This window comes from Rhinoderma darwinii, chromosome 5, assembly GCF_050947455.1.
Source record: "Rhinoderma darwinii isolate aRhiDar2 chromosome 5, aRhiDar2.hap1, whole genome shotgun sequence".
Lineage (NCBI taxonomy): Eukaryota > Metazoa > Chordata > Amphibia > Anura > Rhinodermatidae > Rhinoderma > Rhinoderma darwinii.
In genome coordinates this window covers 67,833,769-67,977,947 of record NC_134691.1, presented here as the reverse complement: position 1 = coordinate 67,977,947, position 144,179 = coordinate 67,833,769, and the positions used below count along the sequence as shown (strand labels likewise).

The following is a 144,179-nucleotide window of genomic DNA, read 5'->3' as shown; positions in this document are numbered from 1 at the left end:
AAGGAGGAGTCAGGGGGCCGTTGCTGAGCTTCCCGCTGTTTGCGGCATTGAGCCGGAAGCAGCGGGAGGAGTAACACAGGGAGAGACAAGCTCCCCGTTGCCCGCGCTTATAACAATGTCGGAGGCCGTATTATTAGAGCGGCTGCGTGCCGCTGATGTGCACCACGGTCCCGGATGGCTTGAGGAGACCGTGGCTGCATTAACTAGGATCCCGGACGCCGTTTCGCCACGCCAGGCCCGGCGTTCGGGGTCTGTTGCAGGGGACAGGCTCCCCTCCCCCGGCCCCCTTACTAGCATTACTATGGCGGCGGGGGGGGAGTCGGCAACAACCGCTCCTGCTCGGAGCAGGCTGAGAGCGTTGCCGGGGGTGACGGCGACTCAGGCCGGGTCGACCCGTCCCTCCCGGCGGTCCCGACCTCCAGAGCGCCTCAGTCCTGAGGCAGTCCCGCGGACACGGCGTCGCAGAGGGAGCCCGATCTCGGACGCTGCAGGCCAGGCAGCTGGGAGGACCGCCCCTTCCCAGGCCCTGCGTCCTGGCAGGAATCCCAAGCCGCGACGGGGTCCGGCGGTAAGCAGGGAGTCGCAGGCCGGGCTCCCTGTCACCCCTCCCCCATCGGATGGAAGATTCGGAGGACAAGGTACGGCCGCCCCGCCTGGTGATGTTCCGGCCAGGGGGCAGGCTTCTTCAGGATCAGCGAGACGGACGTCTAGATCTGCAGCGACGTCGAGGCAACAGGTCCGGTCGGAAGTCTGGGTCCCGGCGGTCGGGCGGCAGGTTGCCGGCCCATCGGTCAGCGCGTCCTCATCCCCGTTCCGAAGATGTCGTTTGGATGGACAGTCGTCGGCGAGAGAAGAGCTGGAGGAAGGTGAACTGGACGTGTATCGTCGAGGTCAGGATGGTCCGGCTGACGGGAACACAGCGCCTGTGCAGCCCGGTGAGTGTATAACTCCATCATTGTCATATCCAGCGATTTTTATGTCGGGTATCGGCGGGGGGGCTGCTAGCGTCGCATCGGTGGCCGGTAGTGGCGCGGGCGGGCGCGATGGCGCGTGTTTGGCAGACTTAGTGGGTTGCTTGAGAGAGCTGGTCGGGCGCCTAGATAGGGCGGTGGCGCCGGTAGTCACGGAAGTGTCCCCGGCGGTAGTTTGGGAGGGTCCCAGGGAAGGGGGATTGTTACAAGCGCGGCCCGTAACGGCGGTTAGAGAGGCGGTCGCGGTGTCGGTACAGACCGAGGCGCAAAAAGATGGCGATCGGGTGCGTATGGATGATCGTGCTCGTGGGGAGGTGTATGTGTGTTTCGAAGGTCCGTTGGGGGCGCATTTAAAGCAGGAGGTGCGTGAGCGGATCTGGAAGGACGAATATGTAGAGATTTTTTCTCTCTTGCCGCTCGCTAAATTTAATTTGGATAAGAGCATGCGGGACGAGAGTAAAAAGGACGAGGAGGAACGGCGGCGGTATAGGCTTATCCCGCAGACGTTCGTTAATTGGTCGCAGGCGTTCGCCATATTAGCCAGTGTGATAGGGGAAAAGGCGCCGAAAAATTGTTCGGCGTTGTTTTGTTATTTTGATGCTATTGGGGAGGCTCATAGGGCGTATGGGGGCCAGGCGTGGCTGCGATACGACGAGCAATTCCGTCAGCGAAAAGCGGTTCGGCCGGCGATTCGGTGGGACCAGAAGGATATTGCTCTCTGGTTACGGGTTACGGCTCCGGTTAGGCAGTCCTTCCCCGGGAGCGCCGGCCAAGGAGGCCAGTCTAGTCAGGTTGGACAAGGCGGCGGGGGAAAGGCAGGGTTTTGCTGGCAATTTAATGAAGGCCAGTGCAAGTTCGGGGCCACGTGCAAGTTCAAGCACGTGTGTTCGGAGTGTAATGGTGCATCACACGGGGCGGCGAAATGTATGCGGAAAAGGAGGTCAGGGAACCAGTCCTCCGCGGCTGGTCAAGGGGGTGTCACCGGTGAGGGTGGAAAAGATGGCCCCTTATCTAAATGAGTATCCTGACAGGGCGGCGGCTAAGTTGCTTTACGAGGGTTTTCGTGTTGGTTTCGTTATTCCCCGCCTCCTTATGAGGTTCCGGTTACGCGGAGGAATTTAAAATCGGCTTACTCGCATGCCAAGGTCGTGTCGGACAAATTGTTAAAAGAAGTTTCGTTGGGTCGCATGTCAGGGCCTTTTGTTGAGTCGCCAGTAAAAGATTTAGTTGTGTCCCCGTTGGGTATTGTTCCTAAGCGTGAGCCCGTAAAATTTCGTTTAATTCAACACTTATCGTATCCCAAGGGTTCGTCGGTAAACGACGGGATAGATCACGAGTTGTGCTCCGTAGCCTATACCTCATTCGATGAGGCGGTGGGGTTGGTGCGGGCTGCGGGCCCGGGCGCGCTGCTAGCAAAAACCGAAATCGAGGCGGCGTTCAGGTTGTTGCCAGTTCATCCAGAAAGCCAACGGCTGTTGGGGCTGTCTTTGGAATGGGGCCTTTTATGTGGATCGGTGCCTTCCGATGGGGCGTTCCCTTTCTTGTGCGTACTTCGAGGCGTTTAGTAGCTTCGTGGAGTGGGTAGCGAGGGGAGTATCCGGGGTCGACTCGTTGATCCATTACTTAGATGATTTCTTGTGCGTTGGCCCGGGGGGTTCGCCGGTTTGCGGTAATTTGCTTTATGCACTACAGAAGGTTGCGAGGGATTTTGGGATCCCTTTGGCGCCAGAAAAAACGGAGGGCCCAGTAGCGACGATTTGTTTTTTGGGAATTGAAATAGATTCGGTGGCAATGGAGTGTCGTCTACCTGCGGATAAGCTGGGTGCTTTGAGGCTGGAGGTACGGCGGGCTTGTAGACTGAAGAAAATGACGCTGCGGGAGCTTCAGTCGCTGCTGGGGAAGTTGAATTTCGCCTGCCGGATTAGGCCAATGGGGAGGGTGTTTGGTAGACGGTTGGCAGCGGCAACGGCGGGAGTGCGAGTGATTTGAATAATTTTACGGATGCGGCTGGGGCGGGCGGTTTTGGAGCTTACGGGGGAGGTCCGTGGTGCGCAGGTCAATTGCCGGCTAGTTGGGTGTCCAGCGGACTCACGCGGAATCTGGCCCTGCTCGAGCTGTTCCCCATCGTGGTGGCGGCAACCATTTGGGGGGACAGGGTCAGGGATAAGAAGGTTCGTTTTGTTTTTTACTGCGACAACATGGGGGTGGTGCTGGCCATTAATAACATCACGGCGTCCTCTCCTCCTGTAGTTCAATTGTTGCGACATTTAGTGTTGGTATGTTTGTCGTTGAACGCGTGGGTGGTGGCGGTGCATGTGCCGGGGGTACGGAATTGCATCGCTGATGCTCTTTCTCGCTCGCAGTGGGACCGGTTTCGGCAATTGGCACTGGGAGCGGAACGTCTCGGTTTGGCTTGTCCGGAACATCTTTGGGATCTGGTCTCGGTCCCGTAGAACAACTGATACAAAGGTCTTTGGCGCGCACGACGTGGAGTGCTTATTCTGCTTGTTGGAGGCAGTGGGAGGAGTGGGTAAGAGAGTTGGGTGACGTCAATACGGATAGAGACAGGTTGGTGGCACTTTTGTACTGGTTAGGGGACGCCTGGGAGGCGGGGTTTTCAGTGGCAAAGGTGAACCGGTTCATATCTGCGGTGGCGTTTGGTTTCAAGTTACGAGGCTTTCAAGATGTATCTAAGGAATTTTTGGTGCTACAGGCTTTGAAGGGGTTGGGCCGAGGTAGAGGGGAGGCGGATAGTAGAAGGCCTGTGTCGTTTGCTTTGCTTAGCCAAGTAGGGAAGGGTAAGCTGATAGTTTTGTTCGCCCTCCCGGGGTCGGTTATGTGCCCAGTAGAGTGCATGCGGGGTTTTTTAAGCCGCAAGCGGGGTCTCCAGATTTGCCTTTGTTACGCCATGTGGACGGGTCGTTTTGTCCAGGTTTCAGTTTGGAGATGTATTTAAGGAATGTCTGACGGCGGTTGGTGTCGCGGCGGGCTCATATTCATCTCATTCCTTCAGGATTGGCGCAGCAACTGCAGCGGGGCGCTGGGGGTTGGATGATGAAGGGGTGCGGCGCATTGGTCGTTGGGAGTCCAACTGAGTTAAGTCCTATGTCCGCTCCATTTGTTATGAGGTTGTGGTTAACGCTTAAAAAATGTTTGTATGGCAGTGTCTAATTGTTTTCCATTTCAGATTCGCCTCCGTGTTTGGTGTGGTTGCTGGGTCATTCGTACGTGCACTGGGTCATTCGGACGTGCCCGGACGGTCGTCAGTTGCGCATTCCGCGACAGGATGCGGTTGTGCATTGGCTGGGATTTAGAGGTATGTCATGGAGCAGGGGGTTGGCAGATTTCCAGACATAGGCCCGGCTTGATAGGGTTCCGGAGGTCTTAGTGTTGCACGTGGGTGGGGATGACTTGGGAGTCTGCCCCTTGCGTGAGTTGGTGCGGGATATCAAACACGATATGTTGGGTTTGTGGGTTTCTTATCCCAAGTTGGTGATAGTGTGGTCGGACATAGTCCCGAGGAAACATTGGCGGTTGGCTAGGTCAGTGAAAGAGTCAATAAGGCTCGCATTAAAAGTTAATCGGGCGGTGTCCCGTTTCGTAGCAAAAATCGGGGGCATTTGTGTGCGGCACAGGGATTTGGAGTCAGGAGTGGGGAACTTCTGGAGGGGTGATGGGGTTCATCTGACCGAGGTTGGCATTGATCTTTGGAGCTTGGCGATAGCAGAAGGAATAGAAAGGGCGGTGGTGGTGTGGCGGAACTCACAGGCTTAAGGTGGTCAAGGCCTGTTTCGCTGTGGCGGGGGGAGTCCTTGAGGCCAGTCAGTACAAAATGGTGGGGGGGTCGCATCGGGGGTATGCGTCCCCCAAAAAAGGTACATGGTTGAAGACTTCATCGGGTGTTATCCCTTTGAAGTGGTCTTCTGGTAGAAGGTATATCACTTGAAGGCTTCATCGGGTGTTATCCCTTTGAAGTGGACTTCTAGTGGTCGGTATATCACTTGAGGGCTTCATCGGGTGTTATCCCCTTGAAGTGGACTTCTAGTGGTCGGTATATCACTTGAGGGCTTCATCGGGTGTTATCCCCTTGAAGTGGACTTCTAGTGGTTGGAGCCATCTGCAGAGGTGAACGGTGCTTCCGAGCTGGTTTACGGCTGGAGGTAATTGGTGGTTTGCAGATGGCTAATTCGGTGTGTTCTTAAAAAGGAACATCTGAAGGGGCTTCAAGGACTTCCTCTGCTCGGGTTAATGTTAACGTTAAATTGTTATGTACGATTCTGACCCATGTTGGGTCAAGTGAATTATTAGGAGGAATTCTCTGGTGGATTCCTAAATAGTTATCCGAATGTTTCGGATTTAAATTGTTTTGATAAAACTGTGAAATTAATAAACGGCTGCTGTGGCCATTTCACATCCAACCTCGGTGTCACGTGTCTTTCCTAAAGGTGGGGGTGGAGGGATAAGATGGGTAAGGGAAGGTTCATTAACACACGACTCTACTTAGGAAGGTCAAGAAGAGGCTGGACGCAGCCTGCAGGGCTTAAGGGGAAGCCTCCATGACCTCACTGGTAGGGAAAGGGTTAATAGGTAAGGGAGAGTTGGAGGGAGAGTTAGGAGGAGGTGGAGGAGGGACAAGGAGGAGTCAGGGGGCCGTTGCTGAGCTTCCCGCTGTTTGCGGCATTGAGCCGGAAGCAGCGGGAGGAGTAACACAGGGAGAGACAAGCTCCCACCCTCCCGCCCTTTGTTTGTTACCCCTGTGGGGCTTTATGTACGTCCGTTTATGAGTGTTGTCTTTGTTTTGTGTGCTTATTTAACATGTTTTTCCTTTTTTCCCGGAGTAGGTTCTGTTGTCATGGCAGCTGGCGGGGGGAGTCCTTGAGGCCAGTCAGTACAAAATGGTGGGGGGGTCGCATCGGGGGTATGCGTCCCCCAAAAAAGGTACATGGTTGAAGACTTCATCGGGTGTTATCCCTTTGAAGTGGTCTTCTGGTAGAAGGTATATCACTTGAAGGCTTCATCGGGTGTTATCCCTTTGAAGTGGACTTCTAGTGGTCGGTATATCACTTGAGGGCTTCATCGGGTGTTATCCCCTTGAAGTGGACTTCTAGTGGTCGGTATATCACTTGAGGGCTTCATCGGGTGTTATCCCCTTGAAGTGGACTTCTAGTGGTTGGAGCCATCTGCAGAGGTGAACGGTGCTTCCGAGCTGGTTTACGGCTGGAGGTAATTGGTGGTTTGCAGATGGCTAATTCGGTGTGTTCTTAAAAAGGAACATCTGAAGGGGCTTCAAGGACTTCCTCTGCTCGGGTTAATGTTAACGTTAAATTGTTATGTACGATTCTGACCCATGTTGGGTCAAGTGAATTATTAGGAGGAATTCTCTGGTGGATTCCTAAATAGTTATCCGAATGTTTCGGATTTAAATTGTTTTGATAAAACTGTGAAATTAATAAACGGCTGCTGTGGCCATTTCACATCCAACCTCGGTGTCACGTGTCTTTCCTAAAGGTGGGGGTGGAGGGATAAGATGGGTAAGGGAAGGTTCATTAACACACGACTCTACTTAGGAAGGTCAGGGTGCTGAGACCCCCACCTTCGCTGAAATGAAGGTGCAGAAGAGCTCAGCTGTGCACTTTGCATCTTCGGCTGTGATCGGCACATCTCGTCAGCCTGAAGACGGCTTTCATAGACATTCTATGCGAACCATTTTCGGCTTGACAAGGAAATTTCTGCGAAGTTGGGGGTCTCAGCACCTAAACCCATTCAATCGAGACTTTTGATATAGGTCACTATGACGTTTGATAAAAGTGCAGTTACTCTTTAACCCCTTCAGGACAGAGCCTGTTTTGGCCTTGTGGACGCAGCCAATTTTTTCAAATCGGACATGTGTCTCTTTATGTGGTAATAACTTGGGAATGATTTTACCTATCCAAGCTATTCTGAGATTGTTTTCTCGTGACATATTGTACTATATGTTAGTGGAAAAATGTGATCAATAAATTCAGTATTTGTTTGTGAAAATCACCAAACTTTAGAGCAAATTTGCAAAAATTAGAATTTTTCTAAATTTAAATGTATCTGCTTGTAAAAAAGATGTTAATTAGTAACTACTTTGTTTTGCCTTACCATTTCCCATATATCTACTTTATGTTGCCATTGTTTTTTGAACGTCCTCTTATTTTTCTAGGACGATACAAGGCTTAGAACTTTAGCAGAAATTTCTCACATTTTCAAGAAAATTTCCAAAGTATTTTTATAGGTACCAGTTCAGTAGTGGCTTTGAGGGACTTATATATTAGAAACCCCAAAAGTCAAAAACTGCACCCCTCAAAAGTATTCAATACAGCATTTAGAAATTTTTAACCCCTTTCGGTGTTTCACAGGAATTAAAGTAAAGTAGAGGGGAAATTTACAATTTTGTATTTTTTTTTGTCGGAAGATCCATTTTAAATCAATTTTTTTCTGTAACACAAAATGTTTTATCAGAGAAACGCAACTCAATATTTATTGCCGAGATTCTGCCGTTTTTAGACATATCCCACATGTGGCCCGAGTGTGGTAATGGACCGAAGCACAGACATCAGAAGCAAAGGCGCACCTAGAGGATTTTGGCACCTTCTTTTTATTAGAATATATTTTAGGCACCATGTCACGTTTGAAGAGGTCTTGTAGTGCCAAAACAGTGGAAACACCCCCAAAAAGACACCATTTGGCAAACTAAACCTCCAAGGAATTTATCAAGGGGTATAGTGAGCATTTTAACCCCACAGGTTTTTTGCTGAATTTTGTGGAATTCGTCTGTAAAAATGAAAATCTAATTTTTTTTAAATAAAACATAGAAATTATACATTTTTACAAGGAAGAAGAAAGAGCACCCCAAGATTTGTAAAGCAATTTCTCACGATAACGGCAATACCCATATGTGATAATAAACAGCTGTTTGGACACACGGCAGGGCTCAGAAGGGAAGGAGCACCATTTGGCTTTTGGAGCTCAAGTTTACTCAATTGGTTTTTGGGTGTCATGTCACATTTGCAAAACCCCTGAGGGACCAAAACAGTGGACACCCCCAGAAGTGACCCCAGTTGGGAAACTACAGCCCTAAAAAGTATTTGTCTAGGTATAGTGAGCATTTTGATCCCATAGGTTTTTTGCTGAATTTAGTGTAATTAGGCGGTGAAAACTTCTATTGTTTTTTATTCTTTTTTTTTACGGCGCTCACCGTGCATTATAAAATGACATTTAATTTATTCTGTGAGTTGATGCGATTACGGCGATACCATATGTATATAGGCTTTTTATGTTTTACGGTGTTTGTACTATAAAATAGAGCCACAACTGTTTTATTTTTCTATCAGGAAAGCTGTGTGAGGGCTTGTTTTTTGCGGAACAAACGGTCGTTTTTAATCGGTACAATTTTTGGGTACATGCGACTTTTTGATCCCTATTTATGCAATTATCTGGGAGCTGAAGGGACTAAAAATAGCGATTCCGGTATAGTTTTATTTTATTTTTTTTTATGGTGGTCACCGTGCAGGATAAATGACATTATATTTTTATAGTTCAGGCCATTACGAACGCGATGATACAAATTATGCATAGTTTATTTTTCTCATTTTTTTCTAATAATAAAGGACTTTATAAAAAGGGAAAAAAGGCGATTTTTAAATTGTATTTTTTTGTAACTTTTTTAACTAATCGCCTTCCATAGATGGCAGACCGGAGGCCTTTGTTAGGCTTCCGGTTGCCATAGCAATCATTCCCCCACGCAACAATCGGCCTCCGCAATCGCGTAGTGGGGTGCCAATGTTGAAATAACAACTTAAATACGGCGGTTGCTATTGCCTGCCGCATTTAAGCGGTTAATCGGTTCGGATCATCGCTGTGATCTGACCCAATGTTTTCCCCCAGTACTAAAGCTGCTAGTAGCAGCCTGTACTGGGAAATGCCGGGCTGCGGGGAAACCGGTTTCAGGCACAAGGACCAGCTCTGCAGCACGTTAATCTACGTGGGGTGGTCGGGAAGGGGTTAACTATCTTTTATTCAAGGTTTTAACTCCTGAAATAGTTTCTCCCTTTAAATACATAACTTAAAAACTTTTGTTTTGAATATACTAGAGGTCTCTATTTTAGCTGTTCCAATAGTTGGGTTACAATCACTGATATTGCAGCTTTGCTCCTTTGGTACTGCAATCTGTCCCTCTAAGGGTATGTTCATACGCTTAACCAAAAACCATCTGAAAATACGGAGCTGTATTCAAGGAAAATCAGCTCCTGATTAGAGTCAATGAAAAACAGCTCAAGTAGTGACATGCACTTCTTTTTTGCGGCCGTTTTTTTAAAACTGCCACGTAAAAAAATGGAATGTCGGAAAAGAACGCCGTTTTTTCCCATGGAAATCAATGGGCAGATGTTTGGAGGCGTTATGCTTTCGATTTTTTAGCCCAAAAAATGTCCGAAAATAAGCCGTGTGAACATACCTTAAGGCCTCAAGCACACAACCGTAGCCGTGTGTACGGCCGTGATTTTTGGGTCGGCCGGCCGCGGAGGATCACCCGCGAGCGGCCTGCAAATCGCGGGCCGTGCACATAGCCGCGTGCATTATTTTCTATGAGCCTGGACCACAGAACACGGCCGTAATAAGACATGTCCATTCTTTCTGCGGTCCAGGCTCCTGGGCCATGCACGGACCGTGGAAACCACAGTCATGTACATGGGCCCATAGAAATGAATGTGGCCGCAATTCTCCCCTGGATTTGCAGGGGAATTGCGGCCGCAAAAGCACGTTCGTCTGCATGGGGCCTAAGGCTTCCATAGTGGTCTCCTTCTAGCTCGTTATTTTGAAACAACGTGCTAATGAGATCAATAGCTTAATCAGTTTTATAGATTCTCTTATTTATTGAGGAAAGCACAAGGCCCAGTTCACGTTGAGTTTTTTGGCACTGATTTTGGACACGGAAATTGCGTCGGAATCGGCGCCAAAGAACAGCCAAAACAGCCTCCTATTGATTTCAATGGGAGGCGTTCTTTCCTCCCCGAACGAAAAAAAAAAAAAGCAGCATGTCCTTTCTTGCTGCAGTTCCGCCTCTAACCTCCCATTGAAATCAATGGCAGGGAGAGAAAGCATTTTCCGCTGCTTTTTTTTGGCCGTGGGCAAAAACCGCGGCAAGAAAGTGCAGGCAGGTCAAAATTGAGGCTAATTTTTTTTTCTGCCTGCAAAATACTCCATGTGAACAGGGCCTATTTGTTTTTATGTTCTACTACAATATTTTTAATCAGCACTTCGGTAGTGCGGTTTGTACCGCAGAGGGTTGCTTGTAGATCCAGCTCACTATTTTAAAACATTGTGTTGAGTATGAGTTTTATAGCATTTGATCTGCAATTGAATAGGGTGTTTTTTTACAATGTCATTTTACAGCAATTCTTTATTGGCTACGCAATTCAGTTTCGCACTTAATTTTAAAGACAATGGGCCTCATTTATCAAAACTGTATTATGCGCCACAACGCAATAGCACGTCCTGGTGCGGGGGGTGAATTATGGCGAGGGCTCACACTAATCTACTCCAGTAGACTCCAGTCCTGTGCCGTCACCGACCCCAGTCAAAAGTGATCCTCCGCCGGATGACCACCTCCTCCTACTGATGGTGAGTCGTGTCAGGCAGAGCGGAGAGTGGTAGCAGTAGGCTACCGCTCTCTGCTCTGTTTGCACTAAGTTCAATGGAAGGGGAAGGGGAGGCGCTATCTAGAAGGGGGAGCTGTGTTTGTTTTTTCCCCAATTCCACCCCAATAAGAATTTTTTTTTCAGTTTCCCCAGTACAATATTTTAAATAGGGCCAATAGAAACTACAACTCCTCTTGCAAAAAATAACAGAAAAAATAAAAAGTTATGGCTCTTGGAAGGTGGGGAGTGAAAAATGAAAAAGCAAAAAATGGCTGTTCTGAAAGGGTTAAAACAGTCTTTGCTGTTCATAGCAACCAGAGTTCAGCTTTTATTTTTCCAGAACAAAAATAAAAAAATTGAGCTCTGATGGTTTGCTATAGGCTAGCACAAAAGGACAGTTTTATTGTTAAATAGACAAGATACGTGATAAATGTATCAAAGCTGTTTATATACGCCTGATGAAGACCCTGGTATGTCATACAAATGCGCTTTACCTTCCCAACGAATAGACGTGTTTCAAGGATCACTCACAGGTTTTTCGATATCCTACAGTATCGTCCAAACTAGAGCCTTACCGGTATTTGTGTTGAAGGTTTACTTACATGCATTCAAAAGTTATTATACATTTTTATTTTTATTTAACACTAGGAGGTTAGGATTACCGGCTTTTCGATGTTCAAAGATTGTGCAGCATGATTGGAGTTGAGCGCTTGTTCTGTCACCACACAGACTAAATGACGACATCACCCAGCACTTGTGCAAACGATAGGGTTAATGGTGGTACCCAGTCAGCACGGAACGGTGACATCCTCAAAGAGCGTAGAGCAGCTAGGCAGGGTAAGAGATCTGTTGTCTGCTTTTGCTTGGTGTCACTTGAACTGAAAGTGATCCACAGTCAGTTAGGAGACAGGAAGACAAACTGGATGATCTACAGTTGGATATAGACATACACAATTGAGTCACATTATTATGACCACCTCCTACTTTCGACGTCGGCAGCGCGTAGCCCGTGAAGGAAGTGATGTGTCATGGGCTGTCTTGGTGAGTATATAAGGTGTGTGATAGGCTGTCTGAAGACACAAATCGTTGTTGCCATGAGTAAAAGTGGCGATTTATTAGTTGCAAAAGGGAGGATTATTGGCTTTCGGCCCATGGGTGGCAGTATTTCTCAAACAGCTCAGTTTGTCGACTGTTCGCGTGCTGCTGTGGTGAAAGTGTATCATGAGTGGACAAATCACACCATTGGGAATAACCAACGGGGAAACTGTGGAGTATTGACGTGAGAGATGAATGTCGGCTACGAAGGTCGAACGACACGCTACAGTGGACAGAGACTCGGTCTCTCGTAAGTAGTAGGTAGATCTATGTACAGTGCATATTAGATGGTATCATCCATTAGTCAGATAACAGCACAATATATACTATAGTTTTAGCATTAAGTAGAACATTCAGTATCCTTGCCTGTACACCAATGGAGAGAGATAGGTCTGTCATAAAGAGGACAGAGGAAGGCGGAGGGGAGCTGTTCGTCAGACACATCTCCTCCAGCCCAGAAAAATACACTGGCCTTGAAAATGTAGTCATGGGAAATGCATACAGCCATTGTGAAAGTACCTACCACTCCTTTCACATTCTTCACTCACTTAAAATAGCACAAATGAAGCTTGTAGAAAAAAAAAAACCCCACAACACCACTTTCCTATCTATTTATGCTGCAAGGATAGATCTTTAGTCTATAAATTAAATAACTAATTTAAGCAGGTGCGTAACAAGGAAAGACTGGACCCCATAGCAAGCTGTTGACTGCCCCCCCCCATTACAGTTAGCAACATACAGGCCCCAAAAAAATAAAAAAATAAATAAAAAAAATAAAATAAAATTAGATTCACCTAGGCCCAGTTCCCGAACGGAGCTTCTCCAAAGCATCCAGTGACGTCATCACCTCGGCCTGCGCAGGGATCCAGTCCAAACGTGGCCTGTAGCCTAGCAACCGGCTACAGGATATCTCCATGCTCTGCCATAGTGCATTTTTCCCCAACTTTCAAGTATCACAGAAATGGTCAACCGATGCGTCGCACGTGCAACTTTGCTCTTAAGCCTTGCATCTAATCCCACCCAATCCCGCCCATACACACCTGGTTCAGCCCACACAGTATAATACCAAATAGCTGCCTCCACATAGTAGAATGCCCCCGTACAGTATAATGCCCCATAGCTGCCACAATACAGTATACAGCCCCATAGATGCACCCATGAAGAATAACGGCAACACAGATGCCCCAATGCAGTATAATACCCCCCTTCTGCCGTTATACACTATGACACCTTAGCTGCCCCTAGTGCCAGTGCCCTTGTAGATCATGCATGTAGATAGAACCACAGTGTCCCCTGTAGATAGTGTCCCCCCTTATAGTGCCATAATATCTGTGCGGATAGCACCATTGGGACTCCCACTAGGAGCAGAATCCCCTGCCAGAGCAAATACCAGGAATTATGCTCTTAGAGGGAAGCCCTGATGTTACTCTCCATATATGGACTGGGATGTCAGTGGCTACTCCTTGATCGGAATCCCCATTGCAAACTCTGGCCGGGATTCTGCTCCAGGAGGAGCCCCTAACGTCAATGTCCATATATGAACAGTGACCTCAGGGGGTTTCCTCTAGGAGCCGAATCCCTGGCCAGATCATTGGAAACGGGGATTACGCTCAAGTAGCCACTGACATCCCTGTCCATATATGGACAGTGACATCTAGGGCTTCCCTGAGCAGAGCGCTGTGCCCATGAAGTCCTCCTGTGCTCTGAACCAATTCTGAAGCAGGGAGCTGATTGTTCCCTGCTTTAGAATTGGGTTCAACTGTATCCACGTCCTGTAGACGCAGATACAGTGGACAGCGGAACATAACCCCGGCCGCCCAAGACAGCGAGACACCGCCCGCTGAATCCCGGAGGGTTGGGTGGTATAGTGTACAATAGTATCTGCATCCTAGGGATGCAGATACTATTAAATTTGACGCTGCTACCGGGCCATGCCGTGGGCCTTGCATCAGCCGGTATGGCTGCTACAGCGGTAGTTACGCAACTGAATTTAAGAAATAGAATTACATGTGCAAGAATATCAATCAATATTTTAATGGCTCTCAGGGTTTTATTTTTATTTCAGGGATTCCATTTTACTGAGTGCTTCTAGTAAAATTACTTTGCAAAATGTTCCACTATAAAAAGCAATCCAGGTAAGACTAAACTGAATTGAATTATGGTCAATGACCGTTTACACTGTATGGTCTCAGATAAGGAGGAGCTCTTCCTTCAAGTTTGGCAGTCATGGCTCAGATACCTTGGGGCGAGCTCTTCGGTCCATTTTGCCTAGAAGACACTTGACCCTCATTCTCATGCCTCCCTCCCCCCCCCCCACTCTCTCTCCCTTCCCTTTATTACTTCCTTCTTGGATATGTGGCAATATTTGGAATATATTTGTTTGTCACGATTTGATTTATGGGGAATGCCCCGGCTGCTACTTGTATTGTTTGATGTACAGTTTACCCTTTCTTGAAAGCCTTGAATAAAAATTATTGAAACATAAAAGCAATCCAGTTTTATTATCCAGTTATATTAACCCCTTCCCGCAATTTCACGTAACTGTACGTGATGCGGTCTATTCCCACGTACAGTTACATGATCGCTTTAAACTGCTGCCGCATCGGGATGTGCGGCGGGATTTTAAAACAGACGGCTGTCCAAGACAGCCTAGCAACTGTGGATGCCGGCCGAGGACAAATCACAGCAGTCCAGATGGACCAATCACAGCTTAGTATGATACTTGAACTGAATTAAACTTTAGAAAATACGTCTGTCGGCGAAGGACCAAATCACAGCAGATTGACCAATCACAGTTTCTTATGACCGTTGGAGTGGGGAGTTTAGTGCAGTCTCCGTCTCTGACCGCTTCACTTCTGTCACGGAAGCGATCAGAGAAGGAGCTATTGATAGTAACCGTATAATTTATAATACAGTACAAATTAACAAGATAAAATTAACCCCTGGATCACCCAGCAGCCGATCTACTGTACCCTATACCTGTCCTGTGCTCTATACTGGTATCCATCACCAGCCATCTGCGACACAGTAACCTTGGTGCCCTATCACAAGACTGGTAGCCTTGTGTGCCGCATCCAGCCTCGTTTGCCGCATCCAGCCCTCTGTGCCTCATTCAGACTCCTGTGCACCAAGACGTCAGTTACTGCCCAGCGTATAAAGTAAAAAAAATTAACCCAGTCATTGACTCACTACCCTCCTGTGCCTGATTGGCACCAACCAGCCTCATCAACACTCTGTACCACCAGTATCACCTGTGATCCTGTAAATCACTGCCCAGTGAGGTGTGAAAAGTGGGGTGTAAAATAAATTCACCCCTTCATTATCTCATCGCTACCCTCCTGTATTCTACGCCTAATTGGAACATACCAAACTCCATCCACCTGCGTTTGACACCTGTTACCCGGGAGTTTTTGTAGATAGATGAAATAAAACACATTGGTTTTAGAGAATTAGTTAGTTAGTTATTCTATATAAAAAATAAAAAAAAAGTTTTACCTTACTTTTGACGCCTGTGACACTTGTTACTAATTAAGTTAACAGAAGAAAAAAGAAATTAAAAAATGACTAAAGCGTCTGTATACTGCCGAAGAGGCATGTGTCATGCTCTTTGAGGAATCGGATTCTGGTAGTGGGGGGGGGGGGGGAAATGAGGTGACATTTCTAGTGTCACCTTCAGCTAGTGACTCATCTACTGATGAACTGTCACATAGGTATCCAAGGGTAGGTTCTCTACAGAACGTCAGTAGTGCACAATCGCAGCCTAGTACAGCTGACTCCACATGGATTCCCGCAGATAATTTTGTGCCCCAGGTGCCGGAATTCACTGCGACTCCAGACATCAATGTAGATAGTTAATTTCACTGAAACCTGCACTTTTTCCAACTGTTCTTCACTGATAACCTTGTATATTTGATGGCGGCACAAAAACATATGCGGAGCAATTTCCCGCAATCCAAATAGTTTTCATGCCAGGCCCCAAAAATTGACCCCCATAAACCCCACTTAAAATAGGACAGTTCTGGGGCCTTCTATTGAGTATGGGCATTACCAAAAAACCCACCATACGTTCCTATTGGAACAGACATTCTTTATCATTCCCCTCTTTATTTTCTTGCCATGCCCAGGACCCGTTTTGAAATTTTATTAAAATTCCTTCACTACAACAATAATGAGTGCCCACCCTTAACGACCCCAATTATGATAGCCTCCATAAAATAAGGCCAGTAGTTGACCATAACAACTTAAAATTCAGGTCAGGTCTATTACGCCCCAAAAATGCCTAGCAGTGGACAAATCCCTAGTCCACTTTAAAGGCAGATTACACTTCCGCCTGTACCTTCCCAACAAAAGGGCTAGGTACGGCATGAAGCTGTATAAGGCCTGCAAAAGTGTGTCTGGGTATACACTGAATCCTTCCCTTCATATACACGAAAGCGCAAAGATCGAGCCACCAGACTGTCCCCCTGTCCTGGGAATAAGTGGGAGGATAGTATGGGATTTGCTCCACCCCATACTGGACCAAGGATACCACTTGTATATGGACAATTTTTACACCAGCGTCCCCCTCCTGAAGTGCCTTTCTGCCAGGGGCACACTAGAATGTGGCACAATTCAGCCACAATTGTGTCACAATTAATTCCAATGAAGAACAGCTCACAATTACGGCCGTCAAAGACGCGTCGCAAAATGCAAGCACAAGCAATTACGTCTGAAATGACAGAGCTGTTTTCTCCTGAAAACAGCTCCGTAATTTCAGACGTAAATGCAGTTTACGTGTGCACATAACCTTAATGTGAAGTGGATGGTGCAAAGTGAAAAATGGCAGTTCTCCCATTATGCCATTTCAGGGCCCAATATGCTATGCTTAGCTTGTGCCACTGGAGATGTATATCTTGTGCTGAATAATACTCCATATATGATATTTACATAGTTCCAGGAGGTTTCTAGGGCCTACTTTTTATGTGGATGATTTTTAAGCAACACCTTATGTTTACAGAGGCTCCAGAACATAAAGTAAGTTCAAGAAATGCCTCATTTAATAAAATTGCACTGTAAAGGATCTGCCAGCCACAACTTCTGTGTATACGCCCATGGGTAATCAGTCTGCACCTGGTTCTATGTCTGTGAGACTGACTCCATCTTCCACCACTCAGGATGGCAGGCTTAGGAGTGGGAGAGCCTATCGCAGCCTGGCCAGACGGAGCTAGCTCCCGCCCTCTGTCTATTTATACCTGCCTTTCCTGTTCCTCCTTTGCTTGTGATTCTTCTCGTGTGGTTTCCTGGCCTGGCTGCAGCTCCTAGCTATTTGACCTTGCTTCATTCTGACCCCGGCTTACTGACTATTCTCCTGCTCTGCGTTTGGTACCTCGTACATTCCTGGTTTGACTCGGCTCGTTCACCTCTCTTGTTGCTCACGGTGTTGCCGTGGGCAACTGCCCCATTTCCCTTTGCTTGTGTCCCCTTGTCTGTCGTGCACCTACTGAGCGTAGGGACTGTCGCCCAGTTGTACCCCGTCGCCTAGGGAGGGTCGTTGCAAGTAGGCAGGGACTGAGTGGTGGGTAGATTAGGGCTCACTGTCTGTTTCCCAATCCCCCTGTCATTACATGCACCCTTCAAAGCACCGTATTCATCTAGGGGTATAATGGGAATTTTTTTAGTTTTTTTTTGGGGGGGGGGATCTGGGGTAGTAGTATTGAGATATCAAATTAATTTGGAAAATAAATGAAATGTATTTAAGAAAATGAATGGAATGGATGTGATGTCATTGGCGTAGTAAAAATTAGATTTAACGAATATCCCCCGAGGTGTGATAAAAACGAAAGCATTCTCCGATGCAGAGGCCTGGTTTAGAGGGACAGGTCATACAGTAGTGAGTGGTGTCTTTCCTAATCCCTCTACTTGAGCAAACGCGACACCTTTTCTGTTTTTTTTTTGTTTTGTTTTTTCTTCCTGGTCTCCAACGATCATATTTTTTTTTAAAATAATTTTTTATTTTATTTTTTCCTGGAATCCCAGGAAAGTCTCCGTATTGCTGGATGTTCTGTAGAGAACAAAGGCGTTAGAGTGGCAGTTGGGTGAGGTATACTGCCAATTTTTTTTTTATACCACGCCCTAGATTTTCTTAGGGCACTGTAGGGCTGCAGTACCTTGTCTGAAAGATCCACCCCTCCCATGAATTGGTTATATTTCTGGATGCACACAAGGCTGGGTGGTCTGCTCTGTGGCTCCTCTGACAGGAACTGGGGTGGATCGATCAGCATGGAGTTTGGTCAAAACAAAGACATCACGCTTGTCTTTATATTTGACAAGCATCAAATTTTCGGCGCAAACAGCCCTGCTTTCCCCCCGGCGCAGTGTCTGCTCTATGAAGACTTGTCGAGACCCTTTTGATTTGGCTCAAATTACATCCAAAGAAGTGTCCTGCACTTCTTTGATATTTTATGTGTCGTCTTTTAACAGCTGTCAAACGACGACACGTAAATTACAGGTCGTCGGCAAACCCATTCAAATGAATGGGCAGATGTTTGCCAACATGTTGGAGCCGTATTTTCAGGCATAAATCGAGGCATAATACGCCTAGTTTACGTCGTGTGAACCCAGCCTAATTCTGAAAAAGAATTTAAAAAAAAAAAAAGGTTTAAAATGCTCACTAAACACCTGCAATAATTCCTTGAGGGGTGTAGTTTCTAAACTAGGGTCACTTTTGGAACTTCCAACTGTACTGGCACTTTAGGAGTACTGCAAATGAAACATGGTGCTCGAAACACATTAGTGCCTTCCCTTCTGAGCCCTACAGTGTGCCCAAGCAGCAGATAATGACCACACATGGGGTATTGGCCTTATACAGAGAAATTGCACAACAACTTTGGGGTGTTTTTTTTTTTTTTTTATTACCCTCGTATAAAATAAAAATGAGGATAAAAGCAACGCTTTATTGGAGAAAATTCAGTTCTGCATTTTCACGGCCCATTGTTTATAACTTCTATGAAGCACCTTTCGAGTCCAAATGCTCACTACACCCCTAAATAAATTCCTTAAGGCGTGTGGTTTACAAAAAATTGGGTCACTTCCTGGGGGGGGGGGGGTTTCATTGTACTTGTACCTCAGTAGCTCTGCAAACACTACATGGCACCCGAAAACCAATCCAGCCAAATCTGTGCTCCAAACAGCACTACTTCTTTTCTGAGCCCTGTCGTGGGTCCAAACAGCAATTTAATACCACATATGGGGTATTGCCGTAATCAGGAGAAATTGCTTTACAAATGTTGGGGTGCTTTTTTTCCTTTATTTCTTGCAAAAATTAAAAAAAAAAAATTCAGAAAAAAAAAAAAGTTGATTTTCATAGACTATTTCCAATAACTTCAAAGAAAACTGTGGGGTCAAAATTCTAACTATACACCTACAAAAATTCCTTGAGGGGTGTAGTTTCCAAAATAGGGTCACTTTCGGGGTGTTTCCACTGTTTTGGCACCACAAGACCTCTTCAAACCTGACATGGTGCCTAAAATATATTCTTAAAAAAAAAAAAAAAAAAAATTTAAAAATTACAAATTAATTTCTGAAAAAAACATTTAAATAATTTATACATTTCACCTCTACCTTGCTTTAATTCCTGTGAAATGCCTAAAGGGTTAAGAAACGTTGAGTGCTGTTTTGAATACATGGAGGGTTGCAGTTTTTAAAATGGGGTGATTTATGGGGACTTTCTAATATATGAGGCCCTCAAAGCCACTTCACATCTGAACTGGTCCCTGAAAAATAGCCTTTTGAAATTCTCTTGAAATTGTGAGAAATGGCTGCTAAACGTAAGTCTTGTAGCGTCCCAGAAAAATAAAAAGGACGTTCAAAAAACAATGCAAACATTAAGTAGACATATGGAAAATGTTAACTGGTAACTATTTTGTGTAGTATTACTATATGATTTACAAGCAGATACATTTAAAATTTAGACAAATGCTAAATTTTCTCTAAATTTTGGTATTATTCACAAATATTAAAAAAATTGTCGATAAATTCAGTAACACAAAGTACAGTATGTCACGAGAAAACATTCTCAGAATCGCTTGGATAGGTAAAAGCATTCCAGAGTTATTACCACATAAGTCGACACATCAGATTTGAAAAAAAAAATTGTCTGTGTCCTAAAGGCCAAAACAGGCTGTGTACTTAAGGGGTTAAAGGGGTTTTCCAACAAGAGAAATTTATAGCACATCCATAGAATATGCCATTTATGCTTGATCGGTGTGGTTCCTAGTTCTTAGACCCCACTTATCAGGAGAATGGGAATTCAGTAACCCAACAATTAGCTGTGGGAGCCAGATGGCAACAGCTGTAAGAACCAGGGATATTTAGAAGGGAGAGCTGGTCGCACTTGGCTGTGAACATAACTTCTATAGACCAATAGAGCGCCTCTGATGTACAGCTACCTCTATCTTTCCCAGTTTTACCACAGAGGCAACTTAATGGCTACCCCTCCCTATTTTACCAATGAATCATAGGCTGCCCTACCAGATATTTATGGCATATGCACCATTCAGCCATAATATGCAAACCACTAACAGATTAAATGATGAATAATGATGATTACAATGTTACAATGGTGTCTGTCAAGGGGGGAGATATTTGACAGTAAGTGAACATTCAGTTCTTGACGTTAATGGGTTGGAAGCAGGAAAAATAGGCAAGTGTAAGGATCTGAGTAATTCTGACAAGAGCCAAACTGTAATGGCTAGACGACTGGGTAAGAGCATCTCTAAAATAGCAGGTCTCGTTCGATGTTCCCAGTATGCAGTAGTTGGTAACTACCAAAAGTGATCCAAGGAAGGGCACGCGGTGGAACCAGTAACCGGGACATGTTTGCCATCGCTGGGTATGGGGAGTAAAGGCAAGCCCATTTGCTCCAATCACACAGAAGAGCTACTGTAGCACAAACTGCTGAAAAAGATTATGCTGGCTATGACGGAAATGTGTCAGAACACAAAAGTACATCGCAGCTTGCTTTGTATGGGGATGCTTACCTGCAGATCGGTCAGAGGGCCTATGCTGACCCCTGTCCATCACCAAAATCACTTACAATGGGTACGTGAGGATCAGAACTGGACCATGGAGCAATAGGTGAACGTGTCCTGGTCTGAAGAATCTAATTTTCTTTTACATCATGATGATGCCCAGGTGTGTGTGTCTTTTACCTGGGGAAGAGATGGCCCCAGAACGCACTATGGGAATAGACAAGCCCCCAGAGACATTGTAATCCTTTGGGCAATGTTTTTCTGGGTCCTGGCATTCACGTGGATGTTAGGCATTGTCTGCATCTGAAGCTCCGTTAGGGGCCTCCGTTGCAGATCCGGCGCAAAATAACGGCAAACACTATGACGAAACTGTACGAATGAACCCAGTAGAGTCAATTGGTTCCGTCGGGTGCATCATGCAACAGATCTGGCCCTTCTGCTCAGTCATAGGAGCAAAACAGTGAAAAGAACCGGAACACAAACTCTGAACGCAGATGTGAGTGGAACCTAACTGACACATGCCACCTAACTAAACATTGTTGCAGACCAAGTATACTCCTTCATGGCAACGGTATTACCTCATGACAGTGGGCCTGTTAATTCTGTGTCCCAATGACGCGGATAGAATTGAGTTGTATAGTATGTAGCTAGTGTATTCTGGCTCTGGTCACGGGGGGGGGGGGGGGGGGGGTGTTTCTGGGAAAAATGGAAGCCCCCCGTTTGAGTCTCTGGTTTTGGTAGCACAAGGAGTTCCTACACAATGCCATAACAGTCTTTTAAAACCGGTACCTTTAATTTATTGACATTGAATTCAATTTGCCACCTCTTGGTACAGCTTACCATGCCCTTAGTCAGCTATTTTACCCTCCCTCAGTCATGGTACACACACACACACAGACATATAGAGAGAGAAATATTCATATCTCATCTACTGCGGTGATGATTAAAATCACTGAGGCGTTCCATGACCATATAAAAATACTAGGTTACTATTATTCTATTAATATATTAGGGCCATTTTCAAAACGGCCACGTAATAAGACGCCCCATCGGAACAGAACGCCGTTTTTCCCATTGAAATCAATCGGCAGATGTTTGGAGGCGTCCTGATTTTTTGGTCATTTACGGCCCAAAAAACGGCCCAAAATAGCCCGAGTGAACATACCCTTAGAGGAAGCTCCTGCTTCTTCTGCAAAAAAAGAGATTCTTCAGCAGTTCAGGTGGACTAATCTATTTTTATACTAATATATAAATATGTTTTTTCAAGAATACACCAAACTGTTGATTTGACCACTCCTAACATTTGTGCTATTTCTCTGATGGATTTCTTAATTTTTTCAGCCTAACGATGGTCTATTTCACTTGCGTTGAGCGCTTCGACCTCATGTTGTGGGTTCACAGCAACAGCTTCCAAATGCAAATGCCACACCTGAAAGACTCCAGACCTTTCACCTGATTAATTGATGATGGCTTAACGAGGGAATAGCCCATTAAACATCTTGAGATAATTGTCAAGTTACCTATGGTCCCTTGAAAAAAAAAAAAAAAGGGGCAGCTGCATATTAAGAGCTGTAATTCCTAAACCCTTCCTCATATTAGGATGTGAATACCCTCAAATTAAAGCGGAGAGTCCACACTTTACTAAAACATATTGAATATACAGTTATATAATCAATATGGGCTTAAACAGCTAAAATGCCAAAACCTGTGTCACTGTCCAAATAATTCTGGACCTAACACTTTTTTATTTTTTTTTATGTGGTGGAGCTCTATTTTTTATTTTTTTGCACAGCTCTAAATCTCCAGTAAAGCCATAGAGTTTAAAGAAATTATTCCATGTGCCCGCAGAAACCACTAGAGGGAGCTTGCTGCGTACAGACTATGCCCCTGAGCTTCACCCAGTGAAGGTAATTGCATACATTAAATTTAATTATGTTTTAACATAGATTATCCTGAAGCAAATATTTTTATTTGACTTAGTTAGCCACCATTATTATTATAGCACCAACATATTCCAGAGTCATATTTATGCTCTAATTTCCCACCATCAAGCATGCACACATCATGGCAAAACCATATTAATATTCTAGTGGAAAGAAGAATTCACCTGTTTAATACTTAATATAGTAACATAATGATACCAGTAATATAGTATAATACTGCTTAGTACAACATATGATTGTAAATATAATGAAATTATTTTCTCCAGTTTGGTTCTCGCTCAATAACCCTGTATCTTAGTTATTTTCAAACTAGTTTCCTAAGGGAGAGTGTGCTAAACTGGTAGCTTTAATTTTTCCCTGTGGTTTACTACAGTAGTTACTGTTTAACATCCCCACCCACGTTTTTAGTTTGTTTAGTAAATCGATCTGATGGTAGGCAGCCCTGTCGCCATTGAGTAAAGGTAATATTCTATAGCATATGGTAGAAACGCGTGCAGAGATAGCAGACTGTTTAGGAAATTTCTCCCAGAAAAGCTGACACCATTGTTCTTTATCCTGTGAAGAAAGTGAATTGTGAATATGAAGAGTTTGTGATCAGAAGATCTAAAGAGGTTAGTAAACATTAAGAAACTTAACAGGGTGAAAGCAAAACAATCACATGCTTCTAGATGCGTAGAATATTCGTAGAAAGATAGTTGGTGTTTATTTAAACAAAATATATCTTTGTGCTCCTTTCAGCGAGATACTTGTATTTTTGAGTCACATGACCTCTGACGCCACCCTGTACGACACTTGTTAAGTTGCCGTCATTTACTCATATTGTTTCTGCACCTTACATATTGTTGCCTGTACAAAATGTGGTTACAGTTCATATACCAATCATTAATTTTTATAATATGTTACCTTGTATTTACATGTGTTTTCTTGTAATCAAATAAAATACACTCCAAGATTTTGGCCCTAAATGGGTGATCGTTGCAATATTTTTTACTTATCGGGAGCAAATCTGCACAGATATTTGGGCCAATGTAAAAAATTGCAAATAACCTTCTATTTGAAACTTATTTTTATAGTGTGAAATTTTGTTTTCTTGTTCCACAAGTATTTTTCTCTGACAATAGTGAAACGATTGAGAATTTTTATTACACTGCCTATCCCTTTTATATACATTCATCTGTTCTTCAAAACATTTCCTACTTTTTGTAAGAATCTAAGCCAACTCCCTGCTTACACAGAATCAGGAACACCCTTCTATAGAATGTTATGCTTTTTTTTTTTAGCTCTGTATATATGGTTACATTAAAAGAATAGGGGTTCAATTGATATATATTTATTTTTACTGTGGAGGTCGTGCATTTGTATTAGAATGTTGGGCGATACAGTAATGTTTTCATCTAAATATAGGTGTTACAGAAAAATTTGACTCACATTGTAGAGGAATGATACATTAGACGTAACTACAAATGGACAATAGAAGAGCCAGATCAGGAAAAGGAAAATAGTTTAGAAAATGCAATATACAAATAAATGTTAGAAAAAAACGTGCTCTGCAGCTACAGTACATTCAAGATTGCCTTAATCCCCACAATAGCATACCCGGCAATGTTTAGACAATGACCGAATAGTACCACCATGCAGTGTAAAAAAAAATAAAAAAATTATATTTATATATATTATATATTATATATAGTGCAGTAAAAAATACCACAATGCAGTGCTCACATAGATGCCATGCAGTGCCTAAATAATGCCACCAGTGTGCCCAAATAATCTCACACATGGCCAAAATAGAACTCAGGCCACAACGCGGCACAGAAGTTCTCCCTTTCTGTGAATCATCCTGATGGGACGATAGATGCCTCTTGCTGGTGCAAGCCCAAGAGAACATTCTCAGCACAGCGTAAATTAATAAAACCGATGTCAAAATAATTTTATCCACTATATTTATGAAAATTTGCTTTAATTGTTTTGGGATGAAGGTGTCAATTTCAGCTACATGTATTTACATTTTACAGTGCTTATTTAGAGAATACACAGGGGGAAATTTATTAAGACTGAGAATTCGTAATCTAAATTGCGCTGGAATAAGATAATTTACCTTAAAGCACCTAATTTATCAAGAGGCGCTGGTCTAAATAAATTAGGTGCATCTCTGGCCATCCATGCACCAGAAAGTAAAATCTACTCCAATTACGAGTTGGCGTAGATTTGAGCTATAATCGATACCAGTTTCTGGCGTGAATTATAGTAAATTTGTCAGGCCGTGGGTGGCCCCATCCCCTTTTTGAAAAACTCCGAAGGCGGTGTAAAAAATAAAATATAAGCTAAAAGACTATTTGGAAGAATTTAGACTTTTCTACGTATTTAATAAATTCCCCACAGTGCTTAAATTCTCAAATGTAAACCATGTTCATTTTTAGTCCTAGAGCGAATCTCATTGACTTGAGCTGCAGTAGTGCCAGTGTTTGTTTATATGCCACCTGTCCATGCTGGCGACTGAATTGATGTACACACACACACACACACTCATAGTAATAGTCCTTTACATCAGATCTAAGTAAAAGAAATCAGAACAAGGTTTATAATGGAGTGTATGAGTACTCTATATGCTCATTTATTTGGAGGTATAATTATGCCATAGTATAGATCCAGGGGCGTAACTAGGAAAGACTGGGCCCCATAGCAAACTTTTGACTGGGCCCCCCCAGGTGACACACAGCCCCCCTTATAGTGCCCCCTGTAGATTGTGCCATAAAGCCCCCCTGTATACAGCGTCATACAGCTCCCCCTGTATATAGTGCCACATATTTGTAAAGCCGTATCAGCCAGGGGGATGTCAATCAAACATGGAAAGATAGTTTGAGGCAGGACTATGACTCTTCAGGATAGCGGCACCGTCCTATGACCCTTTAATGAGTAATTAGCATATAGTGTGCGCCGTTTTAAAAGTTGATTTTATAGATTTTGCTGCATCTGGAAAAAAAAAACAAAAAAAAACAACACACATTTGGAAATATTGTCAGGTCATGTATTACTGCATGGTGGCGCTTCAAGGGGTTAAAACTAGCAGACAGGTTCCCATAAACTATACAATGAATTGAAAACAATTCCATCTGTCCTGCAATTTTGTTATTATAAATATATCCTATATAATTATAGCTCCAGAACCACACTCCTACATATATACAGTACCAGAACAAAGCTCTGTACATAAATACAGCACTAGAACAAAACTCATACATATATACAGCACGAGAGCTACGCTCAATACATAAATACAGCCCCAGAACCAAGCTCAGTATATACATGCAACACCAGAACAAATACAGCTCAATTTAGTGCAACCCCTGCCATATAGGTTTGTACGGCGTAAACTTACAGCTCCCAGCATGGCTCAAATAATGGTAAGGATATGCGGTTTCACACACAAAAAAAAAAAAAAAAATCATACGACCCATCGTCTCACTGCAGATCATACAGTGACTACAGTACTGATTAGAGGCAGAATAAATATTTACATTGAGTGACATCTCAGATTCTAATTATTTTTCTCTTTCCTTCTCCCTCCGGTCCAGATTTCTATGATGGATTTCTCCCAGCCACAACCCATTTCTACAGTTTTCCACTCAGATATCTTAAAGTTCTCACTTAATACATTTCTGCACCTATAAACGAAGATAAAATTCAACACTTCTTATTATAAAACACCATACACTGTGTCCGATTATAATAGTACCATACATGTGCCCCCTGTAGATAGTGCCCCCATAGAGCCTCTGTAGATCGTGCCCTACATAGAAGTCACTGTAAATAGGGCCCCATATATGGACTCCAGAGCTGCAAAGCAATAATGCTAACCACCATGCTGCCCTACATATAGCTTCCCCTATAGATAGGGGCTCACATATAGCCCACCCCTGTATATAGTGCCCTACATATAGCTACCCCTGTATATGGTGCTCCACATATAGACCCCCCCGTGTAGATCGAGCCCCCACTATAGATAATGCCACTCTTTTTTCCTACTAAAACTGTAACTTTACATGCTCACCCTGATCCCATTCCCACGCCGCCCAGTGGCAATGCAGAGCTGTTCTTTTCTGAGCAGGTCTGCTTGAGCTGAACTACTCAAGCGGCGCATCGTTGAAAGGCGCCGATTGGCATGACAGAATGACTTGCCTCGTCAATCAGCGCCTTTCAACCACGGAAGAAGCGTGTTGACGTCATCGCGTCGCTAGTCGTTGAAAGGCGCTAATTGGCGGGGCAAGTCATTTTGTCCCGCCAATCAGTGTCATTGTAAGGCGCTGAATGGTCAGACACGGAACGTGCCCAGCCATTCAGCGCTAATGCATGTATTTGTACCTGCATGCTATAGACGCAGGTACAATTACTGCAAGAGGGGGTGGCTGTCGCTAGCACCGGGCCCCCTCAGGTGCTTGCGACGCCACCGAGTATGAGGGCCCCTGCTGCCCGGCCCAAAAATGTTAAAGGCTCGGCGGCGTGGGCCTCGTAATAGTGTCTCTGCAGCAGCCATAACGGCTGTTAGCGGCGCCACTGGGCATATGGGGGGGGGGGGTGTTGGCAGGTGGCACAGGCCCCATCATGCCACAGGCCCCGTAGCAGCCGCTACAGCGGTAGTTACGCCACTGTATAGATACCCTTTAAAGTCCATATTAAACTCAGCACTACAGTCAAAACAATAATGCTGAAACACTCAAGCCATAGATGCTTTAGGAAATTCACTGACTTAATAGTCAAACTAAATATCAAGGAAATAATGACCATATGTGCAGGGAGCATCAAAGTGGCACACGTGTTCTTTGGCTTTGCACTTTATAAAGCTGTAGGCACTCATAGTGCTGTATGGAGTCGCCATAGCAAACTATTACTGGTTTTGTCCACCCAAAAGCAATTCTTCTAGGCATGTTCTCTATTATGGAGGTATTCTCCCCAAGTGCCTTCAAGACACATGGGGAGAATACCTATTGAAGTCCCCTAGGACTGCCTTCACTCTGCGTCTGTTAAGCCCTGCCTGGGGCAGGGCTTAACAGAAGCCTGTAAAAATGACGATATACTGCAATACGTTAGTATTGCAGTATATTGTACCAGCGGTCTAACAATCGGTAGTTCAATAAAAAGGAAATAGTTTAGTAGTGGGCGTTGTACAGAGGAGTGCATGACGCTGACCAATCGGCATCATGCACTCCTCTCCATTCATTTACACTGCACTAGAGATATAGATATATCGCTATGTGCAGCCTCATACACAAACCCTAACATTACTACAGTGTCCTGATAATGAATACACATGGCCATCCAGCCTGGATGTCATGTGTACTCAGAATCCTGACACTTCTGACTCTTTTTTGTGAGATTCCAGCAACAGATACGAAATCTCGCGAGATTACGAGGTAAACGAGATTTCGTATCCGTTGCTGTAAATCTCACAGAAAAGAGTCAGAAGTGTCAGGATTCTGAGTACACATGACGTCCAGGCTGGATTTCATGTGTATTATCAGGACACTGTAGTAATGTTAGGGCTTGTGTATGTAGCTGCACATAGTGATATAACTATATCGCTAGTGCAGTGTAAATGAATGGAGAGGAGTGCATGATGCCGATTGGTCAGCGTCATGCACTCCTCTGTACAACACCCACTTGGTCGAAAGTAAAAGTACGCCCACTTGGGCATTAAGAAAGCTCATTAGCATAAACCAAAATCGCTCCCGACGTTGTGAAAAAAAAACGTTTTTTTTAAATAAAAAGCATTACTGTCACCTACATTACAGCGCCCATCTCCTTATGTAGGAGACAGGGCACTTATAATGTGGTGATAGAGTCTCTTTAAAACCAGTTTGTGTGCAAATAGAAAAGGGATCAGTGACTAATGCTTCCACCATAATGTGATAGGACAAAGATATAACTTTCTTCTGAATAAATGGCATGTATAGGATAGTGGTCAAGTATGGAATTGAGCCATCATAGGGGATGTTTTGAATAGATATGAAGTTGCGAAGTTGTAAGAACTTGTGTAAATCGCTTCTTGGTATATTAAATTTATCCATCAGTTGGTCAAGGTCCGTAAACCTTCAGAGCTAATAGAACCTCCTATATATGTAATTTCACGTGTTAACCAGTTATCAAAAAGGTGTTGCATGAGACATAATACAGTAGTTGTATGGGGATGAGAGTGCACAAGTTAACCAGTTAGTGACCGCCCATAGGTGTTTTTTATGGCCACTAACGTGCTTTATTCTGATGCAGTAGCCTTTCTAAGGCGCTATCAGCACTATGAGCAGTTAAATCTCCCTGCTCTCAGCTACCAGAGGTAGCTGAGGTCTGGGAGTCTACCAGCTCAAACGGGCAAGATCGATATCAGTATTGATCTCACCAGTTTAACCCCTCAGATGTAAATAGCGAGTGCTGCATTGAGTTGTTTTGGAGAGAGGGAATGGGCTCCTTCTCTCACTCTACCGACATCCTGCCATAGATCGCAGGGTACCGGTGGTTTCTATGGCAGCCGGGGCCCGCTAGGCCATGCCAGAGGCATGTTCTAGCAGATGCCTATCCGTATTACACTGACAAGCAGTAATACACTGCAATACAGGAGTATTGCAGTGTATTATAAAAGCAATCAAATAATCGCATAGTGAAGTCCCCTAGTGGGACTAGTAAAAAAGTAAACAAAGTTTAATTAAGTTAACTAATGAAAAAAATAATTTCACTCCTTTTCAAAATGCTTTATTAAAAAAAAAAAAAAAAAAAAAAGTTACTTATTTGGAATCACCATGACCATAATGACCCCAACTATAAAGTTATTACATAATTTCACCGACTCGGCGAACACCATAAAAAAAAAAAAAAAAAACAATGCAAGAATTGTTGTTTTGTAAATCCTGCCTTAAAAAAAAAAAAAAAAAAAAAAGATAAAAAGGTGATAAAAAAGTTGCATGTACTCCAAAATGGTACCAATAAAAACTACAAGTAGTCCCGCGAAAAAAATAAGCCCTCATACAGCTGCATTGGCAGAAAAATAAAATATGGAGACAAAAACAAGTAATTTTGACAAAAAAAAAAAAAAAAAGCGTGTACTGTGTAAAAGTAGTAAAACATACAAAATCTATATAAATATTGTTGCAATCGTAACAACCCGCTGAATAAAGTTAGTGTTATTTATACCACACGGTAAATGGCGTAGATTTAGGACGCCCAAAAAGTGTGGTGAAATTGCTATTTTTTTTCTATTCCCCCCCCCGACATAAAAAGTTAATCAATAAATTATACATACCCCAAAATGGTGCTAATAAAAAAAAAAAACACCTTGCCCCGCTCAAAATAAAAAGAAGAGCTCTTCGAATGAGACGATGGAAAAATGTAAATAGTTTATGGCCTACAATAGGCTGGTCACTAAAGGGTTAAACAAGACACTTGGTGTATAAACAACTCCAAATATTTAAAGCAGCTTCCAATGTAGGCGAGACCTTGGCTGTGGGTAATTGGAGCTCCGTATGTTCAGACTTTCTTTGCTAAGGCTGGGTTCACACGACCTATTTTCAGGCGTAAAAGAGGCGTATTATGCCTCGATTTACGCCTGAAAATACGGCTCCAATACGTCGGCAAACATCTGCCCATTCATTTGAATGGGTTTGCCGACGTACTGTGCAGACGACCTGTAATTTACGCGTCGTCGTTTGACAGCTGTCAAAAGACGACGCATAAGATTACAGCCTCGTCAAAAGAAGTGCAGGACACTTCTTGGGACGTTTTTGGAGCCGTTTTCTCATAGACTATTGAAAACCGCTCCAAAAACGGCCGCGAAAACGGCGCGAAAACGGCGCGAAAAACGTGAGTTGCTCTAAAAACGTCTGAAAATCAGGTGCTGTTTTCCCTTGAAAACAGCTCCGTATTTTCAGAAGTTTTTGGCTCAGCGTGTGAACATACCCTAACGGTATGTTCACACGCACTAATTACGGACGTAATTCGGGCGTTTTTGCCCCGAATCACGTCCGAAAATAGCGCCTCAATAGCGCTGACAAACATCTGCCCATTGAAAGCAATGGGCAGACGTTTGTCTGTTCACACGAGGCGTATATTTACGCGCCACTGTCAAATGACGGCGCGTAAATAGACGCCCGCGTCAAAGAAGTGACCTGTCACTTCTTTGGCCGTAATTGGAGCCGTTATTCATTGACTCCAATGAATAGCAGCGCCCATTACGTCCGTAATGGACGCGGCGTTCAAGCGCCTGCACATGCCGTTACGGCTGAAATTACGGGGATGTTTTCAGGCTGAAACATACTCGTAATTTCAGCCATTACGGACGCCCTCGTGTGAACATACCCTAAGGCTGGGTTCACACGACCTATTTTCAGACGTAAACGAGGCGTATTATGCCTCGTTTTACGTCTGAAAATAGGGCTACAATACGTCGGCAAACATCTGCCCATTCATTTGAATAGGTTTGCTGACGTACTGTGCAGACAACCTGTCATTTACGCGTCGTCGTTTGACAGCTGTCAAAAGACGACGCGTAAAATTACAGCCTCGTCAAAAGAAGTGCAGGACACTTTTTCCAGACGTAATTTGAGCCGTTCTTCATTGAACTCAATGAAGAGCAGCTCAAAATTTATGGCTGTCAGAGAAGCCTCGCAAAATGCGAGGAGGAGCAATTACGGCTGAAACGAGGCAGCTGTTTTCTCCTTGAAAACAGTCTGTCATTTCAGACGTAAAAGCCTGCTACCGTGTGCACATACCCTAAGCGTGTGAACATTGCTGGTACTGTATTAGGCTAAGTAAATGAGATCCAAGAAATATCATCTACACGTTGCGGTTTTTCTCTGCACATAAACTGACCTGCGGTGTGTATTTTAAAATCTGCAGCATGTCAATTTGTCTTGAGTTTCCGCTTGCGAATTGTATCTGACTAGGTTTAAAATAATTCACCAAAACGCACCTATTTCTGCATCAAAGTGTAAGAACCGCACTATGAGGCCTGATTCACACGAGCACTGCGCATCTCAGACATGAAAAACTGCAGTTTTCCACGTCCAAGGTGCATCCGTGCTCAGCGCTGCGGCACTCGATGTCACGCATCCCCCATAGTTGAGAGTCTATAGAGGGATGCGTGAAAAGAATGGACAGGTCCTATTTTCACACGGACCCTCCATAGGGTCCGTTGAAACAACGGCTGCGTGAACGGCCACATTGAATTACATCGGACGTCCCACGGACATTTAACACGCTCGTGTAAATAAGCCCTTGGGTGCGGATTTTACCTGCGCTTTTTATGCACCAAATTCTGCAACACGTGCATGTAGCCTAAGGCCCCATGCACACGACAGTGTTCGGTCCGTGATATACGGTCCGCATGTCGGTCGCATTTCCCAGACCGAGCACAGTGCAGGGAGCCGGGCTCCTAGCATCATACTTATCTATGACGCTAGGTGTCATTGCCGTGCTGTGGGACAACTGTCTCGTAATGTAATATTGTTTTCAGTACGGGACAGTAGGTCCGTGGACAGGCCGTGACGCCTAGCGTCATAGATAAGTGTGATGCTAGGGGCCCCCAGCACGGTTTGGTCCAGGACATGCGGACCATATATCACGGACCGAACATGGTCATGTGCATGGGGCCTAAGGCTTGGTTCCCACGTAGCGTAAACGCTGCGGAATTTCAAAAACTGAATTGTGTGTGGAAATTTTGCAGCATTTACAGTAGCAGGAAAGTGGAGGAGATCTCGTGCCCACACTGCGGAAAAAACATTAATATATAGACCTGCGGTGTGGAATTTAATTCCGCAGCATGTCAATTTGTGCTGCGTTTGTCGATTTTCTGTTGCAGGTTTTCCCCCCCATTGAATTAAATGCGGATGCAAAACCCGCAACAGAAAGCCAAGTGTTGCGACTTTTGTGGCGTAATCATAATTACCCAGAACTCCCTCCTTCCTACATTCTGGCCTCCTAGGATGACATTTCATCCCATGTGACCACTGCAGCCAATCACAGGCTGCAGCGTCATCGTAGGAGGCCGAAGCGGACATCAAAGGAGGGAGGTGGTAAGTATGAGCACTTATTTTATGCAGCGAAAATTCCTTCCGAAAAAAACGCACCACAATGTGGTATGATTTTTCGGACGGAAGGTGCTGCCGGTTCCAGGTTGGATACGCTTCGTGATTTTTATGCAGCATATCAGACCCGTGGAAACCCAGCCTAATGGGTCAGATGTGGCACCATTATAAATAGGAATTAATATAAACAGCCTTTTTATTTTATTAAATGTAAAACGGTCCTAGTTAGGCTTAATTCAGACGACCGTATTTTACATCCCTGTCCATTGAAATAATAGACAGCACACTGACTCATGCAAATCAATGGGGCTATTCACACATGCATGTTTTTTCACGCAGCGCGTGTCCGTTACGTGAAACTCACTGCATGTCCTATTTTGGCCCATTTTTGCAGACCAAGTCACCTTTTGAAGTCTATAGGTGCGTGGAAAACCATGGACAGGACACTGTGACATCCATGTGCTGTCCGTTTTTTCACACATCATTTGCTAAAGAAACAGAGCGAAAAAAAAATAAAAAATACAGGAAGTGCAGAAACCCGGACGTGAAAAACTGATGCCACACGGAACTGAAATGCATGAAATATGCTCAGTTTTTTGCACACGCAAAACGGACACGCTCGTCTGAATAAGGCCTTACACTGATTTATCTCCCTTTCGTTAAGAAAGAACATGATATTACTGATAACATAAGTGCTGGTCAAGGCAAAAACAAAACATCCGACTTTAACTTCTGCCAAAGGAATATAAAGCAGGTTTGCTTTTTAACAACTTAAAATCAGGCTGTGTTTATTGTATACATTCAGCAGGACTATTCCACCACCCAGAGTCACATACACGACTATGTAGAGTTTCCAAACCAGACTTATTTATGGAAAAATTTATAATATTATAATATAAAATTCAAAATTTCCTTTGCCCCTGCCATGAAGAAAAAAAATCCCCGATTTTACTTTGTAATTATTTTTTATTAAGATATAAACTCAATCATATGAAATAGTTACTGTATCATGTTGTGAATGCTGAAAAAAATAAAAATAAATTAGAAATCAGAAAGCATTCGCGTGCTAGTAAAAGCAGACAAATTTTTATGCAAGTAACATATTCCCTGCCACAATTGTGAATTGATTCTTTCTCGGCTCCAGTTTATTATGTTCTCAAGTTCATTGATCTCTGCAGTGCTTAAACAAGCTCGTATTGGTTTTCGTTTACTGTTTAGTTACATATTTTAGAATAACATTCAAGTCACCTGTGTCCTATTTACTCCTGAGAGGAAAAAAATTCAGCTCAATAGGAAAAATAAAATAAAAAGAAAGCCTCTCTATAGCAACAATACACTTACAAGAAAGTGTAACATGTGCAACATAAGTTCACTAACAAAACAAACAGTGCAAACAGGTAGAAATGCAACAATATGCAGATCTAAGGGCACTCTTGTTTTCAAGGGGGGCTCAACAAAAAAAAAATGTTAAAAAAAACTTCTATTTCACCACATTCTGAGAGCCATAACTTATATTTTATATCGATTGAGTGGTGTGAGGGCTTGACAATCTGTAGTTTTTATTGGCACCATTTTTTCGTACATACAATTTTTTTTTCACTTTTTATTAAAAAAAATGTTAGCACTAAGGTGACCAAAAAAACAACGATTTTGGGGTTTTACTTTTTTTTTTTTACACATTTTATTAGTTCCTCTAGGGGACTTGAACCAGCAATTGTTAGATCGCTGGTACAATACAATACACTTCAGTACATGGATGAGTTACAGAAACAGCATAACTCCCTGAGCTACGCTGTTTTTGTAACTCCCATAGTAGTAAATGGCAGCTACAGAAACAGCACAGCTTAGCAAGCACTCCGCTGTTTCCGTAACTCCCGACCACCTAACCAGGAAGTGGCCGGGAGATACCAGAGCAGAGTTAGGGTATGTTCACACGGCCAAATTTCAGACGTATACGAGGCGTATTATGCCTCGTTTTACGTCTGAAAATAAGGCTCCAATACGTCGGCAAACATCTGCCCATTCATTTGAATGGGTTTGCCGACGTACTGTGCAGACGACCTGTTATTTACGCGTCGTCGTTTGACAGCTGTCAAACGACGACTCGTAAAAATACAGCCTCGTCAAAAGAAGTGCAGGACACTTCTTTCAGACGTTTTTGGAGCTGTTTTCTCATAGACTCCAATGAAAACAGCTCCAAAAACGGACGTAAAAAACGCCGCGAAAACGGCGCGAAAAACGCTGCGAAAAATGCCAGTTGGTAAAAAAACGTCTGAAAAGCAGGGTCTGTTTTCCCTTTAAAACAACTCTGGATTTTCAGACGTTTTGGTTGACTACGTGTGAACATACCCTTAGGGTATGTTCACACGCACTGTTTTTAGACTGAAAAAACTGCTCGATTACGCCTACAAACATCTGGCCATTGCTTTCAATAGGTTTTACGGTGTTCTGTTCCCACGAGGTGTAATTTTACGCATCGCTGGCAAAAGACGGCATGTAAAAAGACGCCCACGTCATAAGGAGATGGGCGCTATAATGTAGGTGACAGCAGTGCTTTTTATTTGAAAAAAACTATCTGTTTTCACCACTTTATTAGCAATTTTAGATTTATGCTAATGAGTTGCTTAATGCCCAAGTGGGCGTGTTTTACTTTAGACCAAGTGGGCGTTGTACAGAGGAGTGTATGACTCTGACCAATCAGCTTCATGCACTCCATTCATTTAGTCAGCGCATAGGGATCCTTTTAGATCACTATGTGCTGTCTTATACGAAAGCCTCGTTTACACAAGCGTGATATATACGTCTGTGCGATGCGCGTGCTTTTCACGCGTGTCGTACAGACCTATGCAAGTCTATGGGGGCATGCAGACAGTCCGTGAGTTTTGCTCAGCGTGAGTCAGCTGAAATAAAACTCACGCATCACGCACCCATTGAAGTCAATGGGTGTGTGAAAATCACGCAGGTCACACGGAAGCACTTGCGTGCGAATAGCGTGATTCGCAGAACAGCTGTCAAACTCTGTAAACTGAAAAGCATGTGGTGCTTTTCTGTTTACATTCAAACGTAGTGTCATAATGATGGCGGCTGCGCGAAAATCTCGCAGCCGCGCATCATACGCTGATGACACATGGAGCTGTTAAGTGCCTTTTGTGCACGCAAAACGCTCACGTTCGTCTGAATCCGGCCTAACACATTAACGATACTGAAGTGTTTAGACAGTGAATAAACATTCCACGGGATGTCTAGTCACAATCTCTGCACTTCGTTACTCTGTCTGTGGTAGTTACAGCAGAGGAAGCGTAATCTCGTTGTAACCTGTCATCTACAGCGTAATCTCGCAAGATTACGCTTACTCTGCTGTAACTACCACAGAAACAGTAACGAAGTGCACAGATTGTGAATAGACATCCCGTGGAATGACTATTCACGGTCTAAACACTTCAGTATTGTTAATGTGTTAGTATAAGACAGCACATAAGGATCTAAAAGGATCCCTATGCGCTGTCTAAATGAATGGAGAGAAGTGCATGACGATGATTGGTCACTGATTGGTCAGCGTCATACACTCCTCTGTACAACGCACACTTGGTCCAAAGTAAAACACGCCCACTTGGGCATTAAGCAACTCATTAGCATAAATCTAAAATCGCTAATAAAGTGGTGAAAACAGATCATTTTTTTTTTAAATAAAAAGCATTACGGTCACCTACATTATAGCACCGATCTCCTTATTTAGGAGATAGGGCACTTATAATTTGGTGACAAAGCCTCTTTAAGTAAGGAAGCAGTCAGGTTGCCCAGTGCAGCAGAGTCCCTGGAAAATGTATTCTTGCTAAAAAGTCCAAAAAATACGGTATATATATTTTGCGAGAGAGAGTAACAAGAGAGTTAGGCACCACAGGCTTAGAACACAAAAACCTTGACACAACAGATAAAGTCCAAATACGGGGCTTGCCGGTTTTTATTTGATCATTTCTCCTGCAGAAAGTGGACTGAATTGCTGCATTTATTTAGAGATATCACCATCTCCCAACGCTCCAAAAAAAAAAAAAAACCCCACACCATTTTCTGCAGTAAAAAATGCAGGACATGGTTTGGTTTTTCTGCAGCAGAACGTCTGCTACTTTTAAGGGCTTGTTCACACACAATGGAATTGCTGCAGAAAATTTCTGCAGCAATTCCTTTGAAAGTAGCAAACTTTCCGCTGCAGAAAAAACACACCATTTCCTGCAGTGTTGACTGCAGAAAATGGTGCAAATTTTCCGCTTTAAAACACAGCAATTCTGTCCACTTCCCGCAGCAGGAATTGACATTCTGCAGTCCAAAGAATACAGACAGCATGTCAATTTCTGGTTGGAATTATAACTCAGCGTGTGGAGGAGATTTGTTAAAGATCACCCACTATGCTGCTACTGTATTCTGCCGAGGGGTTTTTTTCATCCGCAATTCCAGACAGAAAAAAAAAAACACAGCAATTCCGCAACATGTGGACGAGCCCGAACATAAATGCTGCAAAAAATTTCTGCAGCAATTCCATAACGTGTGGACAAACCCTTTTCAGTTTCTGCAAAGCAGAAAATAAATCCTGTTCCACTGAGCACGAACTAAACAAGTAAACAGTCCTTACTATACCATGGCCACTCTAAATGGCACTAGCGCCACCGCAGTGTCACTTGTTACTCACAGGTTCTTTGTAGACACGTCAGCAGCGATCTTCCCCCAAACATACACAGCCCACAAACCTTATGAATGCCCCTCGCTTTACATACATGCTGCAGGTGCAGATCATTAACTAGCAGCCTAGTCCTAATAACCGAGATGGACTCGGGATTGAGGAACTCACCCTACTCTTCTCCAACCCAACTCCAGGCCCTTTTCTGATTTTTCCAAAAAGCCAACTTTTGAAAGTCTGAGCTTTCCACTATAGACCAATCACATATACACAAATTACTTATTCTGTAAGCTGACTCAAATTTATGGTGCATGTTTTAGCTCATTCCTTAGCACATGGCCCCCATTTCTCTGTGCAAAAGAACCAGTGTCACTCCCTCACTCTGACAGCAGGTACCTCCATTGTTTCACATGCAGACTTGTTGAATGACGTTTTAATCATTAGGCAGGACATATGGTTGCAGTTAGGCTGGTTTCACATGCCACGGTCAAATCACGTTGTTTTATGCCTCGTTTTACGTCTGAAAATAGGGCTACAATACATCGGCAAACATCTGCCCATTCATTTGAATGGGTTTGCCGACGTACTGTGCAGACGACCTGTCATTTACGCGTCGTCGTTTGACAGCTGTCAAACGACGACGCGTAAATTGACTGCCTCGGCAAAGAAGTGCAGGACACTTCTTTGCCACGTAATTTGAGCCGTTCTTCATTGAACTCAATGAAGAGCAGCTCAAGATATACGAGCGTCACAGACGCCTCGTATATTACGAGGAGGAGCATTTACGGCTGAAACGACGCAGCTGTTTTCTTCTGAAAACAGGCTGTCATTTCAGCCGTAAAAGCCAGCTAGCGTGTGAACATACCCTTATGGAAACTATAGCATTGATTTGAATACCAATTGATAGTTAATGCAATTTCTGATACAAGGTAACTAAAGTTACTGGCAATAACTGCACAGAGAAATAAGCACCAAACACTATTAAATAGGCCAAAAAAATGCTTTATTTCCAGCGCATGAACACCAACTAGAATTAAAAGCCCTAAAAATGTGATTGTAGCAAATATCAGTTTGTGGGTTGTCAAATTACATTATATTGATGCCCAGACAAGTTAAACAAGTTTTTTTTAAAATGTCCTCAATACTTAGGGGATGTTAAGACTTGGCAGAGTTTTTCCGCTGCAAATACTGGTGCAGATTTGGGGCAATTATGCAATGAATCTGCACCAACATTTGCATATTTGACAGGTAATTCAGACGTTGCAGAAAACACAGCGGGCTTGCCATAGATTTTAGTTTCTGCATTGCAAAGGCTGAAATACGCAGTGAAATTCCACTTCTTCTCCGCAACAGACAGTACATGCTGCGGAGGGAAAATTCCGCACGGCAGCCTATGGTCCGCAGCGGAGTTTTCTGCAATGTCTGAACTAAGTTTCCTAAAAATGTATAGAAACAAATGTAAAAAACGGCTGCTGGAGAATTCCACTGCGGACTGTCCGCAGAGAAATTCCACAGCAATACCGCCACATGTGAATGTGCCCTTACTAGTCTTCAGGATTAAATGTTAGAAATTACTTTACTATACTTTATTATTAGTATAACATTTATGTTTTCTAAAATATTTGTTCTTTTATTTGCATAATTGTTTATTCTGTCATCCTGAATAATAAATTATATTCTGTTTAGGCTGTTTGAGCAAATTAAAAGAGTTAATTAAATCCGCTGCTTTATCCTTAAAGGGTTATTCCTAACTTAGACATTTATGACATATCCACTGAACATGCCATAAATGTAGGATAGATGTGGGTCCCAGCTTTCGGACCTGCACCTATATCGAGATCAGGGTCATGATGTTTGATGGGAGTTACGGAAACAGCCGAGCAACGCTTGCTTGGATGTTTCCTTAACTCCCATAGAACAGAATGGAGAAAGCCGCTCCTATCCACTTAGTCCCGTCTGGAATCAGCAGCCAGCAACCACCCCACTAGGCAAAACGGGGGTCAGGTGACCCCTTTTTTCGTTATAGGTGCGGGTCCCAGAGCCACATCTTTTATACATTTATAGCATATCACTTGGATATGTTATAAATGTCTAAGTTGGGAATAACCCTTTAACAACTCGCTGCCAAAACTTGGCCTATCATGTGATTCTGTACATTATTGGTTGTACAGGATTTTAAATATCTGTAATGTGCTTCCCATTATGCTATGACTAAGGGCTCATTCACACGAGCGTGAATCTCGTCCTTGTGCTGTGCGTTAAAACAACGAACAGCACACGGCCCCATTTATTTCAATGGGGCTATTCACACATGCGTGAGTTTTCACGCAGCAAGTGTCCGTTGCGTGAAGCTCACTGCATGTCCAATATTGGTGCATTTTCACGCACCTAGACGCCCATTGAAGTCAATAGGTGCATGAAAACCACGGACAGCAAACGGATGCACATCCCCATGTGCTGTCTGTGTTTTACGCATTCATTTAATTGAAAAAAACACATGCCACTCGCAAAGCACACTGATGCAAAACGCAACACACACGGACAGATTTTACGCGCGTAAAATCTGTCACGCTCGAGTGAATGTGGCCTAAGGGCTTTCAAACTGAAACTAGTGAGCGTAGTTTTTTTTTTTTTACTAACCGATTGTGGATCTTGTATGTTGCCAGCAAAGTGCTTTGAATGCTGGATTTCCTTTCTATTTTTTTTGCATCAAAAACCATCTTGCATCCTTTGCACTCCCTTTGAAGTACTTAGAAATATACAACGCTGTGCTGCCATCCATTTGTCTTTATTATAATTGTCGTGATTCTGTGCTATGCTAAAATATGTTATGGAAAAAATAAAACAATTTATGAAAAATAAATCTAATCTATAATAAAAGTAATAATAATAGAAATAATATTACAGTTCTCAGGATAATGCTAAGACACATAGGTTTTTAAATAATTTTATTACTGTGTTTATATTTCACAAATACCCAACAACCTATGTTAACCCCTTAATCCCTTCCCGCCACAGCCCTTTCTCAGATTTTCATTTTCGTTTTTTCCTCCCCACCTTCCATAACTTCTTTATTTTTCCGTCGATATAGTCCTATGAGGGCTTGATTTTTGTGGGACGAGTTGTAGTTTTTCCTAGCACCATTTATTGTGCCATATAATGTACTAGGAAACTGGAAAAAAGTTATTTGTGGGGGTAGAAAATGAAAAAAAGAGTGATTTCTCCATGTTTTTTTTGCGCTTCGTTTTTACGGAATTCACTGTGCAATTAAAACAACATGTTAACTTTATTCTGTGGGTTAATACGATTACGGCGATATCAAATATATGTAGTTTTTTACTATATATTAGTAAAAATAAAATAAATTTTGTGTCGCCAAATTATTTTTCCGTCGATTAAGTGGTATGATGGCTTATTTTTTGTGGAATAAGCTGTAGTTTTTAATAATACCATTTTGGGGTACATGTGACGTTTTGATCACTTTTTATTTCATTTTTTGTAGGAGATGGGGTGACTAAAAAAATTGAGATTCTGGCGTTCCAATTTTTTTTTTATGCCGTTAAACGTGCGGGTTAAATAATGATATATTGTAATAGTTCAGACTTTTACGGACGCGGCGATACCAATTAGGTTTATTTATTTATTTTTTTACTATGCTCTAGGGGGAAAATGGGAAAAGGTTTTTTAAAATTTTCATTAGGCCCCCAGGCAGCCATAGCAACCATCGTCACACCGCGATTGCGTTGCTAGAGGGGGTCTCCCCCCTCTTTCTAACGATTTAAATGCTGCAGTCGCTATAGACCGCGGCATTTAACAAGTTAAACGAGCGGGATCACGCTCCAGCGCGATGCTGCTCGTTATTCTGAAGTGTCGGCTGTAACAAACAGCCGACACCGGCATCGTAAGGAGCGGGTTCACTCCGTGAGCCCGTTCCATACTTCCCCTACTCGACTTTGGTGTATGGATACGTCAAGTGTCGGGAAGGGGTTAAAGACACAGCCAATATTTGTTTTTCCTCGCCACTTTCTAAGAGCCATAACGTTTTAAGTTTTTCATTGACATAGCCATATGAGGGCTTGCTTTTTGTGGGACAAGTTGTGCTTTTTCATGGCACCATTTATTCTACCACATAATATACTGGGGAAATGAAAAAAATCATTTGTGGGGTGATACTTGCAACTTTTTGATCACTATTTATTAACATTTTTTGGTGAGCTATTGTGACCAAAAAACAGGAATTTGGGCGTTTTAATTTTTTTACGGCATTCACCGAGTGGGTTAAATAATGTTATATTGTAATAGTTCAAACTTTTTTCAAACGTGGAAATACCAGTTATGTTAATTATTAAAACATTTTTTAACATTGCTTTAAGGAAAAAATTAGTGAACTTTTTTTTTTAACTTTTGATACTTTTTTTTGGAACGCCGCCCCCATGATTCTAACACTTTTTAAATTCTGTGGTCGCGATTGACCCTGGTATTTAATGGATTAAATGGGTGGAATCAAAATGATCTTTGATTCCGCCCTTTGCAATGAGGTGTCGGTTGTATTAAACAGTCGTCACCCGCTTAGTATACCCCTTAGGCCTTATTTACACGAGCGTTGCGCACCTCGGGCGTGAAAAACTGCAGTTTTTCACGCCCGAGGTGCATCCGTGCTCGGCGCTGCGGGACGCGTTGTCTCGCATCCCCCATAGATGAGAGTCTATGGAGGGATGCGTGAAGCGTGGAAAAATAGGACATGTCCTTTTTTCCCACGGACCCTTCACACAGTCCGTTGAAACAACGGCTGTGTGAACGGCCACATTGAATTACAAAGGTCCGTGGGACGGCCGCTGTTTCAACGGCCGTCACACGGACGTTTAATACACTCATGTAAATAAGGCCTTAAGGGTACGAACACACACAGCGTAAACACTGTGGATTTTCTGCAACAAATTAATTGCGGAAAATCCGCAGCGTATTACAGTAGCAGCAGTGTGGGTGAGATTTCAACAAACCTCGACCCCAGACTGCGGAAAAATGCTGCAGAAAAAAGCGCACAAAAATTGACCTGTGGTGCGGTTTCTTCAATGTCCATTAATGCTGCCGAATCGCAGCTCTTCTGTTGCGGGTTTTCCCATTGAATTCAAAGGGGTGCTTAAACCTGCAACAAAGTGGTGTGTGTTGTGATATTTGCGGCGGTGATTCCGCTGCAAAAATCGCAAGTAAGAAAAAAAAATGAAAAACTTTATACTTGCTCAGAGTTCCCCGCTTCTTCTCCAGTCCGGCCTCCCTGGTTGATGTTGCAGGCAATGTGATCGCTGCAGCCAGATAACGGACGGAATTCTCTGCGGTGTTCAGGGCGGATACGCTGCGCAGCTTGACGCAGCCTATCCGCCCTGGATACGCTATGTGTGTTCGTACCCTAACGGCTGCCACATACATTTTGTTAATATAATACATAGGTAAGTAAATACCATATACTGTTTGTTTTGGACAATCCCTTTTTGTTAGAAGGGCCTCCTGAAAATATGCTGATCACAGGTTGTCCAACTGGTGGGACCCCCAACAATTATCTGTAATATGTTGGGGGGGGGGGGGCGTGTTTCAATTTCTATGCAGCATTACCATAGGGCCAAAATCACACACAGTTTTGATGCAGTTTTTGTTACATTTTTTTTTTTTTAGCTAAAGCCAGAAGTGGATCCAAAAGGTAACAAATATATAAAGAGAAAAACTGATACATCTACTTTGTTTTGTGTCCACTACTGAGTTTGGTTAAAAACAACTGAGCTAAAAACGGCATCAAAACTGTGTGTGATCCTGGCCTTGAGGAAATGAAGAATTACATGTTGCCTATTGAAATTAATTTAGCCATCTATTTAATATACAGGCATGCCGCGTCCTCCAGAGGGAGAGATGCTCTTTACACCCAACCTGCACTTACAATAGCACCGCTAAAATATGATCAATTACTGTTACCGCTGGAATGCAGCAGACATGACATTACAAGACTGTCCTAACTTCTGCTTATATCATCTGTTGTAGACATGCAGTAATAAGGGCTGTGCAGTGGGACATGAGCATGACACCTGAGGACCTGGACATACTGAATGCTGGAGCCAGGTAAATTATCTTTAAGTACTATTTTTTTACTTAGAAAAAGTCCCTCTATTATTATATTACTCTATAATTGTAATAATTGCTTAAAACTGCACTTTACAATAAAGTCCAGAAAATGGTTGTCCTAACTCGACAACCCCTTTCAGAATGAAACCACCGCTCTAGATGCGGAAAGCTGTGGGCATACAGGGAAATGTAGAATTACTACACACAGTAAGTCCGGATTAACACGAACGTTGCGAACCTCAGAGGTGAAAAACGTCCGCTTTTCACGTCTGAGGTGCATCCGTACTGTACGCTGCGGTTCGTGTTATCACGCATCCCCCACAGACTAGAGTCTATGGAGGGATGCACGAACCGCAAAAAAATAGAACACGTCCTATTTTTTCACGGACCCTTCACACGGCTGTGTTAACTGCCCGATTGAATTACATAGGTCCGTGTGGCGGCCATTGTTTTAACGGCCGTCACACAGACGTATTACACATTCGTTTGAATTAGGCCTTAAATAACTTCTAACTTCTCTTTCTAGCGGCTCTCCGTTTTGTCTCATAAAGTAGTAGTACCTTAAAGGCCATATAGACAAGGGTTATCAAGTTGGGACAACCTCTTAAAACATTCTGTTGAACTAACGGTAATAATAAACTTTCACCAAGAGAATTGTTTCTACTGCAAGCACAAGTAATTCTAAGGCCCCATGCACACGAACGTGCTTTTGCGGCTGCAATTCCCCCGAAAATCCACGAGAGAATTGCGGCCCCATTCATTTCAATGGGCCCATGCACACGACCGTGGTTTCCAGGTCCGTGCATGGCCCAGGAGCCTGGATTATAGAAAATAATTCACGCGGCCATGACACTCCGCGCCGGCCGACCCGAAAATCATGGCCGTGCACATGGCTACGCCCGTGTGCATGAGGCCTAAGCTAGGGGACAGGAAGAATTTCCACACGGCACTATTAATTGTCCTTCTCTAACTGTTGATTGATGTGGTGTTGTTACATGGGAAATTTTGCAGTGAGAGCATATTAGAGGATTTTAAATCTTACATTCTCATTATATACAGATGAAGCAGGTATAGTTTGTTATATAACATAATATTCCAAATGTTAAATCGGACTGGAGGTCGTTTTAAACCCTGGACACGGACTATTTTGGGCCTTCAGGGCGAAGTGGATTTTTTTTTTCATTGCTGCATTTCAAGAGCCGTACCCGAATTTTCTGCCTACAAAAAACTCAGTCTGAACAGGGCCTTAGAGTCAAACTACCCCCTCCCTTACAGTAAACAAAACCATTCTCCACACAGTCAAGGACAAGGCCTTGTTCACATCTGTGTTGGGGTCCAGTTCTGACGTTCCGTCTGAGCTTTCCGTCAGAACGGGAACCTGAACAGACACAAACTGACACAGACGGAAACAAGGGCTTTCTATTTCCATCACCATTGATTTCAATGGTGACACATCCGGTTCCCATGGTTTCCGTTTGTCACTGTTGTGCACCGGACCCATCGTTATGCCGGAAGTAATAGCATAGTCGACTATGCTATTGCTTCCGGAAAAACTACGGGTCCGATGCACAACCTCTGGTTTCCGTCGGTGTTAGTTTGTGTCTGTTCAGGGTCCCGTTCTGACGGAAAGCTCCAACGGAACATCAGAACGGGAACCCAACGCAGATGTGAACGAGGCCTAAGGCTTCATGCCCACTTCAGTCTTTTCCTTCAGGGTTCTATCCGTTTTCGTCACTGATAGCACCCTGAACCCATTCATTTCAATGGCCCCATGCACACTTCAGTTATTTAAACGGATCCGTTGTTCCGTTCCGTCAAAATTAGAGCATGTCCTACTTTGGTCAGTGATTCAGTGACCGTGTGGCCCATAGAAGTCAATGGGTCAGTCAAAAAATGGATGGCACACGGAAGGCTTCCGTGTGCCGTCCGTTTTTGATGGATCCGTTGCCATAGCAACGGCTGGGTGAGCCAAAGTTCACAGACTCACAGACTACAGTACACATTCATTCCTGAAGATGGATGTGAAGAGACTCATAGCATTGGTGCATGATCACCCAGAACTGTGGGATACGCGGGCATGAATGCTACCACGACCACTATAAAAAGGACGCCGCGGGGGAGGAACTTGCCAAGGAGCTTATGACGCACAGATGGCAGCAGGGAACTAGTGCCCAGTGTCACAAAATAAGTAAATGCACACATTTCACTCCAATAAAAAAAGCAAGCGAAGCAGAGTAATCTCAAACTGTTCTCTATGCTCTGAAAGCTACAGAAAACAGCACCAAAAACGTCTTGTAACCTTTTTACGGGTGTTTCCTGGGACATGTGACAAGTTCAAATGAAGTTTACCTTCCGTTTAAACGGAAAAACTGAATCCAAACGGAAGCATAACGTCCGTGTAAAACGGAAACACGGATTGGAAACGGAGTGCACACGGAAACCACACGGAAACAGAAATCGGTCGATAAAACGGTGATGGAAGTGTGCATGAGGCCTAATAGGCTCCTTTTCACACAACAAACGTGTAAATATTTATCTATATTCTCCATAGCAAGGAAGACATCCAGCTCGAGAACAAAAAAACATAGAATTGTTTCAGACAATGCTGACATAGATGTATTAGATTTAAAGCACATGACTTAATAATCTCAATATGGATCCTTCAAGACAAAATGGATTCCACATATCCAATATGAAGTCTACACAAAATGTAATAGTTTAAACATTTTTTAATCACTTTCACACGTGGGCACAGCTCCTGTGCTTGCACCATCACTGCACCATAATCGTACGGTGGTTCCAAAAGCTGCAATGCGCTATTACGGTGCTGGGTCGGAAGCAGTTTATATTGTTGAATTCGTTGAACAGCCTAGAAAGGACCCCAGGGCTGTTCTTACTCATAAGCCTGCTGTTAGGTTGCAGTAAGACCTCATGCACACGACCGTATTCGGTCCCAATATACGAACCGCATGACGGCCGCATGTCCACCCCCAACTGGTAACACCCAGTTATTAATTTATTCATCAATTTCTAGGAGGAATAGTAGAGGAATAGTAGAGGAATAGTAGAGGAATAGCACAACGCAGAGTTCTAAGAAAAGATGCTCCAGAATTGTTATTTAATGGAGAATACAATTATTTACCCAAACAGGCCTGTCAGGAGAGGTGACAGGCCTGTCAGGAGAGGTGACAGTCAGGCCTGTCAGGAGAGGTGACAGTCAGGCCTGTCAGGAGAGGTGACAGCCAGGCCTGTCAGGAGAGGTGACAGCCAGGCCTGTCAGGAGAGGTGACAGTCAGGCCTGTCAGGAGAGGTGACAGTCAGGCCTGTCAGGAGAGGTGACAGTCAGGCCTGTCAGGAGAGGTGACAGGCAGGCCTGTCAGGAGAAGTGACAGGTCCTCTTTTAAAATTCTTCCCCAAAAAAACAAGGCCTCACATAACTACGTTAAAGAAAAAAATGTAAAGTTATGGCTGCCAAAAAGCAGAGAGGCAAAAATAGAAAAATTGACTGCGCCATTAGGTGCATTTGGCTGCATCGTTAAGGGGTTAACTGTCAATGCAATGTAAGGCGTTTATTATGCAATAATATGTAGCACAATATTAAACAATTTTTTTTTTACCAAACAGCAAAAGAGCATATTCCTTCTGAGTAGTCCAGGGACATTAATTGAAGATTATTTCACGCTGAGCCATCACCACTTCTACTCACACCAATTGCATTTTCCAAGATACCTGTTCACACAAGGAGATCACAATATTAATGCTTGAAGTGTTACTTGGATGTGCTATATTATTTGGCATTTCTTATTTTCACATCATTAATACAGCTGTCACGAATGCACAAAATACAGAGATATACATTATTATTGAAAACTAAAGATTGTCCTATAATTAAATGGCCTCCGTACACTAACATAACATACAATGTCACAATTCTAAACAACATTTTAGTGTTTATGTATTATGTTTATTGGACATCTACCCACACCGTTTAATAGCGATTTTTACCTTTACTTAACAACCCACTTTTATCTTATTTTATATTGTTCTCTAACACTATAGAAGGTTTTGAAGAGTTACCTTTCTCAATGAGTTGATAACAAACACCCAAAGCTCTATGGTTATTTTTGATAGCAGAGACTGTAACGTAAAACCATACACTGTGTATGCTTAAATGGTGGTCTCACTAAGGTAACCCCTATCTGTATAACCTCTTAGGGTATATGGATGTCATAGAGTGGTTCCTTCTCAGCACCTCTTCTCGTTTAGCTCTTGCTCTGGCGGACCCAGTGCATTTGTGTTTTAAACAGTCATTTGAATGGACAACCTTTTAAAGGAGTTGACTCAGAATTTAAAATTTTTACCTATCCACAGGATAGGTGATAATTGTCTGATCGCTGAGGGCCCTACTGCTGCGACCTCCACCCTTTGCGAGAATAGGAGTCCCGAACATTCCCGTTCCTCTTCACCGCTCAAGTGTTCTACTGCAGTGAGAAGGACTTTGAATGTGCGGCGGGCGAACATACACGCTGTCACTCCATTCAAAGTCTATGGGAATGATGGAAACAGCTAAATAAAGTGCTTGGCTGTTTCCGTCAGTGCCATGGATATTAAATAGAGCAGTCGACATATGCTTGATCTCCACTCCCATCAAGCTCCTCCTCACTGTGAGGGGTGCAGTGAAAATGAATGGGGGGGGGGGTTGGGACCCCTGTTCTCGCGATCGGTAGGGTTCTAGTGGCAGTGATCAGATAATTATCACCTCTTCTGTGGATATGTGATAATTGTAGATTTTGGGACAAGCCCTTTAATACTACATTTGCCGAGGGCAAATGTTGAGACCGTGACCGATTCCTCCAGTGATAAGAGAAGAATGGCAGAGATACCTGGAGTGAGACTTGTGGCGATCAGCTGATCGACAGTTTGGTTTTAACTTAGAAAGTGATTGTCTTGATGAAACAATCCCTTTATTCTAAACACATGTAAAGAGAGTTAGAAGAATATTTTATGTCTGTGTCTATTCTTAATAGCAACACGTAGAATTCTAAGGAAGGCAACATTACCAAAGAACAGAAATGCAGCCAAAAGGTATTATCCTACATGGGGAAATTCCCAGCCAATTGCTTTAAGATGCTACATTCATAGTGATAATAATCCGCAACTAGAAATAAGTAGAATAAAATCTTTTTGTTACCATCATTTTTCAAATTATGGATGCATTAGCCAAACTATCATTGCAGCTATGAATTATTCTAGATCACAGTTTATACCCTTTCTTGTTTATTTAAATGTCAAGGCATTTAATGATCTCCTTCTGTTGGTAATACTATACATATTTAGATCTTTTTTTTTCTATGTGATACTTATATTGGTGTATGTGGGGCTGATTATTCGCTGAAATTGTGTAAAGGATGCTTTAAAAAGTTTCCCCACATCTTGATGTTACCATGTAAGGCTCTGCTCAAATCTGCACTACAATTTTTGTCATTCTGTTCCATCAGAGGAACAGAATAACAGGAAAAACGGAAATGCCGGATCCGTCGCATGACGTAATACAACAGTGTCTGACGGATCCCATTGACTTTAATGGGTCCTGCTGGATTGCCATAATTGTTTCCATAATTTTGCTGGACAAAATAGAGCTGCATACTCCACTATTTTGCCCAGCAAAAATGACAAAATCTGCAATGGGGGCTCCTAACAGAGCCTAAGAAGGATCATGTAAGCCTAAGGTGGGTTAACTTAATATATAATTTACAGCCTAGGGACTGTCCGTGTATCATTTTTGTATGGTTGCCTGTCAGTTTAAGATAACTGCAAAGTTTTTCTCCGTAACTATTCAGGTACATTTAGGGCAGGACACTATGCCATGTGGTGCTGAATTGTTCAAGTCGCTGTCACTGTACACAGAAATAAAAGTATTCTAGAGGATATTTACAGGGGAGGTATGGAGGACTGGCTAGGCCCAGGAAGAGCCGGGTGCTGGCAGAAGACAAAGTGTGATGATGCTGTTGCACTGCGCCACCGCGGTAGCAGGCGGGGGCAAAGCAGAGCCCATAAAAAGCCCATAAAAAGAAGGGGTTTGACGCCATTTAGAGGGAGATCAAGTGAACCGTGTGAAGTTCTAGTCCCAGTTGCTGTTGGTCTGGGCACTGGGACCTGGTCTCAGACGAAATCGAGTCTATCCCTCTGTGTTGAGGCAGGGTAAGACTGGGGCTGCAGCTGTAGGGAAGTTGTACTAGAGATTGGGAGATGTTATTCGGAGCTGACAAGGAAGCCACCTTCTGGAAAGTGACCGAGTCCGTGGAGGGAAGCAGTAGGACTGATTTGCTTACCGGAGTCTGTAGTGTGTGAAATTTTATTGACTAACCCAGTACTTTGCTCTGGGAAGTCTGCTAGATCCCTGTATTATTAGGCCTTTGAGAAAGCTAATGTTAGGACTGGTTGCCCTGCAGACCTGAGACATTGCCTAGTAAGTGCACTACTGGATGGGTCTGGACTGGTGAAGTAGTCAGTGGGATAGGTAGTGCGCGGAAGCCCTTGAGAGTCAGGTCCTTACAGAGAATTAGGAGTAAAGGAGGAAACCTAAGCAGAGGCATAGCTAGATTCTCCAGCACCCGGGGCAAAGATTCAGTTTGGCGACTCCCCCCCAAACCTCGTTCCCGACATCTCCTTTCCCCTTTGCCAGGATTGGTTTCTCTACCAATCAATAAGATGTAATTTTCTTTTCATCTTTTTCTTTTTATGGAACTCGAGCATAAAACCATTTGTACATTTTACAAGCAATATAGTTATATAAGGGAGTTACCATAATAATAAATTAAAAGAAAATAAATAAAGAGGTCAGTGCCAGACTAAAACAGATTTTATAACTGAGGCTAATGAGACTATATGGTGACAGCCTCCTCTAGTACCACACAGCCCCCCTATAGATAGTACCACACATCCCCCCTGTAGATAGTGATACATCCCCCCTTGTAGATAGTGCCACATCCCCCCTTGTAGATAGTGCCACATCCCCCCTTGTAGATAGTGCCACATCCCCCCTTGTAGATAGTGCCACATCCCCCCTTGTAGATAGTGCCACATCCCCCCTTGTAGATAGTGCCACATCCCCCCTTGTAGATAGTGCCACATCCCCCCTTGTAGATAGTGACACAAATCCCCCTTGTAGATAGTGCCCCACAGCCGCCTGTAAATAGTGGCAAACCCCCCCCCTGTTAATAGTGCCACACACACCCTCCTGTAGATAGTACCCCCTGCCTGTACATAGCACCATTGGGTCTCCCTAGAAGAGCGTCTGATGTCACTATGCATATATGGATAGTGGCGTCAGGGGCTTCTCCAGGAGCGGAATCCCCGGGAAGAGCTTACGCAACGCTTTGGCCGTGGATTCCTCCATACCTTCTAACTTTCAAGTATCACAAATAGGCACAACCAATGCAGCACGCATAGCTACACAGTATAATGCCCTCTATCTTCCCTTACACAGTAAAATGCGCTCTAGCTGCCACCATACAGTATAATGCCACCATAAATGCCCCATACAGTATAATTCCCACACAGATGCCTCCATAAAGTATAATGCCCACACAGATGCCCCCATACAGTATAATACCCACACAGATGCCCCCATGCAGTATAATGCCCAATCAAATTCGCCCATACAGCATAATGCCCCTATAGCTGCTCCCATACAGCATAATGCCCCTATAGCTGACCCATACAGCATAATGCTGCCTTAGATGCCCCCATACAGTAAAATGCCCCCATAACTTACAGTATAATTCCTCCTTAGATGCCCCTAGTGGCAGTGCCCACAAAGTGCCACGATGTCCATGTAGATTGTACCCACATTATCCATGTATATAGTGTCAGTGTCACCTGTAGATACTGCCCCTATATAGTGCCACAATGCCCATGTAGATAGTGCAACACCCCCTTGAAGAGAGCACTACTGTCCCTGTAGATAGCTCTACCCCCTCCCCATGTAGATAACGCCATTGGGACTCCCTCTAGGAGCAGAATCCCCAGCCAGAGCATAGGTTTCCGCTCCTAGATGCTACTGTTCATAATATGGACAATGACATCACTGTCCATATATGGACAATAACGTCAGGGGCCACTCCTGGAGCAGAATCCCCTGCCATAGCGTTGGCAACAGGTATTCCGCTTCAGAAGAGCCCCTGACATCACTGTCAAGCGGAATCCCCGTTGCTGACGCTATGGCAGGGGATTCAGCTCCAGGAGTAGTTACATCAGTGGCTCCTCTGAAGCGGAATCTCCGTTGCCGACGCTATGGCAGGGGATTCCGGTCCAGGAGTAGCCCCTGACGTTACTGTCCTGGAGCGGAATCCTCTGCCATCATGTCGGCAACAGGGATTGCCCTTCAGAGGAGCCACTGACGTCACTGTTCATATATGGACAGTAACGTCAGGGGCTACTCCTGGAGCGGAATCCCCTGCCATATTGATGGGGATTCCGCTTCAGAGGAGCCACTGACGTCCCTATCCATATATGGACATTGACGTCAAAGGCTTCCTGGGCACAGCGCTCTAAGTAGCGCTGTGCCCAGGGAATCCTCGGCAAGTGGAGGCGCTCCCTCTGCACCTCCACTCTAAACTAATGCTGAAGCAGGGAGCTTACTGTTCCTTGCTTCAGAATTAAGTTCAACTGTATCTGCGTACTGAGGACGCAGATACAGTTGACTGTGGGACAGGCCGCCTGGGACGGACGGGAGGTATGATTCCTCTCCTGGAGGAAGAGCCCCTGACGTCACTATCCATAAATGGATAGCGCCATCAGGGGATATTCCGCTCCAGGAAGACTAGTCAATTATACCGACGCCCCCCTACCATCTCTCCCAGTTGCAACTGGGGCTCATGCCCTGCCTGCCCCTCCTAGCTACACCCCTTAGGTCCTAAGACAGGGTCTTGAGATCTTTCGGTGGTAGTGTCTGTGAGGCGTGATTCATGGAGGAATATTGGGTGCCCTTAATATACTTAACCATAGAGAGTTAGGGAGTGATGCTAGGGGGACATTGAGCAATTGCAAAAACACAAAGCCTAAGACACGTTACAACATTGCAATTGCAAATTGGTGCAATTAAGCTTCAAATATGAGTTAGATACTCCTTTGAAGCTCACATGCCATCAGTATTTGTTACATTTTATGATGAACATTATAGTGGAAGTGAGATTGCTCTACTTAGTGAGTTGGGGATCAGTTACTCGTCATATCCTAGTTCACTATGCCTATTTGGGATTGACATTTAGGATTCCCACTCAGTTCCTTCCCCTTACACCTGCTGTCTAATTTTGAAACTTTTTTTCTTTAGTGGCCTCTGTATGTAATATTTTAATATATTTTTTATTGAATAGACTATATTTTATGTTTTGTGCATATTCTGGTAGTTTGATGCACATTTTCTTTGGTTTGTTATACATAATTGTGGAGTTTCTGCCATCATTTGATTTAACATAACTCTTTTTGGGTTCCCAGACCCATTATTGATGTCATGTGAGCATAATTTTTTGATAAGGACATACACCGCCTGCCGTCAAAAGACAGTGGGTAGTCAAGCTATATCTTGTATTGAGCACTTGTGTGTCCATCGCATGACCACGATAGACTTTTATTCAATGGAAGTAAACATTGCATTCACATCATCTCTCGTACATCACTGCAATTATTGCACATTTTAGGTTTTGAAAATCATCAGTTCCAAGACATGTATAGTTTCATTATAATATAAGAAATTGGTTGATTACAAAAGCCTATGCTATATGTGACATTTTCTTTTGCCCATCATTTTTTGGGTTGTTAACTTTAAATAGTCATAGTACTGAGTGCACTATTTGCTCGGATAAATACTGTAGTGTTATATACAGTATAGGATAGTTGGATACATATGTAGAATGCGCAAAGTTGTAAACAATGGAATGCTTTCGTACTCATTCATTATGGGAAACCCAGTGAATTATCATCCAGCAGGTGGCACACTTTTTCCCCAGAAATTCAGAAACATTTTAGAATGAGTACTATGTAGGCACAGTAGTCCATTGCTAGTAGTGTGGACTACATGCTCCAACATGCACTAAGATGCTCAGTGTACAGGTCAGTTCACACACACACACACACACACACACACACACACAGTTCAAATGTCCGAAACGCCCCTGCTTGCAAAAAAATAAAAAAGCTGCATGTCTTTTCCTGCCACAGTTTTTGCCTCTGACCTCACATTGAAATCAATGGGAGAAAGAAAAAAAACCTGTGGCGCTAGTTTCTGAGCGTTTTTCGCTGCGTTCTTTGCTTGAGGTCCTTGCATTAGCTTCAATGGCCATGGGTGAAAAATGCACCAAAAAAAATGGAAAATGCTTGCAGTCAGTTCAAAATCTGGCTCAAAATCCTGAAGGAATTCTGGGCAGATTTTTTCTGCCTGCAAAAGAACTTTGTGTGAACAGGGCCAAATGAGCAGCCCGCAGGGAGACACTGAAAACAGGTATAGAAGACTGTACTGTCAGTTCCTTGGGGGCGCTGTTGATAAAGATCGGTGAACAAAGACCGGCAGGATAACAAGGAGCTGCCAGCCTGGGAGAAGAGGTTTTGAAAGGTGAATATGTACCTGTTTGTTGTTTTTAGCCATATGCAGCTAATTCTTGGATTTTGGAAAGTTTGGAAGATCCCTTTAACGTCACCAAAGCTAAAAATCATTGATGAACGACATTGCCCTACTCTCTAGTAAATACTTTTATACATTTATTAAGCACTGGCATTATTTAGTATATCTGGTATAACGTTTATGGGCCGGGCGGCACAGGCCCCCTCATGTCCGGTGGCGTCGCTAGCACGGAGGGGGCCTCGGTGCTAGCGACAGACACATTCACTTGTATCTGCATCCTCAGGATGCAGATACAAATGAATATTATAGGCTGCCTATAAGGCGTTGTGAAGAATCGCTGCGCAGGCCAGCGTGATGACGTCACTGCATAACGCTGGTCTGCGCATGCGTCCCGCACCGGTAGGCTTTTCATCGCTCGGTCCGTCACGGGTACAAATTTTCATTTTTTTTTTGGTGGCCATCTGTCAGTATACAGGGGGGATTGCTGTGTAACACTATATATGAGGGGGGCACTGTGTAGCACTATATACAATGGGGGGCACTGTGTGACACTAAATATAACGTGGGGGTTTTGTAAGCCACCATATACAATGGGGGTCGTTGTGTAACATAGACAACGGGGGCGCTGTGTAGCACTATATACAAGGGGGGTTCTGTGTGGTACTATATACAAGGGGGGGCATGGTGAAGTACTAGATACAAGGGGGGACACTGTGTAGCACTATATACAATGGGGGGCACTGTGTAGCACTATATACAAGGGGGGGTTCTGTGTGGCACTATATACAATGGGGTTCTGTGTGGTATTATATACAAGAGGAGGGCACTGTGTAGCACTATATACAAGGGGGGGGGGGCGCTGTGTGGCACGATATATACAACGGGGGGTTCTGTATGGCACTATATACGAGGGGGGCACTGTGTAGCGCTATATACAATGGGGGGCACTGTGTGGCACTATATACAACGTGGGGGCTCTGCGTGGCACTATATACAATGGGGGGCACTGGGTAACAGATAATAGGGGCGATGTGTAGTACTATATACACGGAGGGTTCTGTGTGGCACTATATACAAGGGGGGTCACTGTGTAGTACTATATACAAGGGGAATGCTGTGTAGGACAATATACAATGAGGGGGGAGTGCTGTGTAGCACTATATACAATGGGGTTCTGTGTGGCATTATATACAAGGGGGAGGGCGCTGTGTAGCACTATATACAAGGGGGGGCGCTGTGTGGCACGATATACAAGGGGGCTTCTGTGTGGCATTATATACAGGGGGGTTCTGTGTGGCACTATATACAGGGGGTTCTGTGTGGCACTATATACAGGGGGTTCTGTGTGGCACTATATACAAGGGGGCGCTGTGTAGCACTATATACAAGGGAGGGGGCAGTGTAGCACTATATACAAGGGAAGGGGGCTGTGTAGCACTATCTACAAGGGAGGGGGGCTGTGTGGCAATATACAGGGGGGATTGCTATGTAGCACTATATACTAGGCGGGGGGACTGTGTGGCACTATACAAGGTGGGGCTGTGTGGCACTAGATACAAGTGGAGGGCATTGTGGCACTATATACAGGGAGGGAGGGGGGCTGTGTAGCACTATATTCAAGGGGGGTGCTGTGTAGCACTATATATAAGGTGAGGCTGCGTGGCTCTATATACAAGGGAGGGGGTGTGTAGCACTATATGCAAGGGGGTGTGGCACTATATACAAGGGGGTGCTGTGTGGCACTATAAAAGAGGGGGGCTGTGTGGCACTATATAAAAGAGGGGGGCTGTGTGGCACTATATAGATGTAAGGGGGACTGTGTGGCACTTTATACTAGGGGGGCTGTGTGGCTCTATATACAAGGGAGGGTATGTGTGGCACTATATGCAAGGGGGGTTGTGGCACTATATATGAGGGGGGCACTGTGTAGCGCTATATACAATGGGGGGCACTGTGTGGCACTATATACAACGTGGGGGCTCTGCGTGGCACTATATACAATGGGGGGCACTGGGTAACAGACAATAGGGGCGATGTGTAGTACTATATACACGGGGGGGTTCTGTGTGGCACTATATACAAGGGGGGTCACTGTGTAGTACTATATACAAGGGGAACGCTGTGTAGGACAATATACAATGAGGGGGGTGCTGTGTAGCACTATATACAATGGGATTCTGTGTGGCATTATATACAAGGGGGAGGGTGCTGTGTAGCACTATATACAAGGGGGGGCGCTGTGTGGCACGATATACAAGGGGGCTTCTGTGTGGCATTATATACAGGGGGGTTCTGTGTGGCACTATATACAAGGGGGCGCTGTGTAGCACTATATACAAGGGAGGGGGCAGTGTAGCACTATATACAAGGGAAGGGGGCTGTGTAGCACTATCCACAAGAGAGGGGGGCTGTGTGGCAATATACAGGGAGGATTGCTATGTAGCACTATATACTAGGTGGGGGGACTGTGTGGCACTATACAAGGTGGGGCTGTGTGGCACTAGATACAAGGGGAGGGCATTGTGGCACTATATACAGGGAGGGAGGGGGGCTGTGTAGCACTATATTCAATGGGGGTGCTGTGTAGCACTATATATAAGGTGGGGCTGCGTGGCTCTATATACAAGGGAGGGGGTGTGTAGCACTATATGCAAGGGGGTGTGGCACTATATACAAGGGGGTGCTGTGTGGCACTATATAAAAGAGGGGGGCTGTGTGGCACTATATAGATGTAAGGGGGGATGTGTGGCACTTTATACTGGGGGGGACTGTGTGGCACTATATACAAGTGGGGCTGTGTGGCACTTTATACAAGGGAGGCTGTGTGGCACTATATATACAAGGGAGGGGTGCTGTGTGGCACTATATAGACGGGAGGGGGCTGTGTGGCGCTATCTACTAAGGAGGGAAGTGTGTCACTATATATAAGGGGGGAATGTGGCACTACATACAGGGCGGCGGTGTGTAGCACTATCTACAGGGGGGAGAAAGGGGGAATTTCTGCTGTAGGGGCACAAAGGGGGCACAGTTTCTGATGGGGCACTTTTATTGTGTTGAGCACTGAGACTGAGGGATCATTATTACCATCTGGGGCACTGCAGATTACGAGTTTGTTTAGAGGATGGGGTATAGGTGTGGAAGGGGCTTGAAAAGCAAGAAACCAACATGTCTGTCAAATTCTGCAGGGACGAGTCGTGGCTGGAGTAAGTCGTCGCAGTGGTCTGGGCCGGATGAAGAGAAAAATGGAAAGTGAACGACTAATCAAAGAAAACATGACCTGTGAGTCACTAGATATAAATGTGCTGTAATCACTTATATTGTCTGCAGAGCTCCTGTGTATAACTGGCATCTACCACTATATAGTCACTATATGGTAGTAATATTGGTCTTTGTATAGCAGTTTTTATTCAGTTACTGTGTGGTTATGGTGTGGCGGCATTATTCAGTAACCGTATGCAGGTAATATTTCATCTGGTATACTGGTATGATTTAATAGCTGTATATGTATATAGATAATTTTTTTGTGTGAGAGGGGGGACATATGCTTTGGGTCTTGCAACACTCCTGGATGCGCTAGAAATCAGTGATGCAGTTCTCTGAACATCGCCTTCTGAATTGACTGCATTAGATACAGTAAGGGTGTGTTCACATCAGCGTTTGGTTTCCATTGATGGCTTTAGTCAGACCTTTTCGTCAGGGGAACCAATGAACGCAAACCAAACGGAAACCATAGCTTCCGTTTGCATTACCATTTATTTCAATGGTAATGTTTCCATTGCAAATGGTTTCCGTTTGTCTCCGTTCTGTAAGCTTTCCGTTTTTTTGGTTGGAATGAATAGCCCAGTCGACTGCACTATTATTTCCACCAAAGAAACAGAAACTGTATGGAACGTAGACAAACGGAAACCATTTGCAATGGAAACATTACCATTGAAAGCAATGGTAATGCAAACAGAAGCTATGGTTTTCGTTTGGTTTGCATTCATGGGCTCCCCTGATGGAAAGGTCTGACGGAAGCCATCAATGGAACCCCGATGCTGATGTGAACAGGCCCTAATTCGGCATTTGGGGTCCCACTTTTAACCTTGCCCAGAGATACACTTTGTTTAAAACCGACCCTGCCTCTGTCTAGACTTCTATTCCCCTCTTCATAAAAACAAATCAGGTTCGTTTCACAACTGCTGTCCTTAGTAAAAGCGTGCACGCTATCACTTGTAATACTATTTTCTGTAACATACTCCTATTTATAGTACTTTGAGAGCCCCTCAAATGTTTTTCCCACAATTGATGTTAAGCTTACTGGGCTATAATTACTTGGGGAAGATCTAGAAAATGACCACCACATTTGACCTGTGCCAGTCCCTTGGCACTATACCCTTCACTAGAGAATCACTAAATATTATGAAGAGCGAAACAGAAATAACTGAACTAAGTTCTTTAAGAGCTCTTGGGTGTAACCCATCTGGTCCCAGAGACTTATTCACATTTATTTTTCTTTAACTTAGCTTGGACCATATGTACGTTCAGCCGATTGTATTAATTGATGTTTAATACACTACATCAGCTGCTCTTTCTTCTGTTGTATATACAGAGCTAAAGAACTAATTTAGTAACTCTGCCATCTTTTGATCCACTGTGACCAGTTCCCTATTACCACTATTTAGGGGTCCTATAGGCTCTGACCTTTCGTTTTTTGCATTTATACGTAAATAATTTTTTGAGGATTTGCTTTCCTTTCTTTGACCACCTGCCTTTCATTTGGTATTTTAACAGATTTTATTACTTTTTTACAGATTTTATTAAGTTCTTTGTATTTTTCAAAGGAGCACGCTGATCTCTGAGATTAGTATTGTTTTAATGCCCATTTTTTGTCATTAAGTGCCCATTTTTACAGAAGGTGTAAGCCACGTGGGGTTTAGTTTTAGTAATTTTACCTTGTTCCCTATAGGAATACATTTTGCAGTATAATTGCCCAAATTAAATTTTAAAGGGTAACTAAAAACGTTCAACAAACTTCTGTCACGTCATAGTGACACGTCAGAAGTTTTGAATGGTGGGGGTCCGAGCACTGAGACGCCCACCAATCACTGAAACGAAGAGGCAGTAGCTCTCTTGTGAGCACTCAGCCGCTTAGTTTCTGTTTGGCTTTCAATTTTTTCCCAGTCTATGTCCTGAAGTGCAACCCTCAAGCTGGGGAAATTGGCCTTCTTAAATTAAGTGGTTTTGTCCTCTGGCCCATATATGGTTTTTTACAATTTAGGCAAATAAAAATATATTGTGATCACCTGGTTAGGGTGGTTACTAAGGTGTTGTTTGACCTACTATATCTCAATTGCCACCCTGGAATTTTTTTTTTTTTTAAATATCTCCAAAAATTATCTTAAGTTACATCTTAAATTACTATTTTCTGACCAGTAGTCTCCTTCTGTGAATCCTTGATAGGTAATACCATATTTCTCCAATGTACAGTAGACACAGATCATGTCAGCTCAACATACAGATGTAGCCAAGTTTATCTTGACTGATAGCTTGCTGCAGCGTGAGATCACACAACAAAAGCCATTGAAAAAGTCAAGTTAAAGTTTCCTGAACTGTGTATTTAATGTATTAGGTCAGGATAAAGATGGCTACATCTTTACACACACACACACACACACACACACACACACACACACACACACACACACACACACACACACACGTACACACACACACGTGCACATATGCTTGACCGCAGCTCCATTCAATATCCTCCTCACTGTGAGGGATGCAGTGAAAAGGAACGGGGGTTTGGGACACCTGTTCTCGCGATCGGTAGGGACCCAGTGGCAGCGATCAGATAATTATCACCTTTTCTGTGGATATGTGATAATTGTAGATTGTAGATTTTGGGACAGCCTAGAGAGGAAATGTTTAGACAGTGACAGCTGCCTCCCACGATAAAAGCAGAATGGCAGAGATACCTGAAGCGATACTCGTGGCAATCAGCTGATTGACAGTTTTGGTTTTAATTTAGGAAGACAATCCCTTTATTCTAAACACATGTAAAGAGGATTAGAAGACATTGAAGATATTTTAGGTGAGTGTCTATTTTTAATAGCAACATGTAGAATTCTATGGAAGGGAACAATACCGAAAGGTATTATCCTACATGGGGAAATTCCAGTTGCTGTAAGATGCTACATTCATAGTGATAATAATCCGCAACTAGAAATAAGTAGAATAAAATCTTTTTGTTACCATAATTTTTCAAATTATGGATGCATTGGCCAAATTATCATTGCAGCTATGAATTCTTCCAGATCACCGTTTGTACCCTTTCTTGTTTAATTAAATGTCAAGGCATTTAATGATCTCCTTCTGTTGGTAATACTGTACATATTTAGATCTTTTATTTCTATATTAGTGTATATGGGGCTCATAATTTGTGGAAATTGTGTAAAGGATACTATAGAAACTTTTCCCCACATTTTGATGTTACCTTGTAAGGCTCTGCTCAAATCTGCACTACAATTTTTGTCATTCTGTTCCATCAGAGGAACAGAATAACAGGAAAACGGAAGCGCAGGATCCGTCGAATGGCGTAATACAACAGTAGAAAGGATGCAATCCAGCACTGGTATGTTTAAAAGGAAATGGTATTCCAACTTTATTTCATATAATAATAATAATCCAATACGTGTGGGGCTGGTTGCCTCAGCAATAAGCCTATGTGTTGCAGACAGATCGCCTGTCCTTAGTCATGGCACATTATAAAAGCTGCAAACACACACACACACACACACACACACACACACACACACACACACACACACACGTACGTACGTACGTACACACACACACACACACACACACACACACACACAGACACACACACACTCTCTCTGTATGTGCACACAGGTGAGAGGATGCGTTAAAATCAGGGGCAGACATATAATATGTGCCAGCCGTGAAGTGCAGTACAATAGGTGTATAGAATGTGTAATGATACCTCTTTATGTGGCCAACAAACAAATCTTTTGGCTTGGCACACAAGTTGCCCCACTGTTTGCATAGTAACATGCCCTCCTCTCATAGTTGCAGGTTATGTGATTATGATGAACACAGATTATAGTGCTGCTGATTACATAAATTAGACTAGTAAAATGCATGCTTCTCACTGCAACAAAGAAATATTGGAAGGTAAAAATGGATAGTTCCAGGCAATACGAGGTACAAAGGTCCTGTCATTAAGAAGCAAGTCTAAATAAACAGGCTGCAATATGATCTCTTTATTGCTTTGTGTTCAATTTAGGCTCTTTTATGGCCCTACTAATGGGTGTAGGATTAGCTCTACAACAGTACCGAGAATATGAAAATGTAGCAAATAAACTGGTGGTCAGCATATTCTTCAGATTGTGACATAAACTGTGAAACAATTATAACTAATGATTGTTGCAGCTTAAAGTAAACAAAACAAAAAGTTTATTTTTTAAAAATCCTCATCATTCACTCCCCCGCCCCTCAGAAATAGCACAATTAACAAACAAAGTAGCTGCTCGCAAAAGCAATTCATGATTCAGCTCCATGTTCCGGAGTTCATCTTCCCCTCCGCTACAGCCGGGAAAAGAAGTACTGGTGGAACTTGAAGATTTCCTAGTGTCATCTGCCGACCCACGCATATGCAGGTGGATGTCGGATGGTAGCCTTTTTTTATTTTGGTTAATTCCCCTCATTTACAGTCCAAACATTCATTTAGCACAAACTGATCATTTTTCTGCATCAGAAGAAATTGAAATAAAATATATATTTCTCTTAAGATGACCCAGAAGTCTCAAAAACTAAATACAATATCATTTTTTTTGTTTATCTTTTATGTACATTCTTTTAAAGTAAGGCTTGTAAGGCTCACAAATATACTGTATGGAGAATTCCAATCTGTTCACATGATTGGAAGCCCCACTGCTGTGCTGATCCATTGTACAACTCAGATGAACCCCGATTGACTTATTATAGGGTCCGACAGGATTCTGTCGTGGTGTCCCTTGTTTTAAGGGCAATGACAGTGCTGCACGCTGTGCTATTCTTTCCATCAAATGTGACTACAGAGCCTTCAGAAGCCCCAAATGGAGCCTCCAACGGCATTGTCAGCAGAGTTTAAGCCTTTCCTGCCCTGTACTGTAAAATCCCAAGTACAAAATGCAACAAAAACAACAAAACCTTTATTCCCTTACAAAATGCTTTATTAGGGGAAAATTAATTTTTAAAAAACCTATACAAAATCGGTACCACCAAATCCGTAACAACCCATACTATAATAATAATTATCACGTTATTTATCCTACACCATACAAAAATCCTTACACCGTACCGAACACCGTAAAATAATCCTAAACAATAATGGCAGAATTTCTATTTTTAGTTTATCTTGCTTCACAAATAAAGGAAGAAAAAGTCATTAAAAAGTCATATGTATCAATGGAAACAGCTTGTCCACAAAATACAATCCCTCATAAAGCTACATTAATGAGAAAATAAAGTGTTATTCCTCTTGGAATGTGGCAAAAGAGAAGATTTTCTAAAAGAAAACAATTTTTTTAAAATTATAAATATGGTATCGCCATAATTATATCGACCCGCATACTAAAGTGGTCATGTTATTTATAGCGCATGGTGAACAGCGCAAAAGCAAGTTTCAATAAACAATGGTGGACTTACTGTTCCTTTTCCATTCCACCCCCAAATTTTCTTTTATAAAAGTTAATCAAAGCATTATATGTATGTACACCAAAATGGTGCAATTTTAGCCCCTTTGTGACGCACACGTTTTCTTTGATTTTCATTTTAATTTTTTCCTCCCCACCTTCCAAGAGTCACAAATTTTTTTTTTTCCGTCTATATAGCCCTATGAGGGCTTGATTTTTGCGTGACGAGTTGTACTTTTTCATGGTATTATGTAATGTGCCATATACTATCCTAGGAAACGGGAAAAAATGTCTTTGTGGGGTGGAAAAAACACCAAACTGCGATTCCTCCATTGTTTTATATCGTTTTTTGAATATTTTACTGCTTTTACAAAGCAAAAACTAAGTGTAAAAATTTTTATTTATTTTGTGCCGCCAAATTCTGAGTTTTTTATTTTTCCGTTGATTGAGTGGTATGAGGGCTTATTTATTTTTTTTATCACTTTTTATCCCATTTTTTGTGGGAGGTGAGGTGACCAAAAGACAGTGATTCTAGCTTTTTACTTTTTTAGTTTTTACGGATTTCCCTGTGCATGTTAAATAATGTTATATTGTGAGGGTATGTTCACAAGCAGCGTTTTCAGGCATAATTCGGGCATTTTACGCTTGGAATTACGCCTGAAAAAACGCCCCTAATACGCCTACAATCATCTGTCCATTGCTTTCAATGGGAATTACGGTGTTCTGTTCCGACGAGCCTTTATTTTACACGTCGCTGTCAAAATATGGCGTGTAACATGACTGCTCATAAAAAGAAGTGCAGGACACTTCTTGGGATGTTTTTGGAGGCGTTTTTCATGGATTCTATTGAAAAACCGCTCCAAAAACGGCCGTAAAAAAAGGCGCAAAAAACGCAAGTTGTTAAAAAAACCACTGAAAATCAGGAGCTGTTTTCGAATGAAAACAGCTCCGTATTTTCAGACATTTTTGCTCACTGCGTGTGAACATACCCTAACAGTTTAGACTTTTATGGACGCAGCAATACCAATTGTGTTTATTATTTCTCTTTTTTACGTTGCTTTAGGGAGAAAATGGGAAAAATAGTGTTTTTTTAACCTTTTAATTTTTTATTGTACATTAAAAAAAACTTTATTTCACAGATTTTTTTACTAGTCCCCCCAGAAAACTTGAACTAGCAATCGTTGGATTGCTTGCAGTATATGCTGCAATACTAATGTATTGCAGTATATCATGTTTCTGACAGGCTTCTATTAGGCCCTACTGTAGGCAGTACAAATATGGCAGACCTGGGGGCCTTCATTAGGCCACCGGGCTGCCATAACAACCAGCAGGACCCTGCAATATCGTCTAACGCTTTAGATGCCACATTAATTTAGGTTTTTTTTCATTTTCTTTTGGTAGGACTATATTGCCTTAAAGGCTATGTACACCTTTGAACATAATAATTTTATTTTTTTTATATTCAATGTTTTCAGGTCACTTAAAGCAACGTTTAACCCCTTAGTGACCACCAGTACACCTTTTCACGTTGATCACTAAGGGGCCTTAGGCTAGGCTGATGCCTTTTCACGTTGGCCCAGTCTAAGTCCCGCACGGGTGTCCCATGCAGGCTGGAGCCGGGGCTCTGCTGTCTGGTGACAGCTGGGCTCCTGCTCCAACACCCGCAATCGAAGTTTACTTAGATCGCGGCCGTTTAACATGTTAAATGCCGCCGTCAATAGCGACCGCGGCATTTAACTTGTTTACAGAGGGAGTGAGCTCCCTCTGTCAGCCATCGGCGGCCCGCAAATGCAATCGCGGGTCTCCGATGGGGTGTCATGGCAGCCGGGGGCTTGATAAAAGCCCCCAGGTCTGCTGGACATATGCCTATTAGGACGCGCAGGAGGCACGTCCTAATAGATTGCCTGTCAGATTTACACTGACAGGCAATAATGCTCTGGTATACGAAGTATACCAAAGCATTATAGCAGCGATCTGAAGATCGCACAGTAAAGTCCCCTAGTGGGACTAATAAAATAAGTAATAAATGTGAAATAAAGATTAATAAAAAAATGTAAGTACCCTATCTTCTACATAATCTGATCGGCGCTGTAATGTAGATAACAGCAGTGGTTTTTATTTTGAAAAACGAACATTTTTTAGCAAGTTATGAGCAATTTTAGATTTATGCTAATTAGTTTCTTAATGACCAACTGGGTGTGTTTTTACTTTTTACCAAGTGGGCGTTGTACAGAGGAGTGTATGACGCTGACCAATCAGTGTCATACACTTCTCATTGTTCCAGTCCATTGTTACAGTGTGATTGTGCAGTGAAAGAAGCTGGGCTGGAACAATGAGAAGTGTATGACACTGATTGGTCACTGATTGGTCAGCGTCATACACTCCTCTGTACAACACCCACTTGGTAAAAAGTAAAAACACGCCCAGTTGGTCATTAAGAAACTACTTAGCATACATCAAAAATTGCTCATAACTTGTTTCAAAATAAAAACCACTGCTGTTCTCTACATTACAGTGCCAATCAGATTATGTAGGAGGTAGGGCACTTATAATCTGGTGACAGAGCCTCTTTAAAGAGGCTCTGTCACCAGATTTTGCAACCCCTATCTCCTATTGCTGCAGATCGGCGCTGCATTGTACATTAGGGTATGTTCACACGGCCAAATTTCAGACGTATACGAGGCATATTATGCCTCGTTTTACGTCTGAAAATACGGCTCCAATACGTCGGCAAACATCTGCCCATTCATTTGAATGGGTTTGCCGACGTACTGTGCAGACGACCTGTTATTTACGCATCGTCGTTTGACAGCTGTCAAACGACGACGCGTAAAAATACAGCCTCGTCAAAAGAAGTGCAGGACACTTCTTTGGACGTTTTTGGAGCTGTTTTCTCATAGACTCCAATGAAAACAGCTCCAAAAACGGACGTAAAAAACGCCGCGAAAACGGCGCGAAAAATGCGAGTTGGTAAAAAAAACGTCTGAAAAGCAGGGTCTGTTTTCCCTTGAAAACAGCTCTGGATTTTCAGACGTTTTGGTTGACTACGTGTGAACATACCCTAAGAGTAACGATTTTTTTTTTTTAAACGAGCATTTTTTGGCCAAGTTATGACCATTTTTATATTTATGCAAATGAGGCTTTCTAAAGTACAACTGGGCGTGTTTAAAGTAAAAGTACAACTGGGCGTGTATTGTGTGCGTACATCGGGGCGTTTTTACTTCTTTTACTAGCTGGGCGTTGTGAATGGGAGTGTATGATGCTGACGAATCAGCATCATCCACTTCTCTTCGTTAACACCCAGCTTCTGGCAGTGCACAGACACACAGCGTGTTCTCGAGAGATCACGCTGTGACGTCACTCACTTCCTGCCCCAGGTCCTGCATCGTGTCGGACGAGCGAGGACACATCGGCACCAGAGGCTACAGTTGATTCTGCAGCAGCATCAGCGTTTGTAGGTAAGTAGCTACATCGACTTACCTGCAAACGCCGATGCTGCTGCAGAATCAAATGGCTCCGTGTGTCATCAGCATATGATGCATGGCTGCGTGATTTTCGCGCAGCCGCCATCATTATGACACTCTGTTTGTATGTTTGTAAACAGAAAAGCAAGTGGTGCTTTTCGGTTTTCATTCATAGTTTTTACTGCTGTTGCGCGAATCATGCGCGTCACACGGAAGTGCTTCCGTGTACTGCAAGTGATTTTCACGCACCCATTGACTTGAATGGGTGCGTGATGCATGAAAAACACACAAATATAGGACATGTCGTGAGTTTTACGCAGCGGACAATGAAAAATAAAGTGCCTAGGCACAGAGTCCCAATTTCCCAACCACCATAGGAATTGTATCGGTTAAAATGTAACTTTTATTAATGTATCAATTGAAGACAAACAACAAACAAGCAAGAGTTAAAATTGTTTTCAAAGGACAGCCAATGTGTATCACAAAGGATAGAACAAATGTATGCAGCACATCGCTGTGCACTGTGTGAGAAACTGATTCGGCAGCTGCAGACTGCCGTAACAAGAATACAGTCCCACACTAGTAGAGGGGATCACTGGACCGTCGGTGAATATTAAAATGGCGATAGCCCCCCCGACATGTTTCGCTGCACAAGCAGCGTCCTCAGGGGATAATTCGGGGCTAATGAGCGCGCGTTTGACTTCCTGCTCTTTATATAGACTAGTGCTCATTACGTGCAATAGCATCATCTCCATCCATAGCCAATCACACAGTCCCATACGACGAGCCTCCAAGCTGCATGAATGACATGGTCAGTAACCAATCAGATGCTGGACCAACGTCCAGTCAACATGTGCGTCGCGCGCACGCGTGTATCATTCCAAATGAATGATTGTCATATCGCGGGTGCCCTGCATGTCAGGTGAATGACACCATGAACAACCAATGAGATGCCGTGAGTAAAAGTCCAATCAACGCATGTATAACGCGCATGCGTGTAGTAATCAAGGCGGATGATAGTGACACTGCCGAGATCTTCCATTCCTATCATAAGTAAAGAAGAGAGTAAGGGACTGTATTATGACGGGGCAAAGCAATCAATGGAATTGGATAACAGTGGGGTTATAAACAAGAGGGCATAGCATCAATGAAAGGAGGACGTAAATGCAGCCATTCACCACCACATGGGAGTTATCAATGGGCATAGACAGAGCACATATGTCAGTAGACATAGCGGGCAGGGGTACGGAGAGAGCAGGAATAAAAACTTAGGTTGTCTGTCATATTAGTGATATCAGAACGGTGACAATATAGATGTTTCATAAACACTGTAAAATATAAATAGTCATACATCAGCAATTTGTTATAATTCAGAGTCAGTGTATTGTAAACTGTCAATCTGACAGTGATATCATGCTGCAAAAGTATATCTCTGCAAATAGGTATATTTCTATAAGAAGGCCATAAAGGTAAAACCTTAATTTAGACCATTGGGGCTGAGGGAGTTCAGCCTGTATATCCAACGGGCTTCTTCCTGTAAAAGCCTCCTGTCTAGGTTGCCAGCCCTAGGACCCAATTTTACCTGGGTGATGCCCCAAAATTGGAGGACCTTAGGATCGCCCTCATGGAAGGATCTCACATGTCTAGAGAGGGAAGTGTCCTCTTTCATGTTTATAGAACTGACATGTCTCGAGATCCTTCTCCTGAGTTGTTGGATGGTCTTGCCAACATATAATTTGGGGCAAGGGCATCTGGCGGCATAAACAACGCCACTGCTCTGACAGTTAATGAAATGTCTGATGGTAAAGTTATGACCGTCTAGGATGTTAGTGAAATGCTTAGTCTTGGGCATATATGTACAGAAGGAACATTTACCACAAGGAAAGGAACCTACAGTAGGAGACGACAGCCACGTATCACGAGGGACAATGGGTCTCGAATAGTGACTCCGTGTAAGGAATTCACGAAGGTTCCTACCACGTCGATAGGTGATATTTGGAGTATTTGAGATGACATCTGTTAAATCTGGATCCGACTGTAGAATTGCCCAGTGCTTTGTTAGGATTTTGGAGATCTGAGAGGAACAAACATCGAAGTTTCCTATACATCCAATGGTGGAGTTGTCATGTTTTTCCACTATATTAGTTTTCTTTCCATAGAGTAGTTCTTCTCTTGGGGTAGCTCTAGCTCTTGCATAAGCTCGATGTAGGGTTTTCTTAGGGTAACCTCTTGCCAAAAATTTATGAAAAAGGGCATCACACTCCAACTTAAAAGTGTTTTCCTCAGAGCAGTTCCTTCTGGCCCTAAGGTATTGTCCGATTGGTATTCCCTTCTTGAGAGATGGTGGATGGAAGCTACCATAATGTAGAAAACCATTGGTAGCGGTCTCTTTTCTAAAGATGTTTGTGTGGACACCACCACCAGAATCCAGAGAAATCTGAAGATCAAGAAAATCAATAGTGTTTTTATTAATGTGGTGAGTGAATTTCATGCCGATGTCATTGTGATTGAGTAAATCCATGAAATCAAGAAAAAGTGTAGTGTCACCATCCCAGAAAATAAGTATATCATCGATATACCTCCCCCAGAATAGTATGTGACAAGTGAAAAAAAGTAAGTCCTCATTAAAAATTAAAGTGTCTTCCCACCACCCCAAAAATAAATTTGCATAGGTGGGTGCACAAACTGTGCCCATAGCAGTGCCTTTAACCTGATGGTAAAATTTGCCATCAAATAAGAAATAATTATGAGTGAGTAGAAATTTGAGAAGAGAGAGTATCAAAGTGTTATGTGCCTGAAATTGTATCCCTTTAGTGTTCAAAAAATATTGTACAGCTTTCAAACCCAAATCGTGCTTAATATTAGTGTAAAGTGATTCTACATCAACAGTGGCGACTAAAGTCGTGTCAGTGACATTGATCCCCTGGATTCTGGTGAGGGTGTCCTTTGTGTCCCTCAAGAAGGAAGGTAGGGCCTTGACAAAAGGTGCCAACATTTAATCGACGTATGTACTGATGCCCTGTGTAAGATTATCGTTTCCAGAAACTATGGGTCTCCCAGGCACTGGTCTAGTATTTTTATGAATCTTCGGGAGTGCATAAAAAGTTGAGATGGTAGGGGTGGGATTGTACAGAAACTTGAATTCGTCCAAAGTAATGAGTTCCCTGGATTTTGCATCATCCAATAAAGAGCGTAATTCAGATGTAAAAAGATTAGTAGGGTTCTTCTCTAAGATGGTATATGTGGATCTATCATCTAGTAATTTATATACCATGGATGTATAATATGAACGATCCATGATCACGATGTTACCACCCTTATCTGAGGATTTTATGATAATTTCGTTGTTGTTACATAATGTATCTAATGCATTCTGTTCCATTTTATTAAGGTTGTTATTGGTCCCATGTTTTGTAGCCTTTAGTTTCCCCAATTCAGAACTTACTAATTTGACAAAAATGTCAATGTGTGCATATTGTGCAAAGGGAGGGGTCATCCTTAATCTGGGACGTAAGGAAGAGAAAGGACCAGTAGCTGAACTGATTCTATATTCATTTTCCTCAGAAAGGGCCTCAAGGGCTTGTAGAGTCCTACGTTCGTTGGAATCCATTGGGTGTCCATCATTGATCTTGGTCTTAAAATATTTATGTAATGCCAGCTTCCAGCGGACACACACTGCGTGAAAATCACGGACTGTCTGAACGGCCCCATTGACTAACATAGGTCCGTGCGAGGTGTGTGAAAATCACGCGCGTTGCACGGACGTATTATATGTTCGTCTGAATAAGCCCTAAGAAAATGCCTGGCAGCTGTAGTCTTTTGGAGTCTAAATTTTGGAATCTTTCTGATTCTTGTTTAGTTGTTCATTGAGAGAACTAAATTGGGATGCCAATGCCCACAGCATAGTTACACCGTGTACATAAATTATTTTTTCTTGTATTTCTATAGAGAACAGAGCTCAATTTTTTTTTACCCACACAGGAATTTAAAAATAATTTCCCCAGAAAGACCCAAACACGCAATTGATGCCCACAGCTGCAGCACACAAACACTTGGAGTTGTAGTTGACTTAATAAGGCTATGTTAACATCACCTTTACAGCCTACATCAGCAGTATGCATCTGGAGGATACCTCTATGCATGCCTCTGACAGAAGACTGTGGCATATCCCCTGAATAGGCATAGGCTCCCATTGTAACAAAAAAAAAAAAAAAAAACCTGTTTACTGCATAGTATAGTTTTTTTTTTTGTTTGTTTTTTACTGTATAGAGTTGTATGAAACAGTGTAGTTTACTACTGAAGTCCATACCTATTTTTGCATTATACCAATGTATGCCAGACCAATAGGACCTACTAATGTAGCCCTAAGGACTCTATTAGCTTTTTCCGGCATACACACTAAGTGTACGTTACAAATGTGAACTGGGCCTAACAGAGTACTGTTTATTTTCCACACAGTAATTACAAAATTACTTTACCTAGGATGACCACAACATGCCACTTACATACACAGCCATGGGTGTAACTACCAGTAAGGCTGGCACTGTGCGCTCATTGGCGTACTAACGTTTCTAGCAAGGACAACAGCCGGGTTATATTCGATACACATTGTTTGGTTCCTAGATCTCCACACTGCCGTGCCTTGTGTTGCTGGTTCTGACTATAGGCTGGGCGCGCGCTCACTTCCTGTATCTTATAGGGCCAGCGTGCACACCCAAATCCATCCCCAGCCTTTTCCTGTAAATCACCAGGCATATTAGTCTGCTTCACTAGACATACCCTGCCTGAGTAATATCGGAACAACCAAGAGTTATCCAGCCCATGTGTTACAGGAGAATATTGTTCCCATCCAGAAACTCTGTCTTATGACCACATAAAATATACCTGGTAAATAGATATAGTATATACTGATATTATTCAGTGGTGTTCACCCTTTGAGGTGGCAGTATGCTCAGAAGCCATTTGGTCATAGATTCTTATCTACTGCCTTATTAGCATTACAATGGACCTCAGTACAGGAAGGAGCCATTGTAAACTGGATGTAGAGACAGCTGAGTATACTGGGAATAGATTTACCTATACTGTACAGATGCACATTGGAAGGTGTATGGGTGGTCATAAGGCGGAGTCAATGGAATGGGTGGGTTCAACCCAGGGATAGGAACATATAGGTCATGGGAAGCTCTTGGTGCTGGCTCTTTCCTGCCAGCCCTGGACGATCAGCACTTAACATCAGGAGCAATCTAAGTTATATTATATGTGTGCTTTCTGTGTATGTATATAAGTATAATTATATTACAGCAGATTTTATATATTTACATAGAAATATTCTAGGAATCTTATTTGGATTATAGATGAGTAGATATATATATGCTCTTTAAGCATGAATCTCTATATGTACATGTACTAATGGTCAGGCGCTGTATGTGGCTTTGGTTATGGTTCTAGTACCAGGAGACCGTATAAGGTTGGGACCTGGATTTATATTATATATATATACACATTACTAGTCACATGTGCAAAGTGTCCAGGGAAGGTAGGAACAGAGGCAGCTGTGTGTGGTTGTGTTGTCTATGTAATGTATTGTATCTTGATGTAGTGTATATTGGTTTGTCACGTCTATGTTATGAGTAAAGTATTTTTATATATTTAAGTATCTGCGAGGGTTGTATGTTACTCCTGTGGTGTGTGAAGGACTGGAGTGTGTGCACATTGTGAACAATACAAAGTAAGCGGACTATATAGGAAACAGAGGTAACGGACTGGGAAAGGAGAAAAGGGAGATAATACAGATAGTCAATCGCCCCCTTTTAGACCATGTAACTGCTTTCTGGGAGGGTCTGCCTGGTCAAATCAAAGACAAACTTGCATACAGAGAGATCCCTGTTACCCTGGATTCCCTCATTACCCTGGCTACCCTTATTGACCAACGCTTCAGGGAATGTCTCAAAGAGACCACCTATAAAGGAAGAGTACCATGTGTGGCATCCTTATTTCAAGACTATTTTCTGGTCTTGTTTCCTGAAGTCCATGAGGAATCCATGCAGGTTGATTGTCTGAAACTCCCTCCTGTGGAACGCCAGTGTAGATGCAACAACATCCTGTGTCTCTACTGTGGGGGCAAGGAACACTATGCTCTCCACATGTCCCTAGCAGCTTTGATCTGTGGGAGTCTTAATTCTAGGAGGAGAAGATCCCTCTCGAAAGTTCCTTATTTTCTGGAAAAACCCATGTTCCTGTAAAGGCTTTCCCGGACTCCAGTTCATACACCAGGCTATAGTTGCTCATCACCAGATACCTACTGTGCGTTTGCAGACACCTGTGCTGGTGGCCTCTATCAATGGACGACATCTCCCTGAACCAGTTCAATTTGTCACAGCACCCCTGGAACTCCATGTCTTCGGCTTTGCATTCAGAGAAAATCTCCCTGTATGTCCTGCCTGATTCTGTCTGTCCTCTGCTCTAGGGGTTACCCTGGCTTTGCATACACGTCCCACTTATCGATTGGGACTCAGGACAAATTCTCCAGTGGGGACCTTGCTGTCTATTTAGATGTCTCACCAAAGTTCATTCAGCATCCCTGTCTTCTGTTCCACAGAAACTGACCAGTCTACCCCCAAGGCTTCGTTCACATCTGCGTCAGGACTCCGTTCATGGGTTCCATCTGAACTTTCCATCAGGGGAACCCATGAACGGATTCCGGACTGAAACAAACGGAAACCATATTGAAATCAATGGTGACAGATCTGGTGCAAATGGTTTCCGTTTGTCATCGTTGTGTAAGAGTTCCATCATTTTGACGGAATGAATAGCGCAGTCGACTACGGTATTGATTCCGTCAAAATGACGGAACCCTTACAAAATAGTGACAACTGGAAACTATTTGCACCGGATCTGTCACCATTGAAAATAATGGTGATGCAAACGGAAACAAATGGTTTCTGTTTGGATTCCGTTCATGGGTTTCATTAAAGGAAAGCTCAGACGGAACTCATGAACGGAGTCCTGATGCAGATGTGAACGAATCCAAAGTCTGCCAAGTCTGCTGATTTGTTGCTCAAGTCTCAACACTTCACTGTTTCCTCTCATGTTGATGCTGTGGCACCCCTCTGGTTAAGGACACACCTCCAGATGAAACCTTTTACCCGGTGCCCAAAAAGCTGTCCAAAGAGGTTTTTGATGTTGTCAGCCTGTATTCCCGATAGCAAAAATAATTCTGCTGGATCCGAGCCTGCTGGTTCTCTGTTTCTTTTGCCTGTTCCTGATCTTCCTCCCTCCCCCAGTAGCACTGTTCTCATGAAGAGAGATGTCCGAGAGATACGCAAACCTACTCCTCAAGTCTTTCCTGCTTCCTTGGGATTTGAAGTTGAGTTTGAGGACATTTTAGATGGGGAAGATATTGGTTCTGATGACTCTGAGGTCATTCTTGACTCTGAAGAAGTTGATTGGGAAGACTCTGATTATGAAGATGTCATTGCTCTAGCCCTTCTCCACCACAGACCTGAGAAGAGGGGGCATTAGGGGGGTACTGTAACGCTAGCACTCTGTGCTCATTGGCGCACTAACGCTGCCAGCAAGCACAACAGCCAGGTTTCCTTTGATAAATGTTGTTCGGTTCCTGGATCTCTACACTGCCGTGCACGTGTTCTTGTTTGTGTTGTTGGGTATGACTATGGAAAAATAAAAGAATACTTAGCCGCTCAGATGACCCAAATGATTCCACAAATTCAGTCCAGTGATCCTGGGGGTATCCTCCTTTAAAACGCTTCGAGGAATAGTAACAGCACAATAAAACTGGTGCAGCAGATGTCCGGGCTGGCTGGGCTCAGTAGAACTATGGCCATCCTGGGCTCTTTCCGATCTTCAAAATGAGCCTGGGCTATCGCTGTGCAGGTGTCCGTGCTGGCTGTGCTCGGTAGTCCTACGGCTGTCCATGGCTCTTTCTGATTTTCGAAAAAGATGACACAGAGTAGTACTGCCAGTAAATTGTGATCAAATTGTGATCAAAGACATGTTTATTGCTACTCACAAACAGAACTTTTCAAAATAGCATATAAAATCAAGGCACGCCAAGGCACCCAGGTTTTCGCTGTATCTGCTTCTTCTGGGGCATCTTCTGGGTCTGACTATAGGGCTGGCGCACCCTCACTTCCTGCATCTTATAGGGCCACATATCCATCCCCAGCTTATCCTGGTCAATAACCAGGTATATTAATCTGTTTCACCGGACACACCCTGCATGAGCAATATTGGAACAATCTGGAGTTATCCAGCAAAGGTTCCTGTTTGCACCTGATCCTGTCTGCTATTGCTACCAATTATCAGCCTGTATCCTGTCTGCAAATACTACCAGTTATCTGTCTGTATCCTGTGTGCAATTGGTACCAGTTAACAGCCTGTATCCAGTTGTCCGGTACTAGCCTGTATCCAGTTTCCTGCCACCTGTGACCAGTTATCTGCTACTTGCCTGTGTCCTGTTATCCGCTGCCGGCCACTACTCTCACTGGTGCAGTAGCCCACTGGGTCCACATTCCACTAGTCGACTGGGTCCACATCCCATTACACTACCGCTGTAGCAGCTATAGTGGAGCTTGCAGACTTATGGGGGCCGGCACATCAGGACACTCTTTGTGTAGGCGGATACGTGGACCCAGGGGTGTAGCTAAAGGCTCATGGGCCCTGGTGCAAGAATTCAGCTTGGGCCCCCCTCCCAACACCACCAGACCCCTGCACACGCCTATGCCCAGCCGCCTTACCCGACAGACCCCATGAATGCCTCCCCAGTATAATGCTCCTGATAGCTGCCCCCACAGTATAATGCCCCATAGCTGTCCCCACACAGTATAAAACCCCCATAGCTGTCCCCACACAGTATAAAGCCCCCATAGCTGTCCCCACATAGTATAATGCCCCCATAGCTGCCCCCACATAGTATAATGCCCCCATAGCTGCTACATACAGTATAATGCCCCCAAAGCTACCCCATACACTATAATGCCCCATATAGTATAGATCCCCCTAACTGTTCAATACAGAATAATGCCCCCATAGCTGCCCCATACTGTATAATGCCCCCATACAGTATAATGCTCTCCATAGCTGCCACATACAGTATAATGTCCCCATACAGTATAAAGCCCCCCATAGCTGTCCGATACAGAATAATGCCCCCATACAGTACAATGCTCCCCATAGCTGCCCCATACAGTATAATGCCCCCATACAGTATAATGCTCCCTATAGCTGCCACATACAGTATAATGCCCCATACAGTATAGTGCCCGCATAGCTGCCCTATACAGTATAATGCCCCCCTTAGCTGCCGCTTACAGTATAATTCCCCATACAGTATAAAGCCCCCATAGATGTCCCATACAGTATAATGCCCCCCCACAGTATAATGCCCCCATAGCGGTCCCATACAGTATTATGCCCCCATAGCTGCCCCATACAGTATAATGGCCCCATACAGTATAGTACCCCCATAGCTGCCCCATACAGTATAATGCCCCCCATAGCTGCCCCATACAGATTAATTCCCCCATACAGTATAATGTCTGCACACTGTATATAGCTGCCATATACAGTGTAATGCCCCACACGGTATAATGCCCCCCCATAGCTGCCCCATACAGTATAATGCCCCCCATACAGTATAATATCCCCTATAGCTGTCCCATACTGTATAATGCCCACATTAGCTGTCCTATACAGTATAATGCCCCCTATATAGTATAATGCTCCCTCAGCAGCTACCATATGAGACCCCCCTCCCATACCCAGTATAATGACCCCAAATGTACATACCTAATAGAAAAATAATAACATAATTGCTTACCTATCCCCGTTCCGATGGGTGGAGGAGATTCTTCTCCTCCTCTGCACTGTGCTGTGAGTGATTCAGCGCAGACAGGCGCGATTACGTCACTGCATCGCATCTGCCTGCGCCGAGCCGCTCGCTGCACAGTGAACTGAACTGTATCTGCGTCCTGAGGACGCAAATACAGTTAGAAGCGTGACCAGCATGGTCATCGCTGTGTGTCAACGGGCCCTCCAAGCTTAAGGGCCTGGTCGCATTTGGGACCCCTATAGCTACGCCACTGCATGGACCTGACACAAGCTGTTTGGTCTGGGGTCTAAAATATTTTTGGGTGCCCTAGTCTGGAGTGTGAACTAATTTAGGGGTCTGACCAGTGGTCTGTATTAATTTAGGAGTCTGTCCTGGGGTTTAAATTCATTTAGGGGTCTTCCGTGTGGTTTGAATGCATTTAGGGGTCTGCTGGGGTTTAAAGTCTCCCATGCCTCCATCCAGCTTTTTCAGCTTATTTGGCTAAATTGTGTTCTTTTACTGCTACTTGTCTAGTGTGACCTCATTTTAGCTTTCCCATGGATGTGGTAAATGCTATTTTTCTGTTTTTTTTTGCACGAAACGATGCAGCCCGATGTAAATTAACATCGTAGTAAAACATGAAAATGTCTACATAAATCAGCATTTTAGTTTATGGCATTTTTTCAGGTGTTTTTCTCCATAGGCTTCTCTATAAAACTTCAAAAAGTCCTGGAAAAACTAATTTGGAAAAGGACACAATTTAAAAAGTGGCATTAAAAACGCATGTAAAAAAACACCATAAAAAAGAGCATCAAACTGTATTTGTTTTTTTTACATGCGTTTTAAAATGCAGAACAAGAACCCTGTGTGAAGAAGGCCTTGCACTGGTTTGCTAGCTAAATAGTCATCTAATAGCTGAGCTAACCCTAAGGCTTGATTCACACGATCGTTTACGTCTGTGTGCTGTGTGTGAAAACAAAGAAAAGCACACGGACCTATGCAACTCAATGGGGCTATTCAGACATGTGTGTTTCCGTTGCGTGAAACTCACTGCATGTCCTATTTTGGTGCGTTTTTGCGGATCACGCACCCATTGAACTACACCAGGTGCTCACTGGATTCTTTTCGCCTTCTCCAGAACTTGGCTGCGGTTACCACTACACATTTCCTGCCGTCACTGGTTTTCGATACCAGCGGTAAGGTATAGACTAACTTGGGACGATACATCTCGTCTGTAGGGTCCCTTTGCACGACAATGGACCCCGAAGGCTGACACTATCTTCTCACAACCCTCCGTCAGTCTTTGCGACCACTTGTCACTCTGTAGACTCTGTCACCTCTCTCTCGTGTGCAGCCTGCAATTTTCAACTGCTCTTTACAGCCACATACCCACCAAACACAGTCTCTCTGATGCCTTCTGCACAACTTGCCTCCTCCACTTGCTTCCTGTCCTGCAGGTTTTTTTCCCCCAGAAACTGTCTATACATTTATTATGCCCCCCAATACAGGTTACAAATGCAGTCGCTTATTTCAATTTCTTGTTTCATGCATCACATACCCTGAAAATTAATTCTGATTGGCTAATGTCATATACCATTCACATTTTAACATTTTGATTAAAGCTGTAATACCTGACCCTCCAACATTTTTGCCTTACTGAACATAGATCAACATAGGACCCTATAATGCTCTAACTTTGTTGAACCCCGGACCGGGTATAGTGGCCGTAATACAAAAGCTAAAAATGAGGCCACCTTAAAACTGGCAGATTCCAGCATCCTACGACACAGGTCTTCACAGAGAGAAATATACCTCTGTGCTTTTAGGTAGTGCTGCAACTGAAGGGTTGAGATCTAGCAATACTTTGTAGGCTGGTTATATTTTAACATTATATTGTTAATGTAGCGCTACTGATTAAATAATCAATACAGATCTGGTTAAAGAAGGGAATGAGCAATACATGAATGCCAGGCTTGCCAACTCATCTGTTTGATTAGTGTCACATGGAAGCTGTGCAGGCTTTGTGGCTGATAGAATCCAAACTTTATGGTACATGGTTGTAATTAGCTACAAAGCTGCATAATGTGCAAATGTTAGTAAATAAGTAGTGAATACCTGATGACTGCAGCTCAAAAAAATAATAGAACAAAATGCAATTTAATGTATATTGCATATAGAGATAAAGAAAGAACGAGTGTATAAACAGTCTGGAAAATAACTGTTTTAAAGGAGTTGCCTGGTTTAGAATTCCCTCTTAGGCAATTCTGAGTTCTTACAGGGGGATTCTGTGACTGGAGCCAACTGCTTCCAGCATGGACATGGCATCCAGTGCCTGGAGGCAGCCGGAGCAGCTGTTCGGTGCGGGGTCTGGGTGTCGGACCTCCACAGTTATTTAGTGATAACCTATCCTGTAGATAGGTCAGCAGTTGTCCGTGTCTGCTTTGTCCTTACCCTGTACTGTATATTGCAGCTCTCCTTGTTTTGATTGGCTGCTGTGTATAAGTAAAATACTACAAACTCACCAGGAAGCCATACTATAATAGAATCATGATAAACTAAAAAAATGGAAATCACCATAACATGAATATGTAAAGTGGCAAGTAGAGTGCATATAGGTCTGTATAGAGTCTTTGCTAGTATGTCTGTTACTGCTGCATAGCACATTATTTTTCCTGCGAGAATCTGTTTGAAAAAACCCGCAATGTGCTTCCATAAAACATTGGAAGCGCACACACTGGTACACTATAGGCCTATAGATTGTGTGCCGAATTTGGTATCCATATGACTCCGATCCCAAATACGGAGATGTGTAGGGGGCTATAGGCTGGATTCACACGCGACGGAAAAGCTGCAGCAAGTTTATAGCAATATACGCACTTGTTATGTGCAGATATTTCTGCAGATTTTGCTACAGATTCTACACTGAAAAGTGGGAAATCTGCAGTGAATATCCAGAACAGAATGAGCAGGCAGTGGATTTGAAAAATGGTCGCCTCAGTAAAACAGCAAAATATCTCTATAAGTAATAAAAACATAATTAACAAACTATGTCTATATATTTAACATTTAATTCATACATTTACTGCCACTTTGAATGGAAATCCATACCTTTTCTGTTTATCCTTTAGCTGGGAGTCATCCAATGTGTCGGAGCTTTAGACTAGAATTATGCACTTAATACTGGCTATATAGAATATAGTTGTAAAGTTGTTTCAGAAGTACAAACTACTCTATTTTAAAGGGAGTCTGTCCCCAGAATGTCGGTATTAAACTAGTAACAAGGTATTGTAGGGGAGACTAACCTGTTTCTAGCATTTATTTTTACATTTCTGCTTACTGCCTCCTTTGTAGAGAAATCTGTTTTATTAAGTTTATGCTAATGAGAATTTAGGTGCAATGAGAACGTCGAGCAGAAAGATCGTACTGCGAATGCGCCGAGTAAAGAGCAGGGACACGCACATGCGTTACAGACAGTATGGGGCCAGGCATGAATGCGCTGACTGGCCCCTGTCAATCAATGTAATGAGGGAGGGGGGTTGAACTGGGGAGCGAGGTAAGAGCATTTAGATGCAACAGTTAGGTTGGGTTCACACAAGCACATTAACGTCCGTAATGGACGGACGTATTTCGGCCGGAAGTCCCGGACCAAACTCAGTGCAGGGAGCCGGGCTCCTAGCATCATAGTTATGTACGATGCTAGGAGTCCCTGCCTCTCTGCAGGACAACTGTCCCTTACTGTAATCATGTTTTCAGTACGGGACAGTAGTTCCACGGAGAGGCAGGGACTCCTAGCATCGTACATAACTATGATGCTAGGAGCCCGGCTCCCTGCACTGAGTTCGGTCCGGGACTTCCGGCCGAAATACGTCCGTCCATTACGGACGTTAATGTGCTCGTTTGAACCCAGCCTTAGGGTATGTTCACACGCACTAATTACGGACGTAATTCGGGCGTTTTTGCCCCGAATTACGTCCGAAAAATGCGCCTCGATAGCGTTGACAAACATCTTCCCATTGAAAGCAATGGGCTGACGTTTGTCTGTTCACACGAGGCGTATATTTACGCGCCGCTGTCAAATGACGGCGCGTAAATAGACGCCCGCGTCAAAGAAGGGACCTGTCACTTCTTTGGGCGTAATTGGAGCCGTTATTCATTGACTCCAATGAAAAGCAGCACCAATTACGTCCGTAATGGACGCGGCGTTCAAGCGCCTGCACATGCCGTTACGGCTGAAATTACGGGGATGTTTCCTCCTGAAAACATCCCCGTAATTTCAGCCGTTACGGACGCTGCCGTGTGAACATACCCTTAAAGAGGCTCTGTCACCAGATTTTGCAACCCCTATCTGCTATTGCAGCAGATAGGCGCTGCAATGTAGATTACAGTAACGTTTTTATTTTAAAAAAACGAGCATTTTTGGCCAAGTTATGACCATTTTTGTAGTTATGCAAATGAGGCTTGCAAAAGTCCAAGTGGGTGTGTTTAAAAGTAAAAGTCCAAGTGGGCGTGTATTAGGTGCGTACATCGGGGCGTTTTTAATACTTTCACTAGCTGGGCGCTCTGATGAGAAGTAACATCCTCTTCTCTTCAGAACGCCCAGCTTGTGACAGTGCAGATCTGTGACGTCACTCACAGGTCCTGCATCGTGACGGCCACATCGGCACCAGAGGCTACAGTTGATTCTGCAGCAGCATCAGCGTTTGCAGGTAAGTCGATCTTACTTCTCTTCACAGCGCCCAGCTAGTAAAAGTATTAAAAACGCCCTGATGTACGCACCTAATACACGCCCACTTGGACTTTTACTTTTAAACACACCCACTTGGACTTTTGCAAGCCTCATTTGCATAACTACAAAAATGGTCATAACTTGGCCAAAAATGCTCGTTTTTTTAAAATAAAAACGTTACTGTAATCTACATTGCAGCGCCTATCTGCTGCAATAGCAGATAGGGGTTGCAAAATCTGGTGACAGAGCCTCTTTAAGCTCTCATTGCACCTAAATGCTCATTAGCATAAACGTAATAAAATGGATTTCTCTACAAAGGAGGCAGTAAGCAGAAAATGAATATACACGCTAGAAACAAGTTATTCTCCTCTATACCCTGGTACTAGTTTAATACGGACATTCTGGTGACAGACTTCCTTTAAGTTCTGTCAGGTACCGTTTTTAATGAAGACCTTGGGTTGTATTAAAATCATCAAGAACTTTGGTGTCCCATAATATTCACATAACTGATACTATTCTGACATTCTTACAATGTCCCCATGGCAACACTGCGAGTGACAGAAATTAGATGGGGGGGGGGCAAGTTTCCATCAGGAAGTCTCAAAAGTGCTCCAAGAAGCTTTGGTCCTGCAACTTAAAGCTAAGAAGTAAGGGGGGGGGGGGGTGGGGACTGTTCTATATTAAATTATACTAAAGGTATTTTTTCATTTTCTTTGGTTAGTCTTCTTTAAAGGGGTTGTCTATATTCCCTGTAAGAGCAGCTTCAACTCATCTGAATGACTGCCATGTAATACTGCATTTCCCCTGCAGTGGCCACTGCAAGGGAAAAGACTGGCTGCCCGAGTGTGTTGGAAGATGAACTCACGGCGATCGGCCGATCGCTACACCGGCTCACATATGAAAGGAGTTGTCTGTGATGAGATAACGCCTTTGATGATCATACAGAATTCAGCTATTTTTAGTACTGTTGATTTAACATATAACATTTTTAATTTGTGGGGCTTTTAAAGTATTTTAGAGTCTTCCTTGTGCATGGATTAAGCAAAGATTATCCATCTAAATCCATTTACACTTCTGATTACAGCATTAAATGAGTTTTCCCACCAAAGACATTAGCGACACCTCGTGAATCAGCCCTATGGGTCCTCTATCTATGGAAAGCTTAGACCATGCAGTCATCATAAAAAAAATATTTAGGGTAATTTTTTTCCAACCTGTGGATCAACTTCTATTGAACTCCCAGCATACCCTGACAGGGGATCCTGGGAGTTATAGCTTCCCTACAGCTGGAGAACAGCCGTTGGAGAGCACTGCTTTAGGGAGCATTCATTCGGACTTCCCCTATTGGAAAATTCTGAATTTCTCCAAAGCTTCCGATTAAAAACTATGCAGAAACCTTTTGAATTAGAAAGATAATTCAATTCTGTGAAAACTGCTGTGTACAGGTAACCTTGATTTTATTAGTATGGCATTGGCTTGTTTTGTATTTCATTTCTGAATATGATTAGATCTAATAAAGAATAGTACAAGTTTAATAGTCCTACAGATAAGATAAACAAACCCAACGTGTTATCTATAGACTGATAACAGTCTTCATTTTATTAAGTAGTAGGCATGTTTCAACAAAGAACCATCTTTAGGCTACATTCACATGAGCGTGACATATTTATTTGCGTAAAAAATGTGGGTAAATCTGTCCGTGTGCGTTGCGTTTTGCATCAGTGTGCTTTGCATGTGGCATGTTTTTCACACACTCCAAAGCTCTTTTTTTTCAATGTAATTGATGTGTAAAACACGGACAGCACACAGATGTGCATCCGTGTGCTTTCCGTGGTTTTGACGCACACTTTGACTCCAATGGGCGGTTAGGTATGTGAAAACGCACCAATATAGGACATGCAGTGAGTTTCAGGCAACGGACACTCGCTACGTGAAAACTCCTGCATGTGTGAATAGCCACAATGAAATTGATGGGGCCGTGTGCTGTGCGTTATTTCAACGCACAGCACATGGACGAGATTCACGCTCGTGTGAATGAGCCCTAACTTTATAAACTATTTGTTATACTATAATGTTCTGCTATTTATGCTACTTTTACAGTTAAAATATAAAATTATTGCAGCTCTCACTGGACCAGAAACATTGTCAACTTAAAGCACTATATACTGCATTTAGGTTTTATATATTTTAAATTTGAACAATTCAGGGGTTGAAGCTCAGTTTATTTAATTTTAAAACTAAAATCCCCTGTATAGCCATAGAGTTAAAGAGGCTCTGTCACCAGTTTATAAATGCCCTATCTCCTACATAATATGATTGGCGCTGTAATGTAGATAACAACAGTGGTTTTATTTTTAAAAACGATAATTTTTGAGCAAGTTATCAACAATATTCGATTTATGCTAATGAGTTATTAATTACCAACTGGGCATTTTTTAACTTTTTTACCAAGTGGGCGTTGTAAAGAGAAGTGTATGACACTGACCAATCACTGACCAATCAACGTCATACACTTCTCATTGTTCCAGCCCAGCTTGTTTTACTGCACGCAGTGACGGGACTTCCTCCCACAGGTCCTTCACCGGAGCGATGGAAGAGTCAACAGACTCCGCCACCCGCCGTGCCAGGACGCTTATCCGAATCTGCAGTGGCTGGAGGCGATGTCTGTTCAGTCTTCCATGGCTCCGATGAAGAACTTGTGGGAGGAAGTCCCGTCACAGAGTGATCTCGCGAGATCACGCTGTGCAGTGAAACAAGCTGGGCATGAATGAAGAGAAGTGTATGATGCTGATTGGTCAGCGTCATACACTTCTTTTTACAACGCCCACTTAGTAAATAGTGCCCAGTTGGTCATTAAGAACTAATTAGCATCAATCTAAAATTGCTCATAACTTGCTCAAAAATTATCATTTTTCAAAATAAAACCCCTGCTGTTATCTACATTACAGCGCCAATCAGATTATGTAGGAGATAGGGCACTTATAATCTGGTGACAGAGCCTCTTTAAATGATAAAATTTTGGCAGACTACAGCTACCACTAGAGGGGTACTGCAGACAGATTTTATTATTATTATTATTTTTATTATTATTATTATAAATCCGTGCTAACAGTATGCAGTAAGCTCCTAAACTCCACCTAGGGGTTACTGCATGCAGCCAAAATGTTACTTTTTACCTCCGGTTGTATGAACAGAAAAACTTTAGCTCTAACCTACCATAAAAATAAAATATTAAATGAATCAGTACAGATCTTTAGACATTTCTTTAAGTTAACAATTATAGATAATTGTCAATAACCAGGACTGGTCTCTCTAACGTATTTGAAATACAGTATCCAATGGTTTGGAAATGTTAAATCAATCAATCAATCAAATATTATAAATGCCGGATTTGATCTGCAATCCAATGATCCAAAGATCTGAGGGCATCGCTTTTTGAATCTCCCTAACACTTAATAAGTGAGTGACAGACACATTTCTCAAATATCTATGCAAAGTACATCCAAGTACTTTAATGTGGAAATGGGCACAGATAATTATTCGTATATCTAATTCTACATTGTGTTCACCTGTTTCAAGGTGTATTGGCGTGGTACTCCAAGAGTAAATAGCAAGTAGAGATATCTATGTCGCTGCAAAATGTGAAGTCCTTCAACAGCAGTTTGCTTATCATTATTATATTATTGCTTTTTCATCAAAATGAATACTATCTTTTCATTCATCTTACTTTAGTGTCACATTAAGCTAGGCCTCATATGCTAAGGCAGTGTTTCTCAACCAGGGTTCATTGTAATCTGTTTTCCAGAAAAACAGCAACAGTTGTCACTTTTACAGTAGGGATGTCAAACTTATTTCAGTCTACTCATAAATGCTTATCATAGGGGCAGACAAAGCAGTCAAAAAATATGGACTATAGAACGCTTTATGAAAAAAAAATGCTTACACCAAGTTTCTGTGAGGTAAGGATGAGAGTAAAGGTGGTTCCTCAGGAGTCAAAAACATTTTCGGGGGCTCCACGATGTTATTAGGTTTAGGAGTCAGTTTCCTAAGAGCTCATGCACATGACAAAGCTGCGTACACGGGCCCTGGATGGTGGCACACAAAATCCTTTATAGTGGCTCCATGAAGCTTTAAATTCTCCCCAAAAGCAATGCTCTGAGCGCAGAATATTACTGTATTATGACCTGCAGTAGAGCAGGCCACAATTTTCGGGGTTTATAGTTCCAGGAGACAAGTATTTTAAAGGGCTTGTACCATAATAAAAAATGATCACCTATGCACAGGATAGATATTAATTTTATGATCGCTGGAGGCATGTGCCTGCCGCTCGTTTCATGGTCTATGGGAAATGTTTCTGTCATTTTCATGGATTAGTGGGCGTCATTTTCATGGATTAGTGGGTGCAAGCTGTGGTCAATCGCAAAAGCAGCATCTGAGGCGTTGAAAAGAGGGTGCTGCCCCATCCGACAGCTCACCCCCACCCTGCGATGCGATCGTTGGGTGACAATCGCTGTCATGGCAACGCAGAGGCCTAATGAAGGCTACCAGGACTGCCTTTTCTCTGCCTCCGTAAAATCGTGCCTCTGGCAGGGCTTAACAGAAGCCTGTAAAAATGACAATATACGTACTGCAATACATTAGTTTGTTGGTTCAAGTCCCCTAGGGGGCTAATAAAATATGTAAAAAAAAAAGCGTAAAAATGTAAAGTTCAAAAACCCCCCTTTTCCCTCTAAAGTAATGTGAAAAAGAAAAAAAAATAAACAAAATTTGGTATTGCTATGTCCGTACAAGCCCGAACTATGACAATATAACATTATTTACCTGCACAGTGAACGCCGTAAAAAACAAAAAATTAAAGTGCCAAAATCATTGTTTTTTTAGCACTCAATTGCTGCAGAAACTACAGCTCATCCCGCAAAATATAAGGGCCCACACCGTTCAACTAAACAATAAAAAAGTTATGGCTCTCATAAAGTGGTAAATCAAAACAATTCTTTTTTTTCTTTGTAAAAGTAGTAAAATATTAAAAAAAACTATATGAATTTGGTATCACGATAATCGTATTGAGCCGCAAAATAAAGCTAAGTTGTCATTTTTACTGCACGGTGAAAGCCGTAAAAACGAAAACCAAAAAACAATGTAGGAATCTCCGTTTTTTTCACTTTCAGCCCGCAAATTTTTTTTTTCAGTTCCCCAGTACATTATATGGTACTTTAAATGGTGCCATTAAAAATGAAAACTCCTCCCGCAAAAAAATAAAATAAGCCCTCACTCTATTGACGGATAAATAAAATAGTTATGGCTCTTTGATGGTAAAAATGAAAAAGAAAAAAAAATTAAAGACTTCGCCTTGGGACCCAGGAATTTCAAGTGTTTCATGTTCTATTTCCGTCATAGGAGCATAAAAACGAAAATGACGGCAGTGATAGATCTGTCACTTGACAGACAGTGTTTTGCGTGTATTTAGCTGCAGATTTCACCCTTTCTATATTGAAAAGGATGAAATCCGCAGTGAACATAAAGAAGAGTGAGCATCATGCTCTGATTTTCGTCTGGAAAATGTTCAGGTTATATTCATACACGGCAGATTTGTTGCAGAAATTTCTTCGACTGAAAAATCTGTTCCATAATTCTGAATGAGGTTGATTTCTGCAAGCCATATTCAAATCAATGAAGAGTCTCAGAAATTTCTGCAACAAATCCGCTGCGTGTGAATATGCCCACTTTGCCTACATTGAAATAGAGAAAAAAACATGATAACCATAGTTGTGATAAGAATATTACACGGAGCATTCCAAGACTATCAGAAGTATTACCTCAAGCTACCATAAAAAATGAGGTAAAGGTAGAAAGTAGCACGCAGAAGCAGTTTTTTACAGCTCCTCCTTCCGAAGAGATTTAGTTTCCAAGATTTGTCTATTACTACAGACGAGGAATAGAGAAAAGATCTTATTACTTGTAGTCTTCCAGTCTCCTAGTTTCCTAATTCACAATGAAGATATCTAATTCAGTAATGGACATGGAAATGGCCAATTATAGCGATGTATTAGATCCAACCTATACATCTCTGGAGTTTGAAAATATGCAGCTACTTTATAGTGGAGGTGGTAAGATGACTTTTCTCATATAATGTACTTTTCATTTGCTAAATAATTACTGATTTATGATATTTGAAAGCATTTTATTAGGTCGGTTTATTTTGATTTATTGTATATGTTTGTTTCTACATAGTATAGGTTGGATACTTGGTGTAAGATGATTTGAAAATATGTAGCAAAATTTTACATAATAGAGTTCTATTGAATATATTATACAGTTTGTGTTAAACAGTGGTGATATAATATTTATTATATTATATAATATAATATTTATAACTATATCAGACTCTAGCATCTTGACTGGGCCAGAACTGGAGTGACAGATCTGTTTTCAATCAGATCCAAACCAATCTTGGTGGATCCCATTGACTTATAATGTGGTCCATCAGTTTTCTGGCAGGATTCTGGTGTTTTTGACAGTCAGGATAGCACTATGGATATAAAATTATTGTCATCAATGATGGAACAGAAATAAATGCAGATGATAACAAAGCCTAGTATGTATATAGAATTATTATTTTATTATCCTATTGCTTTTATTGTGCCAACATATTATGTAGCACTGAACAGACATTGTCACCACTTATTTCAACCCTTGTCCAAAATGGGGCCACACTATGGCCAATTTCATAGGAAGCCAATTTACCTATCAGGTTTCTTTTCATAGTACTCAGACAAAATGCTACGCAAAATTGGGAAAAACATACAAACTCCATCATGTGTTGTCCTTGGTTGGATCTGAACCCAGGGCCCCAGTGCTGCCAGGCAACAGTTACTAATTTTACTAATCACTGAGCTACCGTAAAATAATAAATGAAAATATTACAATTTCGAATATAACAAAGAATCTGGCTGTCCATGTGTCAGAAAGAGAAATCTATGCCAACTATTCTGGCATAAATTATAATTAATTCGTTGGGCCATGGATGGCCCCTGTTCCTTTCCGCTAAGCTCCACCCACTTTTTAAGGAAAAATGCATGAGCTGCGGAAACAGTACAGAAGTAAAAATTTTTTGCACAAATTGAAACTTTTGTGACGTTTGCGACTTATCTATGCCAGGAAACTGGCGTACAAATAGTAATCAATTTCCTCCAATGAGTGGAGTCCTGAGTGAAATGGATACTATACTATAAGACTAATGGATTACTTGCTGGCATGCTCCATAATATAGTTTACTATGCACCCAGGTTTAAGAGATTAAACGTCTATTTTACAGTAGTTATCCGCTGCCTATTTTTCTTGCTTTCCTCCCATGCTTTCTACTTATTACCATTATTACCACTTCATGTAATGCTGAAAACTTTGGCTGCAATTTTTATGTGGCAGCCGTCATCTGGGGACATCATTGTCCATAGAAGTGAATACTGAAGTATCCATGTTGTATGCAGGGTCAGGCTGGCACACCAGCGTACCAAATTATCCTATGGTAGGCCCAGCCTCTGACACAGTCATGGACCCATATTGTCGAGCAGAAAAAAACAACATTCAGAGCTGACTTTGAAGACAATCACTTGCCATCAGTCTGTATCTTATGGGTTGTTTCACAAATAGCCTATGACCTACTTATTGATGATACAGTATGTCCTGTGTGTGCAATGGTAACAACAAAGTTGGAAGTGCACATTTTCTTTATGGATAATATGTAGACTCTAAATACTTTTTTCCGGTGGGTCTAAGGTACCCCTGTCTGACAATGGCAGTATGTGTTGGCCACAAGTAAATCTTGGCAAAGTAGCTGCTCCTTTCTGAGGTAGAAGTTATTATGAACTCTTGTAAAGATAAGTGCACTGCATTGCTGTTCTCTAAAATGCCAGTAGTCTCTATGTGAGCGAAAAACAATAATTGCTAAAATTTGGCTTACAAAGTCAGATATAATTGTTAACAGGGATTTATTATTTTATATTGCAATTATGTTGCAGTTTTTATTGGTAATAAGTAAAAAAAAAATCTAAGATAAGGAAACTTTGTTATATCAGTTCTGGACCAAGGCCAAAATAAATCATTAACTCTACATTGTTTTATTATGACACTATATCTATTTGATAAACTTTTATAGGCACACTTAGTAGTTATTTTCTCTTGTATTTTAAATTATTTTCTTTCTGCTCTTTTTTCAAAATTTGTTTACTTCTATATTTGAAAATTAAATCCACATGTATCATTTCAGAGTTTTTGAATCTCTTATTTTAAGTTTTACATATCAATGAACTAAATGTGTTCTAATTTATTCCATATATCACATGTTACAATTTGGTCCCATGATCTAGGAAACCATCATTGGATAAGAGATACATGGGAAAATATGAGCAAATTAGTGATTATAAAACAGAATTCTGCATTCACAAAATTAAGAGGGTTTATTTTAAATAAATGTTTACATTTTTCACATGGCCATCTGCATTTCAGTTTGTGGTACTGTAATGATAGGGGTAGGGAAACGGACAAGTGAGCCCTAATCTACCCGCCACTCTGTCCCTGCCTACTTGCAACGACCCGCCCTAGGCGACGGGGTACAACTGGGCGGCGGTCCCTACGCTCAGTAAGTGCACGAGACAAACATACAAGGGAATATAAAGCAAAGGTAAAGGGGCAGTTGCCCACGGCAACACCGTGAGCAACAGAGTGGTGAACGAGCCAAGTCAAACCAGGAGAGCACGAGGTACCAAACGCAGAGCAGAAGAGTAGTCAGAAAGCCAGTGTCAGAATGGAGCAGGATCAAATTGTTAGGAGCTGTAGCTGGGCCAGGAAACCACACGGAAAGAATCACAAGCAAGGAGGAACAGGAAAGGCAGGTATAAATAGACAGAGGGCGGGAGCTAGCTGAGTCTGGCCAGGCTGTGATAGGCTCTCCCACTCCTAAGCCTGCCAGCCTGAGTGGTGGAAGCTGGAGTCAGTCTCAGAGAGATAGACTCAGGTGAAGACTGATTACCTATGGAAGTTAACCCCGAAGCTGTGCCTGGCAGATCCTTTACAGTACCCCCCCTTTTATGAGGGGCCACCGGACCCTTTCTAAGTGGACCTAGTTTACTGGGGAAACGAAGGTGGAACTTCCTGACCAATACCCCAGCGTGAACATCCCGGGCGGGTACCCAAGTCCTCTCCTCAGGCCCGTATCCTCTCCAATGGACCAGGTACTGGAGGGAGCCTTGGACCATCTTGCTGTCCACAATCTTGGCCACCTCGAATTCCACCCCCTCAGAGGTGAGAACGGGAACAGGAGGTTTCCTCGAGGGAGCCAAGGACGGGGAGCAGCGTTTAAGGAGGGAGGCATGAAACACGTCGTGTATACGAAAAGATGGGGGTAACTCCAGCCAGAAGGAGACAGGATTGAGGACTTCAATGACCTTATACGGCCCAATAAAGCGGGGAGCAAACTTCTTGGACGGGACCTTAAGATGCAAGTTCCTAGATGATAACCACACCAGATCCCCGACCATAAACAAGGGGTTAGCAGAACGTTTTCTATCAGCCTGAGTTTTTTGTACGCTCTGGGACGCCTCTAGGTTCTTCTGAACCTGGGCCCAGACTGTACACAGTTCCCGATGAACGACCTCTACCTCGGGATTGTTGGAACTACCAGGTGAAACGGAGGAGAACCGTGGATTAAACCCAAAATTACAGAAAAAGGGGGAGACCCCTGACGAGTTACTGACCCGGTTATTAAGGGAAAATTCAGCGAGGGGAATGAATGAGACCCAATCATCTTGACAGTCAGAGATAAAACACCTTAAATATTGTTCTAGAGATTGATTAGTCCTCTCAGTTTGGCCATTGGTTTCAGGATGGAAAGCAGAGGAGAAGGACAGATCAATCTCCAACTTCTTACAGAAGGCTCTCCAAAACAAAGAAACAAATTGTACCCCTCTGTCCGAAACAATATTGACAGGGACCCCATGGAGACGCAGGATGTGTTTGACAAACAAGGTAGCTAAAGTCTTGGCGTTGGGTAGTTTCTTGAGGGGCACAAAGTGGCACATCTTACTGAAGCGGTCTACTACCACCCACACCACCGACTTGCCTTGGGATGGAGGCAAATTGGTGATAAAATCCATGGAGATATGTGTCCAAGGTCTCTGGGGAATGGGCAACGTACGTAGTAAGCCCGCTGGTCGGGACCTGGGAGTCTTGGACCTAGCACAAACCTCACAAGCGGCGACGTAGGCCTTAACGACTTTAGGCAACCCAGGCCACCAATAGTTTCTGGCAATGAGGTGTTTGGTACCCAGGATGCCTGGATGACCAGATAGTGCGGAGTCATGATTTTCCCTAAGTACCCTTAGGTGGTATTGCAGGGGAACAAACAGCTTGTCCTCAGGAAGGTTCCCGGGAGCTGAACCTTGATCAGCTGCAATTTCAGACACTAAATCAGAATCAATAGAAGAAATGATTATACTGGGAGGCAAAATACAAGCAGGATCTTCCTCCGAAGGAGGGCTGGCCATGAAGCTACGCGACAGTGCATCGGCCTTAATATTTTTAGACCCAGCCCTATAGGTAACCAAAAAGTTGAATCTGGTAAAAAATAGCGCCCATCGAGCTTGTCTCGGGTTTAGCCTCCGGGCAGATTCTAGGAAAACCAGATTCTTGTGGTCGGTAAGGACCGTTACCTGGTGCTTAGCCCCCTCCAGGAAGTGGCGCCACTCTTCAAATACCCATTTAATGGCTAAGAGTTCGCGGTTGCCAATATCATAGTTACTCTCAGTGGGCGAAAACTTCCTGGAGAAGTAGGCACAGGGGCGGAGATGTGTGAGGGACCTGGTACCCTGGGACAAGACAGCCCCCACTCCCACCTCGGATGCGTCAACTTCCATGATAAATGGCTCCATTTGGTTGGGCTGAAGCAGCACCGGGGCCGAGATAAAGCACTTCTTAAGGACCTCAAAAGCCTGGACAGCCTCTGGAGACCAGTGGAGGAGATCAGCACCTTTGCGAGTGAGGTCCGTAAGAGGCTTAGCGATGACCGAGAAGTTAGCAATGAATCTCCTGTAATAATTAGCGAACCCCAAAAAACACTGTAACGCCTTCAGGGAGGCAGGTTGGACCCATTCCGCCACAGCCTGAACCTTGGCGGGGTCCATGCGGAATTCATGAGGAGTGAGGATTTGACCCAAAAATTGTATCTCCTGTACCCCAAACACACTTTATTCGGTTTTTGCAAACAGTTTGTTTTCCTGAAGGACCTGGAGCACCTTCCTGACATGCTCAATGTGGGAGGGCCAGTCCTTGGAAAACACCAGTATGTCATCAAGGTACACTACAAGAAATATCCCCAGGTAATCTCTCAAAATCTCATTTATGAAATTCTGGAAGACCGCCGGCGCATTACACAACCCAAAGAGCATGACGCGGTATTCAAAATGACCTTTGGGCGTGTTAAACGCAGTCTTCCACTCATCCCCCTCTTTGATGCGGATAAGGTTATACGCCCCCCGTAGATCAAACTTAGAGAACCATTGGGGCCCCTGAACCTGATTAAAGAGATCAGGAATCAAAGGAAGGGGATACTGGTTCCTTACAGTGACCTTATTCAGGTTACGATAGTCAATGCATGGCCTAAGACCACCATCCTTCTTCCCTACGAAGAAGAATCCAGCACCTACCGGAGAAGTAGAGGGGCGAATGTAACCCTTGGCCAGGCATTCCTGGATATACTCTCTCACTCCTAAGCCTGCCAGCCTGAGTGGTGGAAGCTGGAGTCAGTCTCAGAGAGATAGACTCAGGTGAAGACTGATTACCTATGGAAGTTAACCCCGAAGCTATGCCTGGCAGATCCTTTACAGATACGGTGCACTATACGTATTGTACATTGTATGGTTGGTAAGACTGTTCTCTTTTGGGTGCTGAACGTTCAATCATACATTCCCTTAGTTGCACTGAAAATATCACTTCCAGTGGAGAACATAGTCTGGGATATGGCATCCGATAGGGTATGCTTCAATTTTTTGTTTTGTCAACTGTACATCAAAAATAAAACAACTTGAATATACTGCCATATAAACCCATTAAACGGTAATGCAGATGAGACTTTAAAGAGTTTTTGATTCTTTTGATCACGGCGGGCCCAGAATGTGATATACAGGGTGACTAAAAAAAAAGTTGTCTAAAAGTAAAGGCCTGTAGTTAAAATTAACCAATGGCCAGTGACTGAAAATCAAAGCAAAACTGGCTTAGTAGCCCAAATCAACCAGTCACAGCACAGCTTTCATTTTCAAGAGCCAAATTTTAAATGTGCTTACATAGTGTGATATAAGGTGCCGACCTCAAAGCAATAAAAAGCTTTTTGCGTATTGGAACTGCATGTCGTGTTGGGTGAAGCAATTCGAAATTACTGGGTGTGTCATGGAAAAAGTCCAGCCCGCCCAAAACTTCGGAAGAGACCGTGAACAGGAATCGAGGCTTGTACGAGCTTAGTCCTAGAAAGTCGACCAGGCTGACTAGTATGGAACTACAGGTGCCACAAACGTCTGTGGTGTAAGCCATACTGATTACATCTACTTGAGGAGCTGAAACCAGATGACAAACCGAAATGCCGTGACTTTTGCATTGACTTAAAGGGCTGATTGGAAGAGGACAAATTCGCTAACAGGCTAGTGTTCAGCGATGAGGCTACCTTACACCTCAGTGGGAAGGTCAATCACCACAATGTTAGAATTTGGGGCTCAGAAAAAACATGTGCCTTTATCTAGCACTTAAGAGATTCACGCAAAGTAAACCTGTTCTGTGCAATGAGCAAGCGCAAAGTATACGGTCCCTTCTTTTTTGCAGAGGATACTGACACTGGCCACTCTTACCTGGACATGTTCAACAATGGCTTATGCCACAGAGAAAGATCTGCCAAACATAGTCTATTAGCAGTATGGTGCCCCACCACATTTACATTTGGATGTTCGGTGATGCCTGAAAGAAACTCTACTGGAACGTTGGATCGGCCGCCGCTGAAACAACATTTTACCTATGTTGCGCTGGTCTCCAAGAATGCCCTGCAACTTCTTTCTGTGTGGCTACATCAAGGACTCAGTGTATCTGCCCCCCCCCCCACCCCAGCTACAGGATCTGGACGACCTGAGAAAACACATCACTGGCACGCGTCTGGACAGAACTGGACTACCGCCTAGATATCTGCCGTGTCACCAATGGAAATCACTTTGAACATTTGTAGTGTATAGATAAAACTTGGATAGTGTGTCTTTTCATGTTAATACATTCACTCGGTTATGAATACCGAGGCTATAATTTTGCACCATCCTTTTTTAATCATCCTGTACTATTACTGTCTGTGATGGAGAGGCCCTATTAAGAGAACAAATCATAGTGACTCTCTCCATTAAAGGGGTTGTGCCAAGATTAACATTTATCAACTATCCTTGGTGTAGGTATTACATGTCTGATCACGGGGGGGCCCACCGCTAGAACCTCCACTGACCCCTAGAATGGGGGTCCCAAGCAGTGTAAATTATACCCAAGCAGAAAGAATACAGCAGCTTTATAGTTATAAGGCTGTTGTATTCACGAGCCTTGCTAAAAAAGTACTATTTTAGAGACATGCTATATCAGCTGGTTTGGTCTTTTTCTTTTAAAGATTCATGCTGCAGAAGTTAAGATACCTCAGTAGGGTTATCTGCAGTCATTTGGAAAAATACATATGGCACATCAGTCTCAATGAGTTGTGACTAATGACAGAATCCGCACTGCTTCATCTGACAAATTGAGTGTGACTGTATCTATAAGTAATAAGGAAGTTGCAAGCAGTGAAATTGCTTACAATTGTAGACTCCGAATAACATAATAACATAGTAACATAGTATTTAAGGCTGAAAAAAGACCTAGGTCTATCCTTATTTTCCTGCAATGGTGTTTGAAACTATGACGCAAAAGTCCACTTAGAAGCTACCTAAATATTAGAGTTTGCCCCTAAACTATCGTTTTTCTACCTACAACAGTGTTTTTTCCCACTTGACTTTGCCTTTATTGTAACTTATTCTTCCCCATATACTCCTATCTGGGAATCTTTTACTCTTCCCTTAAACATGACTTAAAGTGGCCATTCACATTAGATAGCTGTCGGCCAAATGCTTGTTTGGCCAACAGCCATTTCTCTCCACTCCCAAATAAATTTATTTCAATGAGGGAAGAGAAAAAAAAGATGCTGCCTGACACTTCTACCTAAGGCTTATCTCCTATGGCAATAAAGGATAGGGCATGTTGGACTCCAACATCCCAATCCGTTATTGCCTAATCTGCTACTGGGGGGGTCCTCATATAGATTATTGTTAGCTGATCCTGCTTAAATCCGTAGGTTTGGCTGACCTTTATAACAATTTAAATGAGGAGGTCGCTCTTGACCGCCGCATTTAAGGGGCTAATCGGCGGGGATCCCAGCTGTGATCCGGGCCAATGTTTTCCCCTAGTACTACGGCTGCTAGTAGCAGCCTGTACTGGGAGATGCCGGGCTACGGGGAATACCTGTGTGCTCTGTTATGAGCACACGTAGATTAATGGGCTGCAGGCACAAGGACCAGTGCTGCAGCCCGTTAATCTACGTGGGGTGGTCGGGAAGGGGTTAAAGGCCAGTTTCACACAAGCTTAATAAGATGGCATTTCCCGGTCTGACTGCAGGTTTGATCAATGAAATTCATTCATCATAAATCCCTATGATGCTGTTAGTTCAGACCATTAGACCCGCAGTTGGGCCAGGATTTGCGGCTGTAATACGGGTTAAGAAATGTAACTTAACTTACTACTAAAGGTCGTATCTGGCAAATACTAAACAACTGAACTCCACACTTCAATCTTTGGTGGCACATGGGATGCTTAGAAAACAAAATAACTAGTATATAATTACAGATAACTGTGTAAAGCCTAAAAAAGTTAAATATATGGAAAACATTGAGATAAATTATAATACTGAAATATTTCCAAGGAAACAAAGCATATTGATGGGATATTGCATATCGTCTGTGCTTTCTGTTGTGCCACCAGACAGGTCTGCCCTAAGGCCCTGTTTACACTGAGTTCTTTGCCGTGGTCTTTGCTGCGGAAACCGAGGCGAAATCGCCTCCCATTGATTCACGGGAAAAATAAGTGACATGGCCTTTTTTCGGGCGTTTCCATCTCTGACCTCCCATTGCCATCAATGGGAGGCAGAGAGAGTGTTTTTAGCGGCGTTTTTTGGCAGCGGCACTCAATGGCCATGACAAAAAAACGCAGCGAAAAACGCGGCAAACAGTGTGCAGGCAGGTCAAAATCAGATTTTTCCGTCTACAAAAATCTCTGTATGAACAGGGCCTAAGGCCCCATGCACACGAACATGCTTTTGCGGCTGCAATTTCCTCGAAAATCCATGGGAGAATTGTGGGCCCATTCATTCCTATGGGGCCATGCACACGACCGTGGTTTCCACAGTCCGTGCATGTCCCAGGAGCCCGGACCGCAGAAAGAACGGGCATGTCTTATTACGGCCGTGTTCTGCTGTCCAGGCTCATAGGAAATAATGGCCAAAGCGGCCAACCCGAAAATCACGGGCGTGCACATGGCTACGGTTGTGTGCATGAGGCCTAAGACTTCACAAACTGATTAATAAATTGTTACTGGATTTTACTGATGTAGAGTTAATTATAGTTTTGTACATTAATATCTACATATAAGTGGCTTTACATTGATATTCTACGTGAGCAAAATATACTTTTAAGCCTGTTCCTGCAAGTGGTCATTGTCACATAAAAAAAAATCAGATGAGATGAATTTATTCAAATGCTTCCAGGTAATCTATAATTATTAAAAGATTGAAGGAATTGTAAAGATCATATACTTCCATACTTCCCCTTGATTACACCTTGTTCAGCTTTAGAAGACTAATTACCTAATGGACATACAATATCTCGTAATTGTTTTACACCAGGGGTATTAAATTCACTCTACTGTATGTCAAATGAATGGAACAGTTTCAGAAATTTCTGTAACAAATCTGCTGCGTGTGAATATACTCTGATAGCACCACATCCATTATTAAATTCCACCTCTCTACATAAATCTGTAAAAAATACACTATCGGCCGTCCAATTCGATTTGTTCAGGATAAATTCATCACTGATCAAAAGTGCCCCGATTTCCCTGAAAACTCATATTAGACTCTCTAATGTCTCCTAGGACTGTATCCAGAATATATCCAACCCCCTTGTAGCTCTTTAACGCCAAGCCAGCATGTGATGTAAAAGAAACTGCAATATATATGGGTAGCGGAAGGGATGACCGCAGAGCACTTTGGGAAGGCTGCCTGCAAGGTATTATGGGAATGTCTTCATGAGGTCATGTGATCCTTTTTCTTATCTGTAAAATAACAGCCGGCGCTCGCCGGTAGCCGCCATTTTGACGCTAATAATGGGCCATAACCCCCAAAAAATGTCATCATTCTAAACGAATTCAATTAGTGTAGAATCAATTCACTCATCTCTATACACTATCCTGCCATGTAAATCTAAAGTTGTTTCATCAGGAGAACTTTTATTCAGTACCTCAGGTGATAATTAAATGCTGTAGTCCCCAGTAATAACAATGATGATGAGGAGTAAATGTAGTATTACACTGCCCCCATTAATGTCAATGAGCAACCATATAAAACAGGGTCTTGTTGCGTTCCACAGAGCCATCCCTTCTCTTTGAAATGGCTCTCCACTCTAGCTCATAGAGGAGGGTCTTGAGAGGGAGTCAACCCTCTGAGATGTCCATATCAATAGAGCATATGGAAAGGGGTTGTCATTGGTACAACCACTTTCAAATATCACAAAATGCTAATTTATTTTTTTTCCGATTAATTTGAGACTAAATTAATTAAGCATTTAGGCAATGTTCATATGGTGTTGTTCTGGTGAAGTTTTTGAATTTTATTTTTTTACTGTGATTTGTCCCTTTTTACTCCCTGCCTTCCATGAGCCATAACTCTTTTATTTTTCCATTAACAAGTTGTGGTGTGAGGGCTTATCTTTTGCGGGAGGAGTTGTAGTTTCTATTGGTAGCATTTAGAGAAACATGTAATGTACTGGGAAACTGATGATAAATTATTTGCGGACTGAAATTGGAAAAAACTGTGATTCCTGCATTTTGTTTTGTTTTTATGGCTTTTACCGTGCGCAAAAATAACAACTTAACTTTATTCTGTGGCTCAATATGATTACAGTGATACCAAGTTTATATAGTTTTTTTTATATTTTACTACTTCAAAAAAACAAAAAACTTATTGTTAAAAAAAAAAAGTTCTGTTTAACCACATTCTTAGAGCATAACTTTCTTATTTTTCCATGGATTGAGCAGTGTGAGGGCTCATTATTTGCAGGATATAGTTTTTATTGGTACCATTTTTGGCACATACAATTTTTTGATCACTTTTCATTACATTTTTGTTAAGAGTTGACCAAAGAACAGTGATTTGGGCATTTTAAATGTTTTTAAAGCGTTCACCGTGCACGTTAAATAACACTATGTTGTAATAGTTCAGACTTTTATGGACGCAGCAATACCAGTTTTGTTTACAGTATTTTATCTTTTACATTACTTTAGAGGAAGAATGGGATAAAGGTTTTTTTTTTAACTTGATTATTTCACTTTTCTTTACAAAGTTTAGTAGTCCGTCTAGAGGATTTGAACAAGCGATCGCTGGTACAATACACTGCAATAATGTATTGCAGTATATTGTCATTTCTACAGGCTTCTGTTAACAGAGGCAGAGTGAAGGCAGACCTGGGGGCCTTCATTAGGCACCTGGGCTGCCATGACAACCATAGTCATCCCCGATCTCGCTGCGGGGGGGACGGACGATGAGCTGTCGAAGGGGGCCGCCCCCCTCTTTTCAACACCTCAGATGCTGCGGTCGCGATTGACCGCAGCATTCAATGGGTTAAACAGCCAGGAACAGCACGATTGCTGTTCCTGCCTGTTAGTCCTGGGTGTCCGCTGTAAAACACAGCTGACACCCGCCATTCATAACCCCCTGCACTATGATGTATCAGGCACATCATTTTTCGGGAAGGGGGTTAAGATACACTCCTTGTATTGGTTAGACATTTCCAAGTGCACCAAACCTGCAATGGTTTTAAAAAGCCTTCGGGTCCAAGCAGACAGCACTGCTTCACTATAGAGCTACACTTGAGCACCCCATATGCCTATGTATGGTACCCCTGGGAGAACACCTCCATAGGAGAATATGCAATGAAATTTGCCTCTTTCTTTTTTCATGGCTAGATATGGAAGCACACTGGGGGCAGTAGAGGTTCATAGCAGGTTATGGAAACTGTATTATGGATCCATACAACATGGATCCGTAATATGACAATGTGCATAAAACTTTAGGCCAGGTTCATAATTCAGGTTTTGTTTTTTTTCCTTCAATAAAACCATACCAAGATTTTTTAGAATGGCTTCTTTAACCCCTTAAGGATACGGCCAATTTTGGCCTTGAGGACAGAACAATTTTTCAGTATGCCCTAAACCCAGGAAATGTGTTCAGACAGCCCTGGGGTCCTTCAATGGACCCTGGGCTGTCTGGCCATACAAGTTATGGGCTTTGATCGCGTCACAGTTATTTACTGTGATGCAATCAAAGTGCAGTCCCCCCATCTTGAATGCCGTGATCAGCTTTTATCACGGCATTCAAGGGGTTAACAGCGGAGAGAAGAGGTTTCTCTTCTCTCCGCTGTTAGAGCGGAGCCGTGGCTGTGTATTACAGCCGTTGCCCAGCTCTCGATCGCGCGCACAGACGGCTGTCCCACAGGACAAGAATGCTCGTCCTAATGCGCGAAGTACCCGCCGCTCAGGACGAGCATTCTTGTCCTGTGTCGGCAACCAGTTAAATTAGAACTTTTAACATATGCACGAAAAAACACATGATACACAGCTGGTTGTTGCTGGGGTTTCTATGGGCAAAATTTGCATGGTTCTCTATACCATCACTGCATCCCAGGTTCTCCCATGTGTGAACTGGGCCTAAGGGCTCATTCACACGTGGCGGAATTGCTGTTGAATTCCGCTGCGGACAGTCCACAGTGGAAATCTGCAGCAGCCTTTTTTAACATTTGTTTCTATACATTGTTAAAAAAGTTAGTTCAGACGTTGTGGAAAATAACTGTGCTGAATTTAGGCTGCGGTGCAGAATTTCCCCTTCGCAGCATGCACATTATGTTGCAGAGAAGCAGCGGAATTTCACTGCGGATTTCAGCCTTTGCAATGCAAAATCTGAAATCTATAGCAAGTCCGCTGTGATATCTGCAACGTCTGAATTACCTGTCAATTATGCAAATGTTGCCGCAGGTTTGTTGTGTAATTGCAGCAACATATGCAGCAGATTTTATTAAAATGCTGTAACCAGGGAAATCAGTCAACAACTAAATAAAGCGGTAAGAAAAAACTTTTTTTCCCTGCATTTATATTTTTCCTTTTTTGTATTATGAGATCATGTTCAAGAAATTCCACATGTTCATTGACACACTCCGTCTTTCAGCTCTACTGGAGTGCAGATTCTGTATTATTCGGCCATTCTTTATTATTGTTTCTATCACATTGCATTAATTATGTCTTCTGTAATATCTCCATGTTTTAGATAGTTCTCCTGGAGAATCAGTCATCATGAACGGAATTGACAATGGGATCAACAGCCTGTGTGCAATTTGTGGAGATAGAGCTACAGGGAAGCATTATGGTGCATCCAGCTGTGATGGTTGTAAAGGATTCTTCAGGCGTAGCATCAGGAAAAGCCACGTTTACTCTTGCAGGTATTTTATGTAAAAAAGTTTATGAAAACAATTGATTAAGATGAATGAAAAATTGCTGTGAGAATCCAAACTACATAACTCTACAAACTATTGTGTATATAAAACATTAGGATGAACATAACTCTGAGGAGAAGCGGCTACCTCAACTTTTTGTTACAAGCTATTTTCAAATATAGTATTTAGCCACACTGAATGTTAAAATGGAAAAAGTCTATAAAAGATTAGACCAAGTGATATGGCTCTTAGCCTTTTGGTAACTGTCAGTGACATTGTTTGGACCAAAGCGCAAAGATTCAGGAATGCTAAGGCATCCCAAGTGCAACCAGTGCACAATAGTATTTGCAGAAGCCAACTGATCGGGAGCAACATACAAGATACCCGTGAGCCACATGTGGCTCCCAAGCTACTGGTTATTGAACAATAGGCTACGTCATGGACCCCTCAGTATGGTATTGGATAACACAATATAAAATATAATTACAGTGTAAATGTCTTTTAAGGATAGTCGATCCAAATTTAAGTCCCGTAAAACCCCTTCAAAGCGGTCTAAAGCAGGCTGAATATAGAAATCTAGTTCTTTTCGTTAAGATTTTTTTTAAAGTTCTAGGTGAGCACTTGGTAACATTGTTTTGTAACTCAACTGAGCATAAAATTATTTATTTTACATTCAAAAAATGTAGACCTATCTTGTTGTTTTCTTGTGAGAATCAAATTTTGCCTTGCTCGTCGTTGGACTAGTTTGCTGTAAAATAGTGTTGTGCAACTTAAATGTTCTCCTATGCAGGGAAAATCATAAGAATTCCAGTAATGTCTCCAATGACATTTTCCCCTTAGGAAAGCATTGAGGTCATGTGATAATCACTTGCGAATTTAATGCGGCCGTCACCTAACCAAAAGTTGCTGTGGAACCTTAGCCTTATAGGCATCGATTGTGTGCATAGAGCCACATACAGTATTTAGCAAAGCTTACACAGAATATGACTGTTCACATCCATCCTATTTCCAATAGAGTTTACAATCTAATTTTCCTCTGTCTCGGAAACACACACACAACCACAGCAAAACACACAAGTGAAAATGTTCATAGACCTTGTGCCATCTATTGTATAGACCCCTATATCAAAAATTAAAATAATTTCATGTTTTTTTGTTTTTTGAGAAAATAAACCATTTGTTAGTACATCAGTGCCAAATTCAGAATTTAAATATTATAGTAGCTGCACCTATAATCCTTTAAGTAAGATAATGTCATAATGGAGCAGTACAGCTCACACGTACACAGTCGAGTCACATTATTATGACCATCTGCTACTTTCAACGTCGGCAGAGCGTAGCCCATGAAGGAAGTGATGTGCCATGGGCTGGCATTGTGGGTATATAAGGTGTGCGATCGGCTGTCTGAACACATATCACTCTTTCTTGTGAACTGTTCATCTGCTGCTGTGGTGAAAGTGTATCGTGAGAGGACAAATGGCACAATTGGGAATAACCGACGTGGAAACTGCTGAGCACCACGTGCCATTGATGTGAGAGGTGAACGTCGGCTACGAAGTTGTGTGAGGGCTGAACGACACACTACAGTAAATCAGCACACCGTTAAAATCAACCAGGGGGCTACCAGACGTGCGTCTAAAACAACAGTTCAGCGAGCCCTAATGCGTATGGGGCTCTGAAGCAGACAAATGGTCATTGCTCCTATGCTAACAAAGGTGCATCGGAAAAAAGGTTTCAATTTGCACAGCAGTATTGGATTTGGACCACCCATGATTGACAAAGGGTTGCCTTCTCCGATAAGTCAAGTTTTCTGCTTCAACGAATGGATGGACGCTGGTGTGTCAGGCGAGAACATCAGAGAACCATTGCTGGAAGAACACAAGCTGGTGGCGGCAGCGTTATGGTCTGGGAAATTCTTTCATTACATTCTCTGGGCCCACTCACCCATGTGGAAGGCACTATGAACGGATTTGGGTAGGAATTCAACGTTGCAGATCACGTACACCCATACATTTTGTTTGTCTTCCCTGGGGCAGATGGAATCTTCCAGCAAGACAATGCAACATGTCACACACGGCTAGAAATGTCCAACAGTGGTTGAAAAAGAACGACCAACACTTCCAAGAAATTCCCTGGCCCCCTAATTCGCCAGACTTCAACCCAATTGAGCATCTGTGGGACCACCCCGATCATCTTGTTTGCTCTATGGATCCTCCACCACACATCCCTAGCAAATGTGGGATGCACTGCAGTCAGCCTGGCTCCAGATACCTGAGACAACCTACCAGCACCTTATTGCGTCACTCCCAGCCCGTCTAGCTGCCGTCCGTGCTGCACAAAGCGGTAACTCTGGACATTAGCTGGTGGTCATAATAATGTGACTCGACTATGTATATACAGAATAATGTTTACACAGACGTTTTTTTTTCTGTAACATGACCTGAAAAATCTCCATGCATTAAAATGCAGATTTACATGTGGATTTTGTAGCAATTTCAATTAATTGTATTTAACTTAGTTCACAAGAAATCCGTAACAGATCAGCCGTATATGAATGTGACCTAGAGGAAACTCTGTATACTTCTATGAGTCCTGAAACAAGGAATAAGGTCCAATGTGCATGGTAGAGCCTCCATACAAGGGAGCCGCGGGGTCTCCATATCCTGCCATAAGATGCCCTGTGCACAGCACCACATAGTCCACAAAAGCGGGCTTTGCTTCTAGAGTAGAACACCACTGTAATATGGTGTTCAATGAAACATGGCATGATATTGTATGAATTTGACAGGAAAAAAAAGCTTTGTTTGTCTCCGTATGAAGCTCCTCAGAAGTCTATGGTTCTGCATTACCGCTCCATACAACTTGGAATTTATGCAGAGCTGTTATACAGCCAAGTGCATAAGGCCTTCACCCCCTACCCATACCGTCATGACACATAACTTCTTTCAATTCTCTAGGTTTAGCAGACAATGCATTGTTGACAAGGATAAAAGAAACCAGTGCAGATATTGTCGTCTGAAAAAGTGTTTTAGAGCTGGAATGAAAAAAGAAGGTACTTCTCTATTTATTCTTTTTACTTTATTTTTATTGAATACTATACTATAGATAGACCAGTAAAAGCTCACTGCTTTTGTTAAGAATTTAAAAATAGAAAACTATTGTCATTTTCATAATAAGGATAAACTGAAATATATTAATTTCTATTGCTGTTGTCTCATTATGGTAGCAAGAATTGCTTCTTCAACAGTTGACTATACCCATTTAACATATACCTAAAGGGAAGTTCTACATTATAAATGTCACATGCTTGTGACATATATAAACACGTCCATTCAGGTAAAGATAGGTTAAAATATTTTTCCAGATTACGGTAACTGCTCATATAATCCATCTAATAGGAGGAACAATAATGTTCAAGGTTACAAATGAGGTTTTAAATGGCTGTTATACACTTTAATTCTGTTGTAGTTTAATATGAATTAAAAGAGTTGTTTGAGCTTAGAATTTTTTTTTCTTGAAATAGCATCACTCTTGTCCATGGACTGCATCCGTTATTGCAATATAGGCACATTCCATTGAATGGAGTTGTGCTGCAATTCCAGACACAGCCTACAGACAAGAGTGGCGCTGTTTCTGTAAAATACCTAGCTCGCACAACCCGTTCAGTTCTTTTCTCTCAGCTGTCAGTTCTACCTGTATGTTTATGGATACTAGATAGGAGACATATTCATAGACATAAAAAAGGTATGCCCAATGGAATATGGTCCAGCCCTGCTAGAATATTAGAAGTAATTCAAACTTCTAAAAGTTATTAACATTGATGGACTGACCACATGATGGAATAATCAGAAAACAAACTTGTAACTCTGTGTTAATATAAATTTAGCCTTAGTTAGTATTGCTCAGTCTTATGGTCATGACGTGAATTTATTGTATATAAACTTATTTTGGATACATATGTTTTATACTTTTTTTCATAGCTGTTCAAAATGAACGAGACCGGATAAGTACAAGAAAAAGTGTATTCGATGGAAGCAGCATTCCCTCCATTAACACGTTGTCACAAGCTGAAGCTCTGTCTCGACAGGTACACAAAAACATAAATTTAAATGCAGTCAGACGTTACATCATGTATTAAATATCTTTCCACTAGTGTCTTTCAAAATGTACATTATATACAATAAGATCATATCATTATATATCATATAAAAATACCTATAGTTTATAGCTAGGATTTAGTCAAGTATAATTATTTATTTGTACAGTTACAGTCCATACTATAGTCCAGAGGTGCGTTCACAATTTTACTAGTCAACAAGCTTGTTGACAGACACACCCCTTACACCCATTGGCTGACTGTTCTACATTCAAATTATACCACAGTCTGAATGGCTAGTTGGCATCCCCTCTGGTGCCCAACATGTGCGGTACATACTTCGGCAGCACCCCCTCCCACTGTGCCCCTGGCTTGATAATCCCTAGAGCTGTATAGACAGATTTTAAACAATTACGTTTTCAGGCCCCATGCACACGACCGTAAAATTGCCCGTAATTACGATCCGTAATTACGAGCCCATTAATTTCTATGGCCGACGGACACCTTCCCGTATGTCTACGGGAGGGTGTCCGTGCCGTAGAAACCTGCCGAAAAAAATAGGACATGTCCTATTTTTTTATTTTATGGACCGTGCTCCTATACTTTATTATGGGAGCATGGCCCCTAAAAAAGTCCGGCTGTCCGCGGCTGGTCGTGCCCGTAGTTACGGGTTGTAATTATGGGCACGGTCGTGTGCATGAAGCCTTACTTGGTGTACACTTATAATGTAAAAACAAGTAATTTAATTTAAAATTCTGAATTTAAATCTAAAAATAATAGAAGCCAAGACATGGTATTTGGTAAGCAGGTAAATTTGTTAATGTTGGCTCATTATTTTAGTGGCACATCAGTACGTATCCCTCCCCCATTCATAAACCTGACACATGACCTGTTGGTGAATGGAGCACAAGCTAATAACCCAACCAGATCAGACCTAACAATGCTTTCTACTCATTTTCTAAATAGAAATTGTCAGAATACTTTGATAAATGAGTCTCACTACGTGTGACATTGAAACGCTGTCTACTTTTCCAGACATATTTTGATGTCAGAAAAAGTGGTGCAGAAGTGTAAAGGATCTGCCTGACACAGCTTCTGTGTCGACGCCCGTGGTTACTCACTCTGCACCTGCTCCTAAGTCTGGTTGAGTGACCCCTTCTTCCACCAATCAGCCTGGGAGGCTGAGGAGTGGGAGAGCCTATCACAGCCTGGCCAGACGGAGCTAGCTCCCGCCCTCTGTCTATTTATACCTTCACTTCCTGCTCCTCCTTTGCCTGTGATTCTTTCAGGCTGTTTCCTGGCCCTGCTGCTGCTGCTGCTGCTTACTACTTGTCTTCTGCTTCATATTGACCCTGGCTTGACTGACTATCCTCCTGCTCTGCGATTTGTACTGGCCGTTGCAAGTAGGCAGGGACTGAGTGGCGGGTAGATTAGGGCTCACCTGTCTGTCTCCCTACCCCGCCATTACAAGAAGTTTCATAAATATGACATTCGGTTCAAACATAAATTTTTCTTTATTCATTTAGATTAATTTAGTATACATTTTGTATAATTGTGAAACATCTAAGGCCCTGTTCACATCTGCGTCAGGTCATTCCGATGTTCTGCTCCATCAGAGGTGCACAACAAGGGAATGCCGGAACGTTGCAAAACGGACACTGCCGAGGGACGACGGAACCCATTGAATATAATGGGTTCCATTGGCTTTTCATCAGGGTGTCCGTCTTTATACCAGAAACAATAGCGTGGCATGTAATTGCTGCTGGATCTGTGACAGAGGCCTCTAACGGAGCCTCCGACGCAGATGTGAACAGCCCCTAATTTTACTTTATGCATCATCTTCACTTACTATGTAATAACATGTAATTTGTACATATTTTAACACTTTACAAAATATTGGCTAGGTTATATCCTCCTTCTTTACTAAGGCTGTGTCTACTTGTTGCATTTCATTTTATAAAAATACGAGATAAACGCCACGTTTTTGCAAAGTCACTGTGTGTGTTTTTGCTACTGTATCTCACGCTATATGATGGCAGCCACAACAACAAATTTAATAGTTGACTCTCCTTATATTGAGGAGTAAAATAACATAGCAATTGAACATCTAGTAGTGGACAGTATCACGTCTTGACAAAAAAAAAATTGTCTATCCGTTCTGTTATTATTTTTATTTATTAAAAATCTCTTTTACTATGAAATTGTCATCTATTTTTCAATTTGAGAGATAATAGGAAAGGGGAAAGGAGGAAAAGGAGCGTGGAGGGTTAATGGTCGCCTTCAATTGTATTGATACCGACTGCAATAGGGACAGAAAGATTATATTGTGCAATGTCCCCTTTTAATATTGCCACATTGTAAAGTTGTCGATGTTACAATGTATAATTGCGACTTTTGTCAAAATTAACAAAGTAGAAATTCTATTGGTTACTATCACTACTTTGATAAAAATAGAAGAGGTAGTGCTGCAAGGATGAATGGTGTATTTGAAATTCCTTGTAAACGCACTCCGCAAGAGGTTGTATTCAAATTCTGTGAGCAACTGCGTATTGCCTAATTGCGTTTTTTGTTATATTATTTTATTATTTATAATTTTTAAAACTTTCCAATTCGTTATTAGGTCATGTTATAGTACAATATAGACTGCAGAATATGCCAATAGGCAATACGTTCGTTGGTGCGTTTTATGTACAACGCTGATTATTTTTATCACCGTTATATGTACTTTAGTCAGCAGTATGACCATTATCCTAATGAACTGCCGGCTCTTAAACCACCACGTGTTGTGTTTAGGCCGCAGTGCACACAGATAGACAGGCTCTGTTTGAATTGTAAGTGTAACTTAATAAATTCAATCGTGTGATCTGCTGGTTAGTTAGGCCAGCAGATATTCAAGATGCACGCTGTCAAAGCCACGGCAACTCCGTAGCCTGTGGCGGTATTGCCACCACGTTCGTTCGTTCCCCTTTGTTTATCTGTGCGGAGCGAACTGACAGCTCAACACCTTGTAGTGCTGTTGCCACTACCTCCGTTCGTTCTGAGTTTGCAGTGAACGAACTAATTGCGGTAAGATTAGATTTTAAATTTCTAGATTTTCTCTCACTAATCTTGCCCTCTATAGTCGATAATCTTTCCCTATTGCCAGGGTCGGTATAGTCCCGACGCGCGTTTCACTGACCGAAGTCAGCTTCTTCCGGTGTTGAGCTGTCAGTTCGCTCCGCACAGATAAACAAAGGGGAACGAACGAACGTGGTGGCAATACCGCCACAGGCTACGGAGTTGCCGTGGCTTTGACAGCGTGCATCTTGAATATCTGCTGGCCTAACTAACCAGCAGATCACACGATTGAATTTATTAAGTTACACTTACAATTCAAACAGAGCCTGTCTATCTGTGTGCACTGCGGCCTAAACACAACACGTGGTGGTTTAAGAGCCGGCAGTTCATTAGGATAATGGTCATACTGCTGACTAAAGTACATATAACGGTGATAAAAATAATCAGCGTTGTACATAAAACGCACCAACGAACGTATTGCCTATTGGCATATTCTGCAGTCTATATTGTACTATAACATGACCTAATAACGAATTGGAAAGTTTTAAAAATTATAAATAATAAAATAATATAACAAAAAACGCAATTAGGCAATACGCAGTTGCTCACAGAATTTGAATACAACCTCTTGCGGAGTGCGTTTACAAGGAATTTCAAATACACCATTCATCCTTGCAGCACTACCTCTTCTATTTTTATCAAAGTAGTGATAGTAACCAATAGAATTTCTACTTTGTTAATTTTGACAAAAGTCGCAATTATACATTGTAACATCGACAACTTTACAATGTGGCAATATTAAAAGGGGACATTGCACAATATAATCTTTCTGTCCCTATTGCAGTCGGTATCAATACAATTGAAGGCGACCATTAACCCTCCACGCTCCTTTTCCTCCTTTCCCCTTTCCTATTATCTCTAGAATTCAATAGGTGGTGTACACCTGAGCATGGAGGGATAACTTATTCCATTTAATTTAAGAATACAAGTGGAGTTCTCCTCTACGAATCTATTTTTCAATTTGGATATAGGAAAGTAATTTGTCATTTCAAAATGAACTCAATTGAAAAAAATACATAAAAAAATTAAGTTCTTTTCCCCATATAGTAAAATAAATAGTACTTCATAAAAGACCAGTAATGAAACACAATGTACTGTACATTCTTATAATAATATAGTGTTTTATACATTTTCAGTCTTACAATAATGTACTGTTTATGTAATATATTTTATATTTTTGTAATTTTTACTTTTTCAGTTGTCACCTACCTATATTTATTGTGTTATTACTAGCTATATTTTATATGCTTAGCACACTACAAAATGTGAGCAGGATTTGACCATTTGCATGCATCTTGAAAAGGAATTCATAAAGGCAACAGAGTTTTCAATTATTTGGATGATTGCTTCTGTGGTTTTTGTTTAAAAAACAGTGTTGGCCAAAGGTAATTTTTTATGTGAATTGTATTTTAATATGGTCTATTCATTTTCTTTCTCTTTTCAACATGGTTAGATCACTACCTCAAGTTCTGGTACAAGTACTGACATAAATACAAAGAAAATTGCTAGTGTTAGTGATATTTGTGAATCCATGAAGCAGCAACTGCTAGTCCTGGTGGAGTGGGCAAAATACATCCCGGCCTTCTGCGAGCTTCCCCTGGACGATCAGGTAAAATTACAAATTGTATAGATTAAATTTACGTAGCACTATGAAGCAAGAAGACACAACATTGGATATACAATGTTAACCAAAAAAAAAAGCTCTATACAGAGAATTTGTTTTAACATTCTATATTAAAGAGTTTATAAATATAAAATCAAAGAACGCACCAGTCCTAAAGTCAGAATGGTTTTATATTCCTATAAGTGCCTTTATTCTATTAACAACATTTCTTTTTAATTTTACTTTGAAAATACTTTGCTTTTCTTCTTTTATATTAGTTGAGTTAAATTATGTTATTTTCTTAAATGACATCAAGTGCTGTTTTTATTATTCTACTCATTGCTACTTGGAATGCGACTGCTTAATCTACACACTGTTATGAGACCTAACAAATTTAGGCCCAAGGGCACACCAAGTCCGGATGATTGCGTTCAACGGGGCTGTTTTTGAAAAGGTCCCACCAAATGTATGGCCCAGACTTATATGACTGTATGCCCGTATAATTGCATACACCTGCCATTGAGCCCTGTTTAATGGGGACGTGTCAGCTCTATTTATGTATTTTCTTTTTGTAGATACTTGAATTTAGAATTGGAATATCAATATTGGAGAATATTTCATTGTAATCTGCATTTTGCTGTTCCTCTGTTATTCCTCCTTGAAATGTATGAATAAGAATGTTGAAACATTATTTTTATTCATTTTAAAGGTTGCTTTACTGAGGGCGCATGCTGGAGAACATCTTTTGCTTGGCATAACAAAACGTTCAATGATTTTTAAAGATATCTTACTTTTAGGTAAATATTACTATTATTCATTTGTGTGATATACTTTTGACAATGTCAAGCTGTATTAAATGCAGTTTGATTTATAATCTTATAATAGAATTTTGATTTTGATATTCTTTTTAAGGAAATAATTACGTGGTCCATCGAAACTGCAGTGAGATGGAGATAAGCCGAGTGGCTAACAGGATTTTAGATGAACTTATCCAGCCGTTCCAGGATATCCAGATAGATGATAATGAATATGCCTGCTTAAAAGCAATTGTATTTTTTGATCCAGGTAAATTATTGGAAATGTATGTGTACGTCAGTAAAAATATCTTATCTAGGGTGTATTCACATGGTGCTGTTGCGCCACATTTTTTCTGTGCGGCTCAAAACCGTACTACAAAAACATGCAGTTAGCATGGAAACCGAAGCAAATTGTAATGACGGGGGTAGGGAAACAGACAAGTGAGCCCTAATCTACCCGCCACTCAGTCCCTGCCTACTTGCAACGACCCGCCCTAGGCGACGGGGTACAACTGGGCGACGGTCCCTACGCTCAATAAGTGCACGACAGACAAACAGACAAGGGTACACAGAAGCTGAGGGAAATGGGGCAGTTGCCCACGGCAACACCGTGAGCAACAAGAGTGGTGAATGAGCCGAGTCAAACCAGGAGTGTACGAGGTACCAAACGCAGAGCAGGAGAGTAGTGAACAAGCCGAGTCAAACCAGGAGTGTACGAAGTACCAAACGCAGAGCAGGAGAGTAGTCAGTAAGCCAGGGTCAATATGAAGAAGGGACAAAAAGTACAAGAAGCTGCAGCAGGGCCAGGAAACCACAGGAGCAGAATCACAAGCAAGGAGGAACAGGAAAGGCAGGTATAAATAGACAGAGGGCGGGAGCTAGCTCCGTCTGGCCAGGCTGTGATAGGCTCTCACACTCCTAAGCCTGCCATCCTCAGTGGTGGAAGATGGAGTCAGTCTCACATACATAGAAGCAGGTGCAGACTGATTACCTATGGGCGTAGACACAGAAGCTGTGCCTGGTAGATCCTTTACAGTACCCCCCTTTTATGAGGGGCCACCGGACCCTTTCTAGGTGGACCTGGTTTATTGGGGAAACGAAGGTGGAACCTCCTGACCAATACCCCAGCGTGAACATCCCGGGCGGGTACCCAAGTCCTCTCCTCAGGCCCGTATCCTCTCCAATGGACCAGGTACTGGAGGGAGCCTTGGACCATCTTGCTGTCCACAATCTTGGCCACCTCGAATTCTACCCCCTCGGGTGAGAACGGGGACAGGAGGTTTCCTCGAGGGAGCCAAGGACGGGGAGCAGCGTTTAAGGAGGGAGGCATGAAACACGTCGTGTACTCGAAAAGATGGGGGCAACTCCAGTCGGAAGGAGACAGGATTGAGGACTTCAATGACCTTGTACGGCCCTATAAACCGGGGAGCAAACTTCTTGGACGGGACTTTAAGCCGCAAGTTCTTTGACGATAGCCACACCAGATCCACGACCATAAACAAGGGGTTAGCAGAACGTCTTCTATCTGCCTGAGTTTTCTGTATGCTCTGGGATGCCTCTAGGTTCTTCTGAACCTTGGCCCAGACTGTGCACAGTTCCCGATGAACGACCTCTACCTCGGGATTTTTGGAACTACCAGGTGAAACGGAGGAGAACCGTGGATTAAACCCAAAATTACAGAAAAAGGGGGAGACCCCTGACGAGTTACTGACCCGGTTATTAAGGGAAAATTCGGCGAGGGGAATGAATGAGACCCAATCATATTGACAGTCAGAGATAAAACACCTTAAATATTGTTCTAGAGACTGATAAGTCCTCTCAGTTTGACCATTGGTTTCAGGATGGAAGGCAGAGGAGAAGGACAGATCAATCTCCAACTTTTTACAGAAGGCTCTCCAAAACAATGAAACAAATTGTACCCCTCTGTCAGAAACAATATTGACAGGGACCCCATGGAGACGCAAGGTGTGTTTGACAAACAAAGTAGCTAACGTCTTAGCATTGGGTAGTTTCTTGAGGGGCACAAAGTGGCACATCTTACTGAAGCGGTCTACTACAACCCACACCACCGACTTGCCTTGGGATGGAGGCAAATCGGTGATAAAATCCATGGAGATATGGGTCCAAGGTCTCTGGGGAATGGGCAAAGAACGTAGTAAGCCCGCTGGTCGGGACCTGGGAGTCTTGGACCTAGCACAAACTTCACGAGCGGCGACGTAGGCCTTAACGTCCTTAGACAACCCAGGCCACCAATAGTGTCTGGCAATGAGGTGCTTGGTACCCAGGATGCCTGGATGACCAGATAGTGCGGAGTCATGATTTTCCCTAAGTACCCTTAGCCGGAATTGCAGGGGAACAAACAGCTTGTTCTCAGGAAGGTTCCCGGGAGCTGAACCTTGATCAGCCGCAATTTCAGAGACTAAATCAGAATCAATAGAGGAAATGATTATACCTGGAGGCAAAATACAAGCAGGATCTTCCTCCGAAGGAGGGCTGGCCATGGAGCTACGCGACAGTGCATCAGCCTTAATATTTTTAGACCCAGCCCTATAGGTAACCAAAAAATTGAATCTGGTAAAAAATAACGCCCATCGAGCTTGTCTCGGGTTTAGCCTCCGGGCAGATTCTAGGAAAACCAGATTCTTGTGGTCGGTAAGGACCGTTACCTGGTGCCTAGCCCCCTCCAGGAAGTGGCGCCACTCTTCAAATGCCCATTTAATGGCGAAGGCTGGGTTCACACGACCACATTAATGTCCGTAATGGACGGACGTATTTCGGCCGGAAGTCCCGGACCGAACTCAGTGCAGGGAGCCGGGCTCCTAGCATCATAGTTATGTACGACGCTAGGAGTCCCTGCCTCTCCGTGGAACTACTGTCCCGTACTGAAAACATGATTACAGTACGGGACAGTTGTCCTGCAGTGAGGCAGGGACTCCTAGCATCGTACATAAGTATGATGCTAGGAGCCCGGCTCCCTGCACTGTGTTCGGTCCGGGACTTGCGGCCGAAATACGTCCGTCAATTACGGACGTAATTAGTGTGTGTGCACATACCTTAAGAGTTCACGGTTGCAAATATAATAGTTACTCTCAGTGGACGAAAACTTCCTGGAGAAGTAAGCACAGGGATGGAGATGGGTGAGGGACCTGGTACCCTGGGACAAGACAGCCCTCACTCCCACCTCGGACGCGTCAACCTCCACGATAAATGGCTCCATTTGGTTGGGCTGAACCAGCACCGGGGCCGAGCGAAAGCACTTCTTAAGGACCTCAAAAGCCTGGATGGCCTCAGGAGGCCAGTGGAGGAGATCAGCACCTTTGCGAGTGAGATCCGTAAGAGGCTTAGCGATGACCGAGAAGTTAGCAATAAATCTCCTGTAATAATTAGCAAACCCCAGGAAGCACTGTAACGCCTTCAGGGAGGCAGGTTGGACCCATTCCGCCACAGCCTGGACCTTGGCGGGGTCCATGCGGAATTCATGAGGAGTGAGGATTTGACCCAAAAATGGTATCTCCTATACCCCAAACGCACATTTTTCGGTCTTCGCAAACAGTTTGTTTTCCCGAAGGACCTGGAGCACCTTCCTGACATGCTCAATGTGGGAGGACCAGTCCTTGGAAAACACAAGTATGTCATCAAGGTACACTACAAGAAATACCCCCAGGTAATCTCTTAAAATCTCATTTATGAAATTCTGGAAGACCGCTGGAGCATTACACAACCCAAAGGGCATGACGAGGTATTCGAAATGACCTTCGGGCGTGTTAAACTCAGTCTTCCACTCATCCCCCTCTTTGATGCGGATAAGGTTATACGCCCCCCGTAGATCAAACTTAGAGAACCATTGGGCCCCCTGAACCTGATTAAAGAGATCAGGAATCAAAGGAAGGGGATACTGGTTCCTTACAGTGACCTTATTCAAGTTCCGGTAGTCGATGCACGGCCTAAGACCACCATCCTTTTTCCCTACGAAGAAGAAGCCAGCACCTACCGGAGAAGTAGAGGGGCGAATGTAACCCTTGGCCAGGCATTCCTGGATATACTCTCTCATGGCTTCACGTTTGGGACAAGAGAGATTAAATATCCTACCCTTAGGGAGCTTAGCTCCTGGTACCAAATCGATAGCGCAATCGTATTGTCTATGAGGAGGTAACACTTCGGAGGCCTCCTTAGAGAAAACATCAGCGAAGTCCTGAACAAACTCAGGTAGCGTGTTCACCTCCTCATGGGGAGAAATAGAATTAACAGAAAAACATGACGTCAAGCATTCATTACCCCATTTGGTAAGATCCCCAGTATTCCAGTCAAACGTGGGATTATGCAACTGCAACCAGGGAAGGCCTAAAACCAGATCGGATGATAATCCCTGCATCAACAGTACAGAGCACTGCTCCAAATGCATGGAGCCAACAAGGAGTTCAAAAACAGGGGTATGCTGTGTAAAATAACCATTAGCAAGAGGAGTGGAGTCGATACCCACTACCGGAACAGGTTTAGGCAAATCAATCAAAGGCATAGCTAGAGACATAGCAAATTGCACAGACATGATATTAGCAGAAGACCCTGAATCCACGAAGTCACTGCCGGTAGCAGACCTACCACCAGAAGAGACCTGAAAGGGAAGCAATATTTTATTACGTTTCATATTTACGGGAAATACCTCTGCGCCCAAGTGACCTCCCCGATGATCACTTAGGCGCGGAAGATTTTCCGGCTGTTTATTCTTACGACTAGGACAGGTGTTCACTTGATTCTTGTCATCCCCACAATAGAAGCAGAGACCATTCTTCCTGCGGAACTCTCTACGTTGTTGGGGGGACACGGAGGCCCCGAGTTACATAGGTACCTCTGAGTCTTCCGTGGAAGAACGAAGCAACGGAACCTCGGGAGGCATCATGGGGGAGTCAGAGGAGAAAACACAAAAACGTTCAAGTTGTCGTTCCCTGAGACGTCGGTCAAGTCGTATCGCTAAAGCCATAAACTGGTCTAGGGAGTCAGAAGAGGGATAGCTAACTAGCAGGTCTTTCAGAGCGTTCAACAGACCCAACCTAAACTGGCACCTTAAGGCAGGGTCATTCCAACGAGAAGCTACGCACCACTTCCTAAAGTCAGAACAATACTCCTCAACAGGTCTCTTACCCTGACGTAAGGTCACCAGCTGAGTCCGAGAGCAGAAAAGAAAAGATCAACGGAGGAAAGTTCAGGGGCGTCAGGAGCCAAGGAGAAGGCCCATTCTTGGGGCCCTTCCTGGGGCCAGGACATAATTATACCCACCCGCTGGCTCTCAGAACCTGAGGAGTGGGGCTTTAAGCGAAAATAGAGCCTACAACTCTCCCGAAAGGAGAGAAAAGTCTTTCGGTCCCCTGAGAACCGGTCAGGCAACTTGAGGTGGGGTTTCGAGAGGTGAGGTGAGGGGCACTACCATGGTAGCATCAGGCTGGTTGACCCTCTGAGCCAGGGCCTGGACCTGTAGGGAGAGACCCTGCATTTGCTGAGCCAGGGTCTCAAGGGGGTCCATAGTAGTGTCAGGGACCAGGGTAGACTAGGTATATGGGCTTGTGATTATGTAATGACGGGGGTAGGGAAACAGACAAGTGAGCCCTAATCTACCCGCCACTCAGTCCCTGCCTACTTGCAACGACCCGCCCTAGGCGACGGGGTACAACTGGGCGACGGTCCCTATGCTCAATAAGTGCACGACAGACAAACAGACAAGGGTACACAGAAGCTGAGGAAAATAGGGCAGTTGCCCACGGCAACACCGTGAGCAACAAGAGTGGTGAACGAGCCGAGTCAAACCAGGAGTGTACGAGGTACCAAACGCAGAGCAGGAGAGTAGTGAACAAGCCGAGTCAAACCAGGAGTGTACGAAGTACCAAACGCAGAGCAGGAGAGTAGTCAGTAAGCCAGGGTCAATATGAAGAAGGGTCAAAAAGTACAAGAAGCTGCAGCAGGGCCAGGAAACCACAGGAGAAGAATCACAAGCAAGGAGGAACAGGAAAGGCAGGTATAAATAGACAGAGGGCGGGAGCTAGCTCCGTCTGGCCTGGCTGTGATAGGCTCTCCCACTCCTAAGCCTGCCATCCTGAGTGGTGGAAGATGGAGTCAGTCTCACAGACATAGAAGCAGGTGCAGACTGATTACCTATGGGCATAGACACAGAAGCTGTGCCTGGCAGATCCTTTACACAAATCGCGTAAAAATCCATGCGTTTTGCAGTGCAGTTTTCGGCTGCGTGGCAAAACCACACTGTGTGAATACACCCTAACAAAAAATGCTTTTGAACTTCCCTCTTACCTATAGTGATTACCAGGAACTAAATCTAAACCTTAAAGGCTATATACACCTTTGAATTATTAGTATTCTTTTTTAATAAAACAATGTTTCAGGGGATTTAAAAAAATAACTTTTTAAGACACAGCTTCTATGTATACTGTATAAATAGAAACTCTATCTTGCCGTCAAAGTCGATTCCGTCAGGTCAGCTAGACTGTTGGCTTGTCTGAAAGATGGTCCTGCGTGTCTCTGACACACAGGATCCAGCTAATAATGATCAGATCTAAGTTCATGAACTCCGACGTGATCGCTATTAGCTGGATCCGGCAAAAATTTTGAGTTTAGAGGTCAACATAGCCTTTAAACCATACATAGCCCATAGCTGTAGGCAAAGATTCAATCAGCCACTGCCAAAAACATCTGCAAGTGCCTTTTTTCATGAGGCAACAAAGTAATTGACCACGTCAAGATACAATACACATCGCCCTATACACATTAAACTGGTTGATTTGGTGGACATTAAAGCTGAAGGCTATAGGGGGGGGGGGGGTTTATTAAGACCTGCATTTCATATGCCATTGTTAATAGAAAGAAAAGTTGGAGTAACATGTAACGCATTTATTAAAAGGTGAATTGTGGCGCAACGATTGCGGCTGTGCGCCACACATTCCTCCGATTCGTCCATAAAATAAAAAAAACAAATACTCATCTACAGCTTTCCAATGCAACTCATACAAGGTCCTGAAGCCTAGGAGTGTCAGGATCTTAATACATTTTTATTTATTACTTTATTTTTTATTTTATTTTTTAATTTAAAGGGGTTTTCCCATCAAGGACATTTATGACATATCCACAGGATATGCCATAAAAGTTAGATACATGTGGGTCCCACTTCTGGAACCCGCACTTATCTCTAGAACGGGGCCCCTTAAACCCTGTTCTAGCTTTCTCTGACGCTTCTGATTTTCGACCATATTTCCGACCATATAAGAAGAGAAAAGCGAAGCTCACTGAGCTAGTGAATGGCAGTTACGGAAACCGTGTAGTATGCGAGCTACACTGCTTTTGTAACCACCATTCACTTCTTTGCGACTTACAGAAACAGCGTAGCCCAGCGAGCTACGGTGTTTTCTTCTTATATGGTCAGAAATCACAAGTGTCAGCAGAAACAAAGAAAGCTAGGATGGGGTTTAAAGGGCCCCATTCTGGAGATAGGTGCGGGTCCCAGAGGTAGAATCCGCATCTATCTGACATTTATGGCATGTCCTGTGGATATGTTATAAATGTCACTTTTGGAAAATCCCCTTTAATTATCTGCTGGGGGTGTGGTTGGGGGGTAACTCAATCAGGTAGAGGCCCAGCACAGGCCTCTACCTTGCTACTCCCCACAGAGGGAAATCTAGGCCAGCTAGGAGATAGTGAAGATTTCCACTATAATTTAAGACCGTTTTCTTGCATAAATTATGATAAATGTGTCAAGCCGCAGTGGCCCTGCACCCTTTTGTAATGCCATGCCCCCTGCCCCCAAGAGTGGCGAGCATCTTTTTGTGCCCTTTTGCCCTTTTTTTCAAAAACTGCCGTAGAATGTTGATAAATTCCCCCCTATATGTTCAGCAGAAAATAGAGATTTTAGCCCATGGGGGAACTAATAAAACTGGCAGCTGGCCAACAAGAAAATCAACATACACATTTACTACACCTAAGGATTTAGAAGCCGTGTGAAGCTTTCAAGTTTAGTTGTGTTAACTAGGAAAGTCACGGTATTATAAAATTGTATAGAAAATATATTAGATGAATCTAAATAAACAGAATTTTAAGCTTTTCCCAATACTATTTTCTGATTCACAGATGCTAAAGGACTCAGTGACCCAATGAAGATTAAAAATATGCGTTACCAAGTACAGATTAGTTTAGAAGACTACATTAATGATAGACAATATGATTCTAGAGGACGATTTGGGGAACTTCTGTTACTATTGCCTACTCTTCAGAGTATAACCTGGCAAATGATTGAACAAATTCAATTTGTAAAATTGTTTGGCATGGTTAAGATTGATAATCTTCTCCAGGAGATGTTATTGGGAGGTGAGTTATTTCATCATTCTGTTCATTCTTTTGATTGCAAAGCACATTAACAATGTTGGCTAATGTTGCTTTATGTATATGCCACCGCCTACCTTGACCTGTAGAATGTTTTTTTTTAGGGACAAATGGAGATTTTATAGTTCCAAATCGTGGCGAATATATGTGTGTGTATATATATATATATATATATATGTGTGTATATATATATATATATATATATATATATACACACTAGTATATACATACACATATAATTTCATGCCTTTTTGTTTCATTTTATAGGTTTTACAAAAAATAGGGTGGAACATTTACATTCTGTTGTTTGTTCATTATTCCGTAAATATAATAAAAAACCTTTTGTAAGTAGTGACACATTACGCATTAGACATAACTAATCTTCATACCCCTAATAAAGTTGCTATTTTTTATGTAAATCCTAAAAGTAAAAAAACTCAGGTCATAGAACTTTTCAACCTAGATTGTTTTCTTGGTGAGATATTTTTCTAGATGAGCTTACACATTTAAGGGATTTTACAGCAATATATGGAAAATCCCAATAGTGGAAGCTTGTACTTTGTAGGGGTAATGCGTAATTGAGACAAATTTATTCAAAAGATTAAAAATATTATGTTATTTATAACACATGGTAAATGACGTTAATTAACCCCTTCCCCCTGCTTGCCTTCTGGGCCCTAATGAACAAACCATTTTTTATGTTTTTCCAACGTCACATTCGAAGATATAATTTTTTATTTTTGTGTCGACATAGCTGTAAAGTCTTGTTTTTTTGCGGGACAAGTTGTATTTTTTAATAGCACCATTTTGGGGTACATATTATTTATTGATTAACTTTTATTAACTTTTTTTGGGGGGGGGGATAGAGACAAATCTGAAATTTTGCCACTGGTTTTTGCATCCTAAATCTATGCCCTTTACCGTGTGGTATAAATAACACAATAACTTTATTTAACAGGTTGTTACGATTGCAACGATACCAAATTTGTATAGATTTTGTATGTTTTAGTACTTACACAGTAAAAACGCTTTTTTTTTCAAAATTATTTGTTTTTGTGTCTCCATATTTGAAGAGCCATAACTTTCTTATTTTTTCCCCGCTGCAGTTGAATGAGAGCTTTTTTTTTGCGGGACGACTTGTAGTTTTATTGGTACCATTTTGGAGTAGATGCGACTTTTTGATCACTTTTTATCCCATTTTTTTAAAGTCAGTATTCACAGAAAACAACAATTTTTCCATTGTTTTTTTATTTTATTTTTTACGGCGTTCACTGTGCGGGTTAAATAATGTAATAGCTTTATAGTCGGGGTCGTTACGGATGCGACGATACCAAATATTTGTAACTTTTTTGCTTTTATTTTGTTTGTTTTTTAATAGTAAATCATTTTGTAAGGGGAAAAAGTGGGTTTTTCATTTTTTTTCACATTTTTTTTATTAACTTTATTAAACTTTTTTTTTACTAGTCCCACTAGGGGACTTTATTATATACTTTTGTATTGCAGTGTATTACTGCCTGGCTGTTTTAAAACGATCAGGCATCTGCTAGGCCATGCCTCTGGCATGACCTAGCAGGCATTCACTACAGGCAGACCTGGGGGCCTTTATTAGGCCCCCGGCTGCCATCAGAGACACAGACACTCAGCGATCTTATCGCCGGGTGTCGGTGGGATGAGAGGGAGCTCCCTCCCTCTTTCCGAAACCACTCAGATGCGGCGCTCGCTATTGAGCACCGAATCTGAGGGGTTAAACGGGTGAGATCGATACTAATATCGATGTCACACGTTCGAGCAGGGATGCCCCCAGCCCTCAGCTACCTCTAGCAGCTGAGAGCAGGGAGATTTAATGGCTCCCGGCTCTGTTTATTTATTCTGATGCAGCGCCGTGAAAAGGCTATTGCATCAGCATAAAGCCCACTTATGTCCGCCGTGAAAAGGCGGTCGGCGGTCATTAAGGGGTTAAAGATGCAAAGAAAGAGTGGCGAAATTGCTGTTTTTTTTCATATTACGCCCTGAAATAGTTAATAAAAGTTAATCAATAAATTATATGTACCCCAAAATGGTGCTATTAAAAATACAACTTGTCCCGCAAAAAAACAAGACCTTATACAGCTATGTCGACGCAAAAATAAAAAAGTTATAGCTCTTTGAGTGCGACAATGGAAAAACGTAAAAAAATAGCTTGGTCATCAAGGTTTAAAATAGGCTGGTCACTAAGGGGTTAATGTCCAGCTTTACATTACAAAAAAATTTTTTAATAAGCGGGTATAAAATTTACATGTCAAGAATATATTCATGATTTGGGTGTAGATAGCATTTTATATAAAGTATTTTATTACACAAGTAAATTCCTAGAACGTCAGAAACATAGAAAGAAATTGAGCAGGTATTGATAAATCAAAATTGTCTTTATGAGATTTCTAAGTAGTGTTAATAATTTACCAGCTATTTCTAACTTTACAATTACAGCCGGTCTAATGGATACCAGTGAAATAAACTCATTTTAGGACATTTAAGAAGTTGAGAAATGTTTAACTAGTCAAACTGTTGGGTGATTTCCATAGTCCTTATTTAATTAAATGCAAGGAACTTTAGTCTTTTCTGGTTTTCTTAAAATAGACAATCCATTTCACATGGGACCTGATAATCTGATTTCCGTGGGACCAGCTCAAGGACCCCTGACAAACAGCTGATTTTGCTGGGTGATGATGCAACCAGCTTTCCATTTCCCCTGCAGCGCTCACTGAAAATAAAATTACTTTTATAATGTAATAAATAAAATGTAATAAAATTACATTACTTGGCGGCCATTCAGAAGAATGGTCAGCTATATAATATATAATACATGAACAGTCTAAATATCTGAGCAGGGGACCACCCTTCTATGATAAAAAATATGCGCCTAAAAGGGCATACTGACAGGGGTTGGCCTGATATAATTAATAGGAGCTGTGCAACAAAAGCTGCTTACCTGCTATGGATTCCATAGAGACAGAACGTACAGCTCATTCCTCTGCTGGAGATTTACAGAGCGCTGCAGGACCGCACAGTACAGACACAAACACGACAATGAGTAATTTTCTAACACATGTAATGGCAAACTAATACATTATATTACATGCAACATTATATTGTTTTTAAGGTTAAAATTGGAAGTGATCTACAGATTTGATGACCTTTTTATTTGGGATATTTCCCTGTGCGGTTTTATTTGCATCTATATCTTACTGTTTAGACCCTCACCTAGCATATTAGTTAACATGCAAGATCCAAAATAAATATTATGACATAGAAGAAAGCTAATTGTTGTAAAGACATAAACATTAGGCCTTATTCACACAAGCGTATTTAACGTCCGTGATACGTGTGTGAACAGCACACGCATCGTACGGACCTATGTAACTCAATGGAGCCGTTTAGACAGTCCGTGATTAACACGCAGCATGTGTCCGCTGCATAAAACTCACGACATGTCCTATAGTTGAGCGATTTTCGCTCATCACGCACCCATTGAAGTCAATGGGTGTGTGAAAATCACGCACGGACGCACTTACGTGTGCTGCATGTGATTAGCGCAACAGTTGTTAAAGAAAAGAAGGGAAAAATAAAACCACCTCCTTCATTTCTGTTTCTAAACATAAAAACAGTGTCATAACAATGCCATATGCGTGAAAATCACGCAGCCACGCACCAAATACAGATGACACACGGTACTGCAACTCACAAAAAACACTGCATTTTTTGCACGCGCAAAATGCACACGTTCGTGTGAATAAGGCCTTAGCCTAAGGCCTTTTTACACGGACCAATGATCGGGTAAACGAGATTAATGATCATTCATGATCTTGTGTAAACAGGGCAACGATCAGCCGATGAACGAGCAAACACGGATCTTTTATGCCGCCCGCGAGTCCTTCAGAGTGGGTCTCAAAAATGAGGTATCTATTTCACACTTAGCGGGGTTACCGGCTTTCCACCTCCCATTTTGGATATGTCCAATTGGAGCGCTCCCCAGCCTCATTTAGCTAGAACGAAGAAATGCATCAAGTGTGGCTTTGGAGGAACTTAAATGTCCAATGAAAGCAATTTATGTCCAGTGATTTCAGTTGTAATGTTTGTACGCCAGTAATATGAACTGCTCATACGACTACCTTACAATCAGCTTGTTTCTGGGGGTCTTGCGATATGAACAGCGGTTTTCCAAACTTGACAAACCCTATATTTTTGGGAGAACACAAAATTTACGCAGTGAGAATGTTTCAAGCTGTGAAAAAAAATTGTGGATTTACTGAAGCACTGTTCAAAAACATTGAGTTTTCTTAGAGCTCAGAGTGATGTTAATAAAATGGATTAATGATTCATATAATAAAGGGATCCCAGTGGTTGATGCACATTAGGCACAGATTTGATTGGTAATGGAGTGTTAAATGAGACATATTAATTTTATATCTAATATTCAAGAATTTAAAGGAAATTAAATCTACAAATAATAAACAAACATGTTACCTCTTCAGAATATTTCTTATCATCTGTTTTTTTAAAGGTTCTTCAGCTGAGTCTAATCACATGCATCATCTGACGCATCCCCATATATCTCAAGACCCCATAGTGGGACAGACCCTTCTTGTAAGTTCAATGTCTGCATCTCTACACTCAGAACAGATTGGTGAGTATTATATTAAAATATATCTCTTCTTTCCAGCTCATATATAATTTGCACATTAGTTTTGCAGATACAAAATATATAGTGATAACGTACTTACCACAGCAGCAGGCAGCTCCTCAACTGATATGGGGTGGGGGGTTGATAGACTGAACAAACATGTTCACCTGGTTAAATAAGTGACATGACTTACTTGGAGGGAGCTCTGCTGATTTGAGACAATTAGCTCACCAGTTTTAGAAGAATTGGTGCTAACGCATTGGCATCTCCTAATACTCACAATCTGCCATTGTTTAAGTGGAGCAAGCACTTTTCTCTTATTTGCAGTGGTCACCAACAGTTGCAGCAAACCGCAATCTGCAACCATCATTCGTGCTTGGTTTCTTCATTTCTAGGGTTAAATTTTAACTTAATCAATGTGAACTCCCCATTGCAGCCACAGTGAGCTGCCATTGTCATCGGACTGAAATTTGAAATTTGTTGTAGACATTCGAAAATTACGGCTGGAATGTTGTGGACATTATTAGAAACTAAAAGCCCGGGTTGTCCCACCACCTGTCAGCATTGCCGGCTGCCTCAATGCTGTAGTACTATTCTGCAGATAATTGAAGTCTCAGTATAGCAAGAGGATAACACCCATTATTCAGTATGTACTAAGTCACCTAACAAAATTATGTTGTATACATGTATATATATATATATTTCCAATCATCTTTATTAAGATCTATTTTATTCATTATCGATGGCACATGTGCCAAAGCTGAAGCTGAGAGCAGCTATAAAAGGCATCTCTCTCTGTCTGGAGGACACTGCCTGTCCATGCCTAACATGGACAGCTCATTAATTTCAATGGGCACCATGTAATGCTAGAAATATCTCCTGTGGCGGTGCTGCAGGGGAATTAAGCACCTGCTGCCAGCCGTCCCAAATAAATTACAACTGATTTCTGGGAGTCTCATCAACAAGACAACTTATTGGCTTTTTTTTTTTTCTAACAAAGATGGATTGCCCAAAGTGGTCATCCCATTTGATAATTGTTAAGGTAATTGATATACCACTTTTATATGTCACATGTGAAAGCAAGTACAATAACATATGAGTGACATTTAACAATGCTTAAGTTTTATTTTTTATAATTATATTAAAATATTTTCTATTTGATCATGTTCTAGCTACTCCAGAAACCCCTTTACCTTCCCCTCCTCAAGGCTCAGGACAAGAACAGTATAAGTTATCTACAAACCATGCCACAGTTATCACACATCAGTCTATCTTGAAACAAAAGCCTTGATGTAATCTGTTTATGTACATGAAAGGATGCCCAGTCATTTATGGACACTGCCAGTTTGACCTTGATTGTGACCTTGAATTTAAATTTTAAGAAACTCAATATTTGTCACTTGTATGTCTCATATATGTTATACAAGATCATCTTATAATTTCTGAGAATATTCTACAACAGTCTTCAGTTTTGATTTCCAGATATGGGAATAGGTTGCAGTGTTGCTACTGAATGAGCAACATGCAAACATTGACAAATGCTTTGTATATAATATATAATTTATGTTCTTAAATTAAAATGTGTTACTTCTGTGCTGTACTACAAAACTTGTCTTAGATCTATTCTAGACTTTTGTATCATACTAGCCGATCATCTCACAGTGATACAAAGTTATAGTCACATGTCATGTAGTCAGAGCAAGGCTTTTCTTCACCTGGGGCAAAGATTCAGTTTGCTGCCCTAGCTATGTATTTAAATACCTTAACCAAGGAAGAAAGGCCTGCTGGTGCCTACCCTGGCACCTGGGGCATATGTCAGCCGCCCCTAGATATGTCCCTGCATTGTAGCATTCAAGTTTGCTTCTGCCAGTAGAAATATAAACATTAGTGTAATACATATTTTTCAGATATTCTCCTTATTATGTATATGAATTTATTGTAAAAGCTTTTAGAATTTTTTTTTAATTTTATTTGTTTTTATTGTACAATAAAGTAAATAATTAGATTTGCAATTGTGTTCACACTGGATAAAAATTCCAATGTTTACAGTACACGAGTTCATATGACACTGTAATACTATTTAATTTTTCACATATTCACCATTTTCAAACTTTGTTTACTTGTAAAATAAAATAGCACCAAATGTAAAAAATTACAAAAAATAAGCCATCAGTTTGGATAACTATATAGTGCTTAATTATTTTATACTTAATAAATTACTTTTGAAGCATATTATTTCAATTTCTTTTGTTTGTGGCACTATTTCTACAAAATATACACATTTTAGCTCTCGCAATGCAAAGGTACACTAAAATAAAGAGTTAAAATGAAAATGGGTTCAGCATCACGAACAGCTGGAAACGAGGAAGTTAAGTATACAGGACGTAATATATCGGATTAATCCAACAGATAACAGTCAATTTTTTTAATCATTTTAAAATGTGGCAGGGGCCGTGCTGCGCCCCCTCCATATTTTGCATCCTGAACAAGTGCCCTGGTAGCAGCCACAGGTTGAATTACAACTGTAAAATATAAATTTATATTTCTTATTGACTCCTTTAATCATTCTTCGTGTCACAAGGGATGGGGCTCATATTGACCCCTGATAGTCAACATTGGCCTAACAAGGCCCCCAAGTGCTGTCCTGTATGCCCTAATAGCTTACTGTGTATTTTCAAAGTACAGGCATTAATGCATTTAAATGCATAGGTATTGAAATGCATTATAATAAAAAATAAAATTGATCAGTAAAAGTCACATTTTGGGACAAAAATTAAATAAAATAAATAAAGTTTATTTAAAATATTGGCAAAAAAAACACGCACACAATTTTTTTTAACGAATATATTATATTTCCCTTCATTAGAGCTGTACCTTGCATTTCTGCTGTCTGATGCAAAACAGTAAAATGGTGCCCACTGCCCAAAAAAGTAAATACTTCTTTAGATTGCAAACACAAACATATGGAAATGCAAAAACACCAAATCTTTCAGCCCATGTTTACATTTGGTATATTTGATGTAGAGGAGTAAAAAAACAATCAAATAGTACAGTACAATGCAAGTTACGTGTTGCAGAAAACGGCCCCCTCCTTTTTCGTCTTGTCTGCTGAACTGTATCATATCACAACAGCAGGAGGAAGCTTTTGCTAATGTTATATGTACAGTAAAGACAGAAACCGCTTCCTTATTGAAAAGGAGCTGAGGAGGACTGGGGGGCTACTAGGGAAGCACATTTCAGGATGGGATCTTGGCCTGTAAGTTTTAGCTGCTGTGCCGTTCCCGCTGAGATCCTGCAGAGTGATGTTGAAGGTCAGATGCTCATCTTGCCCCATCGCAGGTGTGGCCCTGCCCTAACTGCACCTGTTCAATAAATGTAAAGTATTCTGAGAACAGTGGAAAAACAATGACAGAATTTAATTTTTGGCACATTCTGCTTAGTAAAAAATTGTACTAAAAAAGAAATATACCCTGAAATGGATAAACAAGACCTTACACAGCAATGTGTGAGAGCAAGTGATGGCTCTCAGAATGCAGGGAGGCAAAAATTGGTTGCCAAGTTGCACATAGTCTGTAAATTTCACACATATACACAATACTAAATTAGAAGCAAAATATTATTGATATCTAGAGATGAGCAAATATCCTAAATTTAGTTTCGGGTCCAATTAGGTCGAATAAATGAATTGCAAATCATAATTGTCCCGATTGCCCTTAAAAACCCTGTGTCTGACTGTCTTCTAGGACTGTATCCAAGTTCAATCCAACCCCTTTCAAGCTTTTTACGCCAAGCCAAAATGTAATGTGAAAGTGACAGCAAGATATATGGGTAGAGGGAGGAATAACTGCAGTGCATTTTGGGAAGGCTGCCTGCAAGGCATTATGGGGAATCCTTCCTGAGGTAATGTGATCCGATTTCTAATCTGTAAAATGCCACTTTGCCATGAATCTTGCGCCATGAAACCCAAAAGTTTCGGAATTGACCAAATCTGAAAATTTGGGCCAGATTCGATTAGCGTAGAATTGATTCGCTCATCTCTATTGAAAACCATACTGTAGAAGTATACAAAGATTAATGATATTTAGCAATTGGATATTTACCATTAAAAAACTAAATTAGAAGAAAGAATATTATTGATAGCCATAAAGTAGAGGTTTACATAGATTTATGATATTTAAACATTGGATATTTACAATAAGAAACAGCTAAAAAGATTTCCCTGTTGGTATTTTTTATATACTGTACTTGTAGATAAACTATTCTAGATTCAAAAAATGTAACATGTAGTTCATAATTTCTCTGACAAGTTTTCTATTATAAAATATCATTTAAAATATGTACATTTCATTTTCCAAAGCCTTAAAATGACATAATTACAATGTTAACATTCAAGGATCAAAGCATTACATTAGATTGTCACTTGATGTTCTTTACATAATGTGCCGGTTCAGCCATTGTCATCTTTGTTACTATTATCTATAAAAATAAAATGCTTGTCACCTAAGGTTCAAGCTAAAGTTATGCATGGCCTTTAATAATGCTGAAACATCTGACACAACTAGTGTCTCAGAAACATTCTACAAGACACTGACTCATTGTTCTTGGCATACAAAAAATATTATCAAATGGTACTGTAGGTATTCGAAATCTATGGCTTTATTGTATTGTTCAATGTTAGATCTAAATAAAAAACATGGCATACTTATCCAATGATTGCACTATAATTATTATTATAGATTTTTTTTTACTAAACAAACATTTATTAAAGTGTATCTATACTTTTAAAAAAGCTTTTGACATGTCATGGTCATAGTCATAGAATTGTAACACCCATGGCCGCGGGCCGTCAGGATTGCTCACCTCCTGACGGCCGCAGCCATGAATCTGTGAGTGCTGGCCTGCATCTCCTCCTCAGGAGATGCCAGCGCTCACTTTCACTTCTCTCTATTGTGTCCCATTACCAAATTAGCCCATGAGCACCCTGGACTATAAGAAGGGCCCTGTCGCTTCCTGCATTGCCTGAGTATTGTTGTCATTTACCTATGTTCGTCTCTGCAAATGGTCCCTTAAGTGTTTCTAAGTTCCCAGTGTTCCCGTTCCTGCTACCTGAATCCTGTATCCCGGGCTATCTTGGTTCAAGTGCCGTTTAGAGTTGGAGTCGTGTTGTGCTGTGTACTATGCCTTCCTGGTTACACCACGCCTGGTGTCTGCCTGCTGCCAAGGTCCCATCCGAGCCTCTTCGCTACTGTTTGAAGTTACCACAGGTAGACCTATCTGAACTAGTGACTTTGACTCGTACCCTGTTGGCCAGCTGCCATACCGTCAAGGTGGTACGGCCCAGTGGATCCACGCACCCAACGTGACAGGAATGCTTTTATCCAAGCGATTCTGAGATGGTTTTCTTGTGACACATTGGACTTTGTGTTACTGCCAAAATTTGCTCCATACATTCAGTATTTAACCCCTTAATGACCAGCCTATTTTAGACCTTAATGACCAAGCCATTTTTTAAGATTTTCCATCGTCGCATTCCAAGAGCTATAACCTTTTTATTTTTGCGTCGACATAGCTGTATAAGGTCTTGTTTTTTGCGGGACAAGTTGTATTTTTTAATAGCACCATTTTGGGGGACATATTATTTATTGATTAACTTTTATTAACTTTTATTTGGGGGAAAATAGAAATAAACCTGAAATTTCGCCACTCTTTTTCACGTCTTAAATCTACGCCGTTTACCGTGTGATATAAATAATACAATAACTTTATTCAGCAGGTTGTTACGATTGCAACGATACCAAATTTGTATAGTTTTTGTATGTTTTACTACTTTTACACAGTAAAAACGCTTTTTTTTCAAAATTATTTGTTTTTGTGTCTCCATATTTGAAGAGCCGTAACGTCTTTATTTTTTCGCCGATGCGGTTGTATGAGGGCTTTTTTTTGCGGGAAGACTTGTAGTTTTTATTGGTACCATTTTGGAGTAGATGCGACTTTTCCATAGTTTTTTATTACATTTTTTACGGCGTTCACCGTGCGGGTTAAATAATGTAATAGATTTATAGTGTAGAAAAATAGTGGATGAGATCCAGCGCACAAATATAAAGGATAGTCCAATGGTAGGTTTAAAATGGAATCTGGTTCCAATTTTATTTGAATGAATATAAAACCGAGAGTCAGGCTTCCCACAACGGGTAAGGTGGATGTGAAAAAGAAGAAATAGGTGTGTAGCCTACGCGTTTCAGACGAAGTCCTCGTCCTTAGTCATGGCTGATGGCTTAGTCATTCCCGTTGTGGGAAGCCTGACTCCCGGTTTTATATTCATTCAAATAAAATTGGAACCAGATTCCATTTTAAACCTACCATTGGACTATCCTTTATATTTGTGCGCTGGATCTCATCCACTATTTTTCTACACTCCTACCAACGTGTGCCGACACGAGGATCCGTGCGCAGGAGGCATTGGAAATCCATTTGCCCTAAGGTGAGCTGGAGGTTTCCTCCCATACACGTAATAGATTTATAGTCGGGGTCGTTACGGACGCGGCGATACCAAATATGTGTAACTTTTTAACTTTATTTCATTTTTTTAATAGTAAAGCATTTTGTAAGGAGAAAAGCTGGGTTTTTCATTTTTTTTCAATTTTTTTTTTTAATTAACTTTATTAAACTTTTTTTTCACTTTTTTACTAGTCCCACTAGGGGACTATAATATGCGATTCTGCGATCACATTTATAATACACTGCAATACTTTCGTATTGCAGTGTATTACTGCCTGTCCGTTTAACACGGACAGGCATCTGCTAGGTCATGCCTGCGGCATGATCTAGCAGGCATTCACTCCAGGCAGACCTGGGGGCCTTTATTAGACCCCCGGCTGCCATTAGAGACACAGACACTCGGCGATCGTATCGCCGGGTGTCGGTGGGAGAGAGAGGGAGCTCCCTCCCTCTCTCCAAAACAACTCAGATGCGGTGCTCGCTATTGAGCACCGCATCTGAGGGGTTAAACGGGTGAGATCGATACTAATATCGATCTCACCCAGCAGAGCAGGGACGCCCCCAGCCCTCTGGCAGCTGAGAGCAGGGAGATTTGACAGCTCCCTGCTCTGTTTACTTATTCCGATGCCGCGACGTAAAAAGTCTATGGCATCGGAATAAGGCCCGTTAGTGACCGACGTAGAAACATGATGGGCCGGTCACTAACGGGTTAATTGTGAAAAACACTAACATGTGAAAAGTTGCAAAAATTAGCATTTTTCTAAATTTAAATGTATCTACTTGTAAGACAGGCAGTTATACCACACAAAATTGTTGCTAATTAAAATCCCCCATATGTCTACTTTTGATTGGGATTGTTTTTTTGAACATCCTTTTATTTTTCTAGAACTTTAGCAGCAGTTTCTCACATTTTCAAGAACATTTCAAGAGGCTATTTTTACAGGGATCAGTACAGGTGTGAAGTGGCTTTGAGGGACTTATCTATCTGAAACCCCCAATAAGTCACCCCATTTTAAAAACTTCACCCTTTAAAGTATTTAAAACAGCATTTAGAACGTTTCTTAACCCTTTAAACGTTTCACAGGAATTAAAGCAAAGTAGAGGTGAAATTTACAAATAACATTTTTTTTTTGCAGAAATAAATTTTTAATCCATTTTTTTTTTGTAACACAGAAAGTTTTACCAGAGAAATGCAACTCAATATTTATTGTCCAGTTTCTGGAGTTTTAGAAAAAATCCCACATGTAGCCCGAGGGTGCTAATGGACTGAAACAACTGCCTCAGAAGCAAAGGAGCACCTAGTGGTGCCATCTTTTTATTAGAATATATTTTAGCCCTTATGTCAAGTTCAAACAGTGAACAGTGCGGTGCCAAAACAGTGTAAATCTCCCAAAAGTGACCCCAATTGGGAAACTGCACCCCACAGGGAAATTATTTAGGGGTATATTGAGCATTTTGACCCCACAGGTTTATTGCAGAAATTATTGGAAGTGAAAATTTAAAATCTAAATTTTTTCAAAGAAAGTGTAGGTTTAGCTAATTTTTTCTCAATTCCACAAGTACTAAAGGAGAAAAAATACTGCTTAATTTGTAAAGCAATTTCTCCCGAGTAAAACAATACCCCACATGTGGTCATAAACGGCTGTTTGGACACACACCAGGGCTTAGAATGGAAAATTTAGCAGGAATGGTTTGCGGAGGCCATGTCTCATTTGCAAAGCCTCTGAGGGACCAAAACAGTGAAAACGCAAAAAAGGGAACTCTATTTAGGAAACTACACCCCTTGAAGAATTCATCTAGGGGTGTAGTGAGCATTTTGACCTCACAGGTGTTTCATAGAATTTATTAGAATTGGGCAGTGAAAATAAAAACAATCCCTTTTCCTCAATAAGATGTAACTTTAGCTCAAAATTTTTAATTTTCTCAACAAATAAAGGAAAAAAAGAACCCCAACATTTGTAAAGCAATTTCTCCCGAGTATGGCAATACCCCATTTGTGGTCATAAACTGCTCTTTGGGCACACAGTAGGGCTCAGAAGGGGAGGAGCGCCATTTGGCTTTTGGAGTGCAGATTTTGCTGTATTGGTTTCTGGTCGCTACGCCGCATTTGCAAAGCCCCTGTGGGACCAAAACAGAACTGACCCAATTTTGGAAACTAAATTAAAGGTATTCACCCAGGTGTGTAGTGAGAATGTTAACCCCGCAGGTGTTTTGCAAAAATCAGTGTACACTCGATGTTGCAGAGTGAAAATGGGATTTTTTTTTCCATAGAAAGGACTTGAAGGTCCAACTGTTTGTTTTTTTCTAACACATTGCACTACCTATGTAGTGCAATGTATTAGATCTGTCAATCATTCACTGACAGCAAGCCGATTAGGCTTCGCCTCCCGGCGGGGCCTAATCGACTTCCGTAATGGAAGAGCAGGAAGCCATTGTTAGGCCTCTTGTGGCTATAGCAGCAGTCGGCAGCCCTGATTGCATGGCAGGGCTGCCGATCTGCTAGCAAATTCTAAGATGCAGCGATCAAAAGCGAAGGGGTTAATGGCAGGGATTGGAGCTAGCTCCAGTTCCTGCAATTACAGGTGGATGTCAGCTGTAACATACAGATGACATCCACCGCTGATGATGCCGGCTCAGTTCCTGAGATGTGGGAAGCACTAGTTTTCCATGACGTATCCATATGACAAATGTGGGGAAGGGGTTAAATATATACATATATTAGATTTAGAGCTAAAATAATAGCGTCCGACATTTACAGCTGAGGAAGCATATGCAATGATTTGTTCAAATACAGACACCACAAGCAAAAGTGACACACTATTTTCATTGTCGTCATCTAGTAGCGACAGTGATGAGCCCCAAGCACAGCGGAGTAGGCCGAGTCAAAGTCAGCCCAGCACAAGTGCTAGTGACCTTGATTGGCAGTCCGCCGCGACATTTATTCCCCAAATTCCTGATTTATATCTGTCACAGGAACGAACATCGACATCACGGGATATAGCGAGGGAGATTTTTTTAAATTCTTCTTTTCAGAAGATTTGATTAATCGAATAGTAGTTCATACAAATTTATATGCCAACCAGTTTATTTTAAGTCACTCCAAATCATTTTATGCCAGGGAAAACAACTGGCAGCCAGTTGACAAAGCATAAATTTGGAAATATTGGGGACTACTACTGAACATGGGCCTTATAAAAAAGCAGAGTATAAGATCATAGTTGTCGACGGATGTACTCTACGATACGTTCCTGTATCGTGCAGTGATGAAGTGCAAGTGTTTTGAGGCCATAATGAGTTTTATACATTACACTGATAATGCACAATGCCCAGTAAGTGAACCCAGCCATGATTGGCTATATAAATTAGGCCTCCTATAAATTATTTACATTTTATAAAAATGTTGCCATGGATGAATCCCTGGTTTTATTCAAAGGGAGTCTAAAATTCCAGCAGTATATACCCACCAAGAGGGCCAAATATGGTATGAAGGTATATACAATTTGTGAGAGCAGCACTAGTTTCACCAGTGGCGGATTAAGTAGACCATAGGCCCTGGGCGGTTACCCAAACTTGGGCCACCCTTCCGCACCACCGCCGCACTGCTACACCGTAACTATTGTTAAAATTACCTTTTTGTGCAAGTATTAGCAAATGGGTGTTAGGAATCCCCTTGTCACAGGGCTGTGTCCCTATTGTTACGTCTATGGCCGGGGGTCGTCGTTCCGACTTACCCCTTGACGATCCCGGCCATGGACATCCGTCTTCTCGGCGCTCGCTCCCTCCAGGGAGATGCCGGCACTCTCTTCCGGGTGCTCGGACTGTGTCCCACAGGGCGCGTGCACGGCCTTAAAGGGCCAGTATGCGTCCAGCTGCCTAACATCAATTATCAGCCCAAATGGCTGCTGGACTATAATAAGGGGCCCTGCCCACTGGTTCCTTGCCTGAGCGTTATTGTATACCCTAGTTTGCCTTGCTAAAGGTCTCCCCGTGTTTTCCAGTTTCCAGTGTTACCCGTTCCTGCTGTCTGTACCCTGTATCCGTGCTATCGTACCTGCTGTGAAAGCCAAGTTGTGTCTTCCCGCTGCATCCGCGGCGTCACCTGCTGTGAAAGTCAAGTCGTGTCTTCCCGCTGCATCCGCGGCGTCACCTGCTGTGAAAGTCAAGTCGTGTTCCTGCCACTGTCTACATTGCCTCAGGTACCCGTTCAGAACTATAGACATTGTTTTGTACCTTGTTGGCCAGCTTCTACCCCGCTACGCGGTACGGCCCAGTGGGCCCACACCCCACGCCGTGACAGTACGCTCAGGCCATGGACCCCGCTGGCCAAGTCAAGAGCCTGTCATCCTCCCAAGCCATGCAGGCGGACCTGCAGGATCTGCAAGCACGAAAGGATCAACTCATTGTGGAGTAGACTCCATGGCACAGCATCTTGGTGCGCTAGTTACTTCCGTCACGGCTACTAGTCAAGCTCCTCCAATCGACCCTCCTGCTACACCTCCTGGCAGCTCCAGTTCGGACTCTCGGTTCTCGCTGCCATTGCCACCTCGGTTTCATGGAGGCGCAAGTTCGTGCAGGGGGTTCCTGAACCAATGCCAAATCCACTTCACTCTGCACGCCCGAGCATTTCCTTCGGACGGAGCCAGGATAGCCTTCATTATATCCCTACTCGCCAGCAAGGCCCTGGCATGGGCGAAGACCAGAGACTTCCAGGGGTTTGTGCGGTTGTTCCGTTCCTTATTTGACAAGCCTGGACGAGTCTCATCGGCAGCCACTGCTATCTTTAACTTGCGTCAGGAGGACGCCTCTGTGGGCGAATACACCATCCAGTTCCGGACTCTGGCAGGAGAATTGTCCTGGAATAATGAGGCCTTGGTAGCATTCTTCAGGCATGGCCTATCGCCTGAGATCAAAGACGAACTGGCTGCTCGAGATCTCCCAGCTGCCCTGGATGACCTGATTCTACTGGCTGCCCGTGTGGACATAAGGCGCAGAGAGAAATCCCAAGAGATTCATTGGGGAAAAACTGCTTCCTAGACTGGCGCCCAACTTCCAGCTACCCCTCTTGCCTTGTTCTTCTGATGCGCCCGAGGTTCCGTCGCAGGTGGATCGGCTTAAACTGTCTGATCAAGAAAAACAGCGCAGGCGCACCTCTGGACTCTGTCTGTACTGCGGCCTCGCTGGCCATGTCGTGCGTCTATGTCCCCAGAGGCCTAAGAAACACCAACGCCTGGGATTGGTTGGAGAGACAACCCTGGGCGCTACTGCACTTGATAGAGAATTCTCGTCCAAGCTGTTTATTCCTGTGACCATCGTCGCTGGCGAGAGACCTCAACCAGTCTCTGCCTACATGGACTCTGGCTCCGCAGCCAATTTTATCTGTCAAGACCTTGTGGATCTTCTTCATTTGCCTACTGTTTTGCTGGAGAGACCATTGATAATTTCCTCGGTAGATGGACTGCCTTTGCCTGACCCAGTATTGTCTGTGACCAAGCCATTGAGACTCCAAGTGGGAGCTCTTCATTCCGAGCTTATCGCCCTGTATGTCCTGCCCAAGGCCGTCAACCCCGTGCTGCTGGGTTTGCCTTGGCTCCGTCTTCACGCCCCAGTCCTGGATTGGAACTCTGGAGAGGTTCTTCAGTGGGGCCCAAAGTGTCTAGACCGCTGTCTGGGTCATGTCCGCCCATCCCAGCCTTCTTCGCCTCAGTCATTGAGGGGTTGCCTCCTTGTTACTCTCAGTTCGCTGATGTCTGACAAAAAGGAGGTAGAGATATTGCCACCACATCGAGAATACGACTGTCCTATCGACTTGGTTCCTGATTCGTCCCCTCCTCGCGGTAGAGTATACCCTCTCTCCTTGCCAGAAACCCAGTCTATGTCGGCCTACATTAAGGAGAATCTGGAGAGGGGCTTCATACGAAAGTCTTCATCCCCGGCCGGAGCCGGGTTTTTCTTTGTCAAAAAGAAGGATGGATCCCTTCGACCCTGCATTGACTACCGGGGTCTCAATCAGATCACGGTGAAGAACAGGTATCCCTTGCCGTTGATTTCTGAGCTCTTTGATCGTATACGGGGTGGCAAAAATTTTTTCCAAGCTTGACCTGCGAGGGGCTTACAATCTAATCCGGATCCGTCAGGGAGACGAGTGGAAGACTGCATTTAACACACGTGATGGACACTACGAATATTTGGTCACGCCCTTCGGCCTGTGTAACGCTCCCGCAGTATTTCAAGAATTTGTGAATGACATTTTTAGTGACCTCCTCTATGTCTGTGTTGTGGTGTATCTCGATGATATCTTGATTTTTTTCCCCAGATCTTGTGACTTATCAGGTCCATGTCTGCCAGGTGTTGCTTAGATTAAGAGAGAATTATCTTTACGCCAAGTTGGAGAAGTGCGTGTTCCAAGAGAAGTCTCTACCCTTCCTGGGCTACATCATCTCTGATCAGGGTCTCAAGATGGATCCTGAAAAGGTCACCATCTCCACCCTCACTAAGAAGGGTATGAATGCCAAGGTATGGACTCCAGAGGCCGAGATCGCATTCGAAACCTTAAAAAAGGCCTTCACGTCTGCCTCCATTCTGCACCATCCTGATGTGTCCCTACGTTTTCATTAGAGGTGGACGCCTCCTCTGTTGGTGCCGGTGCTCTATTGTTCCAGAGGGGTTCGAAAGGCAAGGCTGTGGTATGTGGTTACTACTCCAAGCTGTTTTCTTCTGCAGAGCGCAACTACTCGATTGGGGACCGGGAGTTACTGGCCATCTAGCTGGCTCTGCAGGAGTGGAGACACCTACTGGAGGGCGCAGCTCATCCTATCCTGGTCTTCAAGGACCACAAGAACTTGACCTACCTACAGACGGCTCAACGGCTGAACCCTCGTCAAGCCATATGGTCATTGTTTTTTGCACGGTCCGGTTCGAACTCCACTACCGACCTGCTGACAAGAATGTGAGGACCGATGCCTTGTCTAGGTCATTTGAGACAGAGGACACTGTGGAGTCCCCACAGAATATTATCGATCCTTCCTGTATCTACTCTGTTAATCCTCTGCAGGTTAGAGACATTCCTCCAGGAAAACTTTCGTACGGCTGGCAGACTGAGGAAGAATCTTTCGCTGGGGTCACAGTTCCAAGCTGGCAGGACATGCGGGTTCCCGTAAGACCCGAGACCTAATTGCCCGTCAGTTCTGGTGGCCCACGCTGCCCAAAGACGTCATGGACTTTGTCTCCTCCTGTACGGTGTGTGCAGCCAACAAAGTTGCACACTCCAGACCAGCCGGTCTGCTCCAACCACTGCCTGTGCCCAATGCCACCTGGCGGCATATTGCTATGGATTTTGTTACAGATCTGCCTCTCTCTGCGGGATGCAGTGTGATCTGGGTGGTGGTGGATCGTTTTTCTAAAATGGCTCATTTTGTTCCCCTGACTGGCCTGCCTTCTGCCGCTCGACTGACTGATCTCTTCATGCAACACATCTTCCGTCTGCACTGATTGCCTCTGCATATTGTCTCGGATCGAGGGGTCCAGTTCACCTCTAAGTTCTGGAGAGCACTCTTCGGCCTATTCAGTGTGAAGTTGGACTTCTCTTCAGCTTACCACCCTCAGTCCAATGGACAAGTTGAGAGAATTAACCAAATTATGGAGAACTACCTGCGGCACTTTGTCTCCAGAAGACATGATGACTGGGTGCAGCTGCTCCCGTGGGCGGAGTTTCCTTATAATAACCATACCAGTGAGTCCACCACCTCCAGTCCGTTCTTCATAGTCTATGGCCAACATCCTTGAATACCCTTGCCCGGCTTTACTATGTCTCAGGTGCCTGCAGCCGACGCTACCTTCAGGAACTTTCCGCAGATATGGCAGCAGACACAATCTTCTATTCTGCTGGCGGTGGACCGCATGAAGAGAAAGGCAGACACTAGAAGACGAGAACCTCCCCAGTTTCTTCCAGGTACAAAGGTCTGGCTGTCTTCCAGGAATATCCGGCTGAGGGTGCCATCTTTCAAATTTGCTCCCAGGTTCCTTGGACCCTTCGAGATTTTAATACAGATCAATCCTGTGTCGTACAAGCTTCGACTGCCTCCTACCCTCAAGATCCCTAACTCCTTCCACGTCTTCTTGCTAAAACCCGTGGTTCTGAACCGCTACTCCAGGACTCCTAGTTCCGCAGTGACTCCTGGTGGTTCATCCAGAACTTTCGAAGTGAGGGAGATCCTGGCCACCAAGAAAGTAGGAGGCAGGACGTTTTACCTGGTGGATTGGAGGGTATTTGGTCCAGAGGAGGGTTCTTGGGAGCCAGAGGAGAACATCGATGCCCCTGTCCTCGTGAAGAAGTTTCTTTCCCGCTCTGGTCCCAAAAGAGGGGGCGTAAGAGGGGGGATACTGTTACGTCTATGGCCAGGGGTCGTCATTCCGACTTACCCCTTGACGATCTCGGCCATGGACATCCCTCTTCTCGGTGCTCGCTCCCTCCTGGGAGACGCCGGCACTCTCTTCCGGGTCCCCGGACTGTGTCCCGCAGGGCGCGCGCGCGCCCGCCCTTAAAGGGCCAGTATGTGTCCAGCTGCCTAACATCAATTATCAGCCCAAATGGCTGCTGGACTATAATAAGGGGCCCTTCCCACTGGTTCCTTGCCTGAGCGTTATTGTATACCCTAGTTTGCCTTGCTAAAGGTCTCCCAGTGTTTTCCAGTTCCCAGTGTTACCAGTTCCTGCTGCCTGTACCCTGTATCCGTGCTATCGTACATGCTGTGAAAGCCAAATCGTGTCTTCCCACTGCATCCGCGGCGTCACCTGCTGTGAAAGTCAAGTCGTGTTCCTGCCACTGTCTACATTGCCTCAGGTACCCGTTCAGAACTATAGACATTGTTTTGTACCTTGTTGGCCAGTTGCTACCCCGCTACGCGGTACGGCCCACTGGGTCCACACCCCGCGCCGTGACACCTATATACTGACAGGATCACACTCTGCAGGGACACATCCTCCTGACAAGGGGAATTGTCTATCGGTCCAGGATTGCACAAAGTCTTTTGTGAAATACAAGGATTTCCTATAATAAACAAGTCCACTGTAACGGCTGCCGTGCCGTTCCCCACTGCTCCGGTTCCTGTACCCTCCATTCCCTCATGCTCGTCCCGCGCTCCTCTCACCCGATCCGGACGCTCTGCTGGCTCTGGGCATCATCAGGTAAATGCATTTCTCATCTCCCTCCATGGCCGTCATCCACGATGTGCGGCTGCAGCCACTAGAGGGCGCACGCGCTGACTCTTCCATTCTTAAAGGGCCAGCGCGTGCCAAAATCCTAAGATTTCATATTTAAGGATCCTCCCCCCTCAGATCCCTGCTTGTTCAACCCAAGTTATCCCTGTGAGCTTCCCTGTACCCAGTTTCCCTGTTACATTGCCTTCTGCCTTTGTCTGGATTTCCCGTTGTGACCTCTGCCTGAACTTGTACTATCCTTGTCTGCCGCCTTGACCTATTGCTATCCATACCCGTTACGACGTTTGCTGCCTGTCCTGACTTCTGGCCTATTCATCTGACTGCCTCTAAACCCGCTGTGCCAAGCGTTGCCCTGGGCTACAAGCACCATCTCCCAGACGACACAGAGGATCCACAAACAAACCGGTGAGAACCGTTATAGTTTGAACAAGCCATGGATCCCTGTGACACAGCCCTGCCTGACGTGGCTGATATGGCTCAGGAACTTTTGAAGACAATGAGTCCGCCAAGACCAGCTTTTCCAACTTCTGCAAAATGTGTACACTCGTTTGAATGAACTAGCGCCTCCGATACAGCCGCCACCACCGCGAGCTCATGTCTACACTCCAGGATTTACCTACGCCTGCCTGCTATGAGGGTAACCCTGCAGGAGATTTGTTAATCAATGCACCATCCATTTTGAGGTAATGGCGCATAATTTTTCCTCAGACCGGGCTAAGGTGGCCTACATCCTGTCTCTGCTTTCTGGCGAAGTGCTGGCTTGGGCATCACCCTTGTGGGATAGAAACGACCCCATAATGTATGATATTTAGAACTTTCCCTCCACATTTAAAAAAGGTGTTTAAAGAACCGGGTCGAGCGTCTTCAGCAGCTTCCTCTCTTCTCAAGCTCTGGCAAGGAACCTCAAACTGTAGGCCAATACGCCATTCAATTTCGCACCCTGGCTACAGAACTGCAGTGGAATAACAAGGCTTTGGTATCTACCTTCTCGGAGGGTCTGGCGGGCCGAATCAAGGATGAACTTGCTGGCCGAGACCTTCCACCTTCCTTGGATGACTTGATCACTCTTGCCAATCGGATTGATATATACGTTTCCGCGAGACACAACAAGAATCTGCTCGGGGCAATCGGACATCACGGTTGGCACCAACCTTCCAAAGGTCTCTTCTTGCCTCACCTTCCCCTCGGTCGGATGAACCCATGCAGGTGGAGAGAACAAGACTCACGCTTGAGGAGCGCCAGAATAGATGCAAGTTGAATTTAAGTTTATATTGTGGTGGAAAAACGCACTTCCTCAAGGACTGTCAAGTGAGGCCGGAAAACCCCAATGCCGAGGGAAATTAGGAGTGGCTACCCTAGGTGGAGTACCACTCTCTCAAAAGATGACCATACCGGCAAAACTGTCCTTTGCAGGAACCACTTTCTGCGTTCAAGCCTTTCTAGATTCCGGATCCGCTGGGAATTTCCTGTGCCAGTCCCTGGTAAATCGCTACCAAATACCAGTTCAAAAACTAACCAAACCTTTGTCCATTGCTTCTGTGGATGGGAGGCTTCTACAGGAGACTATCTATCTTGTCACCGAGCCCATTTTCATGTTAACAGGGGCGCTGCACTAGGAACGTATCTTCTTCTATGTTTTAAAGAACTCTCTGAACCCTTTGCTACTGGGTCTACTGTGGTTTCAGAAGCACTCTCCTGTTATTGACTGGACTCGAGGTTAAATTACCCACTGGAGTGACTTCTGTCACCAACATTGTCTACAACCTATTCGCCCATCCATGCCTCAGCCTACAGAACCTAACTCAGCAGGATTTCCTACTCCATATAAAAGCTTCTCTAATGTTTTCTGTAAACAACAAGCTGAATTGCTGCCACCTCACAGGCCATACGACTGTGCCATGGACCTGGTTCCCAACGCCACGCCTCCCAGAGGTAGAGTCTACCCTCTGTTTTTGCCTGAGACGGAGACCATGTCTCGGTATATCCTAGAGAATCTGGAGAGACGATTCATCCGTAAGTCCTCCTCTCCTGCTGGCGCAGGGTTTTTCTTTGTGGGGAAAAATGATGGCTCCCTGCGTCCTTGCATTGATTACCGTAGTTTGAATAATATCACGTTAAAAAACAAGTACCGGTTACCATTAATCTCTGGACTCTTTGACCGCTTTCAGGGGGCGAGAATTTTCATCAAACTAGACCTTTGTGGAGCTTATAACCTGATTCGTATCCGCGAAGGAGACAAATGGAAAAACGCGTTCAACACTCGTGATGGGCAATTTGAATACCTCATCATGCTCTTTGGACTCAGTAATGCTCCTGCGGTTTTCCAGGCATTTGTTAATGACATTTTTCGAGATCTATCGTACATCTGTGTGGTAGTATACCTAGATTACATTTTAATCTTTTCTCCCAATATTCAGACTAATCGTGTGCATGTGCGCCAAGTGTTACAGCGTCTGCGCGAGAACTCCCGGTTTGCTAAACTGGAGAGATGCCTCTTAGAGAAAACCAGCCTGCCTTTCCTGGGGTATGTGATTTCCGACCAGGGACTTCAAATGGATCCAGCCAAGCTGTCCTCAATTCTCAACTGGCCTCATCCGCAAGGACTCAAAGCTGTCCAACGCCTTCTGGGATTCGCAAATTATTACCGCCAGTTTATTCCTCACTTCTCCTCTATGACAGCTCGTTTTTTGCACTGACCAAAAAGGGGTTTAATGCCAAAGATTGGACCACGGGGGCCGAAGCCGCATTCCAAGCTATTAAAATTGCCTTCTCTTCTGCTTCAGTCCTACATAGACCGGATTCCACCTAACCCTTTGTTCTGGAGGTCGATGCTTCATCTGTGGGAGTCGGAGATATTCTTTCACAAAAGACTTATAGAGGGAGACTTGTGGCCTGTGGCTTTTTCTCCAAATCTTTTACACCTGCTGAAAATAATTATGGTATTGGAGATAAAGAACTTTTGGCTATTAAATTGGCCCTGGAGGAGTGGAGACATTTGCTAGAGGGTGCACGGCATCCTATTATCATCTGCACAGATCATAAAAAAACTCCTTTACCTGCAATCTGCTCAACGCCTAAATCCTCGCCAAGCTCGATGGGCATTATTCTTCTGCAGATTTGATTTCCATCTTCACTACAGACCCGCTGGAAAGAATACCAAAGCTGACGGCTTATCTCGCTCTTTTGACCCCACAGATCAAGAGCCCAGTCCTCAGTTTATTATAGATCCAAAACATATTATGATCGCTGCCCCAGCTGAAGTGGTACACATTCCCCGAGGAAAGACCTACGTACTCCCTAAACAAAGGGATTGTGTTCTTCGCTGGGGTCATGCCTCCAGGGTTTCTGGGCACCATGGCATCAAAAAGACTTTCAATTTGATTAGCCGTCAGTACTGGTGGCCTTCCATGTTCCAAGATACTAAAGACCTTGTTTCAGCTTGCTCCACCTGCTCTCAGAATAAAGTCTCCCATTTAAGACCTGCCGGCCTTTTGCATCCTCTACCCGTGCCTGACTCTCCCTGGTCGCACATTGCCATGGACTTCATTACTGATCTGCCAAGTTCTGCTGGGTATACCGTGATCTGGGTAGTCGTGGATCACTTTTCCAAAATGGCGTATTTTGTACCTCTTTCAGGTCTTCCGTCATCTTCCCGACTGGCAACGCTATTTATCAAGCACATCTTTCGCCTTCATGGTCTTCCTAAACATATTGTTTCTGACAGGGGAGTACAGTTCACATCCAAGTTCTGGAGAGCCTTGTGCAAACTGCTGGAGGTCAAACTTGACTTCTCTTCCGCTTACCACCATCAATCCAATGTTCAAGTAGAGCAGATAAATCAAATACTTGAAAGTTTCCTCAGGAATTATGTGTCTCCACGACATGACGACTGGGCAAGTCTACTTCCATGGGCCAAATTTGCCTACAACAACCATACGGTGGAATCGACCCGCTCTCCTCCTTTCTTTTTGGTGTATGGCCAGCACCCAGGAATACCTCTACCAGTTTCTGTACCTTCTGAGGTTCCAGCTGCTAACATGGTTCACCGTGATTTTGTACATATATGGCAGGAGGCCAAGGACTGCATCCACAAAGCCGTAGCCAGGTTCAAGAGAAACGTGGATAAAAAACACAGGATATCGCCGCAGCTCTTTCCTGGGGATAAAGTCTGGCTGTCCACCCGGTACATACGACTGAAGACCCCTTGTTTCAAACTGACTCCTCGTTTTCTGGGTCCTTATGAGATGACAGAACAGATTAATCCAGTAACATTCGGACTTCGCCTTCCTCAGTCTTCCTCGGATGCTCTGCTGGCTCTGGCCGTCGTCAGGTAACTGCATCTCTCACCTCCCTCCATGGCCCTCATCCACGATGTGCGACTGCAGCCACTAGAGGGCGCAGTTGCTGACTCTTCCCTTCTTAAAGGGCCAGCGCATCCCAAAATCCTAAGACTTCCAATTTAAGGATCCTTCCCCCTCAAAACCTTGCTTGTTCAACCAAGTTATCCCTGTGAGCTTCCCAGTACCCAGTTTCCCTGTTACCTTGCCTTCTGCCTTTGTCTGGATTTCCCGTTGTGACCTCTGCCTGAACTTGTACTATCCTTGCCTGCCGCCTGCCTTGAACTATTGCTATCCATACCCGTTACGACATCTGCTGCCTGTCCTGACTTCTGGCCTATTAATCTGACTGCCTCTAAACCCGCTGTGCCAAGCGTTGCCCTGGGTTACAAGCACCATCTCCCAGACAACACAGAGGATCCACAAACAAACCGATGAGAACTGTTATATCAGGAGAGATGACAGATTCTCTATAATTCTGGTGACTCACAGGTGACAACATCTCAGATTCTAGTAGGTTTTTTTTCCTCTTTTCTTCTCCATCCGGTCCAGAGTTCATGACGACTTCTCCTGGCCATGACCCATTTCTGCAGAATTTGCCATTCAGATGTCTTCGGCTCCTCACTTTTCCAACATTTCCATACCTATAAATGAAAATAAAATTATCATGGAGCCACACACTGTGTCCCTAAATATAATAGCACCATACACTGCACCCCTGAATAAAATAGTATCAAACACTGTACCCCTGAATATAATTGTGTCAAACACTG

At 43.0% G+C, this 144,179-nt stretch overlaps 1 protein-coding gene across 3 annotated transcripts; it reads left to right on the top strand.

The window, feature by feature from the left end:
- The first annotated feature begins 23,119 nt into the window (after positions 1 to 23,119).
- HNF4G (hepatocyte nuclear factor 4 gamma) lies at positions 23,120 to 125,508 on the top strand. 3 transcript variants are annotated; one of them, XM_075828201.1, is made up of 11 exons: positions 23,120 to 23,290; positions 43,449 to 43,526; positions 100,541 to 100,712; positions 103,664 to 103,758; positions 104,687 to 104,793; positions 109,373 to 109,528; positions 110,232 to 110,319; positions 110,435 to 110,587; positions 118,444 to 118,680; positions 123,236 to 123,358; positions 124,528 to 125,508. In XM_075828201.1, the coding sequence occupies exons 2-11, from the start codon at positions 43,514 to 43,516 to the stop codon at positions 124,644 to 124,646; spliced, it is 1,263 nt and encodes a 420-aa protein (XP_075684316.1). In that variant the 5' UTR covers positions 23,120 to 23,290; positions 43,449 to 43,513; the 3' UTR covers positions 124,647 to 125,508. The 3 variants fall into 3 exon arrangements, with proteins under 3 accessions (XP_075684316.1, XP_075684314.1, XP_075684315.1); XM_075828199.1 differs by lacking the exons at positions 23,120 to 23,290; positions 43,449 to 43,526 and adding an exon at positions 57,344 to 57,429; XM_075828200.1 differs by lacking the exons at positions 23,120 to 23,290; positions 43,449 to 43,526 and adding an exon at positions 60,687 to 60,769.
- Positions 125,509 to 144,179: the final 18,671 nt, after the last annotated feature.

Coding starts and splice junctions, on each gene's coding strand:
- HNF4G (XM_075828199.1), top strand. CDS start 57,381: ATGAAGAGAAAAATGGAAAGTGAACGACTAATCAAAGAAAACATGACC. Junction 109,529..110,231: donor AGCTTCCCCTGGACGATCAG/GTAAAATTACAA, acceptor TTCATTTTAAAG/GTTGCTTTACTGAGGGCGCA. Junction 118,681..123,235: donor CCAGGAGATGTTATTGGGAG/GTGAGTTATTTC, acceptor GTTTTTTTAAAG/GTTCTTCAGCTGAGTCTAAT.